This window comes from Quercus suber, unplaced genomic scaffold (genome assembly GCF_002906115.3).
Source record: "Quercus suber isolate HL8 unplaced genomic scaffold, Cork oak 2.0 scaffold_216, whole genome shotgun sequence".
NCBI classification, from domain to species: Eukaryota; Viridiplantae; Streptophyta; class Magnoliopsida; order Fagales; family Fagaceae; genus Quercus; species Quercus suber.
In genome coordinates, this window is record NW_027069674.1 from 658671 (window position 1) to 802849 (window position 144179).

Genomic DNA, 144179 nt, shown 5'->3' on the forward strand with positions numbered 1-144179 from the left:
AGAGTATAAAGTGACTACTTTTAAAAACAAATATAAATATATAATTTGATTTTCTAATGTTGTCTTTCTAAGCCCGTGATAGTCACAAAATTCTAATTTACAAAAAATACAAAATAACCAATAGGCAAGCATGTTGTAGGAATAATATAGGAAATGAAATAATTTTCAAGGGTGTTGATTCAAGTTAGGGATGTAAATGAATGAAACTCGAGCTTAGCTTGGGGAAAAAAAAAGCTTGATTATGTTCATTTGTTTAGCCAACAAGCTAAACTCAAGTTTGAAAAAATATCATTTGCTTTGAAACTTAATTACTCTACAAAATATCTTCCAAATTTGAAAAACTTTAGATTAGTTAAAAGTTAGAACACTCATATAGCTTCATTTCCATCATAGAAGTGGTTCTTGAGATATTTTTGTTTTATTAGTAGGGTTGACTCTAGCACATAGGCAACTAAAGAAGTCGCTTAAGGATTTAAAAAAAAAATCCTTCTTTTAATTAATATAATATAATATATTTATATTATATTTCAATTAAGACTTATTTATCCTTTTACGCAAATTAAAAAACAATATATTTAAGGCTATTTTATTAGCTAATATAATGTATTATATACTAAAAATGCTCCTACATAATCCATAACATTGACAACTAGTTTGTAATTTAAAAAGAAAAAACAATAAATAAAAGGTGAAAATCATCTTTTAGTCCTTATATTTTTAAGCGATTCTCATTTTAGTCTTTATATTTTATTTTTACCGCTTTTAGTTCATATCCTGAAAAACGCTTCCCGTTTTAGTCCTTACCGTTACATCAGAAACGAAAAAAGTTAATGTGACAAACGGCAAGAATAAATAATATTAAATTAATATTCACGTGGCCTAAAATAATAATAAAAAATATTTTTTAATTCCATGTCAGCATCTAAATTAAAAAAATTAATTTATTAATTTTAACTAAATGAAAAAAATTAAAAACAGAATTAAAAATTAAAAATCATATAAATTGAGATCTAAGTGTGTCTTGAATAAAAACAACAAGAACACAATCTCAGATCCAAGAACACAAAGCCAAAATTTTTTTAAAAAAATTACAAATCTAAGCAGATTGCAACAAAATACAAATGAGATTTGGAAAATCAACAAATCAGAGAATTCAAGTCTCACAAAAATAAATAAATAAATAATAAATAATAAATCAAAAGTGGCAGACACGATCGCTGGCCTTGACGGTGGAGAAGAAGTCCTTCTCGGAGAAGATCTCGGTGTACTTGCCATGGCCAAGGGAGATCCAACGGCTCCGCTTCTCAGCCATCTTCTTCTTCTGCTGGAGCCTCCTTTCTCTGAGCACCTCCAGATCGTCGAGGTCAAGGCGATTTAGTGCTGAGATCTCCTCGTCTAGCTTGTCCTCCATGGCCTTCGCTGCCGTCAGCACTTGCTTCTCTATAATCTGCGCAACACCAACACCAAAACTGTCAGCACTTGTCCTCCACGGTTTTTCTCACCGTTGATTGAGCTACAGGGTTATTCGCTGATGCATGAGTTGAGTCCTTTTCTATGAAGCACAGGTGCGTTTCGGGACTCGGGTGCGGCTGCGAGTGTGGGTGCGGGACTCGGCAATTTTTGAAAAAGTAGGGTGCGGGTGCGGCGAGACTCGGCGAATAAAAAATTATTAAAAATATTTTTATTTATATTTTCTATATATTTTTACTGTTAAAATATTCATAAAAAACACATTGTTATGCCTTGATTCACAAAACAAAGAAAGAAGAAGACAAGAAACACATTACAATGCCTCTGAGGTCAGAATTTCGGTTGTTCCGGCGAGTTTCAAGGCCGATATCGGCCGTTTCCGGCATATTTCGGCCTATCGGTCGCCGGCCGATACGGCCGATATTGACCGATTCTGGCCGAATCGAGCCTCGTCGCGCGAATCGAGCCTCGTTGGCTCAAATCCGAGAAAAAAAAAAATCAGACAACCGCGAGTCGCCGCGTCCTACGTCAGGCCGCGTCGGACTCGGGGGACTCGGGTGCGGCACCCTCCCAGCTGCGTTCGTGCTTTCTAGGTCCTCTTTGGCATAACGCGTTCATGGCCAGTCCTTCTGACTTGTTCTCAGCTCCTTTGGTCTCTCCATCTCCATCCTCCATGGACCTCTTCAACCATTTTATGGACTTTTAGTCTAAGTTTGCTTTTGAAATTGGTAAAGTTTTTGCATTGACTGACTTTTGGTTTTGGTGGAAGAACTTTCCACGGCAACTTTTTTTATTTTTTTTTTTAATTTAATTTCTGGGTTTGTGTTTTTAGATTTGAGTTTGTGTTTTTGTTGTTCGTGTTCAAGACATACTTAGATCTCAATTTATATGATTTTTAGTTTTTAATTTTTTTTATTTAGTTAAAATTAATAATTTTTTTTTTAAATTTAAATACTGACGTGGCATTAAAAAATATTTATTATTATTATTATTTTAGGCCACATGGATATTAATTTAGTATTATTTATTTCTGTCGTTTGCCATATTAGTTTTCTCTATTTTTGATGTAACGGTAAGGACCAAAACGGGAAATGTTTTTTAGGATAGGAACTAAAAATGGTAAAAATAAAATGTATGGACTAAAATAAAAATTGCCTGAAAATTTAGGACTAAAAAGTACTTTCGCCTAAATAAAAAGTCTATAGACTCTAGCCATTATCATGTGGATTGATGTGTCACATCAACTACACATTAATCCACATTTAGCTATAAAAAAAAATAGAAAAAATACATACCAACCCATTTGTTACTTCACTTAAAGTTTTTTTTATTTATTTATTTTTATTTATATTTGAACTAGTTTGATTTTTCCCATTTTTGTTAGTACTGATTTTTTAAAAATATTTTATCTATTTTATTTAATTTGTATTGTATAAGTATATTTTTATTAGTTATCCTTTAAGAATAAACTACTTTTTGTGTTAGCACTAATTTATTTAGCTATATGATAAATAAATTTTTATTTGTGCAAGTTTAGAGTATAAAGTGACTACATCATTTAATAAGTTGCAATCTTAATTTTGATAAATTAGGCCTATTGCTCTGTACTTTAAATTTTATTTTAGTTAAAATTTTCTATTATAAATCACGTTTCATTTATTTATAAATATATTTTTGTAATTATAAATGTTTACTAGAAAATATACATCTAGATATGAACAACTTAAAAAGAAGAACAACTAAAAACAAGAAAAAAAATTGAATCTCAAAAGGCATTTATAGATAAATTTGTTATTAATATTAAACAAGACACAAAAAGAGAAAAAGAAAAAAAGATTAAAATATAACAAATGAACAAAAAATTCATTGATAATAATGCAAATAGTCCTAATTAAATAAATATTATTTGATTAATATCTAAATATAAAAAATAAAATAAAAAGCCCCACTTAAAATTTTGACCTTTAAACCCCAAAATTGGTTGAGCCCACCCTGTTGACCTTAAAAGAAACAACAAACGAAAGCTAGCTACCTTTTGACACGAAATTGAAACAAAAACTAAAGCAAAACTCTTTGCTTTTAATAGCAAAATATTGTGCCCGTTCGATGATAAATGAATTAGTTAAAATATGGTTGGAGTAAAAAGTTAAAATTTCCCTCTATAATTGACCAAATTAATTAGTGTTTAATTGGGACTCATTCATCAACCTAAGATGGATCATGGATCTAACATACAAAGGAGAAGGTAATTTGAACGCGTTAATTCTTATCTTCCATTCAGACTGCCTTTGACTTTAGCTGTTGTATATGAACCTCAAAATATATATCATCCCCTCTCTAAATCCAAAACAACAAAAAGAAAAAGAAAAAAAGAAAAAAGAAAAAGAAAAAAGAGAGAGAGTCTAAGAGAAAGAAGAGCTCAGAAACAATAAAGAAACTCAACAGAAGGTTAAGAAAAATGGAGACGAAACACTTGGAGATAACTATGAACTCTGCAAGGGGTCTCAAAAAAGTGATTCATCTTCATGCTATGGACGTGTATGCTGTGGTCACACTGTCCAGCAACCCCCAAACTGAGCAAAGAACTCCTGTGGACAAGGGTTGTGGCTCAAACCCCATATGGAACCACACCATGAAGTTCACTTTTGATGAAGCCGTGGCAAAGATGAATTACCTTTTTCTCAACATCAAGCTCATGCACCATGGCCACATCCGTGGAGACAAGGAGATTGGAGAGGTCTTGGTCCCTGTGAAAGAGCTTTTAGACAAAGCTGAAGAAGGCAACTTTGTTAAGTATTTGACATACCAAGTTAAAGAACCCTCTGGCAAGCCAAAAGGGGAAATAAACTTGTCCTATAAGTTTGAGGATGAAACACCAATAGTTACTGCCTATCCTCCTCCACATGTAGGAACGAGTAGTAGCTCAGCTTACACACCAACAAGATTGAATATCCCACAAACTTATAACCATCCTCAAATTGGTACTTCACAATCTACAATGGGATATCCTATTCATGGCGGGTGTCCACCGCCGCCGCTACCGGAGGGATATCCCACACCACCACCAGGGTTGGGATATCATCATCATGGGCAGCCACAGGTGGTGCAGCCACAGCAGCCAGCTGGGAATAATAATGTTGGGTTAGACTTGGGCATGGCAGTGGTGGGAGGAATGCTTGGTGGAATTTTGATGGGAGCGTTGGTATCTGAATCTGATGATGGAGCTTCTAATGATGCAGATAATACCAGCTAGGATTACTAGGATATACTGGTGGTTTTGATTCTTTGATTCTTTTTGGTCTAATTATTATTCTTAGTTTTCTTATCCAATTGTATTTCCCCACAATTGTCACATCTTTGTCTAGAGGTACGTGTTCTTGGAAGATTTGATTAGATGCAACTTCTCAATGTAATGACTCATCATTTTTTGAATGGAATTTTTATGATTATCGTTCTTTGTTGTGATTCACACCATATTTTTGGAAAGGTTTTTCAGATTAACGAAATGTCAAAAATGGTGGGAAAGAGTATTCATTTTTGAGAAAGCATAACCCATTTCCCAATCCAAACCAAGCTTATACGTATCTTGAAAAAAACAAATATCTTCCCACCCACCAGTCCACCCTCTCCGTTGACAAAACTACGACAGGTGCATTATTGCCTAGCTAATTATTTCTTATGAGTTTTTGTTGGTTTTAATGAAAATATTTTTAGTGTGACCAAAAGCCCTTTTTTCTTTTTTCTTTTTTCTTTTTTTAAGATCTCAAAAGTATTTTCTATCAAGAACATTTCTTCATGGATAAAATGCTTTATATCCAAAAAATTGAGGCCTTTTGATTGTTAATCTTTGTGTCTCTTTGCAAGAAAAGTAAAAGAGCAGGTAAATAAAATATTTTTCGGTGGTTGATATTTTTGCCAAAAGTTAATTAATATATCAATGACCAATTATCTTTTTTTTTTTTTTGGATGGGAACCAATTATAGAGAGAGAGAGAGAGAGAGAGCTTGGGCCTCCACCGCATGCCGCTCCAGCACTTCACCACCGCGACAGCATCTCCACCGCCGCTCCAGCCACCGCTCGTCGTCCTCCCCACCGATCGGCTTGGGTCAGATCGGCTTTTTTTTTTTTTTTTTTTTTTTTTCATATATGCTTGTTCTGATTCAATTTTATTTTAAGAATTGGATTTTGTTTTGTTTTTTGTGTTTGGATTAATTGTTTTGCTCATGAACAGGTCTCTCTGTTTCCCCTTTCTTTTTTTTTTCTTTTTTTTTTTTTTTCGTTTGTTTATGAGAAAAAAAAGAAGCAACGGCTTGGGTTGTGGGCAATGCTTCTTGGGTTGTGGGCGGGAGAAGCGGAGAAGAACGGAGAGAAAAAAAGCAACAAAGTGAATGAGAGAATGAGAGAAAAAAAGAAGAAGAAAGCAACGGAGAGAATGAGAAAGAAAAAGAAATCTGGAGGAGAGAGAAAGAATAATATAAAAAGGAGTGGGTATAATATTTTATTCAAGATATTGAATGGCTAATGAACAGTAGCGCATCAGATTTGTTGGGCTACTGTTCAAAAGCCAAAAAAAAAACTGGGTATGCCTAATCCGCTGGAGCTTGTTTTTTTGCTCACATTTTCTATTATGGCTAATATTTGGGAGATGCCTCTACTGTTGGAAATGCTCTAAGACTCACAACAAAGCAACAATAGGCAGCCAAAACCTGTGATTCAAACAAGCATTAAGTTCAAATCGAAGTCTTTCCTTCATCATGTGAATCAAGCTCACACAAGGAGAGACAACTAGCCAAGGAAAGAGATGAGAAGCAGTGGGTTGGAAGGCAACTTGAAAATTCATTCCAGTTTAAATATAACTTGATGTAATGTAAGTCAAAAGTCTTATAATTCAATATTACAATAATATTATCTAATTTTCCTATAAGAATAATTTGAATTTGCTTCCTTTTATTTGTTGAAATCATTGTATTTTGGAATACAAACGCTCAAGCAACTCAAAGCGCTAGTTGTAAGGGATAAAATATATCTTAAAGAGATATTGTCAAGCATTAGCCTTAATCATAATTTGTATCATTAATTTTTAAAGCATATGAATTGTGAATAATTATATATAGTTTCTATTTTTGTTATATTGTGTGGAGAATAGAGATTTTATTATTATTCTTGTTTATAGCATATGTTGGTGTTTATTATAATTGGATCTATTTGTGTCTTTGTTTACATATCAAAAAAATAAATTATTTTAAGCAATAGTATTTTTTATGAATAAAAAAGGTAGGAGGGGGCCAGAGTGACTTTTCTACTTGGGCTTTACCATAGTAGAATTATATCTGCAGAATTCAGACCTACAAGCAAAAAAACTGGTGAATTACAGCTATTATCCCAATCACGCGATTACACTAGAAGGCTTTAAATAAAGTCAGATGTCCTTGAATAAAAGTCGACAAAAGTTTCACATGCAAGTAGTCAACTTGATCGTACGCATTTTTTTTTTTTTTTTGATCGTACGCATTGATGATTATAATAACGAGTAGGTTGATGTCAACCAATAGGCAAGTTGTGCCTTGTTACTTGTGGCATTTAACAGAAAAGATAATTGGTTCCCATCCAAAAAAAAAANTTGATTTAATTGTTACTTGGCGTTAATCTCAATATCAACGTAGAACAAAACATATTTGCAACCTACACTGAAGTAGCATGAATCATCGATATGGACAAGGTCCTCTTTATCGAGAAAGTGATCAACCCATGGCCCATAAAGAAAATTGGCCCAAGATGGATCTTTAAAAAGCACATAAATAATTGGGCAAAGCCCACGATTGCCCAAGCTAGCAGCCCGTGAGATTCAACCAAGGCCCACTATGCTAATTAAAAGAACAAAATTTCCAGCCTAAGACCCATTCAAATTGGCTCATTGCCCATGCAAATAAAGCTTAAATTCGGTCCAAGTTGGGTCTTCAAAGCAACACATGAACCATGAAACAATGCCCAGAACCCTTGAGCTTGACCCTTGTGGTTGATCAAGTGGGCACCTGGCATTAATCTGAATTAAGCCCAAAAGGTCATGCTATTGTCAAATCAGCATGTGTGGGTACTTAAATAAGCCCAACAAAGATAGCCCCAAATCCATTAGCATAGTAGCCCACATGTTTGGGTTGTGCCAACACATAAAAAGCAAGAATGAGCCCCATGAAAATTCAATGTCAAAGCAGTAAGACCACTTGCTAAAATTGACTTGTCAAGAGCATCTCAGTAGACTAGTTAAATTTTTGTACTATTTGGCTAATAAATAGTGATATTTAGTTTTTGCCTACTCACTTTTTCAAATACACTTTCAACAGATTCTCTATCTCATTCTCTATCTCATTTAAATATTATTTCTTCATTCATTCTTTATTATCATTTATTATTCCTATATTTATTCCCAACAATTATATTTTTTAATGAAAAGTGTTATATTTACAATATTTTTCGCAATACTTTCACAACAAAATTTATGTGAAAATTTGTTACTTGTTCTAATTTGAACTCACTGCTGAATTTTTTTTTCTCACCAATATTAACTAATAACAATTTGTTACTTAAAATTTACTGTGAAAAAATTGTAAAAATATTATAGTAAAATTTCTTAATTAAGATTTTTTTTTATATTATTTTTCTACCTTTCCTTTCATTTTCATCCACGTTTTTTTCCTTTTTTCTTTTTCTTGTTTTTCTCCTCTACACAAGACACACAGACCCTTTCTTTTTATTTTCTTTTTCACCTCACAAAAACATTCCAGCTCTTCACATGAGAGAGAGAGAGAGAGAGAGAGAGAGAGAGAGAGAGAGAGAGAGAGAGAGAGAGAGAGAGAGCTTGGGCCTCCACCGCATGCCGCTCCAGCACTTCACCACCGCGACAGCATCTCCACCGCCGCTCCAGCCACCGCTCGTCGTCCTCCCCACCGATCGGCTTGGGTCAGATCGGCTTTTTTTTTTTTTTTTTTTTTTTTTCATATATGCTTGTTCTGATTCAATTTTATTTTAAGAATTGGATTTTGTTTTGTTTTTTGTGTTTGGATTAATTGTTTTGCTCATGAACAGGTCTCTCTGTTTCCCCTTTCTTTTTTTTTCTTTTTTTTTTTTTTTTCGTTTTGTTTATGAGAAAAAAAAGAAGCAACGGCTTGGGTTGTGGGCAATGCTTCTTGGGTTGTGGGCGGGGAAGAGCGGAGAAGAACGGAGAGAAAAAAAGCAACAAAGTGAATGAGAGAATGAGAGAAAAAAAAGAGAAGAAAGCAACGGAGAGAATGAGAAAGAAAAAGAAATCTGGAGGAGAGAGAAAGAATAATATAAAAAGGAGTGGGTATAATATTTTATTCAAGATATTGAATGGCTAATGAACAGTAGCGCATCAGATTTGTTGGGCTACTGTTCAAAAGCCAAAAAAAAAACTGGGTATGCCTAATCCGCTGGAGCTTGTTTTTTTGCTCACATTTTCTATTATGGCTAATATTTGGGAGATGCCTCTACTGTTGGAAATGCTCTAAGACTCACAACAAAGCAACAATAGGCAGCCAAAACCTGTGATTCAAACAAGCATTAAGTTCAAATCGAAGTCTTTCCTTCATCATGTGAATCAAGCTCACACAAGGAGAGACAACTAGCCAAGGAAAGAGATGAGAAGCAGTGGGTTGGAAGGCAACTTGAAAATTCATTCCAGTTTAAATATAACTTGATGTAATGTAAGTCAAAAGTCTTATAATTCAATATTACAATAATATTATCTAATTTTCCTATAAGAATAATTTGAATTTGCTTCCTTTTATTTGTTGAAATCATTGTATTTTGGAATACAAACGCTCAAGCAACTCAAAGCGCTAGTTGTAAGGGATAAAATATATCTTAAAGAGATATTGTCAAGCATTAGCCTTAATCATAATTTGTATCATTAATTTTTAAAGCATATGAATTGTGAATAATTATATATAGTTTCTATTTTTGTTATATTGTGTGGAGAATAGAGATTTTATTATTATTCTTGTTTATAGCATATGTTGGTGTTTATTATAATTGGATCTATTTGTGTCTTTGTTTACATATCAAAAAAATAAATTATTTTAAGCAATAGTATTTTTTATGAATAAAAAAGGTAGGAGGGGGCCAGAGTGACTTTTCTACTTGGGCTTTACCATAGTAGAATTATATCTGCAGAATTCAGACCTACAAGCAAAAAAACTGGTGAATTACAGCTATTATCCCAATCACGCGATTACACTAGAAGGCTTTAAATAAAGTCAGATGTCCTTGAATAAAAGTCGACAAAAGTTTCACATGCAAGTAGTCAACTTGATCGTACGCATTTTTTTTTTTTTTTTGATCGTACGCATTGATGATTATAATAACGAGTAGGTTGATGTCAACCAATAGGCAATGGTGCCTTGTTACTTGTGGCATTTAACAGAAAGATATGGAGGGAATAGTTTCTAAAAAAAAAAAAAAAATGGAGGGAATATCCTGACTATTTATGATGCGATTAAGAAACCAAAATTTTCTCTGTTTCAAAATGACGAAACTTAAACTAACATTGCCATAAATTTTAGCAGAAAAATAAAGATTGTAATATCATAATAATTAGAGATCAAATTATGAAAACTACAACTTACAGTGTTACTTATTTGCATTAATACCTCAAAAAGACACTACAAAAGTTACAAAATCATAGATTAATGAATTAAAAATAAATAACAAGAGGAATTAGTCTAGGATGTATGTTCTTGCTTGTAACACATGGAGCTCATTCCTCAATTTTCTAAGACAATTGCCATTGAATCTCCATTAGGCATTAACTTCTTGTGGGGCCAGAGAATTTGGCGACCCGGCCCATTTCATACTGAGCCCAAAGCCCACGCCAAAGAGGAAGGAATGTTCGAGGACGAACAAAGAAAACCCAAATTGCTGAGGAGCATCGCCGAGGACAATTTTGTCCTCGATCAACCAAGATCATATAAAAGAAGAGCAGCACGCCATTAAAGGCACCCTCCCAGAGCATTCCAAAAAGAAAGACGAGTGCAATGGGCCAGCCATGGGAGCATAGTGGAGGAGTAATTCGAGGAGAAACTGTTACCTCCGCATTAAATGCCCACAACTAATGTTTTGGCCGCATTGATGAGGAAATGACTCCTGAACAGTGCTACCTCGGTTATTGCAACTCACAGAATGCCAGAGAGGGTGTCTAATGGGATAGACACTCGAGTATAGACTTAGATGATCAACAAGTGAAAGACCAAGATCGTTTAAAGAGGACTGTATAATAGAAAAACCCACCATAGAGAGGGGGTGGAAAAAAGGGAGAGAAAGCACCAGGGCGATCTCAAGAACTCCTATATCCATTGTCATCTAACTTATACAAGAGCAAAACTCCTCGGATTGTGCCGAGGACAAACTTTCTTTAATAAACTTGGTTCACTTTTGTTTGATCAACATAAAAACCCATTTTAACTGTTATCCATGTACTTAAGCCTAACTCTTTGACCCACTCTCTACAAATTTATTGTACTGGGTTCACTAGGCCAACATCCCATTCACTTTTGGGCTTAGTCCGAAAATCGAGACCCTACAATTGGCACCGTCTGTGGGAAGAGCTTGTGTGATAGTGAGTGCAATGGGTAGTTAAGATAGGATCAGGCCCTCATCAGCCAGAGCCCTTGGGGAAAGCTATTATGGTGGCCAGTTTACTATGCGAGTAAGACACTACATAAGGCACACACAGTTGTTGTCCTAGCTTAACTTCTGCTCAGGTCTATACTTCGAAGTGCGGATTATATGGGGAGGATTGCTAAATGGGGGGCAATTCTAGGGGTTTCTGACATCAAGTACATGCCTCGTACGGCTGTACCTCTGTCCAGGGTTAGGTCCTCGCGAATCTGGTGGCCGAGTTCGATAGACCTCCATTAGAGGAAGTGGCAGCAACACAGAGCGATTCAAGGAGGCTCCGCGGTAGAGATAGTTCTGGAAAGTATATATTGATATCTTCTAATCTACTGAAGTGGTTAAACGAAACCTTAGCTATGACGGGTCCTCAGACCTCCTGCTTTGGGAGAATTAACACACACTGTCAATTATCTAATTGTTAGATAGAACCAAGATCTTGCATGGTCCTCGGACTCAAACCTATGGGGAAACTAATAACTTTTGACAATTATCTAAGTGTTAGACAGAACCAAAGTCTTGCATGGTCTTCGGACTCAAACCTATGGGAAAACTAACAACTTTTGACAATTATCTAAGTGTTAGATAGAACCAAAGTCTTGCATGGTCCTCAGACTTAAACCTATGGGGAAACTAACAACTTTTGACAATTATCTAAGTGTTAGACAGAACCAAGATCTTACATGGTCTTCGGACTCAAATTTAAGGGAAAACTAATAACTTTTGGCAATTATCTAAGTGTTAGACAGAACCAAGGTCTTGCATGGTCTTCGGACTCAAACCTTTGGGAAACTAATAACTTTTGGCAAGCACTTAAGGGTTGAATAAAACCTAAGGCATGCCTGAATCCTTGGACCAGACGTTTGGGAAAAACTGACGCCATGACGTCATTATAAATGCCGAACAGAGCCTTAATGCACGATGGTCCCCTTAGATGACTTACTTTAAATCCAACATCCTTTCATGGTTGCACAATTCGCAGTATAGAGCACATGGTTATGTTGATTATTCCTACATAGTTAGCTTTTTTGAAGTTAGCAGCCAGATGCTATTGTCGGTTTTGTTAAGGTCAGGGTGACAACTTTTTGTTACCGTCAACAGCATCAATTCTAAGTCCCATTGGAGGGAAAAATAATAACACACATATTAAATAATTACTGCAGAGAAAGGAAAAATTCATAAAGTAAAAAGTACAGCCATTTTTATTAAATAAAGAAAAGGTACATCATACACCAAATGACTTGTTTTAAAGCTAACTATAAAAAGAGGTAGGCTTGTTTTAAAGCTAACTACAAAAAGAGAAAGCCTATGGGAATGGCAGATTCGCAATCTTGTTTCGGCAGCAATTGAGCCAGCATGGGTGGTACTGGCAATGAGAAAGAAGAAAAGGTGGAAGCGCTTAATGGACCCCCTTTTTTCCTAATTGCAAGATGTCTTGCCATCAAGGTGAGACCCAAACTCTGTCGCACCAAAAGTCTGATGCGATCTACGCCTGCTTCAATTCTTGGCTGAAGGAGGAGGTTCTTTTTTCTTGCTCGGTTGAAAAGTAGGAACATCTTTGGCCTCCGCTTCCTTCACCTCAACTGCGTCGTTCAGGATTTGGGCAGCATTTTTGGTTCTTGAAAGGGGCTTGGTTTCCTTGCCTTGCCTTTATCCAGGGCCATCTCATTCCCTAGGCCTTGATCACGATCTTGGCAAGGTCCTTGGAAATGCCTGAAGGGGTGAGAACTTGAAGTTCCTGCCGAACTCAAGGATTTGTAAATGTGAAAGAATGATTCCCCCAGAGTGTCTTATATAGAAGGCGAAGTCTAGCAGAAATTAATTCGTACGGAATTCAAAGAAAGAGTTACAAGCGAAATAACTCATTTCCAATTTTCGAAGAAATCCTCAACCGTTAGATCTGCGTCGTATACTGAAGCACCTCGTATACTGATGCGCCAGGAACGTGCCTTGGGCAGGTGAAAAGACTCTGGTGCTGATAGAAGACAAGACTTAACGAGCCATGACAAAGACCCGAGGACATCAAAATCCTCCTCTCCGTCCAAGGAACCAGACAGTAAGATTTTGAGGGGCTATTGTGGGGCCAGAGAATTTGGCAACCCCGGCCCATTTCATACTAAGCTCAAGGCCTACGCTAAGGAGGAAGGAATGTCCAAGAACGAACAAAGAAAGCCTAAATTTCCGAGGAGTATCATCGAGGACAATCTTGTCCTCGGTCAACCAAGATCATATAAGGGAAGAGCGGCACGCCATCAAAGGCAGCCTCCCAGAGCATTCCAAAAAGAAAGACGAGTGCAATGGGCTAGCCATGAGAGCATAGTGGAGGAGCAATTTGAGGAGAAACTGTTACCTCTGCATTAAATGCCCACAACTAACTTTCTGGCCGCATTGATGAGGAAATGACTCCTGAACAGTGCTACCTTGATTATTGCAACTCACAGAACACCAGAGAGAGTGTCTGATGGGATATGCACTCAAATGTAAGTTTAGATGATCAACAAGTGGAAGGCCAAGATCGTTTAAAGAGTATTATAAAATAGGAAAAACCCACCATAGAGAGGGGTTGGAAAAGAGGGAGAGAAAGCACCAGGGCGATCTCAAGAACTCCTGTAACTATTGTCACCCAACTTATACAAGAGCAGAGCTTCTTGGATTGTGCCGAGGACAAAATTTCTTTGATAAACTTCGTTCACTTTTGTTTGATCAACATAAAAATCCATTTTAACTGTTATCCATGTACTTAAGCCTAGCTCTTTGACCCACTCTCTACAAATTTATTGTATCGGGTTCATTGGGCCAAGATCTCATTCACTTTTAGGCTTAGTCCAAAAATCGAGACCCTACACTTCTTTTACGAAATTTAGTAACCATGGTGATGAGTACATCCTAATCCTTATATTTTAAATAGAAAGCAGTCAACTCATTTTCACGTTTTAAACATGCTGTGACACAATATGATGATAAGGGTGGCAAAATCTGATACGACCCGTGAACTCTATATGACTAACCTGTTTATAAACAAGTCATGGGTTGAAGTTAAATGGAATCGGGTTATATTTAGGTTGACACGGCTAACTCGTTATCGAGGGCGGTTTTTGTGCGTAGTCATATGTCTTTGGAGGTGTGACTTTGCTAGGCCCGGATTTGTTTTGGGGAGTTCAACTCGGAACTTGACATTGGGCCGCATAAACTAATGGCTTCCGGAGTATTTTTAAGCCTACAAAATAGATAAAACCCAAAGTCTTAGAATCATGATAATTGTTGAAATAAATAAATAATATGCTTAGCATGATAGCTTTGATTAAATGGTGAGTTGAAACGTTATTATTATGTATATTAAGTGATGTCCGATATAATCAATTAGTTGTCAAATGTCCAACAATAGGATGAGTCCAATAGTCCATGTCTAGTTGCAGTTCATAGTTCATGTTCAACATAATAAGGTATGTCTAGCAATGGTCCGTTTCCAAATAATATATGTCTAATGATGGTTCATTTTCAAAAAATATGTGTCCAAGGGTGGTTCATGTCCAAATAATATATGTGCAACGGTGATAGATTGATTTATTAATATGTATGTTCATTAGTGAAGTATTAGTGAGATCATGTTCATTAAATAGTGAGATGATATTAAAATAATTTGCATCCAGCAGTAAAATGATAATGAATTAAATATATTTGATAATATAAATTTTAAGATAAAATATAATGACTTATCTTCATATTTTGCAGCTCCAGCCGTAGCATCAATGGACTTAGTATTTCTTCAACCTTCCTATTTGCAGCTCCAGCCGTAGCATCAGTGGGCTTAACATTTCAGCAGCATGGTGAAGTGAATTCTTTCATGGTGACTTCATGTTTGAAAGGGAAAAATGTGTGCAAATGGAGGGAGAGAGAGCATGCCCAGTTGTGTGCATCGGTTGGTTAAGTTTGTCCCCTTAATCATGCACTTAAATGATTTTTCTCATGTAATGACCTTTTAGTTTTTAGTCAAACATGAGTAAGGTCGTGCCTTTCATAAGAATAGCTTTAAGTATTAGCAATGTATGTCTTCAATGAGAATGATTTTAATATGAAGTCTATATGCTTTTTAAGAGAAAGGCCTTAGTATTGATGTCCATATGCCTTCCATGAGAAAGGGCTTTTGTAATTTATTCTTAGAAGAGTATTTTGATATGTTTTGAGATGTGTAGAGATGGTGAGAAATATATGTATTGTGAGATATGGTGTTTGTAATATGTATAGGAATTATATGTAGATGCTTTGTTAGACATGGATATTGTATATGTATACTTTGTGAGATATGGAGTTTAAAGATATATGAGAAGTATGTATGGGTATTTTGTGAGGAATGTGTTTGTAAAATATATGGGAGTGTGAGATAGATAATATGAAGGTTGAATATAGTAAATACATGAGATTATTTGTGTTATGGGTTATGTTGTTTTCTAAGAATAGAGATTTTGTATGAGAAATAAAGAATGAGATGGAGATGTGTTTTTGGGCAGCAAAAATGATGAAGTTTCAGAATAATGGAGTGTGGGAAAGATGGGTAATGGATAATGGTGTATTATAGTATGTGTGTTGTGTTGTTATCTATGAAAAGAGATTTTGTAAGAGAAATGAGGGAGTATGAAAATGTGTATGTGACAGTAAAATGAGTGAGATTTCAGAATAAGGGGGTGAGAGAGGTATGGATCCTCTTTATATAGAGTCAAGCATGTAACTAGATCATAACTTAGTTGAAGGGAAAGATAGCAAATAAGGAAAAGTCCTTGACAAAGTAAGTGGTTTCATTAGAGGGATTTTTTTTAGCCAAAAGAAGAAAATTAGAGACTTAATGGTACTAGAGCTGCTGTTACAGTTGTCAATCATAGCTGTCACAGCTAGCTGATGACATCTTTTGCTTGGAGGACCATACTTGGCATTAAATTCATGATTTGGCTAAAGATGGTAAGATAATCTTTAAGGGATTCTTCCATTTTTGGTACCAGAGCTAGAGCTTCTGTAGAAGCTGCTTCTGCTTCTGTTAGAGTTGCTGTTGGTATTTTAGCTAAGTTTTCTCTTTTGGAAAATTATGTATTTAGTCAATATATAATTTTGGTAAGAAATAGACTAGTTGGTTGACATTTGATGAAGTTTTAGATATGTAATTATAGTCTTTTTGTATTTTAACCAAATCTTGGAGAGTAAGGAGAGCATTTAATACTAGATATGAGATATTAATATATATTTAGCCATGTGTTTGGAATTGATTTGGATGATAATAATATAATTTATATGAAATACTATAATTACATTTTAAAACTTATATGATGAACATTAATTTTTTATGTAAAGAGCATGGGGAGTTTTATCATTTTAAGCTTTATGAGAGACTTACCAAATGTTACTTATTGCACACTGACCCGTCAGAGTTCAGAGAATTGGGGAAGTCATGCCAAGCAATATGCTTTCCTTTATCAACTTTGAACCACTAGAACTTTACTGAACATACTTCTTGGCCCTCCAAACCACGACTCCCAAAATTCCTACAATGAGACTCATGAGCTTAGATCATGAGCCAAAAAATGAGATGATGTGCTATGAGCTTGAACCATGGGCTTTGACACATTTTGTGTGTAAATATAGGCTTTTTTGAGCTTTAGAAGAGATTTTCCCAATCCATGATAGTGGTGCAGGTCGCCAATGAAATGAAGTCATGTAGTGTGAAAAATTTGTCCTCAACACCTGTTTAATAAATGGGTCATGTTTGTATTCAACATACGAATTCGTTTGATCCGTTTAGTTTATAAAGTTATTAGTTATTTTGATATTACTACTTAACTTATGGTTGTTTTTATATGTTTATTGCTATATTTATATTTAATTTTAGATATATGGGAATTGATAAAAATTATATAGGTTAAGTATGACCTATTAATTAAATAAATTATTAAACAGGTCATTTGTATTGACCTTTATATGACTATTTAATTAAACAAGTTAAACGTATCGGGTTGGGTTAACCTGTTTAATAAACATATTGTGTTTGGGTTGAGGATTCCCGACACATTTACTAAATAGGTCGGGTTTGGGTCAACCTATATAACTGAATACTCTTGGCTCGACATGACACGAACTTGACCCGCGAACACGAATTCCCATCCCTAAAGCTGATGTTGTGTTCTCTCTCTAGTGCCACTTCTTTATTTGATTATAATACTAATACGGTAATACCATTATTATTAACTATAGTATGTGAAAAAAAAAAAATTAAAAAAAAGGAGAAAAGGGAGGTGAGGTATAACTTGCAAGACACTGCACATGAGCCAAATTAATCATGTGGGTCTTTTGATATCCTTATTGCAATTCAAAGTCCTAATTGTGTTAATCATCCATGAAATTCAATACTAAACATAATCCCCGTTCTTTTCTCCATCTTGGGCATCATTTCCCATAAGTTTTAATGTTCCTTATTAACAATGTTATTGTTGTTAAATTCTTCTCTCTCGTCTCTTCGTATTCGTTCCTTCTAACCGATCTATTGTGTCACAAATTACACGATTTGGTTTGTCAATGGCCACTTTATATAATGTCAAAAGAATTGTAACATAAAAATGCATCACGTACCTTCACACATCACTTGAATCCTCAAATGTGTACGCATTCACCTTCAAGCACTCTAATGTGCTAGCCACCAGCTAGACAAGTGAATGTAGACCAACCTCTACTCATTTCACATAACAAGATACTCTTAATTTCACTCAAAATGCAAAGTGTCCATTTCACGATAAGAAATTTTAGTTCTTGAATCTTACAATGTACAAGCTATCTTAACACTTTAAATTTTAAATGACATATTTCTGAATACACTTTTAAATTTAATAATATAATCTAAACCACAAAATGAAACAGTTTCAAATGGAAAATGATATTTTTTCTCATTTATTATTCCACACACTTATACGCTACTTGCCTCATGTGCCCTAACATTGTCTTCCTTCATGATCAACCAGTAGCAACATTATTCTTTACCACTTCTCACCAGTCACCACCAACACCGCTATCCTTTGACATTGACTCATTTTGGATGCAAACGATATCGTCCTCCACCGTCCTTCGACCACTAGTGATGTTATTAACACTATTATATGAAGCAATTAATAGTTAGTATGTATGTATGTATGTATGTATGTATGTATGTATGTATGTATGTATGTATGTATGTATGTATGTATGTATGTATGTATGTATGTATGTATGTATGTATGTATGTATGTATGTATGTATGTATGTATGTATGTATGTATGTATGTATGTATGTATGTATGTATGTATGTATGTATGTATGTATGTATGTATGTAATGTCGGTTGTAGTATAGTGGTGAGTATTCCCGCCTGTCACGCGGGTGACCCGGGTTCGATCCCCGGCAACGGCGCAAATATCATTTTCTTGGGTTAACATTTCCCAGCCAGAACATCTTTTTAGGGCCCGACCCAAATTAGTATGGGTCTCTCCCACTGTTTTAGCCGAGATTGTTTCTAGGCCCTAGAAAATCAAATTGTTTCTAGGCCCTAGAAAATCAATCTCAAGACAGACTGAGGAACAAGTCAAAGTGTCTTAAACTACATCTGGACTCATAGCATATTATGGTGTAATTTTTCAGATTGGGCCCAATGGATTTGGATTGTTAAAAAATGACCCTAAACATTTAGCCCAAAGACATGTGTCATATAATGCAATCCCCAATTACTTTTTTGCTGAATATGCTGATGAAACTTTATTAAAAACAAGAAGAAGAAGCATCATCTTGTTACTTGTTTGGGATAAATGGTATTTTTAGTTCATAAATAGTAGTCATTATAACTAAGTCCACTTTTTTTTTTTTTTTTTTTTTATGTGATAACTAAGTCCATTTGAATGTTAAGATTTAGAAATTTTCAATATAATATCATATTGTTTGGTTGAATTGTCATTCATAGCGTTGTGTTGGTTAATTACTTATCATTAATAGTACATATTTAGGATTCGTAATCATTCTAGTGATTTCTTGACTTTAAAAATGGATGGAAAGACTATTTTGCTATTTGCGATGGATGAAAATCTGACCGATTGACTTTACATGTCTTTTAACACTCTGTCTTTGCACATATATTGCTGAAAAAAAGCTACATTAATGATATATTTATAATACTTTCTAATTTAAGTCGTAAGTTTGTTGTGAAAATATTATTAGCGTAATATTTTTTTATATTTATAATAAATGTGATTAATAGGTTTTAAGCATTTAATAAAAAAGTTGTGCTCTTTTTTTTTTCACATTTATGATGGGATTTATTCATTAAATTTATGATAGCGCTTACTATAAAAACAAGAGAATGAGACATTATTTCTTCGTACGTAAGAATTTTCCTCCAACATTACTCACCCACAGGATAAGTACAGAGGAACTTACCCTGAAACCCAGGCAAAATCCAAAGTTTAGAAAAATGAATGTTACTCAGAATATCCTATTATTGGTTGCAAGCTCCATATGTATATTTTCTTTTTAAATAATAGACCAGTGGCGTGGGCTAAAGCAAAACAAGAAGCAAAAAATAAAAAATAAAAAATCGCGTAGGTTAGAAGCGAAAGAGGAGGGAAAGACACCTACCTTCGTCGCTACACTACTCAACTCAACGAATCTTAACCAAATTCAGAGACTACTCCAAATCCAAAACCAAAAACCCAAATTCTACCGCACAATTAAAAAAGAAAAAAGAAAAAAAGAAGAAGAGTCAAAGTCCTAAATAATTTTACAGTTATACACTCCCATCACTCACCGTTTCTCTCTTTTTCTGATAAAATTTTGGGTTTAGCTAGCTCCGATATGAGATGAGATGAGATTCTCTATCCTTCAAATATCTGGAATCTAAAATAAATTCTCTACAACTCTCTTCGACTCATCTCTCTCTCATGGCTACTCTCTCTGCTTTCTCTTCTCCTCCATGGCCAAACCCAGATCCAAACCCTAACCCTAACCCTAACCCTAATTTTGTTGACTCCTTTTCTGACCACTCTTTTCCTCTCGATTCCGACTCCGATTCCCCCTGCCGCAAGACCCGATCGAACCTCCTCATTCTCAGGACCCCAATCCCAACCCTAACCCTAACCCTAACCCTACCCAGAACCCGAACACCCAAAACCCGTTCACCTCGCCGCCGGATTCGCCGCCATCGCCGCAGCCGAATCTTCTGCACCTCTCGTTCAACCAGGACCACGGTTGCTTCGCGGCGGGAACGGACCACGGCTTCCGGATCTTCAACTGCGACCCGTTCCGCGAGATCTTCCGCCGCGATTTCATATCCTCGTCCACCGATTCCGCCGCGGAGGAATCCGGCGGCGGCATATCCGCCGTGGAGATGCTATTCCGCTGTAACATCCTTGCGCTCGTCGGCGGCGGACCTCACCCTCAGTACCCGCCGAACAAGGTCATGATCTGGGACGACCATCAGAGCAGGTGCATCGGCGAGCTGTCGTTCCGGTCAAACGTGCGGTCCGTGAGGCTCCGGCGTGATCGGATCGTCGTCGTTTTGGAGCAGAAGGTGTACGTGTACAACTTCGCGGACCTCAAGCTCCTTCACCAGATCGAGACCATTGCGAACCCTAAGGGACTCTGCGCGGTCTCGCAGCAGACCAGCTCGCTCGTTCTCGTCTGCCCGGGCCTTCAGAAGGGACAGGTTCGAGTCGAGCACTACGCCTCGAAGAGGACCAAGTTCATCATGGCTCACGACTCCAGGATCGCTTGCTTTGCACTCACCCCCGACGGTCACTTGCTTGCCACGGCTAGCTCTAAAGGCACTCTGGTCCGTGTTTACAATACAATTGATGGAACTTTGCTCCAAGAGGTATGTGATTAGCGCATGAGCTTTGATACATACATGAGCTTTAATTGTCCTCGCTTTATCTTTATGAATTACATGCATTTGGAATTGCGTGATTGTTAAAGCTTTTGGACTGATTTAATTAGGAATGTGACTGAATGTGTTTAGAGTATGAAGCTTTAGCCAAACAGTGGTGTGGTAAATTAAAAGTATAGCCTTTGTTGCTGGTGTTGAACTGTTAATTGTGTAATTTGTGACTTTGTATGAGCTTTGTGAGGGAAATATCTTAATTAGATACTTGATGTGATTGAAGGCATTGGGATTAGTACAATTTGTAAACTAGAAGTATGTTAGGCAATGCAATTTGTCATTAAGCTACAGTTGCATAATGGTCAATTGCTAGTGTAACTGTTGAAGGAAGGTTAGGCTTCATGGCTTTGAGCTCAGATTCTTTGTAGTTCACAATGAAGTAATTGGTTAATGATAAAATAAAAAAAATGACATGGAATATGCTGTATTTTCTTAGAGTGAGTTCTATAAAGGAATGGAAAGGAAAGAAATCTATAATTTTACTTTTATGCCTTTCACATTTTATTTGTCATATCTCATAATAGGGCCAGGGGCCATTTTGGTTTTTGGTTAAGGTAATGAAGTAGTTTGATGTCGGTTGATACTAGTGTAGAGTTTTGGGGTGTGTGTGTATATACATAACTCCATCCAACTTAGCATTATAGTAAGAATAGACCCATATTATCTCAATACATATGATTTTGTACCAGTCAAAATAGGCTGAAATAGCTGGTACAAGTCAAAATAACCCAATATGATTTTGTACCAGTCAAAATAGGCTGAACATTTTATTTCAGTAGATTCGATTAGTAGTTTAACATATGTTGCTAGTGCCATCATGTTTGATGTGGTTAGCATGGAAGGAACACAACTCTTGCATCTTTAAAGATATTGGGAGGTCCCTAGATCATTTGAAATCTTTATTCGTACCTTGTTTGAGTGGTCTTTGACCTTGGGTTTTACATATTGTACTTTCATTTTTTAGTTTCACAATTCTCTTAGCTTTTCTGTTTGATACTTCATAATTTTTTAAGATCCTTCATGTTCATTTTCATGAACATGAAGTAATTCTCTTTGCAATAAAAATTTGTTACTTGTAAAAAAAAAATGTTGTCTATGCTTTTGGATATGAAGAATCTTGAAGCTTTGAAACATATGCTGGGCCTGGAATGATTTTAGCATGTATGCTGTCTGAAATTTTGAATGAATAAATGCAAGGGTAGGAGTGATTTTATCGTGTATATTGTCTAAGAATAGTTTTCTATAATTTAATTACTCATATATCAAACATTAGATGAAATTTTTGATGGGAGGATAAGTTGAGATATTTGAGTGGCATGATAAGAGAGTGTATGTAATAATATGATTTTTTCTTTTGAGAAGTAAGAAGGTGCTTGTGTTGAAGTTAAAATTAAGAGGAAGTCATTTTAGATGTTTTAAGGTACTGAAATGAAATATTGATGATTTTTGCCTATTCTAGGTCTTTGAAGAGATGGGATCCCCCATTACTTCTGTTGAGTTCTTTTTTGGGATATTATTATTTTTTTAGTGGAATTCTTAGATGTCAGTTATTTTAGTTCTTAGTTTTCAGATAGCTCTTTTATGGTTCCCATGTACTTGGGCTTTGTCCTTTTTTGCTCTTTAATAAATTTATTACTAATAAATTCTATTGTGCTGCCTTGTAATCTTTGGTTGTTTCTATGGAATTCTTTTTTTTTTTTTTTTGGTTGAGAAAAATGAATCATTTTCTTGTGTTTGGTTGACTTTGAAAATAAGCAAAAATACAATTTTTTTTTTTTTTTTTTTGTGTAGGCGCATGTGGAAAATTATTAATATTTCTAAACAAAAATTTTTAATTCACAAAAAGAAAACCTAAATGGGAAAAAGGCCTCTGTTTGGGCCATTGGGAGTCTAAAATGGGAAAACATGACCCAAATTTGGTATCTACTCAAAAAAATAGATGGGAAAGCAGTCTGTTTGAGGGAAAAAAGTTATTTGTAAAAAAGTCAACTGTTGGACTACATTGATAGTATACATTAGGGCTGTCCATGGGTCAGGCGGGTCGGGTTTTTGCCCAACCTGTAACCGACCGGTACAAGATCGGGTGGGTGGTTTTCTAATCTGCAACCGACCCGTAACAGTAACGGGCTCGTCAGTTTGGGTTGCCGGCGGGTGGCTGTTGGTTCGGGTGAACCGATAATCACCAGAATCTGTCGAAACATGGCGAGACCTCGCCAGATCCCGCGAGATCTTGCCAGATCCATCCAAGATCCGGTGAGATCTTGTCGGATTTGGCGAGATTTCTGCCAAATCGTGTGGAGAAATCACTGGTTCAGCCAGATCCAGTGTTTTTGTGCCAAAAATTGACGGATTTAAGTGAAAAAGTGGCCGGAAATCTGGAAAAAATGGCTGGAGTTAATGATCTTTGGGCGGGTCGTGTTTCACGGGTTTTAGAGGAAGAGATGCGAAACCAACCTGCTGGCATCGGGTGTTTGACGTCAGGGCCTGAGTCTGATCACCAGAGCCGTTGGATCGGGTGGTTCCGGTTTGGATCCGGGCAGATTGGGCGGGTGGGCGGTTGATTTGGACGCCCTAGTATACATTATTACATTATGATAACAGTCAATCTATGGAGAGAGAGAGAGAGATTCAGCTAATAGGGGCGTTGCCGTTGTAGATTGGTGCTATATGTGTAAAAAGAGTGGGGAATCGGTGAATCATCTTCTTCTTCATTGTCCTATTGCTTATGAATTATGGTCTATGGTGTGGGCTCTATTTGGTCTTCAATGGGTTATGCCGCATGGGGTCTTTGATTTATTTTCGGGTTGGCAAGGGTCTTTTGGTGGGCATCGGAGCATTGATTTATGGAGGGCTGTCCCACATTGTGTCCTATGGTGTATTTGGTGAGAACGGAACTCAAGATGTTTCGAAGGGAAGGAATGGTCTATTTCAGAAATTAAATCTCTTCTTCTCCACACCTTGCTAGAGTGGAGTTCTTCCTTTAATCTTTTCCCTTGTTCTAATTTTTAGAAATGCTTGATCTTTGTAATTTTGTGTTTGATGTACTGTTTTCCACGTACACCCCTGGTGTACCTGGCCTTTTAATTAATACAATTCCGTTATTTATCAAAAAAAAAAAAAAAAAAAAGATTCAGCTAATAGAGTTTATTTGTAGCAGTTTATTTTGTATTTAACATTGCCCTATATTGGGCTTCTTTCCATTGACCACAAAATGTCTCTTTGTTAACTTGCATTTTCCTTCGTACCAAAACGTCAGAAAATGTGGAAAATGTTTTTTGTTAGTCTAATTGTCAGTTAAACTTAACCCTAGCTGGACCCCCTCCCTTGTAATTGTAAGGAGAGAAGGGGAGGATGGGACCCCTAAGTAAACTTTTAATCTTACTCCAAAAGGAGTACTCGACTTGTAATGTAGATTAGACACTTCTAAAGTAAAACACATGCTCCCTCGTTAGCAATGTGGGATTCACCCATATGGACTAGTTTTTTTTCTTTTGCTAAGTAGTCAAATTATGTGACCCTTAATTCCTAGACTGCTAGTTTCTTAGAATTTTGGTCTTCCTCTTTTGCATATTTTGATTGTTGATTGAGATCTCTTACCCAAGACAGGCCTTGAATTAGGAAAGGATGTTGTATGTTGGGTTCTGTACTGCTTTTTAATCTATATTGTGTTTAATTTTTTTCTATGTACCGTGAGGAAGTGGATTCCCTTATTAAATTTTTAAATTTATGATTTCCTTAAAATTCTTCTTCATATCGATGTTGACTTATAATTATGCATTTTAAACATCTTTAGGTATATTTTGAAATTAATTGCATATTGGATGTAGGTAAGGAGGGGTGCAGATAGGGCAGAGATCTACAGTTTGGCATTCTCTTCAACTGCCCAGTGGTTAGCAGTCTCAAGTGACAAGGGAACTGTCCATGTTTTTAGCCTTAAGGTTAATTCTGCATCAGCAGGGAATGACAAGCCTCGAAGTGCATCTGATCCAAATCTTGCTGTTACACAGTCAAGCACATCTCTCTCTTTCATCAGAGGTAAAGCACCTCTTTCCCATGTTTTGTTTGATATGATTTTGCTGTTATTACTTTGAACATTAGTATTTTATTCTTTACAATTGAGGTTATGTTTGGATGTCCATGATAATATGAATAATTTATTTTTTGTTGCTGGAATTTGAAAGACTTAATATATTTAACAAAGTGGAATCCACAATCCTCACCTCCGCAAATAAATTGGAGCCCTTAATGGTTGATATTATGTTTCCTTTGATGTCATGGAATCATGGTAAAGATAATTGATAATTTCAAATGCCATGTAAAAAGAAAAGAGAATGTTCCTACTTTTTTCAATGTCATTTTATTCTCTCAGATGCTTAATGATAATGATGATCACCAAATTATTAGAACATAATTGGGGTGAATGGGATTTTGATTATGAATGGAAAAAGTTGGAGCCCCCTTGGTTGAAGGGGGCGGTAATATCTTGATCCCAATTAGGCAATTTGCAATTGGTGGATCAAAATTCTTTTCATTGAATCCAAGTCTCTTTAACTTACATTAAAAGAAGGGTGGCTGTATTCATTTTTTGTATCTATAAGTGAGGGATATAATTTTTTAGGTATGCTTTCATGGGTAAGGAGAGTGTCAATCAGTTGTTGGCAATCCTAGTGGATGTTCCTGGGCAGTTTGCGACAACGTTGCTATAACATGAAAAGCGAGGTGTGGGGCTTTTGTGATCACGGTGTACATTGTACAAGGGGAAATGAAGGTAACATGATCGTCTAAGGATGGAGAGGTAAAAATTTTGGTCACCTCACTCATAGTGGAAGGAAACAGGCAGAAATTGTGGGAAGGAAATCTATTTATGTGTGGAAAGTCCACATGGATCCGTTGAAAAAGGTATTGGGCCAAGCCATTACAAAGCCTAGCTTACTCAAACTCATGTGAATGGACTAATGGCCCAGAATTGTCAGCTCAAGACTCAGGAAGGTAAGAAGCCTTTCAGTTTATCAATCATGACAGCCCATTAAGACATGAAGAAGGCCAGGAAGGGTGGGATTCATTGTCAAATCACTCTGGGCTGGAGAAACTTAATCGGACCCATTAATTATGATACAAATAAAGGAGAGGGAAGTGGAGCTGCATCAAGAAGGATTTGGGGGCTTTTACTAGTTATTAACTTATTATGCAGCTAAATTTTTTATCATGGAATGTTGGGGGTTCTGAATAACGGGGAGAAAGGGGCAGAAATAAAATCTTTGTGGCTGGAAAGTGGATATTGTTTGCCTTTTGGAGACTAAGATGGAGTCTGTCTACAAATTACTTAGAAGTATTTGGGGAACACCATTTGTAGATTTGGTTCACTTAGATTCATTTGAACATCTGGTGACATACTGTTTTTATAGAATAGAATAGTTGTTGAAAAAGTTGTAGTAGAGGTGTACACCATTTCATGTAAATTTGGTGTAAATTCTGCAGGATAGAAGAAGATTTTGTTTGGGCTGTTACTGTAGTTTATTGTCCTACACTCAATGCCAACAGATGACAACTTTGGGAAGGGTTAGTAGTAGTTTTAGTTTGTGGAATGTGCCTTATAGTTATAGTATAAGGGGGGACTTTAACATAGTGCGGTTTACTAGTAATAGGGAGGCAATTAGAATTTACCTTGGTGATGTGGGATTTCTTTGAGTTTTTTAATTTCAAGCTATGTTGGATTTACCTTTGGAAGGTGATGCTTTCACTTGGTCAAATAATCATGTTCATCCTCTGTCTAGAATTGACTGAGTTTTTGTTTCTTCTGAGTGGGAAGCACACTTTCCTAATTTGAGTCGGAGACTACTCCTCTGTTAGATAATTTCCATATCATACTTTAGTAATGTGAGGGCTCTTTCATGATATTAATTAAGTAATTAACTCTTGAGTCCCTATTGTGTCATGTCCTAGTTTTTCAAAAATTGTTGTGTTCTGTGCTTCCTAGCCTCTGCCCTTGATTGCAAACAATACTTTAAATTAGAAACTGTTTTAACCCTAGAGTGCTTATTAGTGGACCTTTAAAACCATACCACTTTTGTTGCAACTTGACTTCACACATTGACCCAATGAAGTAAATCTTGAATGGACAAAATCCTTATTGCCATTGTCTAAACCCTTCATTTTCAAATTTTGCATGTTAGCTACCTGTCAACTTGAAGCAGCCATAAAACACTAATCTTTTGCCTTTTTTTTGGGGGGGCTACTGCCAAAGTATGTTTATCTCTTTTGGGGCTCTGGATCTAACTTAGCTTTGTGCTTGCAGGAGTTTTGCCCAAGTATTTTAACTCAGAGTGGTCAGTTGCCCAGTTTCGCTTGCCTGAGGGTTCCCATTACATTGTTGCTTTCGGTCACCAAAAGAATACAGTGGTAATTCTTGGCATGGATGGGAGGTAAGACTATAAATAAAGCACGAATTCTTATTCAATTTAGAGCATCTCCATTAGGCTCTCTAAAGCCAACTATAGAGAGCAAACACACAAAAAAACCCCTCCAACAGCCTCTCCATCTCCAAATTTTTTTTTAGATTTGCTACAGTAGCTCTCCATGCATGGAGAGCACTATAGCAATTAATGTAGCTCCTCTAAACAATACCCTCCCTTTAAATATTACCCGGTTGAATAAAAAATTATTTTTTTTCTCTTTCCTCCCTTTCTCTTTCTCCCTCACTCTTTCTCTCTTCTTTATCTCAATGGCTACAAAACGCAAAATACAATCCAAACATGAAAATAATTTTTCTCTTAAACCAAATGAAATCAGAAAAAAGAAAAGAAAAAAGAGAAAAGAGAGAGACCTGATCATGAGCAAAAGAATTAATTCAGTCTCAATAATCACAACCAATTAAAATATTTAATTTTCACTCAATAATCACAACGGTAACAATAAAACTATTCTTGATCTTTTCTCTCAAACATCTCTAAACACGGTCTCAATCAAACATTCACAACGGCTACAAACACAATAATCATTTCTCTTAAACATCTCTAAACTCAAGCATAATCAAAATACAAACTTAAAAACACAATCTTAAAATTAATCAAATCATAACAAAAAAAAAAAAAGAAGAAGAAGAAGAAGAAGAAGAGACAGAAGCCATTTGACGCACGGTGGAGCAAGCAAGCAAGCAATCCACGGTGGAGCAAAAAAGAGACATTGCCTGCCTGTGTCCTTTGATCAACGGTGGAGCAAGCAATCGCTTGTTCTTAATTTCTCTGTTTCTTATCACTAGTGTTCTAGAATCAAGTAGAAATAGAGAAAGTAAAAAAAAAGGGAGAGCTAGAGAAAGAAATAGGGACTTGGAGAAAGTGAAAGTGAGATCCGGAATGAACTAAAAAAAGAAAAGGAAGGGTAGATAGAGATGGGAGTGGGATAGGTGTGTGGTGGAGAAAAAACCAAGAGAAAAAAAGAAAAGAAAAGAAAAGTATGGATGTAATTAAGTTTGAAAAAATAATATAAAAAATAAGAAATGCTACCACAATATTTTCACAATAAATTTTAAGTAATAGATTGTTATTAGCTAATATTGGTGAGTAAAAAATAATTTTAGTGGTGAGTTCAAATTAGAACTAGTAACAACTTTCCACATAAGATTTTGATATGATTCTTGTGAAAGTATTGCAAAAAATAGTGGATATAATATTTTTCATTGAAAAATATAATTGTTGGGAATGAATATAAGAAAAATAAATGATGATAAAAAAGGAATAAAGAATGAATGAAGAAATAATATTTAAATGAGATGGAGAAAAGGATAGAGAGTTTATTGGAAAGTGTATTTGAACTGTTCACTCTTTAAACAGTACAAAAATTTAAAGAGGTTGCTAGAGATGCTCTTAGGATAACCATTTATATGTTACATAATATAGGATGCGTACTATCATTTAGGGGGTTTTTTGAAAAGAAGTAATGATTTTTTCTGAACCAATTTCTTTTGGTGGTTGACTTACCCATCTCTTAATTGTTTCAATTTGCAGCCATCACTGTAGAGTAAAATATATCTCTTAAAAAGTTCACTGTTGACAAAAGATTAATACCTGGAATTAGCTGTGTATTTTTATTTCTTTGAAATCGTCTGGATGATCGTTTGAGAGAGAGATTAGCAAGAATAGATGTGGAATCACAGTATTTCTTTTGGTCCTGAACACATTTTAATGAGTTTTTATGATAAAAAGGAATTCTCTAACACTAATTTCTTATATGTAATTAAATTCATTTGCAGCTTCTATCGCTGCCAGTTTGACACGGTGAATGGAGGCGAGATGACGCAGCTAGAATATCACAACTTTCTGAAGCCAGAAGAAGCCTTCTGATACTTGATGTGTATAATTTATTTCTTGGCTACATATATAGCGTATTTTTTCTCTTTGACTTAGGATATGGGTATCATGCTGTAAATATGAGTGTAAATTATGCTACTTCCCAAAAATAAGGGAAAAATTCCTATAATATCTGTATGCATCTGTTCATAGCAAAATTTTCAATGCAGGTGGGCATGCTTGGAAAGTACAAAGATTCTAGTGTAATTTAAAAATGTTCACTCAATCAAATTTATATGCTAGTATTTTTACCAGTTTTAGTGCCGTGTGGAGGTTGAGTAATAGTTGCCATGTGCTTGATCGTGTGGTGTATTATACAATTACAGGGCATTTCATCTGTCAGTGCTGGTTGGCCATACGCAAGTAAGAGGTGACAACCAAACACTGCTCAATTTCATAGAGCTATGGCAAACCACAGAAACCTTGTCCATATAAAAAATATTGAGTTTTGTTGTACCCAAATCTAGGCTTCTTGAAACAATCCATCAGAAATGACTGTTTTCCTCGTAGTTAAGTGATATGCTTATGGGAAATTGCCCTATTAAAGGTGTACTGGGATCTGGGTTTCCTCCGTCTCTCTCTCTCTCTCGCTCTCACATTGCGAGGGAAGTTAACCAATTTAACCCAACAAGTGAAAGTGATGAAGAAGTCCTGGCAAACATTGCACGTTTGAGTTCCGTGGCAATGTGTTGGGTGAATTATTTTTTCAATTCAAAATTTTTGGTTCTATTGTTTGATACAGGGTAACTTGTGAATTTAGATGTTGTCAGAAAGGAGCTTCTGAAATTAAATAATGTGATTCTCAACCTATTTCTATATCTATGGCCAAAAGAACGGTTACGTGTTGCAAATTGTAATGATGTGAGTACTGAGTACTGAGTCCCGATGTAGCGTCACTGTTTTGGGTCCGGAAGTTTTATAGTATTTTCTCTTGGAGCTGTGTGATTGCTAAAATTATTTGTGAGTTTGCCTAATTTATTTGTGAATAGCGTCACTGTCGAGTTTGCCTAATATTATTTGTGAGTTGTGACATACTAAAATAAAATAATGGGTGCTGCCCACTGAGGTATATATATATATATATATCTTCTTTTGTTTGTGCTTCCAAAGTTGGCCTTCAAAAAGAAATCGTCACATAGAGGAGCTGTGAAAATTGGAGTGGTTCACTGTATCGATAACAATCTTGCTCTTGCTCATGCTCGTACTGTCAAATATATGAGTTCAAATCTTCTGTCTCATCAATTGTGCTTCATTTTATACTCCATCAATAAAACTTGGACAACTAGCCCGTCTCATTAAATGAGATAATTCTGACTTTAATAAGAGAGGCTAGTTATCTCATTTAATGAAAAATGTTAATTGTCTAAATTTTATTAGTAAAATATGAAATAGAGCACAGTTGATGAAACAGAGAATTTAAATTCGTCATGTATCACAGTAGAGCCGCTTAAAGTGCCGATCTGATGCATCTTTTGTCTTTTTGTTTGCTAGGAAAGATATATGGGAATGGAAGCGTCACAATCAAATCCCACGTGAAAGTTGGATGTGAAGGTGTGATGGCTTCCCATCACCAACACGGCAACACCAAATCCTCAAATCTCAATAACGTATACGCAATGTCCATTATGTACCATCTTTTGTCTTATACACTACCCTTTGTCGTGAATTTCTCTGCATCTCACAACCTTTTAATATACTATTTTCTGCCATTCTCTTTTGGTGGATGATAGAGTGGTAGATAAATAAAAAATAAAAAAGATGAATGATGTGAATGTGATTGACAATTAATCAGAATTTTGCACATAAAATAATTATGTGAAAATACTGCAATAAAGATGATGTGGTCTTAGAATATGTCTTCTTCAATGTCCAACGAGGAAGAAATATGTCTAGTGGTATTATTTTATGTGTAAAGTGTTAAAACTATCTATGAAAAAAAAAGGTAAGTTGTTTATGTAATAACACATGCTCATAATTAGAGCTGTATTTTCACATAAAACAATACAACCATGAAAGTTGTGTTGTACTAAAAAAAAAAAAAAAAAAAAATCAAGGGATTAAGTGTTAAACAATTATGGTTTACACATAAACAATATCATAGGGAGCTAAAGTGATACTCACAGCATCAAAGGGATTCCACATTTTAGGCGGAAATTACATAGGGGTTATGTGAATTTTTCCTTTTATTATATTATAATTAGTTGGCTATAAAAGATACGTTGTTGTAATTAAAGACCAGATGTGTTGTGGGAATTAAAGACTCGTAAAAGAGTATGCATAGAACAAAAAACTAAAACATGCACAAATCACAATAAAGTTTAATGAGATTTGGACAACTTCACGTCTACATCTAGGGAAATGCTTACCAAAGTACACTAATATAGATTACAACAATTCACAATCAAATATACTAAAAGCATTAGCCGTGGGAATGCTAATGCTATTTTATTTTACAGTTTTAAAATCTCATAATTCTATTATACAATCCCATTTTACAATACATGCACATCCCAAAACTCTATTTTTATTAAAATATTATTCTTTAATTTTTTTTTATTATTTCTTTCCAACCGTCATCAATCACCGCACCACCATCTTTTTTTATTAAACTCTATATCATCTATCACCACACCACCACCTCCACGGCTCCACCATCATCAATCACCACACCACCACCACCACACCACCACCAAAATGCTTCAACCTAACTGCTTCAGCCTCTCATCATACACTGCCGATCAACCCCGATCAAAACTCACTAGAATCCCATCACCACCAAAACAACCAAAACAACCCCGATCATCATCATCAATCAATCAGGCCGCGCCTTCACGGCTCCACCATCATCAATCACCACCAAAACAACCGAAATCCCACCGCACCTCCACCAGGCACACCAAAATCCCACTGGAACAAAAACCCAGACACCGTCGATCAACCCAATCACAATAGGAGAAAAAAAAAAAAAAAACCCAGATCAACCCCGATCAAAACCTAAACACCGCCAAATCCCACTGGAACAAAAACCCAGACACCGTCGATCAACCCAATCACAATAGGAGAAAAAAAAAAAAAAAACCCAGATCAACCCCGATCAAAACCTAAACACCGCCACCGTTAGATCAATGTTTCCTCCATCTCCGATCAAAACCCAGACACCGCCGATCAACCCCGATCACAATAGGAAAGAAAAAAAAAAAAAAACCCAGATCAACCACCCCGATCAAAACCCAGACACCGCCGCCACTGCCGCCGCTAGATCAACGTTTCCTCCATCCCTAATCAAAACCCAGACACCGCCGTCACTGCCGTCGCTAGATCAACCCAGCTCAACCCCGATCAAAACCCAAACATTGGCGAGAATCACAGCATCGGCGAGAATCACAACCCAGATCAACGTTTCCTCCACTGTGATGTGTGATGTTGATGTTGGGAGGAAGATATGGTTTGGGTCTGAAGAGAGGAGAGAGCAGATGAGAAATAGATAAGGAAGAGAGAGAAGAGAACATGAATAATGACAGAGGAGAGAGAGAGATTCTGGAGGTGAAGAGCTTAAAATATATATATATATATTTTTAGAATACTGCTACAGTACTATTCTACCTTTAGAATGGTACTGTAGCAGTATTGCAAAATAATTTGCAATACTGAGGTATGACATTCTTTGATGCAAAGCATTTTAAGGCAAAAAATGCTAAATTCTCCCTAAATATGGCATTAGCATTCTCCAATGCTAATGCTCTAACAAACAAAACATACTCAAAAAAATTGCTAGAACGAGGTGTGTTGGTAGGAGTTTCGATTTGGGTTATATTTGTAGGTTTAAGAGTTGCTTGAATCAAGTCGTGCGCTTCGCAAAAATGTTGTACCACGACGTGGATAACCCTAACACACCTAGGGGGTGCCCCACATCATGAGTTTTGCGAGTTCAAGTTTGCCGGGTCAATGATCACACGCGTGAAGCTTTTTCTGTTCCCAAAAAAAAATAAAAAACTCAAAAAATTATTTTTGGATTTGAGTAGAAAGCTGCAAAAATTATTTTTGGAACATTGGTGCTTGTCAGGTAATTCCAACTTTAGGCCTTCAAGCAGTGTGCCTAGGAGATGGAGGAAGCCTAGTCAGGGGAACCTTGAAACTAACTGTGATGCTGCTATGGGTGACAACTCGACATAGGCTGCGGTAGGGGCTTTGTTGTTTGCCAATGTAAAAAAGGTCGATACCAACATCCCAATCCAAGTGGAGGCAGAAGCAATTCACTGGGCAATCATTTTGGCAAGCCGATTGAATATACACAATGTTGGAGTGGAGAGTGATTCTGCACATTGCATTGATGCAGTCAAAGCTCCCAAGCAGCGTATCCCCTGGAGGCTGCTTAATTTTGTTGATGAAGTTCAAACTCTTGCGGTGCATTTTTTTTTTTATTAGATGTTAGTTGGGTCAATCGTGATAGTAACAAGGCTGCTCGTGTTTTGGCTAGATGGACTCTTAAGAACTCTGTATATCTTTTTTTTTTTTTGTTGGAAGCATCCGCCCCCTTGTGTTTAGCCGAAGTTATTGTAGGAGAGGCTACTTCTTAGTTGTTCTTTCTTTTGTTGCAATAAATCTTGTTTTTCAATTAAAAATAAATAAAAATCCCAAAAACTAACGAATATTAATAAATATTACTAAAACAAGGCAACACAAAAAAAATAAATGATTAAATTACAATTGAAGTTCTTTCAACAAATTTTGATAAATTCTGCTTGTTATTTCTCCAAATCTTATGAATTTTCTTTTTATTTATTAATTAAATATGTATCAAATATAAAAAAGTAGGAAGACCTTTCCAATTCATTGCACATATTAGCAACTAGTAGTGTAATAGTAAAATAGAAACATTAAAAGATTTTCTAGAATTTTCACTTGTGCTAGCATTAGAGGTGTTCGCGGTGCGGTGCGGTTTTGGGCTATTTTTATCACCGCATTTTGCGGTGCGGTTTAACTAAAACTATAACTGCACCGCACCTTATTTTTGCGGTTACATATGCGATGCGGTGCATTTAAAGTTTAGTCAAAACCATACCCGTACCGCATCTCATGTTTGTGGTCACATATGCGGTGCGGTGTATAAGATGCGGTTTGAATGAGTTGAAGTTGGTATATTTTTCAAATTTTAGGCTTTTTTTACTCAGCCCAAAACTAATTTTTCTCTTTGTTTTGGTCTAAGTTTTAGATTATTGAGCTAGTTTTTCTTTATTTTGGGTTAGCTTTCCTAATCAACACTTGCTAGGATTATCAAACTTTTTTTTTTTTTTGGGAAAACTAGGGTTATTAAACTATTAATAATATATTTAATATTAAAAATAATTAAATATATTAATATATAGAGATGGTGCGGTGCAGTGCGGTTTGTGTGGTTTTCTTATTATAAAATCGCAAACCGCACTACACCGTGCGGTGCGGTGCAATATTACTTGCGCTGCATGCGGTTATGCTATTTTGCGGGTGGTTTTGGTGTCGTTTGATGAACACCACTGGCTAGCATATCAGCTTTTAAAAGCTCTAATTTTTTCATGGTAGCATTTTAATTTTCAAATTATAGAAGGTTTGAATTTTGAGTGTCTCATTGTTCATGCTTGTAAGTTGGTATTGAAAGTTTTTTTTTGGGCATAATGGGATTCTTAGATTAGTTTGTGTTTCTGGGAGGATTAAGTTTGCACAAAATTATTTATAATTAGGACACTTGACATAAAAATGAAGTGCAGTTAGAAGGACACATGACACAAAATTAGAGTGTAATAAGAATAATTCATGTAATAGTTTCATATAACCCTAAAATTAAAATGATACCATAAAAAAAAAACCAAAAAAAAAAAAAACATAAGTTTCAAAAGCTAATATAGTAGGACCAAAGAAAGTTCTAGAGAAAGTTTTAATGTTTCTATTTTACTATTACACTACTAGTTAATTTGTGTGAGGAATAGGAAAGCTCTTTTTTATTTTATTTTATTTATTTTAAATAAATAAATTCAATACATATTTAATTAATAAATATTACAAAATAAAAAAGAAAATAATAAAATTTGGAGAAATAACAAGCATAGTTTAATCAGAATTTTTTGAGGTAATACAAGTTTAATCTAATCATTTCTTTTTGTTTCATAAATAAAATCATTTATTTTTGTGTTTTGTTTTCTAATTCAACAGAATGGTATATATATATATATTTTTTTTTTTTTTTTTGATTTTACACACACATAACCCCTGCATCATATACAGGGATCTAACTAAGAATAACTACTATATATATATATATATATATTGTTAGAACGCAATTCGGGTACCTGACCCAAATGATAAATGAACTTAGACCCAAAAAGCTCAATACACTGAATTTGTAGAAAGTGAGTTGAAAAACTGGGCTTTAATGAATCAATCAACAAATAAAGTGGATTCAGATGACAATAAAATATAGATAGACTAGTTTAATTTAAAGAAAACTGTCCTTGGCACAATTCGAGGAGATTAATTCTTATTTATTGATTCTCAAGTTTGATTACAAATTCAGTTCTTGATTGCTACAGTGTTTCTTTCTCTATATATTTGATCCCTTTTTTCTTAGGGGTCTTTTACATTATATATCTCCATTTGAATGATCTTGGCTCTCCATTTGTTGATCATTCAGGCCACTACTTGAGTGCTTGTCTCATCTGACACCCTTTCTGGCCCTCTGTGAGTTGGGATAGCCAAGACAGTACTATTTAGGAGTCTTATCCACATAAATGTAGCTAGAAAGTTAGTTGCAGAGCATTCAATGCAGTGGCAGCAGCTTTCCCTTAGATATTTCCTAGCTCCCATCATTCCTGTACATTTATAATGCATGTCTTTATTAATAGAATCTCCTGGAATGTCACCCTGGATGATAAGAGGCACATCTTGATCTTCGTTGCATTTAGCCGAGCGGACATTCCTCCTCGGGCAATTTCTCCCAGCCTCTATAGTCATAGTTTGCTCGTGAAGTTTGAAGTATTACGTTTTCCTTGTTATTGATCTATTCTTGAACCATGGAGCCTCCACGAATAAGGCCCAAGGCCCAATATACATTTGAGTCTGCGTCCCCACAATATATATATATATATATTTACATCTGTGTGTCAGTGTGAAAAATTCTACATAATAAGTAACATATCATACATAGCCATGGTTAAATAGAAGTAATATAAATTTGAATTGATTCTTGTTATATTTTCCATGTTTAGATGCATGAATTTGCAAGTAAATATAATTGACACAAAATCAATTATTTTTGGAAAGACACATGTAATGAAATTGGAGTGCAATTATAGAAAGACACTTGGTTCAAATTTGAAGTGTAATTAGAATCTAATTTGGATTTTTATTGGGTTTTCACTTTAATATTTTACTAGGTTGTGAATCATGTTTATCCATAGAATCGTTCAATAGTAGTGATGATGAGGTGATCATCTTGGTTTTTGTGCTAGTTTTACAAATAGGTGACATGACACCACAATTAATAAAAGGGGAAACTGCACTTTACTCACCTATGGTTTGGCCCGTTTTAACAATGCCCACCCGTGGTTTGAAATTTGTCGCTTAACCCACCTGAGGTGACCTTCGTTAGACCCCCGTTACCCATCTCTCCGTTTTCACCGTTAAAAATTGGGGTAAATGTATCTTTTTCATTATGTTTTATGTCTCTCTCCTCTTTTCTCTCCTTCTTCTTTTTCTTCACAATCAAAACCCAAAATTGTTCACATCCAAAAAAAAAAAAAAAAACCAGAAATGTGCATTTAACGTTTTTACCCAATGCCTATTGCAATTGCCAAACATATTTTTACAATGACAAGAAAACCAATATACCTACAGTCACAAACAAAGCCACAAATCCATGTGAACATACACTCACAGATTCACTAGTCTTCCACTGCTAAATCCAAAAATTGACTACTTAATTCTTCATAAAACAATCACAAAATAAAATACAAAAATTAAGAATAAATGGTATCCACCGGTTTGCTGGATTCTATCTTTACCCTAGGCTTTCTCTCTCTAAAACTCTAACCCCTTCTCTTTTGCTGGGTACTCTAAAAAAAAAAAAAAAAACCCCAGATTTGCAAGTAAAAAAAAAAAAATCTGCAAACCACCCCCCCCCCCCCCCCCAGCAACCTAGCAAATCCAACTCCACAGCCAACTCATTGAACAAACAGTACTAATGTTAACGGCACTATAAGCAATCTCTCGCAAATAATGACAAGCAGCGTTGCTTTACCTTGAGAGAGAACTTGAAAAATAGTAAGAGTAGTTGGTACAGTACTAGTCAAATCCATGGCCATAGCCACCACAATTTTTGTGCCTCTCACTTCACCTATTCGCCACCGCAACTCACTCACTTTCACTGGATCTTCTTCTTCTTCATTGACTATTCAATTGAGTTTCCCTAAGTACAATATCGCCGGGCTATGCCTTAGGTTTCGCATTTCAGCGTTTGCTGCTTCTTCCATGAGCATCCAAGCTCCATAGAAGGCCTCGACTGCTCTGACGTCGTTTCTGGACTGCCCAAAACCCCAGACTAGGAAGAAAAACAAAGAAACAAAAAAAATAAAAAATGAAATTGTGAGATCGGCTGAGTTGCAGGGCAACTTGATTGTCTAGATTGGCTAAGATCGAAGTAGTGGAGAGCGGTGGATTCAAATTTTCTGGGGTTAATGGATTTATGGATTTCTTTTTGTTTTCCCTTGCTATCTGGGTTTGTAATTTTTAAACAGATTTTTTTTTTTTTTTTTTTTTTTACGGCAAGATTTGATGTATATTGTTGGTAGTATATACATCAAGAGGGAACCAATTATTGTGTTGATTGAACAAGATTCAGGTCATGAATGGGATTTGGGTTTGAAGATTGATTTCTAAGATGGTGAGAGAGAAGTCGTTCTTCGTTATGTTGCTTCTAATTTTGTTTCTATTGTGGTTTATATAGTAAAGGGGATTTTTTAATGGAAAGGACTGATGTGGGTAACGAGGGTCTAACGGAGGTCACCTCAGGTGGGTTAAGTGACAAATTTCAAACTATGGGTAGGCACTGTTAAAACAGGCCATACCATAGGTTGGTTAACTGCAATTTTCCCTTAATAAAATTAAAATGGACACTTGGTGCAAAAAGAGACTACAATTAGAGGCTAATTTGTATTCAATTTGGATTTTGACCGTGCTTCAAGATTTCAACTTTAATATATTTGTAGGGGAAATTTTTGTAGCCCAAGCCCAAAAGGTTTGGATTATGAGCCCAATGAACCCAGAACAATGAATTTGTAGAGAATGGGTGAAAGAACTAGACTGATTGTGGACTAAGTAATAGTTAACTATGGTGATAGGAAGGAACTGATAAAAAACACACTTCACAGTCTTTCAATTTGATGTTCGAAGAGGAATATTATTCAATGAAAAATCAATACAACACTCTCGAAAAGTCCCATTCTTCTCTAGAAGCTCTTTCTTTATATAGCATCCTCCCCATCATCTTCATCGTCCATTTGTTCTTTATCTAAGTGTTCACTTGAGTATGTGTCACGTTAGATTTCTTCTTTAGCTTTCTGTGAGTGGTGATAGCTAGATTGACACTGTTCAGGGGTCTTCTCCACATTAATGCGGCCAGAAAAGCAGATGTAGTGCATTTAATGTGGTGGTGACAGTTTTTCCTTTTAGATATTTCTTCATCTTTCTTATCTCCAGGCATGTCCAAAGCTTAACCAGATTGCTGAAGTCACTAGTAAGCTCATTCGAACCCCCCAGATATTTATTTGACCAAGAATCTCTACATCCGAGGAGAATGATCTCTTCGGAACGATGATGCTCTCTTTGGACGTATTTTCTTCACTCCCAGGCACCTTTCTTTCATGCGGAATACTCCTCAATAATTTTCTCCTTTTCAGACATACAGTAACCTTTACATAGGGCTTTGGGCTCAATACATAAGCTTGAGTTTCTGCCCCCCACAATAGCCCCTTAAAATTTTAATTTTTCCCTCGCATCGGAGGAGAAAAAATAAGATTTTGATTTGCTATGAAGTAAAAGTCAAAAATACAAAAAATATCTTAGTTCACACGTGTAGGAGCATAGATTTATGCGCTTCATAACTCCTGCTGCTGTTTCAAGATTCCCAAAGCGCTATTAATTACTCCAGGCGGCGTTCTGTCTTTACCATCTAACGGTGGACTAATGATCTAATGGATGTGGTTCTTCCTCAAAATTTGGGCGGGGTAACTCCTACCCCTTTTTTTGTCTCTATATAAAGCCCTAGAGGAGGTATTTCCTCCTTTACTTTACATATTCTCAGACTTTCCAGCGAACAAAGGCATTCAAATCGACCAAGCTCTACAATCATCAAATCCAGAATCTACAAGCATCTCTACAAGTTCAAAGATCATTTTTCGATCTTGTTTGTGTAAGTTCTCATATATTCGTCTTTTATCATCTCCTCGGACACCTTTCTTGGCCTTCGAGTAGTCGCCCCCTAGTCACTGCGTTTAGAATCCCTCATTTCTCGTTGTTTAAGATGGGTAGATTCCAGTATCTAGTAGACAGCCCCGCCTAGATGGTGGAGTTTAGGGCCACATACCGCATATCTGAAGATGTGGGTTTGAGATATTGCCCCCCCCCAGAGAAAATATTAACAGATCAGAAGTCGTGTGAAGTAAAAATCCCCATCATCGCCTTCCTGGAAGGAGGAATGACTATTCCTATGGGCCTCATCACCACTAACTACCTTCGAAACCATAGGCTTAGCCCCGAGCAATGTGCGCCCAATGTCTTTAGAGTCTTAGGAGCCATCGATGATTTGAACCGCCATCTAGGCTTGGGACTCACTTGGCGAGATGTGGTACATATGTACAAGTGCCACAGTCAGAAAGGAGCGGGATATTATTTGAAATCCCAGTTCGATGCTGTTAGGCTCGTCTCCTGCTTTCCTAAATCTAACAAAGGGATGAAAGACGACTATCTGATTGTCTCGGGCGCCTGGCATGATGGTCTTCACTGAACAACCCGACTAGGAGAGCCAGGTGAGGGCATCCTAGATTTAGGCTTGCTAACAGTAGACTTAGGATTGACATTTCTTTGCAATTTTTTCCTCTCTGTCTTGTTATTATCAAGTTTCTGACTAAATTTTGTTGTGATGTTGACAGATAAAAATCACATCTCTCTTCGGCTGAGTCTTACTAACACCGCCACTCTTAACTATCTGTTACGATCAGAAATTTTTGTGAGTGAAGACAGGCAACTCCGGTCGGTTCCCCTTATTCTTGGTTACACGCGCCTAAACCATCCGATTTCCAGCTGGTCGGAAACGTGATAAGACAAGGAGACTATCGCATCAACTGAATCGACGTTGCTTAGAAAGATTTCTTGGCTTCGTTCGATCTTCCCCCGGTGCCACATCCAAACCCGCAGGGTGTACCTCTGCTCATCCAGCCCGTTCAACAGATTCCCCTTGAGCCAGCAGCAGAAGGTGAGGGTGTTGCTTCTTCGACTTCATCACTCGAAGAGCAAATTGACAAATTCACCTTCGGAGAGGCCTCAGAAGGGGTTCAAGTGATACGCGTTTCGGACGCCGAGGAGGAAGTTGACTGGTAATCTAGTGTTCGCCCTCATATCTTAATAACAGCTATTCCAGAAGTCTCTTCGGACAAAGAAGACGATATGGCAAGTTTGAAGGATTTGATGAAGAATAGGAGTAAGAAGACTGGACCCAAGGATACTGGGATGTCTCAGCCAGTTGTCAGTCTCCCTCTACCACCTCCCCAAATTCCCACTGATCTGGACCTAAAACCAATGCCAAATATGAAGAAGAAGAGGCCCATCATGATCGAGGAGGAGAGGTAGGTGGTGCCTACAAAAGGGGCAAAGTAATAGAAGGTGGATAAGGGCCAGCGGGGCAAAAGGGCTTCGTCCACCGAGAGCCGAGACGAAGCTCTCAATGTTGAGTTGCGCCGAGGGCTGCGCACCTGGTCCCCCAAACTGGAGCTAGACGGTGCTCCCATCCCTTGGGATACTTCCCTTAGGAACTACCATGGGGGGAGGGCAGGTTTGCTTGCTGAAGCCTTGGAGCAGCCACTCCTCTTTTTGAAGGATATGGAGTCTTACAGGCGCTTCAGCCAGTATGAACTCTTCTTATCTTTCAAAAGAGATTTGGCCATGGTAAGTGAACCAGTACCTTCTTTTTATTAAAATGTTGATCAATTAAGTTAAAAAATTCTTTTTGCTTTGTATTGAAATTCTTTTTACTATACAGATCATCCAGCAGGTTTACGTGGCTGAAGAGTGGAACAAAAGGACCTTTAATGAGGCCCAGGCCGAGGCTCACACTCTGTCTGAGATCGAGAAATCCTTGGGTAGTCTGAAGAAAGATTACTCTCTGCTGTCCAAACAGCTGAGAGATATGACAAGCCAAAGGGACAATATAGATGCTGGCCTGAAGACTGCTGAAAAGCAGGCCGAAGAACAACGCAAGCAATTGTGCATGACCGAGATCCATCTGGAGACAGAGAAAGAGACGGTTAAAGGTCTTCGTGTCGAGCTAAAGAAAGCCAGGGAAGCTGCTCAGTTGGCCGAGAAAGGGGCTCAATTGGCCAAGGAAGCAGTGGAGGCTGAGAGATAGGCAGCATATACTCTTGGGGTGGAGGAGACCCAACTCAGACTTACTGAAGAATTCGTGAAGGTCTGCAGGGAGTATTGTGATGTGACTTGGGAGAAAGCCCTTGATGCTGCTAGGGTTCCTCCAGAGGCTGACTTGAGACAACCTAAGAGCATCTTCTACCAGCCAGATGTTCGCGAACTCTCAGAAGATTCAGAGCAGCTGGTAGTCGACCAGACCCTTCTTGATCCTACCGAGGCACCCCAAGAGTCTGGTCAGATTGGAGACCAGGGCAAGCAGGCTGAAGATCAGATTAAGGATGTTGCCACCCAGCCCAGCCATACTGCTGACCTTTTGGCTGCTCAAACGAAGACCTAGACGCCTAGGGATTTCTATTTTGTACTTGTATTAGTTTTTAGTTTAGTTTAGTTTAGTTTAGTTTAGTTTTTTTTTTTTTTTTTTTTTTGCAATGTATTTTTCTTTTCAGTTAATGAAGTTATTATTTTTAGTTTAGTTTAGTTTAGTTTAGTTTAGTTTTTTTTTTTTTTTTTTTTTTGCAATGTATTTTTCTTTTCAGTTAATGAAGTTATTCTTCTATTTTCTATTTTCATTGCACTTGTTATGAGATTTATTATTGTAGTACAGGCAGATTTAACAACAATATCAAATTAGTGATGTAAACGTCTTATTCAAATACTAGAAGGACAAGATCATACAAGAGTTATTAACAAACATAAGTTGCAATGAATAATGTGAAAATATTATGGATTTTCTTGGATTCTTGGACTATTTCAATATTTAAGACTACAAGACGAAGGTATTTAAACATGATTCGTTAAATTTAAACTTTGATAATTTAAATTTGTAAATGAGTGTTAACTAACCCGAATCATCTGGTCCGAGGACTTCAGACATGATTGGGTTTAAGTTTAAACACTTAGAAAACTTGTGAGCGAGTGTTAACTAACCCAAATCATCTGGTTCGAGGACTTTAGGCATGATTGGATTTAAGTTTAAACACTTAGGAAACTTGTGAGCGAGTGTTAACTAACCCAAATCATCTGGTCCGAGGACTTCAGGCATGATTGGATTTAAGTTTAAACACTTAGGAAATTTATGAGCGAGTATTAACTAACCCAAATCATCTGATCCGAGGACTTCAGACATGATTGGATTTAAGTTTAAACACCGAGGAGAGGTCCAAAAATTTTACATAATAAATTGGCACAATGATTAAAGTAAAGACTTGATTAATAATAATACTTTTTAAGGTTGTTTACATTCCAAGGGCGTGGGATTACATGACCATCCAAATCTTCTAAAAAATATGCCCCAATGCCAGCTCTTGAAGTAATACGATATAGCCCCTCCCAGTTGGGCCCTAACTTTCCCCAAACTGGGTTCTTTGCAGTGCCCATAACTTTCCTAAGCACCAAATTACCAGGTTCTAGAGGCCTTAGCTTTACGTTGGCATCATAGCCTTGCCTGAGCTTCTGTTGGTAATGTGCTAATCGGACCATTGCATTTTCTCTTCGTTCTTCAATCAGATCCAAACTCTTTTCTAGCTACTCATTGTTGCTGGTCGGACTGAACGAATTAGTCTTCATAGTTGGGAACCCAGTCTCTAGAGGTATGACAGCCTCAACTCTGTAGGTCATCGAAAAGGGGATTTCTCCAGTAGACCTACGAGGTGTAGTTCTGTATGCCCATAGTACGTGTAGCAGTTCTTCTACCTATTTGCCCTTTGCATCATCTAGTCTCTTTTTCAATCCATTAACTATGACCTTGTTAACTGCTTCTGCTTGCCCATTCCCCTGGGATAGGCAGGGGTAGAGTATCTGTTTGTGATTCCCAGTTCACCACAATAACTCCTAAAAGCTACACTATCGAACTGTAAGCCATTGTCTGAAATGAGAGTATGAGGAGTCCCAAATCGAGTGACAATACTCTTCCACACAAATTTCTGTACATCTATGTCTCTGATGTTGGCCAGAGGTTCAGCTTCAACCCATTTGGTAAAATAGTTTGTGCCGACCAGAAGATACTTCCTATTTCCTGTGGTTTTGGGGAATGGGCCTATGATATCCAAACCCCATTGAGCGAAGGGCCACGGGCTGGATAGCGGATTAAGGATTCCCCCTGGTTGATGAATGTTTGGGGCAAACCGTTGGCATTGGTCGCACTTCTTAACATATTCATGGGCTTTTTTTTTGTATATTTGGCCACCAGTAACCTTGGGTAATGGCTCGATGAGCCAAGGACCTACCTCCAGTGTGGCTTCCACAGATTCCTTCATGTAACTCTTCCAATAATAACTCAGCTACTTCAGGATGCATGCATAATAAGTACAATCCTGAATAGGAACGTTTGTATAATTTTCGGTCTTCGGATAGCCAAAATCTAGTTGCTTTCCTCCGAATTTTGTCAGCTTCACCCCTCTCCTCAGGCAAAATATCCTCCTTCAAGAATTTAATTATAGGATCCATCCAGTTGAGTTCGGCCCTGATTTGGTGAACCTGGGCTACCTCTCTTCGTGACTCTATAGGGCCATGTAGGTCCTCCACGAGGATAACTCTTGGTAATCCCTACGCCGAAGAGGTAGCGAGTGTGGCTAAAGAGTCAGCATGCGTATTACCATTTCTAGGGATATGCAACAAGTTAAAAAATTTGAACCTTGATTGCAGGTGCTTAACTCGGCTTAGGTATCCTTGCATTCTCTCATCCTTCGCTTCAAACTCACCTTGTACTTGGCCAATGACTAATCTCGAGTCCGAGAACACCTCCACTGACTTTCCTCCCATTCTTTAAACCATAGCCATTCCCATTAGTAGAGCTTCATACTCCATCTCATTGTTTGTTGCTGAGAAATCCAATCTTAGCGACTTTTCAATGATGATTTTTTCAGGGGATATCAGTACTAGCCCTACTCTAGAACCCTTCTAGTTCGCTGCACCATCCACATACACTTCCCAACGTGAGGGGCTTTGTTGAGAAATCATGCCAACCGATTTTTCATCCATGTCCGAGGTCGGGGTTATTTCTTCTACCTTGGGCTCCGTGAACTCGGTCACCAAATCCGCAAGGACTTGGCCCTTGACCGATGTGCAAGGCATGTAAAAGCCCCCAAGATCGTGCCCCACTTAGCAATCCTCCCAATGTAATCAGCACTTCGTAGTATGGACTTGAGCGGGAGCTGGGTGAGAACAATAACCGTATGAGCTTGGAAATAATGGGGGAGTTTCCGCGTACCAAGGACCATTGCTAGGATAGCTTTCTCCAGTGGCAAGTAACGAATCTCGGCCTCATGTAACGACTTACTTACATAGTAGACCGGCCTTTGCACACTGCGATTTTCTTGTATTAACACCAAGCTCAAAGCACAAGGAGCCACAGCAATGTAGGCAAATAGGACTTCATCTGGTTCAGGACTGGACATGAGGAGTGGACGAGCAAGATAGTCCTTAAGTTGTTGAAAAGCCACATCACATTCTTCAGTCCACTCAAATCCCTTCCACTTGTTGATCAATGAGAAGAAAGGTCTACACCTATCTACTGATCGTGAGATGAATTGATTTAGGGCAACAGTCATTCCGGTCAATTTCTGAACCTCTTAAGGATTCTGAGGAGCCTGTAGATTGTGGATAGCCTTTATCTAATCGGGGTTAACTTCTATTCCCCTGTGAGTCACCATATACCCCAAGAACTTGCCTGACCCTACACCAAATGAGCATTTGGAGGCGTTTAGACATAACTTGTGCCTTCTTAGAATTTCAAAAATGTTTTCAAGATCCTTTACATGTTCTGAAATGATCTTGCTTTTCACCACTATGTCGTCTATATAGACTTCAATACTTTTGCCCAACTGCGGCTCAAACATCCTCGTCATCATCTTTTGGTAAGTAGATCCTATGTTTTTCAACCTAAAGGGCATCACCTTGTAATGGTAGTTACCAATAGGGGTGACAAATGTAGTCTTCTCCTGATCGTCCAGGGCTAGCGGTATTTGATGGTAACCTTGGAAGGCATCCAGGAAACTCATTCGAGGGTGGCCGACCGTGGCATCTACCAACTGATTAATTTTCGGCATAAGGAATAGGTCTTTAGGATAGGCCTTATTTAAGTCAGTGAAGTCTACACATACTCGTCATTTTTCATTCTTCTTCTTCACCACCACAGTGTTTGCTAGCCATTCAGGATAAAAAACCTCTTTAATAGCTCCAGCTTGTTTGAGCTTTGTTACTTCTTCTCTTACTGCATCAGCATGCTCCTTAGATGAGCGTCGAAGAGGTTGCTTCTTAGGGGTGATCAATGGGTTGACCTTTAAATGGTAGCAAATGAATTCTGGATCCACCCCTGGGGCCTCCTAGGCATTTCAGGCAAGCACATCAAGGTTTCTTTTGAGGAAAAGTACTAGCTCTTCCCTCTTTGGTAGAGGCGTCTGAGATCCAACTTGAAAGAACCTTTCGGGATTGTCACCAATTAGAACTTTTATTATGTCCTCACATCTAACGCCTTCATCTAGATCTTCGCCGGGCGATACCCGACTTTTTAACTGCTATAAATCTCTCCCAGCCCTGGCTGAGGACTCAGTTTCGAGTTTGTGCTGGATGGCAGCCACCAAGCATTGTTTGGCCGAGGATTGATCTCCCTGGATTTCACAAACTTGCCCTTCGGATGGATATTTAACTTTTTGATGCAAAGTAGAGGAAACAGCCCCTAGTGTATGTAGCCAAGGTCTGGCTACAATTGCCGTATAAGGGGAATACACATCTACAACAATGAAATCCACCTCCACTACTTCCGAGCCAGTCTGTATGGGTAACTGTATTTGGCCCTTCGGGGTGACGATTCTTCCCTCGAAGCTAACCAAGGGAGAACTGTATGGTGTTAAGTCATCAGGTTTTAGATTCAGCCCCTTGTAGATGTTAGGGTACATTATCTCTACCGCGCTACCCTGGTCCACCATTACCCTTTTCACATCATATCCTCCAATTCTAAGGGCGACTACTAGAGTGTCATTATGGGGTTGGATGGTTCCAATATTGTCTTCGTCTAAAAAGCCTAAAACCGGTTGAATATGTGGTCTAGCTCTCTTCGAATCTTGGCCAAAGTCCCCTGCCGGTAATCGGGCTACTGACATAACCTTGAACGGCCAGGATCCTGTTCTCCCCGGTGCGGCGAAGATGACGTTGATAGTTCCCAATGGAGGCTTTGAAGAATCATTCCTCTGGGGCTTAGAATTCATTTGACCTCTTTGGCCGTTGGAGTAATGCAAGAGGTGTCTCAATTTACCTTCACGGACCAGTTGGTCCAAATGATCTCACAGACTTCTGCAATCTTCTGTGATATGCCCATGATCTTGGTGGTATTGGCAATAAAGATTATGGTTACGCATTTCAGGGTTCCCAGCCATCTTGTTTGGCCACTTGAAGAATGGTTCATTCTTAACCTTTTCCAAAACCTGGTGCACTGGCTCTTTGAATACAGTGTTAACTACTTGAAGGTTTGTTGATCCTGACTGCCCAGCGAAATCTCTCTGTGGTTTGTAGTTATTGTAACGGTCCGACTTGAAATCTCTCATCTCCTAGGGGATAACCTTATCCTTTCCTTTCCCTTGCTGTTGATCTTCTTCTACTCTTTTATATTTTTCGATGTGGTCCATAAGCTGACGCATGTTGGTTACTGGTTTGCCAGTTAAGGACTTCCTCAAACCATGGTCAGTGGGGAGGCCGAGCTTAAACGTGCTAAGGGCCATGCCATCAAAATTGCCCTCTATATCATTAAACATCTCCCAGTACTTATCTGAATACGTTTTTAAGGTCTCATCCTCTTGCATGCTCAAGGATAAAAGTGAAGACAGGGGCCTGGCCACTCTTCTACATGTGATAAAACGGGAACCAAATGCTTGAGTAAGCTCTTTGAAGGAGTCGATCGAGTTTGCTTCTAGACTTTCAAACCATCTCATTGCAACCGGTCCAAGATTGGAGGGGAAAACTTTGCACATCAGAGCCTCATCTCTGGAATAGACAGCCATCCTCTGATTAAAGTGACTCACATGCTCCACAGGGTCCGTTTTACCATTATAAATGGTGAAGGCTAGCTGATTAAAACATCGAGGAAATCTCGCTCCTTCGATCCTGTGCGTGAAGGGTGACCTAGAAATTTGATTCAAGGCTTTGCTCATAGCATTGTTCCCTACACCTCCACGTGATGGGCTCCGAGGTTGCCTTTTGCGACGATGCTCCTCTTCGTAGGAAAAGGATTCATTGATTGGTGTCCAAGATCTCTGCTCGTAAGTGACATCTTGCTCGTCACCCCAATCCTCATCAGAATGCGAAGAAATCCATTTTCTCTTTGCATGGCGCAACTCCCTCTTTAGCTTCTCAATCTCTAGTTGAATGTTGTTATTCTTCTCTGTATGAGACACGTGACTTCCTCCATGTGGTTGACTTCGCTCAGGGTGCGTAGTATGCACGCTGCCTTCACGATCTTGTCTCTGCTCCAAATTGAGAAAAGGGTCTATGTGTTGGGACGCCCTAGATTCTGCTAGTTGTTGCCCTGGTTCAGCCATTATCAACTGTTGCTTCCACTTTTGCTCAAGCCTTTCCCATAGACAGCGCCAATTGTAGGGTAAATTTTTGTAACTCAAGCCCAAAAGGTTTGGATTATGAGCCCAATGAACCCAGAATAATGAATTTGTAGAGAATAGGTGAAAGAACTAGGCTGATTGTGGACTAAGTAATAGTTAACTATGGTGATAGGAAGGAACTGATAAAAAACACACTTCACAGTCTTTCAATTTGATGTTCGAAGAGGAATATTATTCAATGAAAAATCAATACAACACTCTCGAAAAGTCCCCTTCTTCTCTAGAAGCTCTTTCTTTATATAGCATTCTCCCCCATCATCTTCATTGTCCACTTGTTCTTTATCTAAGTGTCCACTTGAGTATGTGTCACGTCAGATTTCTTCCTTAACTTTCTATGAGTGGTGGTAGCTGGATTGACACTGTTCAGGGGTCTTCTCCACATTAATGCGGCCAGAAAAGCAGATGCAGTGCATTTAATGTGGTGGTGGCAACTTTTCCTTTTAGATATTTCTTCATCCTTCTTATCTCCAAGCATGTCCAAAGCTTATCCAGATTGCTAAAGTCACTAGTAAGCTCATTCGAACCCCCCAGATATTTATTTGACCAAGAATCTCTACATCCGAGGAGAATGATCTCTTTGGAATGATGATGCTCTCTTCGGACGTATCTTCTTCACTCCCAGGCACCTTTCTTTCATGCAGAATACTCCTCAACAATTTTCGCCTCTTCGGACATACAGTAACCTTCACATAGGGCTTTGGGCTCAATACATAAGTTTGAGTTTCTGCCCCCTACAATATTATATACGACTAGTTAGCAACTCGTGCAGGGTAAGATAAAGTTTAACAAAATATGATTTATTTTCTCACTTTTATTTTATTTTATTTCTAAATCTAAAACTTGATAATTATGGTAATTATTATAATACATTTATTGACTGTGTTTGTAATTTATATATAAAACTATCTATTTTACTATTCAACCAAAAAAAAAAAATGATAAGATTCTAATGAAGTGTTTAAATATAAAATTTAATTATAAATACATATTATAATAAATAATAACTTGTAAAGTTGTGAGGCTTCCAAAACTTACGTGGCATAACTTTAAAAGATCAACCAAAAGTTAAATTGTTTTGATTTTATCTGTACAATAGATATGTGATATGATTATCAATTTCAAATATTTATAATTTATATTATAATAATAACTTGTAAAGTTGTTAGGCTTCTAAAACTTATGCAGCATAACTTTAAAAGATCAACAAAAAGTTAAATTGTTTTGATTTTACCTATACAACCACTACAAACCACGCGGGTCTTAGGCCGCGTTTATAAAAACGTGGTCATAGAAGTACTAAAGCCCTGTTTTTATAAAATGCGGCTTAAAGACTCTTCTTGAAGCCTCATTTTAAATGCGGGGCCATAGAACGCTTTTAAAGCTGCGTTTTCTTGAACTATGGCCAGCTATGGCCGTGTTTAAAACATGCGGCTCTAGGCCCTTCCTATTTTATTTTTTTTGGCAAACATTTTTTTTTAAATCTTAACTAGAGCCGTGTTTTATAAACGCGGCTCTAGGTTGCCTGAAGCCGCGTTTTATAGACGTGGCCCTAAATTTGGTCTGAAGCCGCGTGTTCAAGACGTGGCTTTAACTTTGGTTTGAAGCCGCGCGTTTGAAATGGCTTTAGTTAGGGATCGGGTTGCGTTTCTTAAACGGGGCTTCAGGTTTTGCCTATAGCCGCATGTTAAAAACACGGCTTTAGGCTTTGTATAAATAGCATAGTAAATAATGCGCAAACCCTATTTCTCAAGCTCTCAGCTCTGACAAACGCTCAAACTCGAATCCTCCACAAACTCTCACCCTTCATCGATTCCCATCATCCTCATCCACAAACTCTCACTAATTCATCAACCTCCTCACTGTCACCACTAAATCTCACACATCATCGTCGACCCACGCACCATCGCCGACCCACTTTCTAAGATCTTCAAAAAAACACCGGCGAGTTGTCAATCACTAAGTCGACTCAGGCGAGTTCACCCCCCTTTTTCTCTCTTTCCTTCAAATTTCTATTGTATGCAATTTTCAATTTCACGATCTGGGTCTTAGGGTTTTGTGTTTAACTTTTATTCTTTATGCTACGATTTCTAGGGTTTTGAATCTCAGCCCTACTTCTCTAATTCGAGTGATTTTCGAGCTAAATAGGACAAATACATCCAAGGTCTGCAAGTATTTCCTTTTTCTTTCACTGATTTAATTTTATCGTTATAGAAATGAAGTTTACTAATTCATTATAGAAACTAAAAAAAAAAAAGTTCAGTGATATATATGTATTGCTTTTGATGAGTTTGTTTCAAAGTGATATATATGTATTGCTTTTGATGAGTTTGCTTTTCAGTTTGTAGTGTCTTTCATGAGTTTGGAAAGGTTAAGGTTTTCTTTATATGAAGTAACTGATGTTCTTCTTAGTTCTCTGCTTGGTTCGAAATAGCTGACTGTTGCTTTTGTATGTTTGCAGTGCCATTATGGATAGAAACTGTGTTATACTTGGAGATGGGAAGGCACCCCTAGAAGCATCCGGTATAACCATAATCATGTGCGATGCTTGTTGCATCTTTTTTGTGTTAAATGGACCCTAAACTTTCCTCCATTTTGTTGCTGTATTGAACTGCATATTCTATAAAGATATGAAATTTTCCCGTATTCGTTAAAGATTGATTGGAATTGTGACAGGTTTGTGAAAATTCCAACTTGTTATTTTCTAGGAATAACAAGCTGTCCTTGTGTGTGTGACAAGTTTTTTATAGTAGCGTTTGGAAAACATATAGCAGCGTTTGTAAATTATATTCGCCATTTGGTCTAGAAAGGAAAGGAAAAAAAAAAAAAAAACAAACGCAGCTATAGGTGACAGATATAGCCATGTTTAAAACACAGCTATAGGCTACACGCAGCTATAGTTGTAGCCTATAGTTGCGTTTTAAACGCGGCTAAAATACTTCTTCGAACCTGTCTTGAGGGGTCCTATGGCTGCACTTTTCAAATGCGGCCTAAGACTAGGACTTATGGCCGCATTTAAAACGTGGCTATAGCTTTCACCTATAGCCACGTTTAAAATGTGGCTATAGCTGTCACCTATAGCCATGTTTTAAATGCGGCAATTGGTCCAATCCTATAGCCGCATTTTAAATGCGACTATAGGTCCTAGTTTTAGGCCGCATTTGGAGAGTGCGACTATAAGACCTCTCAGGCCTATAGTTACAGGGTTTAGTCCACATTTAGAAACGCGGCCTAAAAAAACTCGGCTATAGGCCAAATCGTCCTATGGCCATGTTTTTCTGACCTAAGGCCGCGTTTTACAAATGTGGCCACAGAACCTTTTTTTTTTTTTTTTTTTGGTAGTGAACAGATATGTGATTTGATTACAAATTTCAAAAATTGGCATAGAAAAGAGTAAAAAAGTAAAAAGAATTAAATGCTTTATATTTTGTTGTTATTATTATTATTATTATTTTTTAGAAAGTTTTAACTTATGACATCTACTCTTAATGATAGGTTTTTATCATTAAACCAAGATACTAATCGGTATTTTGTTGTTATTATTGGCTTCCATTTTTTTTTTTTGCTGTTATTATTAAAATATGGGTCTACTTAAAGAGTTTACTAATGCTTTACTATTATTTAATGTCATTAGGCCGAAATGATAATGAAATATCTTTACTAGCAATTAGACTTCACTTTTTATTTTTATTTTTTATTATTTGAGATAGAAATTTATTATTACTATTTAAGTGTATATATATATATATATATAATCTCTCCAAAGCCTTGAACTTGAATTCTCCCCCTCGTCTTATAATAACTTATACTACATCGGGTTGCTATTAACTATTTCATGGTAAAAAATTGGAATTTTATGTCCGACACTGAGAACTCATTAGTCGTTACTCATTCCAAGATTGCAATCATTTTAAATTGAGTGCACTAAAATTGTGGTTGGACTGGATCATATCTGATTTGCCTCGGGAAACAATTTTCTATGACCATTTTGGCACTACACCCCATGCAAAATCATGTCATTGTGACATCACGCTGTTGCTTTGGCTTCATACTACATGTACAGTGTTAATTATCGCTCTAATCAAAGTCGTACCTTAAATTTTCTAATCAAACAATATAATATATTAACATTAGTCAGTGGAAATTTTTATTTATTTAGAGTACGAGCTTTGTTGATTACGAGCTACGAAGTTACAGCATTAGCATAGGGCTTTGTATTCAACCATGTGAAGGACACAAAATGAATAAAATGCTATTGTCGCTTTGTAGAGGAAATAAAAAGTATATGTTTCAGGTTTTCACCATAAAAGAAAAAGAATCATTATTCATCGAGAAGAAGCAGCATTGCAGGAGAAAAAGTTAAAATATATTGATTGTGCATGATTCAATGAATACTGGTGCTGTGAAATTTTGAGAGGGCCAAGTCAATATATACCAAATAAAAAAGATTCTAAATAAACCTGCTGGTTTACTTTCCTATGTATAAATAATTCATATTAATGGTTTAGGGATAAAAATTCATGTTACTTGGGCAAAACCTACTGCCATTATGCCATATAGGGGTGACCATATGACAAAGCTCTCTTCCTTTTAAGGCCAAAGAAAAATGCTTTATGTGTAACTAGTGGGGACTCTCCGTCTCTTCCTGTCAATTCCACAATTGGCTGGAGTATACAAGTGATGTAAAATTGCACTTCTGTGGTAAAAAATAGTGTGCCAATACACGATGAAAAAAATGGACATTTCTTTCATTTTAAATTGGTGAAATTCTTGGCCAAGCAACGTAGGAGCTGGGGCCTGCTTCATCATATCATGCGGATGGAAATATGAAGCTTTTTTCTATAAGATATGAAGCTTTTTTCTAAAAATTTAAGCTCGGACCCTTACTATCACTCAAAAGTCCAAAGTGAGTACAATTTTGATAAGGTAGCAATTTGATAAGGTAGCAAAAGTCTAGTGGTGATTTGAATTGATGGTGAAATCTGAAAAGTATGGCTGTCTTAACTATGGCCTGGGTGGCTTGCATATCTGGTTTAGAATCTGGTAATAAATTTGACCATGCATTTATATATGGTAACCCAATTAAATTTAGAGAGTCCAAATCTTTTGTATTAATTTTAGTGTATCATTTTATATTTCACAAATTACTACTTGTTATGTTTTTATTTTACTTTCTTTATAGTATTAATTGGTAGAACATAAAGTGATACACAACAAGAATATAGAACCGTCCATTCCAATCCGCATGCATCCACCGTCAAATTTCACCACTCTTGGTGGCCAGCGCTTGCTGGCCACAACTATATATATAACACCTTCCTCTATATCTTACCCTACATAACATATAGTTTACCTCACCTCCTCACAGAGCATATCTCTCTCTTCCTCTCTCTCTCTATCACTTTGGATCCTTGTGTTTGTGAGAAAATGGCTCTCAAGCTTTATGGACTTCCCATGTCTACATGCACCACTCGTGTGTTGGCCTGCCTCCATGAGAAAGGTGTAGATTTTGAGCTTGTTCCGGTTGACCTTTTCAATGGGGAACACAAACAGCCTCCTTTTCTATCTAAGAATGTATGTATTATCCACATCAAATCTAATAGTGTTTTTTCTCCTTGCACTCGATTTTATATTATCGAATCTCCATGCATTTGTAGATACACAATTTTTAGTTTTCAAATTGGTTTATAATATTTTCTTGGGTAAAAAAAAATAAAATTGCAGCCCTTTGGTCAGATTCCAGTGCTAGAAGATGGTGATCTCACTCTTTTTGGTAAGTTCACCTTTTATTTTTCTCACATATTTTTCCTTTTCTGCTACCTTATTATTTTACTCAGGCTTATGATTATATTCTTTATCATAGTGATGGTTGCTCTAGATCCAACTTAGAAGGACTTTCTTCTGCATAGATGCTTGAATGCAAATTCAAATTCAAATTCAAAAAAAATTATTTGAACCATTCTTTTATTTTATTTAGTTTTTTTTTTTTTGGGCAAAGAGTGATAGAATGGGTCACTCTATACACCTGTACTGTTCCTGTTGAACTCTTATAAAAAGTGTCAAAAGTGGTGCACTGTTGCTTGAGCTCGGATTGTATTGGAGGCACCATTAATACCGTAACAGGTCAAGTGGCCTATAGATGAGAATGTCCTGCAAAAGCAAAAATGAATGGGTACGATAGCTTGGTATTGGAGTTGTTTAAAGCATCAATGATCCAAGTTTAAAAGAATATGACTTTGGATTTGGATATTCGTATGTCATACTAATCATATTGCTAAGCTTACTGTTTTGTATTATGTTGTTGCCAACTTGCCATGGCTCGAAGACACGATGGGGCCAAACAAGCCATCATTGGTTTATATTGCCTTATGAGATCATCAGTATACATTAAATTAAATTGAAAGGGAATTCAAGATAATAATGGAAAAAAGGGAGTTTATAATTTTGCTTTTCTCCATAATAAATCCACTTTGATTTCTTACATATTCTGATAGTTTCTTTCTTAGTTCATCTTGAATAATTATAACATACCTTTAATAATCTGAATGACTGTCTAGATTTATTTTCTTAATTTCCATGTGGTGTGGGAATCAAATTGTGAAAGGTTTTTAATTTCAGACTTTTTCCCTGAAATAAATAAATAAAGAGCTCATTATTCATCAATCATTACTTATATATCTTGCTTTCACAAGCAAATAAAAATTCATTTGTTGGGGTTGTTTTCAGAACTAGGTGGATTCCTTAAATAATTGACCTTTCATGCGTATTACAGAATCTAGGGCAATTACAGCATATGTGGCTGAGAAATTCAAGGAAACTGGAACTGATCTCATTAAGCACAATAACCCCAAAGAAGCTGCTTTGGTTAAGGTGTGGGTGGAGGTGGAATCCCAGAATTTCAACTCTGCAATCTCTCCCATTGTCTTTGAACATATTGTGGGGCCTATAATGGGCAAAACGGCTGACCAAGCAGTCATCGATGCCAACTTGGAGAAGCTAGGAAAAGTGCTTGATGTGTATGAGTCCAAGCTAAGTATCACCAAGTACTTGGCTGGTGATTTCTATAGCCTGGCTGACCTGCACCACTTTCCTTACACTCACTATTTCATGACAACACCATGGGCCTCGTTGATTAATGACCGTCCCCATGTTAAGGCATGGTGGGAGGACATTTCTTCTAGGCCTGCTTTCAAGAAAATTGTTGGGGCCATGACTTTTGGTGAGGGGAAATGAGAATTTTAAGGGTTTGATTTTAACATGTTGGAAGAACTTGATGAAGTCATGTGGTGGTTTATCCGAATGGACTATATTAAATAAAAATAACTTGTAGTGCTTCCCTTTCTTAGTTCAAGGCATTTTGAGCACTTCAATTAAAAAATTTCAGTTTCGCTTGAACTATCCTTTTCCCTTGCAGGCTTTTGAGGACTTTTGTTTAAATACCACAACATGTATTTTTATAAAACTTTTTAACTCACATTTATTTCTACAATACGTAATCAACGTTACTAAAAATCTCTTATCAAATAGGCCCTTACTATCAGGGTGGCGATGAATTTTGTGTTCTTTACCTAGTCTCTTTTCACCTTGCAAATTTATGACTCTATGTTTATATCAAGGTGAAAATGTCTTTTTGCTACTTACATTTTTCGTCATTTTTTAAATATAATCCCTACTTTTTTTGGAGCTCCTATTTTGGTCATCGAAAGTCGTTATTAATTTAGTTATTGCTATTATCTCACTAATGGAAATTACGTACGTGATATACAGAATGTACAATTGTCATGTTAAGTGCAAACTCGACTATTAAAATAACTAGTTGCATACTCACGTGAGGTGTGAGAATAAATAATTATTTTATATTGTAATATAATGTATACATTTTTTTGTAAAAGTTTTTCTCCCTAAAATTTAACCAATTTTTATTATGTCCAATTCGGTCCACTCGGTTAATTTTGGTTCCCCTTCAATCCATTTTAGACTAACGGGGTCTTAAATTGATTTTTTTTTTTAATGTTATATATATATATATATATATATTTTTTTCAAATTTAGCTTAAAAATTCATTATTTTTTTCTTCATTTTTAGGTTGAAAAGTATGAAATTATTATATTCTAGTTGAACTCTTTAATTTTGAGTTAAAAAAAAAAAATGATATTAGAGACTAATGAGCCCTAAAAATGCAATAAAAATAATAAATATTCAAAAGTCTTATTTGGTCCATATTGGTTCTATTCGGTCCAATTTAGTCCTATTCAGTCTTATTTAGTCCATTATGTCTGCTAAAGTTATATATGGGCAATTCGGTCATATTCAGTCCACTTTGGTCTAATTTGGTCCATTCAATCCACATTGGCCTTATTCGATCTACATTGGTCCTATTCTATCCACTTCGGTCTTATTCAGTCCATTCAGTTCACTTTGGTCCTATTCGGTCCATTATGTCTACTTTGGTTCTATTCTATCTACTTTAATCCATTGTTATTAAATCTGTTTCGTTTCGGCCATAATATCTCGTACCGGGATGCAATCCAGAATGGTAATACCACTCGTTTCACCTCTGGTCCAATTCCGGCAAGTTTCAAGTCATTCCGGAAAATTTCGGTCATTTTCAACTGAAATGTAAATTTTAGCCAGTACTAGTTTTTAGAAGAAAAAAGAAAAATCCCAAAACTGACAAACTCGTTAGCACAACATGTCATTACCTATCGTCGATCGCCTAAAAAAAAAACCCAGCCATCGCAGAGGTTGCCCTTTCTTCTTCTTCTTTGCTTTGTCTCAGACTCTCTGCCAGTCTGCTCTTCTTTCGTTTTTTACTTTAGTTTTTGCTTTGTCAAGTTTTTGCTTTGTTTCATATTTGTGTTTGTGTTGTAGACTTTTAGTTTGCTAACCCCACCCACGTGACAAAGTTTTGGAAATGACAAAACTCAAAAAAGCCGACAAAAGAGTTTGATTTCAAACTTATATTTAGGGTATGTTTGGATACCACTTATTTAGTTGAAAATTGAAAACTTATTACTGAAAACAATAAAAAAATAATTTTCGAGTTATTGTTCACTCCCCCAAATACTGTTCATTTGCCTTAATGCACTGCTCATGTCCCATGAACAGTGCAAGAGGCCCTTGTCAAAAAAAAAAAAAAAAAAAAAAGAAAGAATGAAAATGCAAACGCAGCCATGAAAATACAAGAACACCAAACCCAGAAAAGAAAAGAAAAGAGACTACAACCAAGCATAACCCAAACCACAACCTCCAAAATCAATCACCTTGCCTACACAAACCATAGCTAAACTCCAAAAATCAACCAACCCATAGCCAAACTCCAAATATCAACCAAGAACAAACAAGAACCTCTACAAAACCCTAACACTGTGTGTGAAACTCTCTCTCTCTCTCTCTCTCTCTCTCTCTCTCTTCATTTTTGGTGGATTTTTAAATATTTTTCTTGCATCTTTACTTTAGGTTGATGAATTTTTGTATTATTTGGAATTCGACTATGACCAAGTTTGGTGTTTTTAAATTTTTATTTTTTTAATTCTCTTTGATTTTATAGATCTTATCATATTGCATTATAAAGATAATATATAAGAATATAATGCTATTTTATTACATAACATAACTTGGATAATTTTATGCTTAATACTATAATTTTTTTTTTTACTTTTTTTTCTTCTCATATTATTTTCTATAAATTTCTTATTATCCTCTTTCACATTCTCTCCTGAAAAAGTGGTTATTCTCTCTTCTTCTTTTTTTCATTCTTTCTTGCAACTCTACTTTATATTGATGAATTATTGTGATTTTTAAAACTTTATTTTGGGTTTATAGGTTTTGGTGTTGTATTTTTTAGTTCCCCATCACAAGTAGCTATTGAGTTAAAGGCTGTCTCTATATGTTATATTAATTACTCAAGGAAGCCCCCAAGATGATTATCTCCCCAACAAGTGGTATCGGAGCTCATGGTGGTGTGCAACAAAGATGGTGAGGTGTTCATAATCCCTACCCAACGGGGACAAAATAAGCCTAAATGGCTCACACATAAAGATCCTTGAGAAAAAAAAAAAACAAAAAGCCCAACAAAGGAATGTTGCTAATGGTGCTAAATAATGGTGTAGCACAAGATTCCCATAGACATGAACGTGCGGGGTTCCCATGGATGTATGTGCGAGGTTGACACGTGGTTCCCATGGATGGCATAAGAGAGGCCCATGGATGACACATTGATGAAGTGAAAAAGCTCATTAGGCAAGGAGGAGTGAGTAGGACTTGTTTATGGCCCACAGAGAGGTCTTGAAGCCCACAGAGAATGTAGAGAGTCACATGTAAGGGGGAGATTTTTGGTTACACATGCGAGTAAAATCTCACATTGAATAAAGATAAGAAGAATGAGTGGTTAATGTAACATAATTGAGCAAAAACCCATAGGGCTTAGGCTTTTTGGGTTAAAGTGTGTCTCTATATGTTATATTAATTACTCAAGAAAGCTCCCCAAGGTATTTGTCTCCCCAACAGTACTCTCTCTCTCTCTCTCTCTCTCTCTCTCTCCCCAATAAAACTTAGAGAATAAATTATACATATTCAGTATAAGTTTGATGTGAGTTTTAATTATTATAATAATCTATTTTAAAAGAAGGCATAAATACTCTAATAGTCCCTACATTTTGACTTTTTTTCATTTTGGCCCCTACATTTTATTTTTTTCACTTTTAGTCTCTAAACCAATTAACGCGTGACATTTAAGTCCTTACCGTCATCCAACTAACAAAAAATGCTAATGTGGCTGATGGCACAGTAAAATAATAATTAAAAAATCTATTTTAGCATTAAAAAATTTCCACGTCAGAATTTAAATTAAAAAATTAATTTATTAATTTTAACTAAATGAAAAAAATTAAAAACAAAAAAATCAAGCCCAATATAGATCAAAACACCGCAATCCCATATCACAACTCTTTGAAACTTCTGTCTCAATTGTGCTTGTGGGTTTCTTTTTCTTTTTTGTTTCTTCTTTCTTTTTCTTTTTCTTCCCCAAATCGGTCTTTCAGTTTTTCCGCCTTTCCTTTTCTTCTTTCTTTCTTCTTCTTTTTCTTCTTTCTCCCTCTATCTTGGTGCTTCGCCTTCTTGAACTCTCTTTATCTCTTGATTTTGCTCAAACCCAAACCCAAACCCATATACCTCAAGCTCCTCTCTCAAATCAATGAGTCTCTCTCTTTGGCATTTTTTTTTTTTGTGGGTTTTTGTGCATTTGGTGTTGCCGACTTGCCGTGGTGAGGTGGAGGGCATGGATTTGTGGGGATCGACGTGGTGGAGGTCTGAGTTTGTGGATCGGCATGGTGGAGGGTGTGGGTTTGTGGTGATCGGCTTCTATGGTGGAGTTTTGGTGAGATGGCACAGATCAGAGTTTGGGTCGATCGGTGATGGGTTGCATGATTCTTCAGTGGCTAAATCGGTAATGGTTGGTGGCTGGATTGAAGTTTGGTGGTGGGTTTCAGTAGCTAGATTGAAGTTTGGTGGTGGGTTTCAGTGATGGCACATATCGGAATTTGGTGGTGGGAATCATTCACAGATTGGAGTTTAGTTATCGGTTTCATTCTCAGATCAAAGAGGAACGGCGCCTGGGCTAGCTGAGTTTTTTTTTTTTTTTTTAAATAAGATTTGGGTGGGGTAGTTTGCTCCGATGGGTTTCTGTGGGTAGTGGATGGGTTTATTGTCTTGGATTTGTGGTGGATAGTTGATGGTTTTGTGGCAGATTCTGGGGGATTTGTGGTTGTGATTTGAGGGCAATCACGGGTCAAGAAAAAAAATTCTGTGTTTAGGTTTGTGTTCTTGAGTTCTTTGATCTGGGTTGGAGTTCTTGTTTTCATCATGTTCATCCCCAGTTTTTTTTTTTTTTTTAATTTTTCATTTAGTTAAAATTAATAAATTAATTTTTTAATTTAAATTCTGACGTGGCAATTTTTTAATGCTAAAATATATTTTTTTTAATTATTATTTTACTATGTCATCAGCCACGTCAGCATTTTCTGCTAGTTGGATGACGATAAGGACTTAAATATCACGCATTAATTGGTTTAAGGACTAAAAGTGAAAAAAAAAATAAAATGTATGGACCAAAATGGAAAAAAGTCAAAATGTAGGAACTAAAAGTGCATTTACGCCTTAAAATAATAAATAATTTGAATAATTTATTTCAATAAAAATTATACATATCAACATATGTATATATTTATTTATTTTGCTTAAATGTATAATCAACCTCATGTAATTCATCTAAAAGTAATGATGTTAAAACAAATGAATAATTGCACTAAAGATTATGTTTGTATATTCATAGATTTTATGTTGTTAGATTCTAAAGAATTAGGAACTAATGTATTAGAACTTCAATTTGTAATATTCGCAAACCATGATCAAAACGTTTTAGTCTTGTTTAGACTTGCTCAAAGTGTATTTATATGTAAAGTTGGAATAGAGTGTTCTACAAGATTTACTGTGTAAATCTGTCTGGCTCGATCGATCGAAAACTAGGTTCAATCGATCGAATTGGACAAAATAGACCAAAAGGGACTGAATAGGACCGAAGTGAAAAAATGGACCAAAAGGGACTAAATAAGTCTAAAGTGCACAAACTGGACTGAAGTGGACCGACGTGGACATACTGGACTGAAGTAAACCGAATTGGAGCAATGTGGACTGAATAGGACCGAAGTGTATAGAATGGACCAAATAGAACCAAAGTGAACAAAATGGACCAAATAGGACTAAAGTAGACTGAATGGACCGAATAGGAATGAAGTTGATCAAAGCAATGTTATGAATACCGTTTCAGACCCCGTTTCAGTTTGTCTAGTGGAACGGAATATTTTGGTACCGGTCTATTTCGGCGTACCGTTTCAAAGTGTTTCGGGATTTCTAAAAAAAATTAAAAATGATAAATATTTATATTTTCATATACAACATAAAAATTATTTATCCAAATGAGTAAACCCTAAATAACACAAATCATTTAGTTATTACATAACAATTACTGTTTTAGAATATTAAAACATAAATATGTAATTAAATAATGGAAAATAACAACCAAATACAGTGCAATAAGCGTGTGTATGTGTGTGTGTGTGTGTGTGTGTGTATCTTACATTGGGGATAGGCAATACTAAAAACTGAAAATATTGTAGCAAAATAATTTTTAAATTTGTGGATAGTGCTATGGGACCCATTTTTAATGAAATTTTTGGTAAAAAAAGAGATTTGTGGGTCCCGTGAACAGTACACGGGATCCACTAAAAAAGCACCACAGCCACAAAAAGTGCTTAAAAAAAAAGACGTAGATGCAGACACATGATAATCGGTATCCAAACGGATACTCAATAAGTACGCATTTGGATATGCGTTTCATGGCTGCGTTTGCATTTTCATTCTTTCNACATCAATATTAGGTCAATATCATGCACAATAGAAAAATCAATAAGACAAGATATGATAATCTAGGAAAACTAATGAAACAAACTAGTTTCACAGTAAAAAACTTGGGGGAAAACCTTCCTGAAAAGTAATCCACTATAATAAAGAGAAGTATTAGATTGTGTACAAACCTTTGTTCCTAGACTCTATAATCCCCATAGATGAACTTACAACAGAAACCTTCTACTGCTTCAGAACCTTTGAACTTTTCAATATATGAACGCCGCCCTTTTGCACGGATCCTAGTATATGACTAACCAATGATGCACGACTCCCAGTACATGACTAACTCACCAACTTGAAGAAGATTTTTGGCTGCAAAGTTCTTCACTTCATCAACAATGAAGATCAAAAAGCACTTGGTTACAAAACCCTAAGGCGCAAAAGATGCAGTAACTTCTTGCAGAAAGAATAAGGTACTCGGTCACTTTTTGCATGTGTTCTCCTTGTTTTCTCTTATGTGACGGCCTTAAAAATAAGCCTTATATATGTCTAGGGTTGTGAGAAAAGAAACCCTACACAAATACATAAGTATGGGCTGAAAATCAAATCTAGAAATTTTGATTTTGTAGATCTCGATAGATACTATATCTGTCAAATAGCTGTTGAGACCTCGATAGATATATCCGTCGAGCTATCTATTGAGTTTTAATGAATCAGCACTTCTTTACTTGTTTCTTGGATAGATTTGCATGGCTTTATACTAGACTTGAACTCTTATTCCTTGAAGTACTAAACTCATCCTAGATTTACCCAATTACAAGTAAAGTGCGTTTTGTCAAAGGATTAGCCAATTTACATAACATATGTCTCTAACAATATCCACATATGTCCTAACAAATTGGTTTTTTGATGAAAGAAAAACCAGATCTGTTTTTGAGAACTAAAAAAATTGGTTTTTTGATGAAAGAAAAATCTGATCTGTTTTTGAGAACGGAAAGAATTGGTTTTTTGATGAAAGAAAAATTAGATATGTTTTTGAGAACTGAAAGAATTGGTTTTTTGATGAAAGAAAAATTAGATTTTTTTGTGATATATATATATATATATAAATCAAATTTGTATATTAAAAAAATCAAATATGTTTTTATATGTGTAAATAATATTAAGAAAAAGTTTTTTTTTTTTTTTTTTTTTTTTTTTTTTTTTTTTCAGAAGAGGATTTTATTCATGAAATAAATCTATGCTACATGAACTAAACAAACAAACAAAACCACTCATGACCCTTTTTTATTTCAAAATCTGCTATGTTAAAAAAATTAGATCTACATTTAAAGAAAACGTAGATCAGTTTTTTAAATAAGAAAAACTTAGATTTGTATCTAACTAATCTAAGGAAGATACAAACCAGTTTTTGTTTAAAAAATTCAAATCTACATCTAATGAAGATGCAAATTAGTTTTTATATTTGAGAAAAATTCAGATATGCATCTAAAGAAGATGTAGATCAGTTTTTGATTTGAGAAGAATTCAGATCTGCATCTAAGGAAGATGCAAATAAGTTTTTGATTTAAAAAATGATGTGATAACATTCAGATTTTTGAAATTAAAAATAGACCATGACAATAATAAAAGAATCAAGAACATATTTCAACAAAATAAATCAACAATTCATGATATGAATATTTAAAACAACTAAATTGAAAGAAATATATAAACATGCATCATCACAATAAGAGAAACATAAGAAAAAGGGTTAATAAGAAACAACCTCTTGCATGGAGCACTTTCTTCTTGAGGATATTTTTAGGGTTCAAGAAATTTATGCAATTGTCTTTGAAACCTAAAAGCCCTTGCTTACCAAAAAGAAATTCTTAAGACTAAAGCCTCCACAGCCTCTTTAACGTAAGAGAGAGAATTTCAGAAAGGGGGGTCATAAATATGAGAAATTTGAGAGGGTGAAAAAGTCTGCCGAATTTTGAGATCCAGTCCCTATTTATGGAGGTTGGAATGCTTAAAAAATAAGCAAAGACGATTAGAATATGAACCGGGAGCGTCCTTCTACTAAAAATTGAAAAGGATGTGTTTTATAGTCACTCGAAGATGTCAGGCCAAAGCCTTATAGGTGCCATTTGGCACTTTGAAAGTGCCGAATGGCACTTTTGGATGCCAACCGTGCTTTCGTGTTTGGTGCATTTTGGACTCCTTTTTTAAGTTTTCTTGAGCCGGGAGTTGCACTTAGACGTGTTTTCAATTGTATTCTAAGATTTTTAACTCTTTTCTAGATAATTAGATCTTTTCAACAACATTATCTTGTAGATAAATATTTTAAAATAAATCTTGATAAAGTATATTATCCATAATTTTATTATTTATCCAACATCCCTTTATTCCCATGCAAGCAATCCTATTTTTGACACTAATCTTAACCAATCACAAAATTATTTAATTAATTTTAATTTTTTAGCCAATCACAGTCAATTTAAATTATCAACATGGTCAACTCCACCTAGATAAAATGCATGCTGATCGTGCAAACGTGATCATGCAATATCTTCCAATCCAACGGTCCGACTTGGAAACCAGCATACATCGCAACTGTTAGAAACCTCAATATCATTTTTATGACATGTAGTAAACAAATTAATGCCTGTAATGTCGTCATGATTTTATGGGTACAGATGGTCATTCTAGTCATTCTCCTTGATTAAATCATGGGTGCAAAATCGAGTATCTATAGAATGACCCTCAGTGACAGAGCTTGGAAAGCGAATGTCAATGTACAAAGACACTGATTTTTAGTGGCCATGATTTAATTGAGGTTGAATTTTCAAGATGACCTAGCCTCGAACCTAAAATCTTGAACATAGAACTAGTGCCTTACCTTTGACAAAAATGAAAATTGCAAATGCTTGACTACTTATAGCTGATGAACTTTGAAGTGATCTGATAATTAAGGTGACCGAAAGGCTTTTCAATCCCGATCTTGAATGTGGATGGTAACCAAGGGCTTTTCTACCCGAGTCTAGACTGTGGCGACCAAGGGCCTTTTCAACCTCGATCTTGAGAAATGTAACCAAGGGGGTTTCAACCTTGGAACGGAACTGTGACACCAAGGGGCTTTTCAACTAGGAATAGCAACGAGTCGGGTTTGGGCCAGGTTTACTATACCCGGACTCGACCCACGAGCTGAAACCCGTGACCGAACCTGGTTGTTTATTAAATGGATTTTTTATCTGGGCTTCAGATCTACCCGCCAGCCTTACCCATCTAGGCCGACTTAGCCTAATTCTCGCCCAATCATGGCACAATCACATCTATTTTTTTCAGCCCTATGCCAAAATAGGCCCAATCAACTAAAATATAAGAGAAGAAAAAAAAAAAAAAAAAAAAAAGGAGAAAATCTTACACTATGGCATAATTAAGAACCCATGATGCATATACTTATACTGGATTTTTTTTTTTTTTTTTTTTTGTTTTAACAAGGTTTATTCATAATAAATCTAATTAACAACTTGGGTTTAAAACTTGTTAATTCTATCAACCGAGGTCTAAATTTCCCAACACAATTTTTTTTAGTTCCCAAAAACAGATCTGATTTTTCTTTCATCAAAAAACCAATTTTTTTTTTTAGTTCTCAAAAATAAATCTGATTTTTTTTTCTAAACCCAATTCAATTTTTTATCACAACATAAATCCTATTTTTTTTTTAAACAAAGAAGAGGGCATATTCATAAAATAGATTCATGTGAGTCAGTTTTGATTAGTTTTATTCATGTGTGCAACATATCATTTATGTCATGCATAAATTGGGTACATTGGTCACGAGAGTCTAAAAGACCAGACTCTATCTGGGTGGAATGGGTGCCTAACACCTTCCCATTCTATAACCTAGCCTCCGAATTTAGTGTCTTTGGATAGGTAGACCTAGGCTTTATCTTTATTATTTTTATTTTTGGTAGATTGTAACTAGGACAAAAAGTCATGTATCTTTGGTAGTTTGTAACTAGGACCTAAAGCCATGTAATATTCAAGGCGTAAATGCACTTTTAATCCCTACATTTTGACTTTTTTCCATTTTGGTCCATACATTTATTTTTACCACTTTTAGTCCCTAAACCAATTAACGCGTGACATTTAAGTCCTTATTGTCACCCAACTAACAAAAAATGCTGATGTGGCTAACGGCACAGTAAAATAATAATTAAAAAATATATTTTAGCATTAAAAAATTGCCACATCAGAATTTAAATTAAAAAAAAATTAATTTATTAATTTTAACTAAATGAAAAAAAAAATTAAATAAAAAAAAAAACTCGGGAAGAACATGATGAAAACAAGAACTCCAACCCAGATCAAAGAACTCAAGAACACAAACCTAAACACAAAATTTTCTTTCCTAACCCGTGACTGCCCTTAAATCACAACCATAAATCCACCGAAATCTGCCACAAAACCATCAACTATCCACCATAAATCCAAAACAATAAACCCATCCACTACCCACACAAACCCATCGGAGCAAACTACCCCACCCAAATCTGATTATATATATATATATATATAATTAAAAAAAAGCATTAGGAAGTCGAGCGGGGAGCTTGTAGTCCTTTTGTACGAACTTCAATTCTTTCATAGTGAATTCAGGTTAGCCTTGAGGATCGGTGGGTCAAATCCTCCCCAGGTTTTTACCGTGTGGTTTCCTGGGTGATCGTATCTTGTGTTATTTATTTTCCGCTGCTTTATATTCTTGATATGATTGTTTGGATTGTTTTAACCTAGAATTGCTTAATTTGACTAAGTAACAACTTGGCTAATTAATCTAGGCTACGCAATCTGTGTGTTTAAGGGGTCTAAAACCGTTCAAAAGTAATGGTTAACAGTACAAGATTTTAAAAGTAATGTACTAATGTTAGTCAATCTATAAGTTCAATTAAAAGGGAAAGGAAAAGAAATATACCAATGCGGATGATTATGATTTATGACCATGTGCATATGATTATGCTATAGAAAACCCATAAAGAAAAAGAAATAATCCAAACTTGAATGGTGACCACGTGAAGATGAGAGACATACGTTTTTAATGGTGGCCGATTATTTCAACAATTACATGTTGGTGCATACACATGTATGAATGAAAATTTGCTTATGTGGGTGAGGTGTAACCAATGTACAGAGATAAAGGGGAAGGCATATATATGTGGATTCAATGAGAAGAAAAAACAAAACTCAAGAAAATCATGTACCTATAAGCAAGCCATCAGGGACCCATAAACTTTAGGATATGAACATAAGATTGAGATCACAAGGAATGAAACCAAACCGCAGTAGGCAAAAAACTGTCACCCACTGGATCATGGCTGTTTGGCATTATCAATGTTTCTATTCTTCCTATAGAGAGGGACCCATCATAACAAAATTGTCTTGATATCTCTTTGATGCTATTGGTTTTGGTAGTATTTGAATGAATGAAACTAGGTCATGGACATTATTTGCATCCTTAACATCCCACACCTGGAAAAAAGACCACTTAAAATTCTGTCATGTTTACAATTAGAATGCCAAAAGTCACAATGTTTCGCTAAAACACTGCACGATCTAAAAACTGAAACCCAAAACACTACATCAATTGGGCATAAGAGATCAAAAAGTTTAAAAACATGACTTTGCAGACCCAAAACCTAGACTTTTGGTAAACAAAGAAGGCACGAAGTGGGGAGTAGGGAGAGAGAAAAATCTGAGACTGCCAACTGCTTCAAGCTGTAAGACAATCCAGCCTCTACCACCACTAGATCCTCTACCTTCTCATTTGGCTGATTAAGCAAACCGCTTCACTATTTTTTCTACCGTTTTGTCACCACGTTGAAACCTTTACTAGTAAGGTTTTTTTGTTTTGTTTTAAAATTATATTTTTTAAATATGATTTAGGCTTGGCTATTTCAATCGAATTGATTTTGATTTAGGCTTAGGTTTGGGTATGTGATTTTTTGAATGCAAAATTCTTTCAAGAAATATCATGTTTAAGGTATCAAATATGCTCTTGATTTTTTATTTGTTCTTCACAATATTGTTTTGTTAATCATCTTATAGGTTCTAAACACAACTCTGTTGGAGATAGTTCTATTTGCTTTGTTTAAATTTGAGACAAAATTAAGAGATAAGAGTCCCTAAGGTTTATAGAGAAATTTGAGGGTCACCCCTACAAAAGCTGCCTCTCGTTATCATTAAACCAATCCATCACTGTCAGATTTCTAAAACCTCTACCAGTAATTTAAATAAATAAATAGATAGTTGTGTTTCATATAGGTTTTGATTGGCTTAGTTTTGATTAGATATTTGGGTTAATATTAGGCTTTGAATGGGTTTTTTTTTTGGCGGAAGAACATAAATTCATGCCATTCTCTCTTAATTAAGCTTTTCTTGCAATTGTGATATAAATGACAAAGATTTCACTGATCATATTGTTTGAGGCAAGTAATTTCATTACAATGAGTATCAGCAAATTAACAGCAAGCTTTTCGAATTCCCCATTTTATATTATTTTCAGCTTAATTGTTTTGTTTCCTACATTACACAATGAACTAGATTAACAGTTTTTTTAAGACTCACCCAATCTCATTATATCTCAAGGTCAAGGTATTTTGTCCTTTTTATGTTCTTTTCTCCTTATTCTTTAAATGGTTTTCTTTTTGTCTACATGAATATTAGATGGGGATAGAATCTCTAGAAAACCACCCCATTCTCCCACTCTCAAATTTTGTTGTTATATGCACAGTAAGTGTTTAATAAAATAGCTTCACTTTTCCCCCTTTCAACTTCAACGGACTTTAATATAACTATATGAAAGGTTTGTTGTCTGTGAAGTTGAGGTGGATCTATGAAAAGGGTTTTGAGTAAAATGGAAGGTTTGTTGCAGTCTTGTTAGTTTAAATTATTTTGGTTGTTTTAGTTGCACACCTCAAATTAGTGGCATTTATCTATAAGAAATTGTAAATGTTAGGTTCTAAGGTCTTAGGATATTATGTATTTAGAACTCTAATTTGTAATGTTGGCAAACCATGATCAAAACATTGTATTTAGTCTTATTTAGACTTGCTCAAAGTTGGTTTAATATTGTAAAGTTGGAATCGAGTGGCTGCAGAAGTTCTTGGGACTTTTGGCCTGGCTCGATCGATCGAAGAATAGACTCGATCGATCGAAAATCGCACAGGTTGATTTTTCTGCAGAATTTCCAAGTCAGCCCTACTTCATTAAACGTTTAGGGTTTTATGTTTTTACCCTAGGTATATAAACTAAACCCTAGCCACGTTTTTGGAGGTTGTCCATATTGCTTTGTTGCTCATACATTGCTGTTTTGTGTGAATCTCTTGTGAGATCTTTGAGGAGCTTTCCTTTACACAAAACTTAGGGTTTTCAAGGTAGAGATGATTTCAACATCTTGAAGATCATTACCGTTGCAACCATTGGAACTTAAAAGAAAAGCAAGCGGGGAGCTTGTAGCTGATTGAGGAATTCAAGAAAGAAGTAGTCCGTGACCCTACTTCATTAAACGTTTAGGGTTTTATGTTTTTACCCTAGGTATATAAACTAAACCCTAGCCACGTTTTTGGAGGTTGTCCATATTGCTTTGTTGCTCATACATTGCTGTTTTGTGTGAATCTCTTGTGAGATCTTTGAGGAGCTTTCCTTTACACAAAACTTAGGGTTTTCAAGGTAGAGATGATTTCAACATCTTGAAGATCATTACCGTTGCAACCATTGGAACTTAAAAGAAAAGCAAGCGGGGAGCTTGTAGCTGATTGAGGAATTCAAGAAAGAAGTAGTCCGTGGATTCGGAGTCTGCGCGCGGTCGTGTCAGGAAGTTCTACTGGTGGGTAGCATTAGGAAGTCGAGCGGGGAGCTTGTAGTCCTTTTGTAAGAACTTCAATTCTTTCATAGTGAATTCTGTTATGCCTTGAGGATCGGTGAGTCAAATCCTCCCCAGGTTTTTACCGTGTGGTTTCCTGGGTGATCATATCTTGTGTTATTTATTTTTCGCTGCTTTATATTCTTGATATGATTGTTTGGATTGTTTTAACCTAGAATTGCTTAATTTGACTAAGTAACAACTTGGCTAATTAATCTAGGCTACGCAATCTGGTTGTTTAAGGGGTCTAAATTACTGTCAGTAAACTTATATTTATCTATCAAAAATAAAATTTGCATTTCTTTCAAGTTGCTTTATTCAGGGTTTGTTTGTTCGTTTTGTTTTATTTTGTTTTTTTTTTTTTCTTTTTTCTTTTTGTTTTGTTTTTTTGTGTTCATTTTTTTGTTTAAATGTAACAAAAAAAAAGTGTTTTGATAGGAGCTTTGCTAATTTTTTTATATCATGTCCCTGAATGCAAGTAATCTTACCCTAAAATTTTAGTTTTTTTTGTGGTTGGTTTTCATTGCGTGTCTGTCTTCGTTTGCTTGAGCAACTTCATACTCTGTGAGATCTAAATAATATTTTCTGTTGTCTTTTGTCACTGAAGCTACTAAATCTTACATTACTAGCAATGAAGATAAGTTAATTAATTAAAAATTAAACATCTTGATAACTCTGTTTCAGTTGACCAAAGTGAAAAGTTGAATCCATACTACTAACAACTCTTTTGTCTTAATTTTGAAGGAATAATAGTCTCTACTTTCAACTTATGATGAAGTTTGAAAGTTTTTCAGTTTCTCCTACAAAGCAATTTGGACGTGCAGTAGTAAATACAAATCTTTCCATCCAGCTCTTGGTTTTATGTAATTGATATTTTCAAGTAAAGAATTATCTTTTGGCTAGCATTCAGAACACTCTTTTCATATGGCTGGGACATGTGCACATTTTAAACTGATTTAGAAATATTATGTTTGATATATTTGAAGGTTATTACATAATAAGTAGGGCTAATTGTCGTGACTTTCACATTGAAGTGCGTCTGAATCTACTCTTTTCAACAGAAGTAGGTATATTATGTTTGTCATATTTGCTAACTTCAAGATAAGAACATGCTATAACCCATTAAATTCATTTACTTTAAGAGTTATATCGAGGAAAACCTTTGAATTATCTATGATTGGGGAATTTAGTAGTGTGTACGTGTTTTTGTTTGATTTGTTTAATATAAAAACTTATTTGACACATTCCCGTTGAGACAACCTTTAAATTCTCCATTACTGGTGAGATTGGCAGATTGTGAATAAATGTGTAAAAAAAAAAAAAAAAAAAAAATTTGAACACGCACCCAATCAAATATCAATGGATCAAATAGCATGCTAACTAATTTCCATCTTATTTTATCTAAAGTCTGTAACTTCACAGTTTTTCTATATTTTGCCTTTTCCTTTGTCTTGGTATTTTTAATGTTTATATGTTTTCATTCTAGATAAAAGTCTATGTTACAAAAATATATAACAAAACACAACTTTCATTGCTTAGGATGTCTTCATCTTGATTTGATATTGATCATTAAATAGCATTATGATGTTTGAGCATTATGCATATATTTAGACACTTTTTGATGCACCATTTAATTAAATTGTCGATCATTGCAGGAAATAAAAAATGTTGTTGTAGGAAAATCAAAGGACAACTCCATTGAAAATCAGCAAATGGAAGTAGCATATAAGTTTGTCAAATGCTTCATAAGCGTCACAAGGCTACTAAATAGAATGCATCGAATAGGGAAAAGAATTGAATAGGGTACAATAGCAACTTATTGCTAAACTTCTATGATATAACATTTATGTTAAGATGATTTGTATGGCCATATAAGAATTTTTATGATATAACGTTTATATAATTAGAGTTTATCTGTGGTTGATTTCACACTCAATTAAATTGTAATTTTCTACTAAAATTTTTATTGTATTTTATAGAAAGCATTCATATGATTAACAAACTTTACATGTTTTAACATGACTAATATATGAAGTACTCCTGTGCATTTGGGCTTATTTATGTAAATCTGAATGCATGTCAATTGCAAATACAACCGCATTTTTTAATTTTTAATTTATTTTATAGAAATTTATTGTTGATGATAAATGGTGATTTTAAAGAGTTGGGAGTTTGGTCATGCCAAATCAAAGAATCAAAAAGATACTGTTAACATTTTTTTGGGTTGAATAAAAAGTATTGACATTTTTTGAAAGTACATAAAACCCACCCAAAAAAAAAAAAAAAAAAGAGACTACAATAAAAGTTACTTTGTGGAATACCCAGCGCACTACGCGGGTTAAAGGCTAGTATGCATAAATCCGGAATATGTCCAACAAAGCTAATTAAATAAATCAAATTAACATATTTTTATTACAAACACATTCAAATTGATTAAACTCAGAAGTGATAATACATGATATATAAGCTAAAATAATAATTTCTTTTCATTATCTTGCCTAATCAACTCCATCTAAGTCAATGTTATCATATTTTTCATTATCTTGCAAAATTATTTTTTCATTGACATTTTAGTCATTATAATCAATATTTACTATCGTTTTTTATTTTTCTTTTTTAAATTCTAATATTTAATTCTTTAAATTTTTTCTTAGCATTCTAGCTTCTTAGACTTGTAACAATAATAGCAACATAAAAAATAATTATATTTTCATTTAATACATTATTCATAACATATAAAAAAACTAATTTGCAAATATGAAAGTAAAGTGCCAAGTGTATGGTTTTGTAGGAGAAAGAGTAGAGGGGGGAAAAAAAAAAAACTCATGAAAATGTTATTTAATTAGACTAAATTAAGTATCCCAATAATTTTGTGTTAAAAAAAGTCTAACAACTCATTTAAAAACCAAATAGAATTAAAACCACAAATTTTAACAAAAAACCTCATTTTAAATCCAAATGTCTATGTATTGTACGATACACCAATACCATACGATTCATACGATACATAACTATGTATTGGACGATTCATGAGCACTTATGATATATCCTTACGATACAGAATTTTTTTCATGTCTACACAATACGATACATATTGTATAATACGTATCACGTATTATATGATACTAACAACTATGTTTATATATGTGCTTTTAATTAATATATATTTTTGCATATATTCTATTTCTAATTTATTCATTTACCATTCCAAAATAGTTATTCCCTCTCTCTCTCTCACGATTGCCTCTCCACTTTCTCTTCTATCTTTACCTCATTGTTGTTGAAACCACCTCATTAGAGAGGGTAAAATACCTCCAACCTACCTTGCCCTCAACCTACCTTTGTATCTTTTATCTCTATCTCTTTAATACCAAAGTCATCTCACTAGGATGATAAAATACCTACAGCCCGCCCCACTCTTGACCTACTTTGAGAGAGTTTTTCCCACCTTTAAGAAGCAATGAGATGTGGACTTGAGAATCCCTTTAAGGTGGCCCCAAGATCAATGATATTTAGGTGATTTGAAACAAGGACCTCATTGATTACATGAGGCTTAGGAACCACACTAAACCAAATTGTTGGTGTAATGTTTCCTAATGTGCTTATTACTTATGTGGTTCGGGCCAAAGCCTACATTCACAAGTTGAGATCTACCAAATCAACAAGTTTCATGGTCTCTTACTCATGTTTTATCACACAATTTGAGATTACAAAACAAATTTGGAAAAATACAATATTACCTCAAAGAGCTTTACAAAGCCCAAAATTCAATTCAATTAAAATTTACAAACTTGTTTAAAGAAACCCAAACACCCTTAATACATTTGACTTAATAGGCCTCATGATCATGGTAGAAGAAAGAAAAGCTTGCACCTCTCATCCAAACTCTTATCTAAATTTTGGAAAAATTATTAAATACTCTTGAAGTACAGTGACGTGGAGCTCTCTACTCTCATTTTTTATATTTTCTTAGATTAAAAAAAAAAAAAGGGGTCCAATATTGCTGAGTTTATAGAAGTCTTAAAAGTTGGGCCAAAAATAATTTAATAAACTCTTATGGGCTGCTTGGGCCGAAAGAGGCCTAATATATTCTACCTCCACTTTGGTCTTTTTCGATTGCATAGAATGATGAACTAAACGAATGGTAGGAAAAATCTTGTAAGATGAAATATGCTTTTGCGAATAAATTACCGAGACACTTTATAGGTGTCTATATATGTAATGAAATGATCACGTGCTTCATCATGTCATGCTGTTGGAAATATTCAAAGATTTTTTTTTTTTTGGTGTGTGGAAAACGTTGGAAATAGTCAAAATTAATATGTAATGAAATGATCATATGCTTCAGCATGTCATGCTGTTGGAAATATTCAATTTTTTTTTATTATTATAAACATTGGAAATAGTAAAATATATCATAGCTACAATTTTGATAAGATAGCAAGAAAATAGTGGTAATTTAACGATGAAATCTGATAAATATGGTGACATCTGAAATAGTAACCCAATTAAATTTAGACCTCATTATAATGAGGTCTAAATTTAATACTAGTGGTGGCCAAGACTAGCTGGGCCATAAATATATATAACACCTTCCTCTATATTTTACCCTATATAACATACAGTTTGCTTAACCTCAACACATAGCATATCTCTCTCATCCTCTCTCTCTATCACTTATTGGATCCTTGTGTTAGTGAGAAAATGGCTATGAAGCTTTATGGACTCCCCATGTCCACATGCACCACTCGTGTGATGGCTTGCCTCCATGAGAAAGGTGCAGATTTTGAGCTTGTTCCGGTTAACCTTGGCACTGGGGAACACAAACAGCCTCCTTTTCTATCTAAGAATGTATGTATTATCCACATCAAATCCAATTGTATTTTTTCTCCTTGCACTCAATTTTATATTATCGAATCTCCATGCATTTGTAGACACACAATTTTTAGTTTTCAAATTGGTTTATAATATTTTTTTGGGTAAAAAAACATTGCAGCCCTTTGGTCAGATTCCAGTGCTAGAAGATGGTGATCTCACTCTCTTTGGTAAGTTCACCTTATATTTTTTTCATATATTTTTGTTTTCTACTACCAAATTATTTTTCGCATGCTTATGAATATATTGTCTATCATAGTGATGATTGCTCTAGATCCAACTTAGAAGGACTTTCTCCTGCATAAATGCTTGAATGCAATTAAAAAAAAAAAAATGTTTGAACCAAACTTATATTTAATTATTTTTATTTTAATTTAATTTTTATCAAAGAGCGATAGAATAGGTCACTCTATACACCTGTTCTGTTCCTGTTGAACTCAAAAAGTGTCAAAAGTGGTGCACTGGTGCTTGAGCTCGGATTGTATTGGAGGCACCATTACTGTAACATCTCAAGTGGCCTAGAGATAAAAATGCCCTGCAAAAGTAAAAATGAAAGGGTACAAATGTACGATAGCTTGGTATCGGAGATGTTCAAAGCATCAATGATCCAATTTGAACAATATATATATATATATATATATATATATATGACATTGGATTTGGATATTCACGTGTCAAACTCCAACATATTGCCAAGCTTGTTGTTTCTGTACTATGTTGTTGTCAACTTGTCATGGCTCGAAGACAATGGGGCCAAGCAAACCATCGTTGGTTTATATTGCCTTATGAGATCAACAATGTACATTAAATTAAAAATAAAGGGAATTCAAGATAATAATGGAATTAAAAAAATTGGAATTAGATTAAGTTAGAGTTAAATTTTATCCTAGATAAAAAAAAGAAAAAAAAAAAGAAAAAAAAAAGAGTTAATTATTTTCTCTTTCTCCATAATTAATTCACTTTGATTTCTTACATATTCTACTAGTTTCTTTCTTAGTTCATCCTGATTGATTATAACATACTTTTAATCATCTGAATGTTTGTCGAGATTTTTTTTCTTATGACCACGTGGTGCTGGAGTCAAATTATGAAAGGTTTTTAATTTCAAATCTTTTCCCTGAAATAAATAAATAATGAGCTCATTAGTCATTACTCATATATCTTGCTTTCACAAGCAGTATAAATTCATATGTTAAATATATATATATATATATATATTGTCGGGGCTGTTTTCAGAACCGAGTGGATTCCTTAAATAATTGACCTTTCATGTGTATTACAGAATCTAGGGCAATCACAGCATACGTGGCTGAGAAATGCAAGGAAACTGGGACTGATCTCATGAGGCACAAAAGCCCCAAAGAAGCTGCTATGGTTAAGGTATGGATGGAGGTCCTTAGGGTCTGTAAGTACCCTGCAATCTCTCCCGTTGTCATGGAATATGTTATTGGGCCTTCAATGGGCAAAAAAACTGAACAAGCAGTCGTCGATGCCTGCATGGGGAAGCTAGGAAAAGTGCTTGATGTGTATGAGTCTAGGCTGAGTATGTGCAAGTACTTGGCTGGTGATTTCTATAGCATGGCTGACCTGCATCACCTTTCTTACATGCACTATTTCATGACCACACCATGTGCCTCGATGGTTAAAGACCGTCCCCATGTTATGGCATGGTGGCAGGACATTTCTTCTAGGCCTGCTTTCAAGAAAATGGTTGGGGCCATGACTTTTGGTTAAGAGGAAATGGGAACATTTTGGAAGAACTTGATGAGATGGTGGTTATCTCAGCGGACTATATATAGTCTATATTAAATAAAATAACTTTAAGTGCTCTGTCTTTCTCATATGAGATCTTCTTATCACCTAATGTAAACATTCAAAGCTTTTTGAACATTTGGAATAAAAATTTTCAGTTTTGTTTGACCTATCATTTTCCCTGTGTACTTTTGAGGGCTTTCTCCATCCCAAAGAGATGTCAGGGCGGTGATGAATTTTGTTTCCTTTACCTATTTCTCTCGGCAGCCCGCCGTTGAATGTGTATATTTATGTTCTTATGTTTATATCCATAGTTGTCAAATCATGAATCGTATCGTAAATCAATTTTTTATATTTTTATATCGTGAATCGTATCATATCGTATATTGTAAGATACACAAATACCTAATAATTTTTTTTTAAAAAAAAATTATAGATATACATATGTAAAAGATATCTATATCTATATCTATATCATATATTATATACTATATATAATAGTAGAAGCTGAGAGAAAGTTGGTTCCCACATTTAAGGAGGTATTAACAAATAAGAAAAATGCACCTTAAAATGCTGCCACGTACACAGTTTTTAAATAAAACAGTCGCAAGTTACAACGTTTGGCCTTTCAAAACTCTGTTACACTAGCAATTAAAAAAGTATAAATTAAATAACCGGTTAAAAAAAAAAACGTTGCAATTAAAAAAACCCTTCCGATTTCTTTTCATCAGACTGCTTAACATTTTCTCTCTCTTAAAAAAAAAAAAAAAACAAAGGATACTGTGATACAGAGAAAGGGAAAAAAAAAAAAAAAAAAAAAAAGCAATACTAAGAAAGGAAGGAGAAAAAAATGCTTGCAATCTAGTGGAGAATCATGCAATCAAACGTTCGTCCAAGAGGTATTGAGATACGGAGATAGGGATCACCGTTAGGGTCGCCGCCCATATGTTTTGTTTTTATTTTTAGAAAGTTGGGTTTTTTTTTGGGAGATTCATTTGGGTATTATTTATGATTTAGATATTTTGGTTTGATTGGTTGTGATTTAGGTTTTTCGGTTAGGAGTATTTTTGTTTAATTTATGAAAATAGACAGGTTAGCTTTGGTTTAATCTCTTACCCTATTGTCTTCTTCAGGGTTGTTGTCAATTTAGGGATTTGAGATACGACGATAGAGATCGGTGCAACTCTGTGGCCAACATAATTGGAACTAAACACAGACCGACGAAAGCTCTGTATCAATTCTCTGAGTTCGAATTTGAATTGAAATTCGAATGTTCATTCTCTTTCTTTAGATGCTTTGTTGTGAATATTAATTCTTATGGCCTGGACAAGAATGGCAAAACCCTAGAATTGTGAATTGTATTCTTTCATTATTTACTGCCTTCTTTGAAATAGAAATTTAGAAATAATACTAAACAAAAGTGCACAATGTCATCAGGGACAACCTAAGCCATTAGATGACTTTTTAAGCCCTTTGAATTGCTGCCTCTCCTCTCTCTTTACTGTTTTCTCTCCAATAACAAAAAATGAAAAACCCATTTGTTCTTTGATATTTAAAATTTTAAATACAATTACAAATTATTTTTGAAAGTATTAATAATTTTTTTTTTTAACAACTTAAACCGTTTCACAACACTTAATAAAAGCCCTAAATTGCTACATCCTCAAACAAACGGCACCACTTTGTTTTGCTTCTTTTCCTGCTGCACCTATACTCTAGGTCAACATTTTGTTACTTGATGTGTTATACTCTTTACTTTGAATCCACTTTTTTTTAGGGTGGCATCAAGAGGTTTAGCCCTTGAAAATGTGTAGGAAAAAACATGTTTGCCATTCAATAATGGTTGATTGCTCAATGTTGCTGCTCTGCGCATCTATTACCTGAAACTAAAAAGTGTAAAACCTTTTTAATGTTTGTGCTAAAAAATCATGTTCCCTATTTGATTGTATATTTGTTTTAGAGAATCAATGAATTTTTTTTTGACATTAAATTATGTTTTTTTTCCCCTTATTGAATTTGATTAAATAGCCAACATATTGCAAAAAATTATGTTGTTGAATAATTAGGGATTAACTGCTACTATTCTTTTGTTTTGAACAGAATTTCAGTAATTATTACATTCAACTTTGTTCTTTGCTTCCCACCTGATCATTTTGACCATAGCCTCTTTAGAAGGTAGTCTTCCTTGATTAATACTGGCATTCCTCTGAAACCAAATATAATACATAGTAGAGCAGAATGCCAATCTAGACACTATTCTCATACTTGAGCATAATCTCATGCTAACAGAACTTTGGGATTTTTTCAAGGCACAAGCTTATTATGGTCCACCATATATTCATCGAGAATGAACAGTCACAACACAAGTGATGCCTACTTTTAATTATCTTTTTACAAATAACACACTGAGTATCAAGACTAGCACACCATCACTACACATTTAATCTGTTGTGGACATTCTGTTGTGAACCGTTAGCCTTAACCAGTCTATAAACACATGCTTTGGAATTACTTTGGGAAACCAGATGATGATCTTCACGATTTAAACTTGGGGAATTTCTTCTTAATACAGTTTCATGCACCTGCACAAGAATATGTCGTTGTTTTCTCTGTAATCCAAATTAGCATATTTTCCCTTCCAAATTAGTTTGTAGTTTATATACCATAGCTGTGTAAAAGCTGCAAGTACCATCTAAATGCTTCAGATTTTTTGGCAATTAGAAGCTACTATAGCATACAAAATTATTGTGAAAGCCTCAAGAACCCTTTAAAATGCATGAACTTGCCATCATCTGAATGAGAGTTTCTAATTTATTTATTTTGTATTTATCTGTTTATCGATTTGTTATAGTAAATATATATAAAATGTAGTGGGGCAGTTATGCATTTGGATTAAAATGTAGCAGGCCCAATTTTTTTAGGCAATATATCATTTGTTTTTGCATTTGTCCATGATTCCAAACTAACCTAAATTGAGTCAAGTGCTTAAATAATTAGACAAATTAAATGGAATCCAGCAAAACCTGAAGGATATAAAGATGAAAAAAAAAAAAAATCTACGTACTTCTATTGATCCACTAATTCACTAATTGTCTTCGATTAATGTTTTTGATTTGTCCATGGATCTTTATTATTATAGTTTGCTTGAATGCTGGTTTCCTTTTTACTTATCTCATACTTCATCTTACATTTTGTTCATTTACTCTATTTTTGTTTCAATTGGCTTTGATTTGCATGTTTTAGCCAACTTCTGTCTTTACAAATTGATTTCTTCAGCCAATTCTCCCTTTTACATATTTCACATCCTTACCGCTACTTTTTGTTATTCGAATTTGAATTAAAATCCGGATGTTTATACTCTCTCTTTCAATGTTTTAGCCTAAGATTATAATCTTTGTTTTACCTACTTTACTAACATTATAATCTTTTCCAATTTGGAATTATTATATTCTTTGATTATTTACTGCCTTCTTTGAAATAGAAAATTAGAGATAATACTAAGTAAAGGTGCACAATGTCATCAGGGACAATCTAAGTCATTAGATGGTCTGCATTCATAGGGATAGGCAGTTGGTAAAAGAAAAACAGCCAAATAAAACCTCTCCCTCCTTCCAATTGTTAATTTGACACTCATTCTGTTTCGCTTCTTTTCTATAGCACATATACTCTAGGTCATCATTTTGGTACTCGATGTGTTATACTCTTTATTTTGATGCTTTCTTCTTGATCTATCGTAATCCTATTTTTTTATGGGTGGCATCATGAGGTTTAGCCCTTCAATATGTGTAGAAAAAAAACATGTTCCTCATTCAATAATCATTGATTTTTTAGCATTTTTTTTATAATATTTGTAGGTTTTGGTGTTTTGGGCTGCTCTGAATAAGTATATGATTCATAAAGTGTTTCATGTTCACATAATTTTTCATATGTGCATGCATCCACCCTTTGGTGTTAGTTCTTGAGTTTTTATTGAAAATTTTGCTTCGCAACCCAATGAAGAGATAAAAAGAAGGTAGCGGGCTGATTTTCTATTGATGAGTAGTGGAATCTTAGGGTTGTGCTTTAGTAATACAACATTATGAATCAAAAGAAGGGGTCACATATTAGGTTTTACTTCCTCTGCTAACAGAGGTTATATTTATTATATGTGTCCATTAAGGGTTGAGGTTTGGCTACCTTTTTCCCTAATTTCCTTTTTTTTTTTCCCAATTTCTTGAGTTTTGTTTTGTTTAGTTTTCTCGAACGGATTATGTTTTGTTGATGGCTACATGCTTAGGGATTACTAAATTAAAGTTTTTTTTTTTTTAGTTTATCTAAAGTCTTGAACTTCTCATTTCTAACAACTTAATGCTACAAAGGGTCCTCTCACTGATAAGACCATTTATTATACTTCGATAAGAGTTAATTAATTTGAAAGGTCAAATTCTGTTTTCATTTTTACATAAGTGCCTGCAGAGTGCAGAGTGACATGATTTGGAGGTAATAATAGATGAAGCTTTTCCTTTGTTGTTTTCCTTCTTGATATTTAATTTTACTATTATTTCTTTATTGATATATGTCTTTGATTTACTAGAATGCTTATTTTGTTTCTGTTTTATTTTTTTGGAGCATCTTACGCTTTCCTTTTGCATTAATAATAATTTTTCATATGTTTCAAAATTGTTCTGTTAGACTTTGTTTCTTTTAATTTGCACTGCTCAGGCTAATAGGCTCAGCTTATTGGCAGGTTTTTTTTTTTAAATGTTGTTGTGGTTAGCTTTGTTTATTTTCTTAATTCATTTGTTTTTATTCTGTATGTCGTAGTGTTTTGGATAGAGCTTATAGATGCTTTAATTTTATTCATTTATTTTATGAATAGAAGATTACATAATAATGGGTGAAAAGCTTCATGAATTCCATAACTTTAGTGTGTGTATAATAGAGGAAGGATTATTTGATTAAATGAAGGGTTTGTAATAGCCAAATCATGATCCATATGAAACTTAATTTGTCTAAAATTTCCAATTATTAACTCCGGTTCATATATATAACTAGCTTATAACCTGCACAATGTGCGTCATACTTTTAATTATTACAAAAGACAAACCATAGGTGAAAATTTAAAATTTTCATAATTGGTTGGAAGACACTGCTTATTCCTTCAATTCCACATTGTAGAATACATTCAAAGATTGTGTGTGCAGCAGCCAATGTGGTATGACCACAAAGCTGAAGCTGTAAAGGGGTATCAAACACTTGCAGTGTTAATTACTCTGTAATCAACATTTAGAAAATCATAAATTAACTGTGACTAAGATTACCAATTGAAAATCAGTCTTTTAAAGTATGATTGGCTATGTCAATGACATATGTTACTACTTTATTAATTTGACACTCAAGCTTATTTTTACATGCTAAGCTGACCATTATTTGAAGTCGTGTATTTGGCTATTTGCATAAGCTCATTAGATAATTGGATATGTAAATGATGCTGTATTGAGTCATTTTGGTGAATAGGTACAGTTTTGCTGCAGGCAAAATGCATCCATCCGAGTTTTCAACACCAGTTGATGGTACCCAGTTTGTTTTACCTGTGCTGATTCGATCAAAACCAGCCATTTTAGGATCTCAAAGGAGTCTATTACCTCCACAAGAAGCATTTTCTTTAGTTGAAATTGAATGTTACAATTTTTTTTTTTTAATTTTATTTTTTATCTCCCTTTAATTTGGTTATGAACTAAGAAATATGAGTTAGTTTTTATTTAAGCTTTTCAGTTGGGTTAGTGGTATAGTGAAAAGGTAGAAGCTTGAACACAATGTAATTTGTCAGGGTTCTCTGTAAATACCACGAAAGTCCTCCGTGAAGTTGTATTTCTATTGTACAATTTTATTATATTTTCTCTTTGATACTTGATTTGCTGTCATTTTTAACAGCATGATCAAATGATTAAAACAAATACATTTTCCCCTTTTGTTTTGTTGCTAAAAAGTGAGAAGTATGATGTGTCGAGGTTTGAGTACAAAGTAGATTTACCTGCCAGGCTGGCCATTATTTTAAGTTATGTGTGTTTGGCTATCTGCATAAGCTCATTGGGTACAGTTATGCATCTATCCGAATCTTCAACACCAGTTGATGGTGTCCACTCTATTTCACTTGCCCTGATTTGATCAAAATCTGCCATTTTAGGATCTTAAGGGAGTCTATTACCTCCACAAGTAGCATTTTCTTTAGTTGAAATTGAATGTTACAATTTTTTTTCCCTTTGATTTGGTTATGAACTAAGAAATATGAGTTAGTTTTGAGTATTTTGGTTTGGTTGGTTTTGATTTAAGCATTTTGGTGGTATAGTGAAAAGGCATATATGTTTTATTTCAAAATAATTAAACAAACAAATTGATAACTAATGTATCTTGCACACTTTGCAACAAATTTTTTCTTTAAAATTTAATTTTATTAGCCAAATTTCTCTTATCCTTATGAGTTTTCAAATGATCCTGCGCATTGCGCAGGTTAAACACTAGTCTATATATATATATATATATATAATAGCAGAAGCTGAGAGAAAGTGGGTTTCTACAATTAAGGAGTGGTGACAAATAGGATAACTGCCTATCTAAAATTCAGACATGTTTAATTGAAAAGCGATACATTACTTTGTTTGGTAACACTATAACACCGTTTTAAAGCGATAATTTATAATTTTTCACTGCATTAAAACATGTTTTGAGCTCTTGCTATAAAAGGAAATTAACTGCTTAAGAAGAAAAAAAAATTGCTACACAGAGAAAAAAAGGAGAAAAAGAGCCAAGAGAAAAGATAGAGAGAAATAGAGAGGCAGAGAACGGAGAAGGAGAGAGAGATCAAGAGATCAAAAACTGAAACCCAAAACATCAGACACCAATCAATATGAAGAAGAGCCGTACAGTCTCTTCCAATATCCCAAAGTCTCTCTCTCTCTCTCTTCTCATGAACCCTAATCTTTTTCTTCAAGAATATTCAATCCCTTCAATAAGGCTACAGGTTTGTTCTTTAATTCAATCTTTTTCCAATTTAAGATTCACGTATTTGTTTCTTGCTCTCTTATTATTAATTCCTCAAATTTTTAAATTTTTTTGAAAATCAGATTTGAATCGATCTTTGTGTGTGTGTATGGCGAACGGTACGGTTCGAGGAGTTGTGTTGCTATCTTAGGTTCGGAGGGTCAAAGCATGAGTCGCCTTGCAATGAAGGCACAATATATAATAATAGAAGCTGAGAAAAAATAGATTCCTACAATTAAGGAGGTGGTGACAAATAAGATAACTACCTATCTAGGCACATATAACTTAAAAAAGCGATACATTGTATAGTTTGGCAATGTTACGCACGGTTTAAAAGCCTTTCATTAAAAAAAAAAAACCGGTTAATATTAAACTAGCCTCTGAGCACGCGCTCTTCTATTTTTTGGGTAAGGGTTAATTTAGAGTATTTATTATAATTTGGGATTACTACATTCTCTAATCACAAAAAAAAAAAAAAAAACCTAGGGGTGTGATGAGTATTATGAATGATAAAATACTATTTTTCATCACACCCCTAGAGTTTTTTTTTTTTTTTTTTTTTTTTTTTTTTTTGTGATTAGAGAATGTAGTAATCCCAAATTATAATAAATACTCTAAATTAACCCTTACCCAAAAAATAGAAGAGCCTCTGAGCACGCGCGTGAGCGCGTGCTCAGAGGCTAGTATTTCGTAATTATTATCCATTTTTGCCAATTTTTTCTATGCAGTAATCAACATGTTATTGATTGGAAGATGATGCAATAATTTAGTATTAACCTTTAGGGGGAGGAAAAAAAGATCTCTAAATAAATCTTATAAATAGTGCATTTATTGAAAATGCATAATAAATTGTAACAATAAAACTATTACAAAATACATGTGATGACCTTTACAAAAGCAATTATGAAAAGATGTGGATCAATGTAGAAATGAAATATTTACATTAGGTAAAACTGTAAAATAAGTGCATTACATCTAAAACATGGAATAGGTGAACTTATTAATATTATGCAACTACGGTGGAGAAGTTGGTGGATCAATGCTATTTGTTTCACATTCTAATTGCTTTCCAGCAGCATTTGCCATGAACCTATGAACAAAATGTGTTAGTTTGTGTTATTAATAGAGACTTTAAAACGTACATACAGTAATGATAAGCACAATAAACATCAAGCATAAACTTTTAAATGAAATATTTGAACTAACCTTGTGATGATATTGCATAGCTCCATGTATGTGAAATGGTCTATTTCAGCTTGGGACTTGAAGAACTATCATTTAATTACCATTTTTTTTTTAAAAAAAATAATATAAAAACTATGTAATTAATTTTTTTTTAAAGTAGACGTAATGATTTGTACCTGCTTTATAATCACATCGTCCTTGACTCTCATTTTCTGTTTGTCGTTACTGTTTTTGTGTTGAAGATCGCATCATCCTTGGTTTTTTTTTCGTATCTGTAAGGTTGAATTTAATCACCATTTAATTGGCTTTATTCCGTGACCAATTTGCTTGTAATTTAGCACTTAGCAACCCTTATTTAGGTGGGAAAATTGTAAGGGTAGTGTGTGAGAAGATGTGAAGAAAAGCTCAAGAGTGTGCAAGAAAAACAGAGGTTCGCGGTAGGGCTCGCGGGTGGATCGCGACTGGCAAGCCGCCAAAAGCTGGCACGTGAGAGGCACACTAGGAAGCTGAAGGGTCGCGCCAGCTGTCACGCTACAGGACAAAAGTTCAGACTGGCAGGCCGTTACGCGCGACTTGAACTCGCGACTTGGACAAGCCCGAGACCAAGTCGCCAACTTGCCCTGTTTGCAAAAACTGACTTTTCATTCCCTTCTCACCCTACTATATATACACCCTTATACCCATCATTTGAGAGAGCTTCCAGAGAGAATTTTGTGAGAGAAAACCCTAGAGAAAAACAAGATTGCCTCATCCCTAATCTTCATCTAAAGAGACCTACAAATTCCTCTACTCTCTTCCTCTCCATTGTCATACCCTTGAGAGGTTATTTACCAAACCCTTATCTCACCACACCCACTCTGTGAGAAGGTCATTTGGTGCTTAGGGAAGCAGTTTGGGAAGGAACCAATATACATTGGTTGATGCTATGGTCAAGTAGCGGAATCGGCAAGCTAAAGAAGAAATAGGTTCGGCGTAACCTCGTTGGAGCAAGAAGCTTGGAGGGCTTAGGTACTTGGGTAGATTAGGCTTGGAGGGTCTTCTGTGTTCATGTATCCCAACTATATTCTTTAGTGGATTTTATCACCGCTTGGAGGCGCCGGAGAGGTTTTACGCCGAGGACTTCGGTTTCCTCTCGATAACACATCGTGTGTTGTCCGTGTGTTTGCATCTCTCTTTCCTTTATCTTTGCCTTATATTTACTGCTGTGGATGTGTTTATATTTGGCTTAGATTGTTTTATCAATTCTGTTATAAGCTTGTTATCATATTCCGCACATTAATTGTTTGATATAAAGTTGAATTGGTATTTTTGTATTTGGGGGTCTAAACGTTCAAGGGTGTTTCATACCCATATTGAACTTTCAATGGTTCAGAGCGGGTACACTTGTTGTGGTTTTAATACCTAAGTGTGATCTTGACCCCTGTTAATGGATAGGTCTCAATCTCTCACTGTTCCACCATTTTTTGATGGTAATAATTATGCTTTTTGGAAAGTCCGAATGAGAGCATTTTTATGCTCTATAGAAGATACCGTTTGGATGCGGTTGAGATAGGTTGGACTAAACAGAGGCTCCTAAGGCCAATTGGGATAAGGCAGCTCTTGCAGCAGCCAATGCAATAGTAAAGCTTTAAATGCTATTTTCTGTGCTATGTTCCTGATGAATTCCACAGGATATCTCACATGACGTGGCCAAGGAAGCTTGGGAAATTTTGGAGACAACTTATGAAGGGGACTAAGAAGGTGAAGGACACAAAGCTTAAATGCTTACCACCAAATTTGAAGAGCTCAAGATGGGTGAAGATGAATCGTTTGATTCATTCTATGGGAAGCTCAACGAAATTGTCATTGCTAAACTCAATCTTGGTGAGAAGATTGAAGATACCAAGGTGGTGAGAAAATTTTTGAGGTCCTTGCCTGAAAGTTTTAGAGCAAAAGTCACAGCCATAGAGGAGAGTAAAGACTTGGATGAGATCAAAATTCAAGAGCTGATTGGGTCTCTCCAAACATATGAACTGGGACTGCCTTCACACAAGACGAGTAAATCATTTGCTCTCAAAACCATCACCGAAAGAATGGATGATCCCTTCGAAGAAGATGGAGTGGAAAAGAAGTGGCATATCTTGTAAAGAACTTCCGAAAATTTCTGAAGATGAAGGGAGTGGGAAACCATTTAATAGAGGGAAATTTCATCTTCAAGAGGTGATAAGAAAGAGTTTACGAGGAAAGAAGGGAAGGAGTCTCAATCTCTTTCGGACATTGTGTGCTTCGAGTGCAACGGACATGGACACTTCAAAAAGGAATGTCCAAATTATTTGAAGTCAAAAGGAAAGGTTTATGCCACTACTTTAAGTGACTCAGACTCATCAAAATCTGACTCTGAAGAAAGCTGTGACGGAGAAGGAAATTACTCAGCATTCATGACCATTGCACATGTGGGATCTTCAGATGATTTGAGTACTCTTGTGAATGAGCTGGGTGAATGTTCTGATGAGGAGTCCATTGGGATTGTTGAAGAATCAGAAGGAGAAGAAGAAGAAGAGCATCCAGCCTTCAAAAGAATTAGCAATACTTCTTGAGAAATAGGAGAGTATACAAAGGTGGCAAAGGCAGCCGTGAAGAAAATGAAGAGAGCTGAGGAAGATTTCAAAAGCCTCTGGTTAGATATAAGGAGGCAAAGTGTGAGATTGAAGCACTTAATGGTGAGCTATCAGAAGCTTACACGAAGGTGAGGTTTCTCGAGCAAGAGGTAGTACAAGCTCATGCCAAGGTAGATAGGGTCTCCTCCAGGAAGCTAGATGAGTTATTTCATCTCAAAGACATGCCTCAGACAAGTCCGGGTTGGGATATACCGGAGGGAGCACTCATCAGCCAAAGTCACCAAGGAAGTAAAGTTTGTGAAAAACAAAGAGACGGCTGTTGATAAGTCTACTCCAGAGATAGTTGAGGCTGAGAAGAAAAAGAATGTGGCTAATCAACGGATGTTTAACAAGTCCCGAAATCAATCTGAAGTCAGATTTGGAGCTAGAGGAAGATCTCTCCCAAGACAACAGCAGGGTCCTAGAATAAACTATATTTGTCACTATTGCGGATTGCAAGGACACACTAGACCAAACTGTCAAAAGCTAAGAGCAGACAACAATGCGAGTGTACCTCGGTCCCGAGGAAGAAGAAATGATTGAGGTCTTGGGGTGGTGAGCAATCAAGGAGCCAAAACCGTGATTCCGGAATGACGGACGTGATGAAAATGATTGGCGCCTTCACCACTTGCTTGGAGAGCTTCAACAGGAGGTTTGAAAGTCCTAACTCTCGTACCCGATCCGTCAAGGATATCACCCCAAACGCAGTGACGTGTGGGTGACAAAGGGTACTCATGCATAAGCATTATAACATGTCCATGCATCAATTCTTCCTATGCTTTGTGGATATGATTGGTTATTTGGTTGTGTTTTTGAGTATCTGTTTAATTTGTGTTGTTTGTGTTTAAAATGCTTTTCATTTTTCTTTTTTTGATCATTCTTCTACTGCTTTCGTGTCAAAAATTCAAAAACACATAAAAAGTTGAAAATCCAAAAAGTTTGATCACTTTGTTGAGTTTTGTCTCAAAGCATGTTTAGCCTTGTACTTTTGTACTAATGGCTTTGTGCATTTAACGAGCTTAGCTTGTCTCTCATGCACTCATATCATTGTGGAAGAAATTCTGAAATCTATGTGATTGTTGTAAATAGATCTTCAACCTTGTCATGAATGATTAGTGAATGGTTTTGTTGATCTTGAGACATGCATAGACTCATGCCTATATATCTTCCCACCTTTTATTTTGCTTTAAAAGAGCTCTCTAAATGTAAATCTCCAAATGAAAAGAGATATAGAGCTGCAAAAGCCTGTCGCACATACTAGTATTTGACTAGGAAAAAGGGAAAGCGACCAAAATAAATTGTATGATGCTCAAAAAGCCAAAGGCTAACTCATTAATTGAAATATCAAAAATTTCAGGCATCTATCTCACAATGAGAGTTTCTTTGCTCAAAAATGGCAAATGATATGTTGAATATGGAGCCAAATGAAAAGCTTCAAAGTATTGTTATCAAGTTCTTGTGGGAGGTCATATATGCATGCTTCTATAATTGAGATAGGTCACATTATCTAGTGCTAGTTGTGTATGCCTTGATTGAATTGATCATTGAAGCTTCACATTGGACTAAGGACTATCTCATTTTTGATATCCACACACACACACAAGTCTATGTTCAATGAATGCCAATTCATTTGTGTGATTGTACTTGATTAAATGTGTTTTCACATGCTCAATCTTTGTTGGTCAAACACAAAAAGATTTTTGAGTGTTTGTTTTGTTTTTGGAAAGTACTTTGCTTTTACAAAAATGTAAAATTTTTCAAAAACAGTGTTGCCCTTTTTGGCGACTAAGTCGCGGGTTGGTCCAGTCGCATGTACCAGTCGCGAGCTCACTCAGAGATTTTTCGCAGCTTACTGGCGAGTCAGTACTCTAGTCGCGAAAAAGACTTAGAAATTTTTTCCAAAATTTGAGTTTTGCACTTTTCGCGGGTTAGTGTGGCGATTGGCTTGCTGGTGGAAGGTCCAGTCGCGAGAGGTACTAGGGATTTTCGCAGCTCATATCGCGACTATCTCGCGGTTAGACCTTCCATCGCGAAAAACACTTAGAGAAATTCTCAAGTATCTTTTCTTCAAAGTGTTTCGCGGCTTAACCTGGCGACTTGCTGGGACTTGATCCAGTCGCGAAAACACGTGTTTTGCATTTTGAAGACAATTTTAAATTTTTTTTTTCAGTTTTCCCTTGTTCTTGTGTGACTGTTCATTGTCTTCCTAATTTTACTCCCACAAACACTCCGAGTTTCTTGTTGAAAATCTTCCATTTCTGCATCATTTTCTCTCAAATCTTCAACAAAAAGGTATGGGTTTTTTCTCTTCCTTACCCCTCATTCTTCCTGATTTGGGCAAATTTTTTTTCGCGTGTGTGAAGATGTTGTTGTGTATTGTGATTTATCATGTTCGAACATGGGTTTCTGATTTTGGATTATACTATATGTTTGTGCTGGTCCATACACTGATCATCTCTATCTTGTGTACCTATTGAGGTGTTGGTTGTTTATACGCACTCATTGTCATGTTTTGAACCTAAATTTCAAGTGTTTAGGGTTTTCTCCATTATCCATGGTATGGCACTGACGCAATGCTAATAATGTCTGCTGTTTTGTTTGGTGTTTGTGTGTGTATTAAATCATAGTGCAGAGTGAAAATGTCTCCATTCAAGCGATCAGCTGTGAAAGGAGGAAGCAGCAAAGGGAAGAAACATGTCATTGAAATTGATGATTTCTCTCCTAGACCAAAGCGGGCTCGTTCCCCATCTGGTGTGTTCGATCCCATAGGTTTCGATCGTATGCTGCCTTTCAGACTCATGAAAATTACTTCAAAAAGGCGACACCTCTGATTGAAAGAGTCTTTGACCAACATTCTCTGTTTGACACCAACATTCCTAATGGTTTGCTCGCAAGGACTGGAATTATCTCCTTTCTGACCTTGATGATGCATTTGAAGATCTGGTAAAGGAGTTTTATGCCAATGCAATTGTTGAAGGAGATGAACCTAAGTGCTGGGTTAGAGGAAAAAGTTCTCGATCTCTCCCGCATATCTAGCAGAGATTCTGCACATTAACAGGCCAATACTTGGGATCTCACCGGTCTATGATGATCTTCATCCGGATGAAGAATTACTTAAAGCAGCTCTTGGGGACAATCTGAAATTTTCCTCAAATGGGACTCAGTCAGTGTTTCATCTCTTCCTCTAACATTGAGGGTGCTCACGATTGTCATATTTCACAACATGTATCCCCTATCCAGCNAGGTAAACAGAAGCATAGATATAAGATTAGGAATTGACAAATAAATAATTTCCCTCTTCATTTGAAAAATAAAATGATAAAGAAGGGAACACCATAGGTACATTGTAATTACACATTCAAAAAATAATTTAATTATTTAATTGTTGCTTTCCATGATTCAAATGTAATTACACATTCAAAATTAAGTGGCTCAAATGTGAAACATGAGTAAGAAAAGGAAATACAAAAGTTTGGTAACTTCTTCATAAAATCTTGGGGTTCATGCAATCTTAACACTTTCGTTTGGCTAAAATCCTAGATTGGCATCAGTCATCGATCTATCAAGGTCGTTTTATAGTGCTTTCAGTTGAAACACATATCTGCAAACCACAATGTGAACGGAATAAGGATGTTACTATCTTTCTCAAGAGTTTTTGGTCCAAACAAAGTAAAAGGAAATTTTTGATAGAAAATTTGAATAGATTGAACAGTGCAAACATACCTTTTAGTACATGTGTTCCCAATAGTGATAATGCCCGTTCATCCTCATCCACCAATTTGAAACCAAAATCCTTCCATTCAAAATGGCATGCAAAACGTATTAGATCAAATTAGACTCCATAAAATTATTTCATAAAAGTAGAAGGAACAAAAGCAAATATCATAGGAAATAGGAATGAGATCAAACTTGCCAGCACTCTTGAAAGTATAAGAGATTTCACAAATTAGCGGAGGAAATGATGATCATAAGGGTTACAAAATCACAGCTCAGACTCTTGAAATCAACATCATTAACAATTAAACGATGCAATTAGAATGGAGATGGTAACGAAAGTTTTTTTTTTTTTTTTTTTTTTTTTTTTTTTTTTTTTTTTTTAAATCTGAAAAAGAACGTGAAAACGTGAAACATGGGAAATGGAGGAAGTTTGAATAATAAACTCTCTTTTTTTTAATAAAGGTAATTGATTTTTTTTTTCAATTATCATGGCAGATATATTCACCAAAAAAAAAAATGTACGTGTTTTTTTTATATTTAATTTAATTTTTTTAATAAATGAATAAAGCAATTTGAAAACCATCAGAAAGTGGTCCTATTTTGTAGGTAATGTTTTAGTGCAAGTTAGACATGTATTTTTACTTGATTATATTTTACTTTTGTCTCTACTTAAACATAGGTTGTAGGGGTATTTTGGAACAAAAAAAAATTCGGTCCAAACAGGTGCAACCCCTTAAATAGTAGTACTAGCCTCTGAGCACGCGCTCATGCGCGTGCTCAGAGGCTCTTCTATTTTTTGGGTAAGGGTTAATTTAGAGCATTTATTATAATTTGGGATTATTACATTCTCTAATCACAAAAAAAACCTAGGGGTGTGATAATAAATTTTAATAATTTATTGATCTCTTACATAGAATGCACTAAATTATCACACCCCCAGGTTTTTTTTTGTGATTAGAGAATGTAGTAATCCCAAATTATAATAAATACTCTAAATTAACCCTTACCCAAAAAATAGAAGAGCCTCTGAGCACGCGCGTGAGCGCGTGCTCAGAGGCTAGTATTTCGTAATTATTATCCATTTTTGCCAATTTTTTCTATGCAGTAATCAACATGTTATTGATTGGAAGATGATGCAATAATTTAGTATTAACCTTTAGGGGGAGGAAAAAAAGATCTCTAAATAAATCTTATAAATAGTGCATTTATTGAAAATGCATAATAAAATTGTAACAATAAAACTACTTACAAAATACATGTGATGACCTTTACAAAAGCAATTATGAAGAAGTTGGTGGATCAATGAAAACTGAAATATTTACATTAGGTAAAACTGTAAAATAGTGCGCTACATCTAAAACATGGAATAGGTGAACTTATTAATATTATGACAACTACGGTGGAGAAGTTGGTGGATCAATGCTATTTGTTTCACATTCTAATTGCTTTCCAGCAGCATTTGCCATGAACCTATGATACAAAATGTGTTAGTTTGTGTTATTAATAGAGACTTTAAAACGTACATAATAATGATAAGCACAATAAACATCAAGCATAAACTTTTTAAATGAAATATTTGAACTAACCTTGTGATGATATTGCATAGCTCCATGTATGTGAAATGGTCTATTTCAGCTTGGGACTTGAAGAACTATCATTTAATTACCATTTTTTTTTTTAAAAAAATTAATATAAAAACTATGTAATTAATTTTTTTTTTAAAGTAGACGTAATGATTTGTACCTGCTTTATAATCACATCGTCCTTGACTCTCATTTTCTGTTTGTCGTTACTGTTTTTTGTGTTGAAGATCACATCATCCTTGGTTTTTTTTCTTCGTATCTGTAAGGTTGAATTTAATCAGCCATTTAATTGGCTTTATTTCGTGACCAATTTGCTTGTAATTTAGCACTTAGCAACCCTATATTTAGGTGGGAAAATTGTAAGGGTAGTGTGTGAGAAGATGTGAAGAAAAGCTCAAGAGTGTGCAAGAAAAACAGAGGTTCGCGGTTAGGGCTCGCGGGTGGATCGCGACTGGCAAGCCGCCAAAAGCTGGCACGTGAGAGGCACACTAGGAAGCTGAAGGGTCGCGCCAGCTGTCACGCTACAGGACAAAAGTTCTAGACTGGCTAGGCCGTTACGCCGCGACTTGAACTCGCGACTTGGACAAGCCACGAGACCAAGTCGCCAACTTGCCCTGTTTGACAAAAACTGACTTTTTACATTCCCTTCTCACCCTACTATATATACACCCTTATACCCATCATTTTGAGAGAGCTTCCAGAGAGAATTTTGTGAGAGAAAACCCTAGAGAAAAACAAGATTGCCTCATCCCTAATCTTCATCTAAAGAGACCCTACAAATTCCTCTACTCTCTTCCTCTCCATTGTCATACCCTTGAGAGGTTATTTACCAAACCCTTATCTCACCACACCCACATCTGTGAGAAAGTCTATTTGGTGCTTAGGGAAGCAGTTTGGGAAGGAACCAATATACATTGGTTGATGCTATGGTCAAGTAGCGGAATCTGGCAAGCTAAAGAAGAAATAGGTTCGGCGTAACCTCGTTGGAGCAAGAAGCTTGGAGGGCTTAGGTACTTGGGTAGATTAGGCTTGGAGGGTCTTCTGTTGTTCATGTATCCCAACTATATTCTTTAGTGGATTTTATCACCGCTTGGAGGCCGCCAGAGAGGTTTTACGCCGAGGACTTCGGTTTCCTCTGCAATAACACATTGTGTGTTGTCCGTGTGTTTGCATCTCTCTTTCCTTTATCTTTGCCTTATATTTACTGCTGTGGATGTGTTTATATTTGGCTTAGATTGTTTTATCAATTCTGTTATAAGCTTGTTATCATATTCCGCACATTAATTGTTTGATATAAAGTTTGAATTGGTATTTTTGTATTTGGGGGTCTAAACGTTCAAGGGTGTTTCATACCCATATTGAACTTTCAATAGGTTTCTGAGCGGGTACACTTGTTGTGGTTTTAATACCTAAGTGTGATTCTTGACCCCTAGTTCATATGGATAGGTCTCAATCTCTCACTGCTCCACCATTTTTTGATGGTAATAATTATGCTTTTTGGAAAGTCCGAATGAGAGCATTTTTATGCTCTATAGAAGATACCGTTTGGAATGCGGTTGAGATAGGTTGGACTAAACTAGAGGCTCCTAAGGCCAATTGGGATAAGGCAGCTCTTGCAGCAGCCAATGCAAATAGTAAAGCTTTAAATGCTATTTTCTGTGCTATGTGTCCTGATGAATTCCACAGGATATCTCACATGACGGTGGCCAAGGAAGCTTGGGAAATTTTGGAGACAACTTATGAAGGGACTAAGAAGGTGAAGGACACAAAGCTTTAAATGCTTACCACCAAATTTGAAGAGCTCAAGATGGGTGAAGATGAATCGTTTGATTCATTCTATGGGAAGCTCAACGAAATTGTCATTGCTAAACTCAATCTTGGTGAGAAGATTGAAGATACCAAGGTGGTGAGAAAATTTTTGAGGTCCTTGCCTGAAAGTTTTAGAGCAAAAGTCACAGCCATAGAGGAGAGTAAAGACTTGGATGAGATCAAAATTCAAGAGCTGATTGGGTCTCTCCAAACATATGAACTGGGACTGCCTTCACACAAGACGAGTAAATCATTTGCTCTCAAAACCATCACCGAAAGAATGGATGATCCCTTCGAAGAAGATGGAGTGGAAAAGCAAGTGGCATATCCTGTAAAGAACTTCCGAAAATTTCTGAAAGATGAAGGGTAGTGGGAAACCATTTAATAGAGAGAAATTTTCATCTTCAAGAGGTGATAAGAAAGAGTTTACGAGGAAAGAAGGGAAGGAGTCTCAATCTCTTTCGGACATTGTGTGCTTCGAGTGCAACGGACATGGACACTTCAAAAAGGAATGTCCAAATTATTTGAAGTCAAAAGGAAAGGTTTATGCCACTACTTTAAGTGACTCAGACTCATCAAAATCTGACTTTGAAGAAAGCTGTGACGGAGAAGGAAATTACTCAGTATTCATGACCATTGCACATGTGGGATCTTCAGATGATTTGAGTACTCTTGTGAATGAGCTAGGTGAATGTTCTGATGAGGAGTCCATTGGGATTGTTGAAGAATCAGAAGGAGAAGAAGAAGAAGATGCATCCAGCCTTCAAAAGAATTATGCAATACTTCTTGAGAAATTAGGAGAGTATACAAAGGTGGCAAAGGCAGCCGTGAAGAAAATGAAGAGAGCTGAGGAAGATTTCAAAAGTCTACTGGTTAGATATAAGGAGGCAAAGTGTGAGATTGAAGCACTTAATGGTGAGCTATCAGAAGCTTACACGAAGGTGAGGTTTCTCGAGCAAGTGGTAGTACAAGCTCATGCCAAGGTAGATAGGGTCTCCTCCAGGAAGCTAGATGAAGTTATTTCATCTCAAAGACATGCCTCAGACAAGTCCGGGTTGGGATATACCAGAGGGAGCAACTCATCAGCCAAAGTCACCAAGGAAGTAAAGTTTGTGAAAAACAAAGAGACGGCTGTTGATAAGTCTACTCTAGAGATAGTTGAGGCTGAGAAGAAAAAGAATGTGGCTAATCAACGGATGTTTAACAAGTCCCGATATCAATCTGAAGTCAGATTTGGAGCTAGAGGAAGATCTCTCCCAAGACAACAGCAGGGTCTTAGAATAAACTATATTTGTCACTATTGCGGATTGCAAGGACACACTAGACCAAACTGTCAAAAGCTAAGAGCAGACAACAATGCGAGTGTACCTCGGTCCCGAGGAAGAAGAAATGATTTGAGGTCTTGGGGTGGTGAGCAATCAAGGAGCCAAAACCGTGATTCCAGAATGACGGACGTGATGAAAATGATTGGCGCCTTCACCACTTGCTTGGAGAGCTTCAACAGGAGGTTTGAAAGTCCTAACTCTCGTACCCGATCCGTCAAGGATATCACCCCAAACGCATGTGACGTGTGGGTGACAAAGGGTACTCATGCATAAGCATTATAACATGTCCATGCATCAATTCTTCCTATACTTTGTGGATATGATTGGTTATTTGTGTTGTGTTTTTGCGTATCTGTTTAATTTGTGAATGTTTGTGTTTAAAATGCTTATTCATTTTTCTTATTTTTGATCATTCTTCTACTGCTTTCGTGTCAAAAATTCAAAAACACATAAAAAGTTGAAAATCCAAAAAGTTTGATCACTTTGTTGAGTTTTGTCTCAAAGCATGTTTAGCCTTGTACTTTTGTACTAATGGCTTTGTGCATTTAACGAGCTTAGCTTATCTCTCATGCACTCATATCATTGTGGAAGAAATTCTAAAATCTATGTGATTGTTGTAAATAGATTTTCAACCTTGTCATGAATGATTAGTGAATGGTTTTGTTGATCTTGAGACATGCATAGACTCATGCCTATATATCTTCCCACCTTTTATTTTTGCTTTAAAAGAGCTCTCTAAATGTAAATCTCCAAATGAAAAGAGATATAGAGCTGCAAAAGCCTATCGCACATACTAGTATTTGACTAGGAAAAAGGGAAAGCGACTAAAATAAATTGTATGATGCTCATAAAGCCAAAGGCTAACTCAGTAATTGAAATATCAAAAAGTTCAGGCATCTATCTCACAATGAGAGTTTCTTTGCTCAAAAATGGAAAATGATATGTTGAATATGGAGCCAAATGAAAAGCTTCAAAGTATTGTTATCAAGTTCTTGTGGGAGGTCATATATGCATGCTTCTATAATTGAGATAGGTCACATTATCTAGTGCTAGTCGTGTATGCCTTGATTGAATTAATCATTGAAGCTTCACATTGGACTAAGGACTATCTCATTTTTGATATCCACACACGACACACAAGTCTATGTTCAATGAATGCCACATTCATTTGTGTGATTGTACTTGATTAAATGTGTTTTCACATGCTCAATCTTTGTTGGTCAAACACAAAAAGATTTTTGAGTGTTTTGTTTTGTTTTTGGAAAGTACTTTGCTTTTACAAAAATGTAAAATTTTTTCAAAAACAGTGTTGCCCTATTTTGGCGACTAAGTCGCGGGTTGGTCCAGTCGCATGTACCAGTCGCGAGCTCACTCAGAGATTTTTCGCAGCTTACTGGCGAGTCAGTACTCTAGTCGCGAAAAAGACTTAGAAATTTTTTCCAAAATTTGAGTTTTGCACTTTTCGCGGGTTAGTGTGGCGATTGGCTTGCTGGTGGAAGGTCCAGTCGCGAGAGGTACTTAGGGATTTTCGCAGCTCATATCGCGACTATCTCGCGGTTAGACCTTCCAATCGCGAAAAACACTTAGAGAAATTCTCAAGTATCTTTTCTTCAAAGTGTTTCGCGGCTTAACCTGGCGACTTGCTGGAGACTTGATCCAGTCGCGAAAAACACGTGTTTTGCATTTTGAAGACAATTTTAAATTTTTTTTTTCAGTTTTCCCTTGTTCTTGTGTGACTGTTCATTGTCTTCCTCATTTTACTCCCACAAACACTCCGAGTTTCTTGTTGAAAATCTTCCATTTCTGCATCATTTTCTCTCAAATCTTCAACAAAAAGGTATGGGTTTTTTCCTTCCTTACCCCTCATTCTTCCTGATTTGGGCAAATTTTTTTTCCGCTGTGTGAAGATGTTGTTGTGTATTGTGATTTATCATGTTCGAACATGGGTTTCTGATTTTTGGATTATACTATATGTTTGTGCTGGTCCATACACTGATCATCTCTATCTTGTGTACCTATTGAGGTGTTGGTTGTTTATACGCACTCATTGTCATGTTTTGAACCTAAATTTCAAGTGTTTAGGGTTTTCTCCATTATCCATGGTATGGCACTGACGCAATGCTAATAATGTCTGCTGTTTTGTTTGGTGTTTGTGTGTGTATTAAATCATAGTGCAGAGTGAAAATGTCTCCATTCAAGCGATCAGCTGTGAAAGGAGGAAGCAGCAAAGGGAAGAAACATGTCATTGAAATTGATGATTTCTCTCCTAGACCAAAGCGGGCTCGTTCCCCATCTGGTGTGTTCGATCCCAATAGGTTTCGATCGTATGCTGCCTTTCAGACTCATGAAAATTACTTCAAAAAGGCGACACCTCTGATTGAAAGAGTCTTTGACCAACATTCTCTGTTTGACACCAACATTCCTTAATGGTTTGCTCGCAAGGACTGGAATTATCTCCTTTCTGTCCTTGATGATGCATTTGAAGATCTGGTAAAGGAGTTTTATGCTAATGCAATTGTTGAAGGAGATGAACCTAAGTGCTGGGTTAGAGGAAAAAGTTCCTCGATCTCTCCCGCATATCTAGCAGAGATTCTGCACATTAACAGGCCAATACTTGGGATCTCACCGGTCTATGATGATCTTCATCCGGATGAAGAATTACTTAAAGCAGCTCTTGGGGACAATCTGAAATTTTCCTCAAATGGGAACTCAGTCAGTGTTTCATCTCTTCCTCTAACATTGAGGGTGCTCACGATTGTCATGTTTCACAACATGTATCCCCTATCCAGCACAGGGTATATGAATCTCGGGCATGCACTATTTCTTCATGATCTGATTTCTGATGTCGAGATTGACATCTGTGCTCATATCTTTCATATCCTTCGCAAAATTATTCTAAGAACAGAATCAAGGATGTGCATCCCTTTTTCCTGTCTTATCTCACGGATCCTGAAGTGTAAAGGGATCCATCCGTCTGAGAATGAAGTTCCCTGCGCAAAACCATGTCCAATCAACATGCGCACATTCAACGCTAGCACTGGTCATAGCAAGAAGGGAATCAAAACAGAAGCTTCCGCGTCCCACAGTGGCTCGCGCTCCAATTGACTCTCCGCTGACGACAAGCTAGACTCTATTGTAGCTTTTATTCATGAGCTGAGTTCAAAGATGTCCGATCTTACTTCCATCTTGCATCATCTCAACTCTTGATGGGATACGAAGTTTACTTCGATTCAAACTCAATTCGATGAAATTCAAAGAAAGCTAGAAGATCATGACGACTAGCTATTCCATGACAAAAAGGGGGAGATGCTGTTGGCAGGGGGAGAGCTCAACGAAAGGGGGAGATTTCAGCTAACAGATTTTTGTTTACTGTTTTTGTCTATTTTTAGTTTTTATCATAGTTCTGTATCCATCTTATATCTTTAAGAATTTTTTTTACCCATTGTTGCTTTTGTAAGTTTTGAGGGTTGTTTCTTGTTCTTATGCACTGTTTGTAGGCTTTTATGGTTTGTGCCATGTATTTGCAAAACTTTGCATATGCAGCCTTTGTGCTTTGTGCTTTAGTACTGGTACTTGTTAATGCCTTGCATTATCTTAAGTACAACACTCTTATGCCCGTGTAGGATTGTTCCTGGATGCATATATGTTTGTATGCATTGGTTGAGTGTTGGACTTGCAAATGATACTCTTCAATTGAGTTTATCATTTTTGCATGTTCGGATGTTCATTCCTTGTGTGAATGAACATAGTAATTACTTTTGCTTAAGTGACTACTGGTGTTGATCTTGCCATGAATTATTGCTTTTATGCTTATGTTCATTTTTGCTTGATCATGCTTATTTTGCTCCATATGCATATTAAGTTTTCTGCATACAATGATATTGCTATGTTATTGTGTTTCAGGAGTTACTTATTCATATGTTCAAGAGCTTTACAGAATCTAAAGTTAGGTGTGAGTGAGTTTTCCAACTGTTCCCAACTCACGTTTAAGTCTAGAGTCTGTTGTAGGGTTTTGTCACGGAATAGCCAAAGGGGGAGATTGTAAGGTTGAATTTAATCAACCATTTAATTGGTTTTATTCCGTGACCAATTTGCTTATAATTTAGCACTTAGCAACCCTGTATTTAGGTGGGAAAATTGTAAGGGTAGTGTGTGAGAAGATGTGAAGAAAAGCTCAAGAGTGTGCAAGAAAAACAGAGGTTCGCGGCTAGGGCTCGCGGGTGGATCGCGACTGGCAAGCCACCAAAAGCTGGCATGTGAGAGGCACACTAGGAAGCTGAAGGGTCGCGCCAGCTGTCACGCTACAGGACAAAAGTTCCAGACTGGCCAGGCCGTTACGTCACGACTTGAACTCGCGACTTAGACAAGCCGCGAGACCAAGTCGCCAACTTGCCCTGTTTGGCAAAAACTGACGTTTTGCATTCCCTTCTCACCCTACTATATATACACCCTTATACCCATCATTTTGAGAGAGCTTCCAGAGAGAATTTTGTGAGAGAAAACCCTAGAGAAAAACAAGATTGCCTCATCCCCAATCTTCATCTAAAGAGACTCTACAAATTCCTCTACTCTCTTCCTCTCCATTGTCATTCCCTTGAGAGGTTATTTACCAAACCCTTATCTCACCACACCCACGTCTGTGAGAAGGTCCATTTGGTGCTTAGAGAAGCAGTTTGGGAAGGAACCAATATACATTGGTTGATGCTATGGTCAAGTAGCGGAATCCGGCAAGCTAAAGAAGAAATAGGTTCGGCGTAACCTCGTTGGAGCAAGAAGCTTGGAGGGCTTAGGTAGTTGGTTAGATTAGGCTTGGAGGGTCTTTTGCAATTCATGTATTCCAACTATATTCTTTAGTGGATTTTATCACCGCTTGGAGGGCGGCGGAGAGGTTTTACGCTGAGGACTTCGGTTTCCTCTTCGATAACACATCGTGTGTTGTCTGTGTGTTTGCATCTCTCTTTCCTTTATCTTTGCCTTATATTTACTGCTGTGGATGTGTTTATATTTGGCTTAGATTGTTTTATCAATTCTGTTATAAGCTTGTTATCATATTCCGTACATTAATTGTTTGATATAAAGCTTGAATTGGTATTTTTGTATCTGGTGGTCTAAACGTTCAAGGGTGTTTCATACCCATATTGAACTTTCAGTATCTTTTTTTGCTCTTTGATGTTAGAAACCACATTGTCCTTGATTTTCATTCTCTGTTTGTCTCTGTTGGCATGAGTGTTTGAGATCACATTGTCCTTCATTTTTCCTTTGTCTTTATTCTTATGGATGTTAGAAACCTCATTGCTCTTGACAGTGATTTCTTGTTTGTCTTTGTTCTTGGAACTTCAAAATGAAGAAAAAAAAAGTTTGTATATTAAAATTATCAATTAGTTATTTTCCTATTTTAAAAAATGGCGTAACACACCTTTCCAATTCTTGTGACTCTAAAACTCGTTTTACTTCTTTCCAAAGCTCTTTCTTGTCAGCTCGAATAGTGAATCCCCAACCAGGTGAATAAATTTGCAATTTTCGAACCTAATCCATACTCAGCATGAAATTTTTAATACTAATTTTGATAAAACAATAGAAAGGGATGCTGATTAAAGATATCATTAAAAAGAAATATACCTTCTTATCAATGGCCTCCATGTTTGATATTGACTGATCATCCTTCCACTTCTCCTAATGAGTAGTAGGAATAGCATGCACTCCATTATTTAGCATAGTGGACTCAATCCTCACATTTGAGGTGGGCATCTTTCCTGTTACCAATTAATTGTATATATAAAAAACTTCAAGAAACAAAATATTAAAATGAAGATAGCATAACTATTAAAATTTGTAAATTATTAAAATAAATCTATAAGTAAGACAGTTCTTTTCAATTGTTAATTAATACCTACAATGACGGGAACAAAACATCTTTATACACAATATTTCTTGTGTGAACACCTTCCTCCTCAAGTATTCTTCCTTTTTGCACCAATAGTTTTGTGGTGGATTGGTCCCCTTGACAACGCCAAATATAATTGGCCTTGACTAAAAACATGATCAGGAAGATAAATTCCAACAGTTGGAATTGTCTGACCTTGCGCTTTGTTTATTGTAAGTACAAAGCTCAAGCGTACAAGAAATTGTCGTCTGATCATTACAAATGGCAAGTGTACATTTTCTGTTGTCTTCAAAGGGATTCTTGGCAAAAAAACGCATGTACCCACATATTGTCCAGTCAAAATTTCAACGTCAATTACGTTGTTAAAACATCCACGGCATATCAATCTTGTACCATTACATAATCTGGCTTTTGGATCTATATTGCGTAGCAACATAATTGGAGCACCCTTTTTTAGCCTTAATATATGTGGTGGTAAACCCCCTGGAGATATAGAATTTAGGAATTCTTGTTGATATAGATGTTTCGTATCTCCTTCAACCTCATCAAAAGAATGTAACGTAAACTCATCTCCTGGAAACTGAGAAATTATCTTTGCATTAAGCTGTTCAACATCATCATTTATAGGTGTTAGCAAAGCCCTATCAACCATATACCCTGCATCATTGGCATGTTCTTGCAAACTTGGGAAAACTTGAACAATCAAGTTGTATATAGAATGTTGACCCTCCCATTGCATTACCATTGAAGGGGGTAGTTTAATAAAATCATCCATTATATATGGTTCATTCCCATTACCAATGTGTTGTATATACTCAGCAAACTCTTCATCGTTGATAGATCTCATATTCTGCTTTAAATGTAACACTTTGATTTCTTTCCATCATGGGGACTTGACTATGCATGCATCAATCATTTCTGCCTTTGTACCCTTTGGAACAACCGGAAGTACTTGACGAAAATCTCCACCCAAAATTAGCACCTTCCCACCAAAAGGTAAATTTACTTCCATAATATCTCTAAATGTTCTATCTAAAGGTTCGAGTGCACGTCGATTTACCATTGGGGCTTCATCCCAATTAATTATGGTGGCACGTCTAATAAGTTCAGCTAAATCTGATTCTTTACTTATTGAGCAAGTAGATGAAGCATCGGGAGTTAAAGGAATCTTAAACCTGGAATGCGCTGTTCTTCCACCAGGGAGTAATATTGCTGCTATGCCTGATGTAGCTGTGGCAATTGCAATGTGACCGGCCTTTCTCAAGGTTGCTAATATTGTGCGATACAAAAATATTTTCCCAGTTCCCCCTGGCCCATCGACAAAGAATATCATGCTTTCCTTACTATCAATAACTGTCATGATTGTCTCATATGCAACTCTCTGGTCATTATTCAACTTCTCAATTAAAGTGAGGTCTTCATCTACATTGGGAATAGTTAGCTCATCTTGTATGAGTCTTGGTACAGTTGAATCATTATCACATTCTCCAGTTGAAATCAGCAAATCATACTCTGTAATATGCTTTCCATGTTGCAAGAGTAATGCCTCTAAATCATTGAGAAGTTTATTTGTACGATGTGTCTCTGTTGTAGCAGATGTTGATGGGTAATCTTCTACCATATATGGATTGAACTCATTCCATAATTCTCTTACTCCAATTGGTAAACAAAATACCAATATTGTTGCGAACAATCTTCTTAAAGCTGACGGCATTTGAATGTCTCTTGCCTCAAGCAGACACTCTCGTATGCTGTTATCATTCTCTAGTAAACCCCTTTGTTCAGCTGCTAGCCTAAAAGTTGGATAGGTTATCCCATTCACAGTCAATAAATCGTCAAATCTTGTTGGACCCTTGACATGATTAAGAAGAACACGCAGATTGAACTTCTCTCCATCAAATGGTGAAACATTATATATCCTGCCCACTACTTTTTTATGAGATCTTCTTCGTGTCCATGTTTTATTTTTATAAGCCCAACAATAATGCTCAGGGAACTCTCTATATATATAATTTCGTGCATCATGATCAATCATATTCATATAGAAAAATTCAGTAAGCATTGTCTTTTTACTTCGCTCCAAAACATTAGCAATAGGTTCATGTGGTCTAAAACGTACCTGTTGTCTATCTGGAAGATGAATCTGCAAACGAAAAACGGCAGGGTACATTTGATACATAGGAAAAGAAAATATCTTCCAACATACCTCTGGAGCACATACCCATCTTGCATTAATGTACTGTTGGACCTCATCATAATTTGGGCCTGGTTTAACTTCCATAGAGACACGATTTGAGCCTTTATACACATATTTATATAAGTACTTTACACTCTTGATACTGCAACATATTTCAACATTAATATGGCAATTATATTTCAGAAGTAACCAAGGATTATATGGAACAACCCAAGCGTTGTCTACCATAATCCTGCAATGATCATTCAATGGCACAGGATTATTAGCATCATATCGTTTGTAAACAGGATATGAGTCATTGCCTTGGAAGGTTTCTGGCGAGAAAGGCTTTGGATATCCCTTTTTACATCACCCATTTTTCATGCACGGTGATCTTGGATTTTGTACTCCGCAAGGACCATGTATCATATGCTTCAGTACAGCTTTATGTAACTGAGGCAGTTCCTCCTTACATGGTATTTCTGCTTTAACAACTCGATCGTAATCCTCAAGATTATGCAATTTATCATCTTCATCGAAAATTATAAGTATGTGTGCATGTGGTAAACCCTTTTTTTGGAACTCAAAGACTTGCACATATACAATAACTCTTCCGAAAACCCCCTTAACCACAATATCATCTTTCAATTCTTCAAATTTCGATTTGAAAACTCTTGCAAGCAAGTCTGGATGATCTTGTGCGGTTTGTGCAGGTAAAAGCTCATTTTGGATTTCTTCCTATCCTGTATTACATGTCATTATGATGAATAAATCTGGTTTCCCAAACTTTTGAACCAATGACATTGCATCTTGAAATCGTTGGATCATATCACGCAGGCTTCCCATAAATGATGAAGGTAGAATGGTTCTATGTCCAACATTTCCTAAATATAAGATGAAAAAGTTGGGTCATTAATATATATTGATACCAATTTGCCATAAAAGGTGTAATGTAAATTTCAAGTGTAAAGTTTATATTACCAGTATCACTCTCTCCTTCATGGAAAGCATCTTGTAGGCCTTGGTACAGATCTGCCCTAATAGAATCTTGATTGTGCTCAAACCACGTAAGCTTGTGTGTTTCAATTTTTACATAATTATCAATAACATACTGTTTTGAAAGGCGTCCTCCATACCAAATCATTGATAGAGCATCGTTACGAATCTTGGACATTAGTAAAAATAGATGTAGGTTCAGTCATTTTATAGTGTAAGTGGGATTTTGAAGTAAAAAATTTGAAAATAATAAAACTGTTACCTGAAAGATGTATGCATAATAATCACGACATGACACTTTATTTCTATTAGCGTCGCGTGTGTTGATATCCCATCCATATGTTCCAAATGGCAAAAGTATTGGGTACTACAATGGATCATAATATCCTGCTGTATCTTGAACATTGATCAAATTACCAGCAAACATTTGAACCAAAATTTCTCTGCCACTTAAATGACCAGCTTCTTCTCCTCCTACAATAATAGCTGCCACTTGGGAAGCACTGGGAAGGCAATATTGAGGTTGGTTTAGAGGTTGTTCTTTAATGAGGAGTTTACATTGATGTAAATTTGGACTTCGTGATAGTTGACGAAATTTCTCCACAAATGGGTTATGCATGTCTAAGGTCCTTTGAATAAGTCGCATAATATCTTCGTGAGCTTCTACAGATTGAGACATTCTACGTTGTATTTCAAGATCAGTGTCGTAGATATACAATTGTAGATGCCGCACACTTAGAGGTGTATGTGGTAAAAGACTACCAATTCTATGATAGATGGCACCTTGGGCATGAAATGTATATATTCCTCGACTATTCAAGGCCAAACTTTCATCCACATGCACACCCATTGAGGTAAATGCAAACATGTTGTTGTAAAACCGTATATATTGCTTGAAATGTCTGCCCCGTGGTGTTTGCTCACAAATGAGCTCCCTAAATTCAGAACAAATTGGTATGTTGGGCAAGGATATTTTTCCATCCTTGCAACACATCGAGGATGTCTCTAGATGGAACAAACGGGCATTACAAAAGCAACATGTCTTTGGTTGTGGTAGTTGGTACCTAATGGTCTCTATACCTTCTTTAAAATCCTTTGCACAATTGTATCTTCCTCGCATCCAATTTATTACATGTGCAGTACCATCAAATGTGTTGTCAACACCTAATTTTTATTTTGAGGAAAAAATTAGTGATAAAGAGTGTTATGATAGGTGTAAAAGAAAATATTAAAATTGTACCAAATATTATGTTGTGAAATAAGCAAAATATTAATAATGTTTCGAATATGCAGCTTGTTAACAAATAACAAATAATAAAATTGATAATGATAAACATGTAAATTGAAATTAAAATGGTGACATTGAGTAACAAACCTTGTTCTCTGTAGCCATCCCCGTGATTTTGATCATTTATATTTTCAACTTCCGCAGTTCTTTCTACACTTGCAATGTAATTACAAAAAATGCTCAGTTGGTGTAATTATATATATAAAAAATAATGATGAAAGCATTATAGAATGATATAAACATGAAATTAAAGATAAAAATGGTGACATTGAGTAATGAACCTTGTTCTCTATAAGCATCCCCTTGGCTTTGCTCAACTATATTTTCAACTCCTTCAATTCTTTCTGTTACTGCAATGTATTTATATAAAATGCTCAATTGGTGTAATTATATATAAAAAATAATGGTTAAAGCTTTATAAATATATTATATAAAACTTACCAGTATTAACATTAGAATTTATATGACTTGGTCCAGCCTCAAAGTCATTTGCCATTATAATTGGATAGGTTGAAGGAAGACCTAAATTTAATATTATAAACATTGACTTAGTATCTTTGTATTCATTGACATACAACTAACATGCCAGAAACTTTGGATTTTCTCAAAATAATAAGATTCCAAGCAATGAAGAATGTTTAAAGATACAAAACTATAATCTCACCACTGACTTCTTGCATAGCCCTATGCTCAACTGGCATATTGTGTGCCAAGTTACGGATATGTGTAAGCTGGTGACTTCGTCCAGCCTCGTGATTAGGTGGTATTAGTGATGGGTTTGTTGATGTTGAATTAGAATGTACAACATTTTCTTCATTTAAATTTTCTAGGCCTCCCACTAAAATGTGATCACCACCCAAAGTTTGTTGTCTTTGTCTTGAGTAATTAGCACGACGTCTTGCCAATCGAATATTTCTGCTTTCATTGTCTTCTCGTTGTCTTCTCAAGCGAGCATAATATCTCCATCATTCTCGACGACGTTCTATGTCATTGGTATTCACCATTGTTGTATTTTGCGAACTCATTTCTACATAAAATTAAATTAAATTTATAGTGGTTGTTGCGCATACATACACAATAATCAATAGATTTTTCCTTGTCACAAATAGGGTGTATTAAAGCCTCAATAAAGTGAACTAATTTAGGTAGAAGTTTTGAGAAAATATTTGAATTTAGGTTATGATTTGTTAGATCAATATGACAAAAATATAATTTAGAAAATGTTTACTTTATTTCAAAAAATCATTTATAGTTAAAATTAGATTAAATTTGCCGTACTCATTTCACACACTTTAAAACAAAACCATGCCATTTTGGTTAATTTGGATGACAAAATAATGTGTCTGTTGTAACTTTGTGTATTTGTGTGTAAGTGTAAGAGAGAGAAGAAGAGGCTTAGTGAGTTTAGAAGTTGAGAGTTGTGGAGGCGATGAGGAAGATGAAAGTCTTTAAGGGTATTTAAAGGATTTGAATGTACATTTAATTTCTCACTTTACCGGATATAAATATAATATCAAACAAATATGCAAAGAGGCGCCGAAATTTGAAAAGAAAAATATTGTTGTTTTACATTAAATTTTTTTTGATCTCTTCTTTACTAAAGTGCCCTTAATTATCCATTAAAAAAAATACCCTTAATTACGTGGGACATACTAATACATGGGTTGCATTTTTGGATTGAGATTTGAATGATTCTACTAATTTTTACATTAGTGAGTATCCAATGAGTTTTAAATTGACAGACTATCATTATCAATACTTATATTATATTTTATAAGGTACGTAACATTATCAATACTTATGGAAAAAATTTTAAATTGACTTTGACATAGAATTATACAAATGATAAATATAGTTTATGTTACAAAAGGAATTTTTATTTTGCTAGACACAGACAAATACACGGGTGAAATTATGATTTATATGACACTTTTTTTTTTAATATAAAAAAAAAAAAACTGAGATTCTGGCCCAACACCCTATGATACAAGGCTGAATATGGAGGCACGTGAAGGCTGAATAGGGAGGCACGTGACTGAAGTTGCTGATGTAGTTAGACAGTTACACAATTACCATATACTGTTAGTTGCTCATTTACCGTTAATCATTGATAATCAAGCATTAGGGAATTAGTTACACCAATTAGTTGCACCAATGATTCAGTATATAAAGAGACTGATCTGTAATGTTTGAGATATGAAATAACAGAATTCCTTTGGTTTCCTAAACTCTGTTTCCCCTTTCTCATCAATTCTCTTTTCTCTCTATCTTTGGAGGCTGACTGTCCTTGAATTCAGTTAACCACTCTCAGGATCATATCAATTGGTATCAGAGCAGGCTTATCCTGCGATTACAAGGGTTGTCATGGCTGAAACTCGATCTACTGCAATTCTCAACGAAACCCTAGCTTCACTAAAAGCTACTACTGATCACCACAACAAGGAAATCCAAGAAATCCACACAATTACTAGCATCCATACTCGTACCTTGAATGAAATGAGTCAACAATTGGCTATGATTTTACAGAAGTTAAATGCGGCGGAAGAGAATTCGCAGAATCTTGGAGATCGCAACTATCAACAATCTGTTTCAGGATTTTCCAGACCCGTGAGATTGGATTTTCCCAGATTTTTTGGTGAGGAACCAACTTCTTGGATCTACAAAGCTAATCAGTACTTCAAGTATTACAGGATTCCTGAATCAGAGAAATTGATGATGGCCTCTTTTCATATGGACGGAGAAGCTCTAGTTTGGTTTCAAGAAGGAGAAGATGCTGGTGTAATTAGTACGTGGGAGGCCTTGGTTCAAGCAATGTTAATTAGGTTTGGGTCTACAGCCTATGATGATCCAATGGAAGCTTTAACTAGGTTGAGACAAACTGCAACTGTGGCTTCATATAAAGGTGAATTTGAAGCTTTGGCTAATCGGATTAAGGGTTTGTCTCCGCAGCATAAACTGAGTTGCTTTTTGAGTGGGTTAAAGGATGAGGTGAGGTTACCTGTTCGAATGTTGAATCCTCCCTCTCTCATTGCAGCATTTGGATTGGCTAAAATCCAAGAAGAGTACTTATTGGGTTGTAAGAGAAGTTATAAGGGAACCCATGATCAAGCTAGACCTTTACTATTTGGTGTGCCTAGACCTTCATTGCTGGGTGCTGCATCGGTTGATAACAGGACCACCAAGATCCCTGTTAAGAAGATCACTGCTGCTCAAATGGAAGAAAGGAAGAAGAAAGGGCTATGTTATAATTGCGATGACAAGTGGGCACCCGGGCATAAGTGCAAGCAAGCTACTCTGTTTTTATTAGAAGGGGTGGAAGTGACTTCGGATTCTAGCTGCAATGATCTGGTTGTGGAGTTGGTCAATGGGGGTTGCATGGAGAGAAGACAAGATGAAGAGGCAGAACCAGAAATCACCTTATATGCCCTAGTTGGCAGTCCTAACCCAGGAACAATGAGAGTCAATGGTAAGGTTAATTCTGTCTCATTAGTAATCTTGGTAGATTCTGGTAGCACCCATAATTTCATTGATGCAGCTGTAATTTCTGTCCTCCATATGGATAAATCCCAAATTCTGGAGGTTAAGGTTGCTAATGGTGATATTATTAAGACCCAAGGCTTGTGCAGGGATGTTCCTGTGTGTTTACATGGGGAGATTTTCTTAGTTCAATTACATGTGCCACCTTTAGGAGGTTGTGATTTGGTTTTTGGCACTCAGTGGCTCAGCACTTTAGGGATTATTAATTGGGATTTCAAGAATCTTTCAATGGGGTTCATTCATGGAGGTAGACAGGTGCTGTTACATGGCCTTAATACTTCAAGGGGTTTTGAGGTGCAAAATGAGGATCAGTTCTTCAAAGAACCTACCAGGAGGGGTTTAATTTTACAAATTACCACTGGTAGTACAACTGAAAGGCAGTCTTCTCTTCCTCCTGAAGTCACAGCTTTGTTGCAGGAGTTTAAGGGTGTATTTACTACTCCAATGGGCCTACCACCAGTGAGAGGTCATGAACACCAAATCAACCTTAAGGAAGACACTCAACCTATTTGTCAAAGACCATACAGGTATCCTTATTACCAGAAAAATGAAATTGAGAAAATTGTGAAGGAATTGTTGGAAGTAGGATTTATACAGAATAGTCAAAGTCCTTTTGCATCACCTGTTCTGTTGGTTAGAAAATCTGATGGCTCATGGCGTATGTGTATAGATTATAGAGCATTAAACCAAGCCACTATTAAAGACAAATACCCTATCCCTGTTATAGATGAACTTTTAGATGAGTTACATGGAGCCTGCATTTTTTCTAAGCTAGATTTGAGGTCTGGATACCACCAGATCAAGATGAGGAAGGAAGATATTCCAAAAACAGTTTTAGAACTCATGAAGGACACTATGAATTCCTTGTCATGCCCTTTGGGTTGACAAATGCCCCTTCCACCTTTCAATCATTAATGAACCAAGTTTTCAAGCCTTTCCTTAGGAGGTTTATACTGGTTTTCTTTGATGATATTCTAGTTTATAGCAGAAACATGCCTGACCATATTGAACATCTCAGAATTGTTTTAGGAGTGTTGGCTGCAAACCAATTGTATGCTAAGATGTCTAAGTGTGTGTTTGCTTGCTTGGAGGTGGAATACTTAGGTCATATCATTTCTGGGGAAGGTGTAAAGACTGACCCCAAGAAAATCTTAGCTATGCAAGAATGGCCTGTACCTAAGAATGTGAAGTCCTTGAGGGGGTTTCTAGGCCTGACTGGTTATTACAGAAAATTTGTCAAGGGCTATGGTCATATTGCAGCTCCATTGACTGCCCTTTTGAGGAAGAATTCTTTTTCTTGGGGTGCTGAAGCTGAAGCAGCCTTTAATCAGTTGAAATTAGCTATATCTAGCCCACCTGTTTTGGCCTTACCTGATTTTACTAAGATTTTCACAGTCGAGTGTGATGCTTCTGGCAGTGGCATTGGTGCTGTTTTGATGCAGGAGCACCAACCCATTGCCTTTCACAGTCAAGTCCTTAAGGGCAGTGCTCTAGCAATGTCTACTTATGAAAAAGAATTTCTTGCCTTAATTTCTGCAGTAAAGAAATGGAGGCCTTATCTTGTGGGAAGACCTTTTGTCATCAAAACGGATCAACAAAGTCTCAAGTATTTGCTGCATCAAAGGATTGGTACTCCACTTCAACAGAAATGGCTGTCCAAATTGTTGGGATATGCATTTGTGGTTGAATATAAAAAGGGTTCTGAGAATGTAGTGGCAGATGGCTTGTCTAGACGAGGAGAGGGGTCTGAGCATGAGGTTCATGAGGTTCACAACTGTCAAAATGTATTTGAAGGTACTGCTTTTTTAACTTTGATGGGTACTGATCAAATTAATGAAGGGTTGGATAAGGCTGTTGCGGTATTACCTTCTTTATCTGGTACCTTATATATAATTTCCTTTCCTACTCCAACTTGGGTGGCTGAGCTGAAGGCAAGTTATGAGACAGATTTAGCCATTCAAGCTATCTTGTCTACATTTAAGGAGAGTGGTAATCCACCTAAAGGTTTTTCTTTAGTGGACGGGTTGTTGTTCTTTAAGGCAAGATCTATTTGGGTTCTAATAGTTCTTTAAAGTCATCCATTTTGCACCATGTTCACAATGGGCCCTTGGGTGGTCATTCTGGATATGTGAAGACCTTGTACAGGGTTAAACAAGATTTTTATTGGCCTGGTATGAAGAAGGACTTAAAGCAATATATCAAGGAGTGTGATGTGTGTCAAAGGGTCAAGCATGAGAATTGTAAGCCAGCTGGTTTACTCCAGCCCCTACCTATTCCTTCCAAGCCATGGTTGTCTGTGAGTATGGATTTCATTGAGGGACTGCCTAAATCTCAATTGAAGTCTGTAATACTTGTGGTGGTGGATAGGTTGACTAAGTATGTTCACTTCATTGCTTTATCCCACCCTTACACCGCATCCAAGGTTGCTTCTGTTTACATGCAATTTGTGTTTAAACTTCATGGTATGCCTGCTTCTGTAGTAAGTGACAGGGATCCCATCTTTACTTCTCGTTTTTGGAAGGAAATAATGAAGATTCAAGGGGTAGACTTAGCTATGTCATCAGCTTACCATCCCTAAACAGATGGCCAAACTGAAGTGGTCAATAGAAGCCTAGAGCAGTATTTGAGAGCCTTTGCAGCATCTAAACCTACTGCTTGGGTAGAGTGGCTGCCCTTGGCTGAGTTCTGGTTTAACACCAACTTCCATTCCTCAACCAAAATGACTCCCTTTGAAGCATTATATGGATATCCCCCTCCTAGGCTCTTGGATTACATCCCTGGCACCACTTTGGTAGAAGCTGTGGATGATCATTTGCAAAGTAGGCAGCAGGTCATATCCTTACTTAAACAAAACTTATTACTGGCTCAAGAGAGAATGAAGCTTCAAGCTGATAAGCACCGGGTAGAGAGGAGTTTTTCAGAAGGTGATTGGGTTTATTTGAGGTTGCAACCTCACAGGCAGAGGTCTTTGAAGCCTACTGCTCTTGGTAAGCTTTCTCCAAAGTTTTATGGGCCCTTCCAAGTGGTGCACAGGGTTGGGGAAGTTGCTTACAAGCTGGCCTTACCAGCTGAGTCCTTAATTCACCCTGTTTTCCATGTCTCCTGTCTTAAGGCTAAGATAGGACAACATATCACTCCTATTTCTCAATTGCCCTCTGTCTCACCTGAAGGTATTCCTGTGCTTGAACCTGAGGCAGTCTTGAAGAGCAGGTCAATTCAGCTGAGAAGCAGGACCATCACTCAGGTTTTAATTCAATGGCAAGGCTGTACTACTGATGATGCCACTTGGGAAGATTTATATCAGCTCCAGCAGAAATTTCCTCACCTTGTGGGCAAGGTGCTTTAAGGGGGGAAGTATTGATACAAGGCTGAATATGGAGGCACGTGAAGGCTGAATAGGGAGGCACGTGACTGAATGTAGTTAGACAGTTACACAGTTACCATATACTGTTAGTTGCTCATTTACCGTTAATCATTGATAATCAAGCATTAGGGAATTAGTTACACCAATTAGTTGCACCAATGATTCAGTATATAAAGAGACTGATCTGTAATGTTTGAGATATGAAATAACAGAATTCCTTTGGTTTCCTAAACTCTGTTTCCCCTTTCTCATCAATTCTCTTTTCTCTCTATCTTTGGAGGCTGACTGTCCTTGAATTCAGTTAACCACTCTCAGGATCATATCACCCTATGCCATTCCACACCAATCATATAAATCACGTCCCAAGAATCAATGGTTTGAAATGCCTTAGTGTAAAGTGGCAAAAACTTAAAAATTTAGGAGTGATAGTAAATCTTTATATAGAAAAGTTTAGGCCGGATGGGTTAATAAAGTGGGTAGGAATTCAAACTCAGCTGATTCAAATTTTATTGCAGGAGATATACGTTATATTTTTGGTGTTGTTGATTTTTTTTTAAAAAAAAGTTAATAACATTTATCCATTTTTGTTTAATCCAAAAATTTATTTGTTAGTCCTAAAAGTTAGCCACTTACTACACATCCATAACAAAAGTTAAAAAGAGTTTAAATTTGAAATATATCAACAACATCAACAACCTTTAAAACTGAGAAAAAAGTACGTAACATTTTTTATGGAGTAGTAAATTAATACTTATGGAAAAAAATTATATTGAATTTGACTTAGAATTATACAAATGATAAATATAGTTTCTGTTACAAAAGAAATTTTTCTACAACAATTTCTTAGATAACAACCACTTTATGTGAGGTTTAAATCATATAATAATCTTTGTAAAGTCTCTCACCCGAACTTATCTAATATTCCATTCCAATGACTCCTCAATGCAATCCAAAAAAACTTGTGCGTACGTGAACTTGAGAGAGATAAAAGAATTAGGGTTAAACCAAGTATTTAAAAAAAAAAAAAAAACTTTATACAACAAACCAAAGTTAGCGTGTGTGGCAATTAAAGATAAAAGTATAATTTTGTTAGAGTTTGTGTTTGATTTAAATTTTGATGAAATCATTTTTTCTGAAAATCCTATTAAAATTGTTCAGAATAAAGATAAAGATTTTTTAGAATTTAACTCTATCATGGACTCTTTAAAATCTTATCACCACATCATCAACTAGTTAAATAAATAACTAATGGAGATCTTAAAAAGGGGGGGGGGGGAGTTAATGTGTCAAAATTATGTTTAAAAAAAAAGAAAAAAAAAGGAGNTCTAGGTTTTTCAAAATTGTTAACCTTAGTGGGATCATTCTTCCTAAAATTTCTAGGTTCAGCAGTGTAAGTACCTCTTGCCTTTCTATTTGTATTCCTAAGAAAGTTCTTAAAGTTTTTGGCAAGATAGGCAATCTCTGTAGCAGAGAGCTCATCATCAAATCCACCACCATCAACATCATCAACTGACTTAAGAGCCATTGATTTGGATTTGTTTACTTTAGGTAGGTCAGACTCATAGGATTGAAGAGATCCTACAAGCTCATCAACAGGGATGGAGTCCACATCCTTGCTTTCAGTTATGGCAGTCACTTTGGGTCTAAAGTCTTCAGTTAAAGATCTAAGAATCTTCCTAACAATCTTAGGTTGATCATAGATTTCACCCAAATTAAAAGCAGAATTAACAATATCATTCAGTTTGGCATAAAATTCATCAAAGGATTCATCATCAGACATCCTAATGTTTTCAAACCTAGAAGTTAATTGCTGCAGTTTGTTTATCTTAACTGCCTTTGTGCCTTCATGCACAGTTTGGAGGATTTTCCAAGCAGTATGAGCCACCTCAACATTAGAGATTCTCTTAAATTCCTCCATAGAAACAGCATTAAAGATAGCATTCATAGCTTTGCTATTGAAGCTTGCTGCTTCTTTTTCAGAAGTTTGCCACTCACTCACAGGAGTAGCGGGCTTCTCCCATCCGTATTCAACGGAATTCCAAACCCTTTCATCAATGGATTTCAGGAATGCTTTCATCTTTACTTTCCAATAGCATAGTTGTTCCCATCAAAATGAGGAGGAACAAACAGAGAGTGTCCATGCTCCATGACAACAGGGGTCAAGGATCAGCTCAGAGATAAAAAATCTCAAACAAAAAAGAGCTACCAATGCTCTGATACCACTTGACGGAAATTTAGACCCCTTAAAACACACAGATTGCGTAGCCTAGATTAATTAGCCAAGTTGTTACTTAGTCAAATTAAGCAATTCTAGGTTAAAATAATCCAAACAATCATATCAAGATATAATGCAGTGGAAAATAAATAACACAAGATATGATCACCCAGGAAACCACACGGTAAAAACCTGGGGAGGATTTGACCCACCGATCCTCAAGGCTAACCTGAATTCACTATGAAAGAATTGAAGTTCGTACAAAAGGACTACAAGCTCCCCGCTCGACTTCCTAATGCTACCCACCAGTAGAACTTCCTGACACGACCACGCGCAGGCTCCGAATCCACGGACTACTTCTTTCTTGAATTCTTCAATCAGCTACAAGCTCCCCGCTTGCTTTTCTTTTAAGTTCCAATGGTTGCAACAGTAATGATCTTCAAGATGTTGAAATAATCTCCACCATGAAAACCCTAAGTTTGTGTAAAGGAAAGCTCCTCAAAGATCTCACACGAGATTCACACAAAACAGCAATGTATGAGCAACAATACAATATGGACAACCTTCAAAAACGTGGCTAGGGTTTTATTTATATACCTAGGGTAAAAACATAAAACCCTAAACGTTTAATGAAGTAGGGCTGAGTTGGAAATTCTGCAGAAAATTCAACCTGTGCGATTTTCGATCGATCGAGTCTATTCTTCGATCGATCGAGCCAGGCCGAGAGTCCCAAGTACTTCTGCAGCCACTCGATTCCAACTTTACAATATTAAACCAACTTTGAGCAAGTCTAAATAAAACTAAATACAATGTTTTGATCATGGTTTGCCAACATTACAAATTAGAGTTCTAAATACATAAAATCCTAAGACCTTAGAACCTAACAATGACAATTATACATTTGAATCTAACTTGAGAACTAAATTTACTACGTCTAAGGAATTTTATATATGTATGGGTTTCAAATACCTATTCTTCCAACTTTCAAATTATTACAAAGAGAAAATAAATATAAATAATTAGCAAATAAGTGTTCATCCAAGCCCTCCCACAAGGGCCTAATCTAGAAAATTATACGATTTTCATACTTATCAATATTAAAAGTTTGGTCACCAAAAAAAAAAAAATTATATATTAAAAGTTCACCTTGAAAAATATCCCCTTATGGGCAGTTCCTTGCTAAAAGAAATTTGAGAATGGGTTCTGTCTTCTGTGCTTACTAGTTACTACTATAATTTTATTTATATATGAGGACATTGTATCGTAGAGGATATGTGAACCCAAAGTGTTTATTATGAGTTTATCACCAATTAAAAAAAAAAAAAAAAAAAGGTGGATCAATACCACGTTCCTAACGCTGCAACTCAAAAGCTTCCTTTACCCTTCTTCTCTTTCCTTCTTGCCTATAAAATTCTTCCATAAACTCCTTGTAACTATAATTTCGATACTTTGGTGGGTGCTCCTCATCAATCAAATCCTCAATAGGACCTATCACAATTTCATTATTTGGTGCATAGAACATTGCCAATGATAATCGTGGCAACCACTTGTTGGTTACGGCCCTGTGGTCTACACTCTTGTACCTTCCATTACTCAGAACCTGAATAAATTGAAAGCATGATCAGCTTAAAAAAAAAAAAAAAAAGCAGAGAGAAAGAAAAAACTCGATGTATAATCCACTAACAAAATTTGGAAGGAGATAGTATTCTTTTTGTAATCTGTTAATCCAGAAGTTAGAAATCTACACGTTTTGTTCGATTTTAAATTGAGTAGTACATTTTATTTTCAACAATAAACTACATTAATAATAGTGACCATCAGACGAAGCCACCTAATGATAAAGACAATTGACTAGTTGGTTATATCCATTCGGGAAAAAACACACGTGACAAGACTAATCAGCTATCCTTCCCAATGAATGAATATATGCTATAATTGAAGTTCTTCACCAAACATTGGCAACCATCTATTGCGAAGATTTTATTATTCATAATTATTTCTTTATCATCTTATATTTTATGAGTCTAGCTATGATATTTAGCTTACTTGGCTTTTAATGAACACTCTTTTAAGCGAGAAAAAATAAAGATAATAAAAGACGTGAAAGTTTCCATTGGATAAAATTAAAAGTCTAGAAGATTTAAACTTAGTAAATCAGTGTTCTCTAGATAACACATACTTATATCACTATTTTAGGCATGAATACTATATAAAACTAAAAATGTGTGAATTTTTTTTTAGGATATTAAAATTTAGTCCAAGAAAATTTTTAGGATATTTGAGATATCAAAATGAAATATTCTAGAAATCATAAGATTTTATTAGGGTTAACTAAGAGAGAATCGTAAGAGGAATTTGCTAATTTCCAAAAGATTTTACAATACTTTTATCTTTAGTTATGGTGAATTCTAGTTTCATTTTATCATTATTATTTTATATTTACCTATAAGGAACTTACACCTTAGTAGGCATGAAAATATTGTGACAATAACAAAATGTTATGACATTTTTACAATACATATATATTTTCAATGGAGAAGGGTTCTAGTATGAAATTTTATTTTGATATACAAAGAACTGATACTTAACCACTTTTTTGTTATGGTGGTTGTGAAAATATCGTGACAATAACAAAATATCATAACATTTTCATAATACTTTTATTTTTTGTTGTAGTTGGTCTCAATATCATATTTTATTATTATATTTATTAAATTATGACCAATAGAAAACTAACATCTCAATAATTATGAAAATATTATGACAATTTTTTGTATTAATTAAACATTGTATCAATGAAGAAAAAAACTTAAATAGTTCCAAGTTCTTACAAAGGGTGTGGGCTCCATGGTAAGACTCACGTGTAGGCCCGCACTCTTTGTAAGAGTTCAGAGCACTACAAGTCTACAACTACCTTCTAATTGACCGTATCAACACATAAATATTTTAAAAATATATATAACCAAAGAAAAAGAAAAATGGGCACCAACCAAACTGGCGCACTTGAAAAATTAAATAAAAGGCCAGCTCAAGCAAATTACAAATCTGGCCTGAAACAACGAGTTTTTGCCTCATCTAATAGAACGGATTATTATTTGTCTTTTTTGCTGAAGAAATAATAATTTTCATGAAGTAAAAGTCGAAAAAATAAGGCGGCTACCTGAATTTGATCAGCGAGATTGACGACAAAAGAATGAGGCAGCGGGTCAACAGGCACCCATTTCTCATCTTTAATCACTTGGAGGCCAGTCACCCCCTCTGACTGCAACAGTACAGTGAGTGCAACAATATCATTATGAGCAGGAATCCCCAATGTGAGCTCTGGGTCTGGACATGGTGGATAGTAATTTGCTTGTGAATAAAGGGAAGCCCTCTCACCTATCTTCTTCTTTAAACAATCCTTCTCTAGACCAAGCCCTTGGGATATCAAGCTCAAAAGCCTATCCATCAAAGCTCCAATCTCCTTTGCATACTCCGCAAAAACTTCTCTGTAATAATCAAACAAAACATGCATGATTCAAAAGTGTTATTGAGCTAGTGTAATCAGTCAATCATAGGCTAAGCTTGGTACCCAAGAGAGGAAAAACAAAAAAAGGATGCAAAGTGAGGTAGAGATACCGATACTGAGGAGGATTTATGGGTAACAAATGAGTGAAATCTTCTATAGGATGCCAAGGGTGAGAAAAGGTCTCACTCCACATTATGACCTTTCCAAGGCCTTCATACTTTTGGTAATAGTTGAACACTTTCACTTGCTTGGTATGATCTTTTGTAAGATATTGCGCCCTTTCCTCATGAGGCAATTGGAAGAACTCTGTCACCACAGCCAACACTTTTTGGCATAATTCTTTGGGGACTCCATGGTTGATAATCTGAAAGAAACCATATTCCTCACAAGCTTGTGAAATCTTTGAAACTAAGGGGGATGACCCTTGACCCTCATCAATTTCATGAACATTTAAGTCGATTATGGGGATTGAATCCGAAGGAAATACCTTTGAGAGGATAGGTCTTTTGAATTCTGGAAGAATGAAATCAGGAGAGAGGGAGAGAGGTGTGTTATTGGCTAATTGAAAGGGTACTGTCATCTCCATGAAAAGATAAGAGAGGAGCTCTGGTTGAAGCAACAATGAGTTGATCAAGACTGACTTATATTATACTTAAAAAACGTGTTTTTGAGATCTCTGTGTGAACAGAAAGGTATTGTGTACCAGAAGAAATTGATCTTGTTATTAAAGTAATGATATGACTTCGTATAAAAGTTTCCTTAGTCACATTTTTTCTTCAAATCGCGTGCTCATTAAAATATCATAAATAACGTTACTGTACAAAGGAGGGTTTTCGTTTGGAATGTCATTCCATTGGCAGCATATGACATCAAAGTCAATGGTTTTTCATTTCAAGGAGTTCATCATTTTGGCATGATATTGGTAGTAAGGCCTTTGCTTTAAGTTTTATATCCTCTGTTTTATGAACTGCTGCTTGATCAAGAAACTTTCATCTTATTACCAGGGACGAATCCAGGATTTTAAGTTAGGGAGTCCGGAGCATAAGCAAAAAAAAAAAAAAAAAAGAAGTTATTAAGCAGTTGATTTTCCCATAATCTACAGATCAAATAAGAATTACATGATAAGAATTACATATATTATCTCACAAAAGCCCTAATTGTTGATACTGAGTAAGGGCGAAGGCCAAAGTCTAGGTGGTATGCATTATATATTAATTATAAATTTACTATTTCTCAATTGATAGATTTGCTAGTTTTCAATTAAAATTTTATCTAATTTAAAAATATTACTCATAGCATTATGAATTAGCAATATGGGCAAAGTTGTAATTTTATTTTGTTACATTTGTGTGACATTTTTATTATATTATGTATTTGTTTTTGTCTCTTTATCTGTCACTCACCCACTACCCCCAATTTATAATGCACTACTTTTCTTACCTTTACTTGTTTTTGCACACAGTCGAAGTCCCAAATGCCGAACAAGATTATATCTCTACAGAATCTCTCTCTATAATTTAATTTTATTCAAAAATCACAACTCAACTTAGTTCTCACTGTCTCAAACATTGCAAAAACAAATAAAACAGAGACTCCCAAACACAATCATTTTCAATAATCCTAGCTAAGTAAAAAAAAAAAAAAATCACAATCACATAACAGATTCACAAATCACAAACATTATAACACGTATTTATTGGAGAGAGAAGAATCATATCAAAATAAATGTTAGGTTTTGAACTTAAAGGAGAAAAAAAAAAAAAAAAAAAAACTTGGAGCAGATCGGATTCGTGATGGTAGCTAGCGGCAGCAGCGGCCGGCATCGTAGGGGTGCGTGAACTCTGAGTCAGTCACTGGGTAGATCGGTTGGTCTGTTGGGTCAGTGGCAACCCTGGGTAAAGGGCAGGACGACCAACTAGCAACGGTTGTGGTGGCAACGGCGTGGCGAGCTCTCTTCTATAGTTTCTCCGGTCTGTCTCTCAACTTTCTCTTTTTTTTTTTTTTTTTTTTTTGTGTATATGCACTTTAGGTCCCTACATTTTTCACTTTTTCCATTTTGGTCCCTACATTTTATTTTTACCACTTTTAGTCCTTAAACCAATTAACGTGTGACATTTAAGTCTTTACCTTCAGCCAACTAATGGGAAAAGTAGAGATGGCAGACAGAACATCCTAGTAGATGAAGTGGCGCTGATGTGGTGATTAAATTATTATTAAAAAAAATTATTTGGCATTTTTATATGCCATGTCAGCATTTTAATTTTAATTTTTTTATAAAAAGCCATGTTGGAAAATTTAAACCAAAAAACAAAATAAATAAAAAAACAAAATTCTTTTTTATTTATTTATATTTTTTCGTAAGAATTGAAGTTGTTCTTTGTGTTCTTCCTAAATTCATGAAATAAACCAATCTCCAACAAACCCTAAGTCCAAATCCAGCAACCAAATATACTCTATCAAATCCAAAAAAACAAGAAATAAATCCAAGAAACCAAATCAAACCATAAATAAATCGAAAAAATAAACCCATAAACCCAATAACCAATTCAATCTCTAGCAAACCCATAAACCAAAATTTTTCTTTAGAAACAAACACAAAAAAAACCCATAAAAACAAACAACTTGCGCTCTATTTTTCCAAAAAAAGAAATTTTAGGAATTTATAGAATTCGAACTCTCGGGATTCTGTTTCCCATATCCTTTTTCAGGTACACATTCACTCACTCACTAATTTAATCAATTTCCAAATCACAAATCCACAAAAATTTTTCACACTTTTCCAATCCCTACTACTTCTTAGAATGTTGAAGGATTTCAAATTCTTGCGCCGGAATTCCGGCAAGAGCAAGGAGATCGAGAATGTGCCTGTAAACCCTAAGGATTCGACGTCGATTCCGACCAGTACCAACTCGTCGAGGCCTCCGCTCAACGCAATCCAAGAACCAGTTCAAGACCCTAAGCAAGAGAGTAAGGTTGAGAGGACTCCGACGAAGGCGAACAAGGGCAAAAGCTTTGACCATTCGTTGCCTCTTCGTACTTCGGACAAGCATGGCGTTGGGTTTCGATGAAGCAACGGTTTTAGGTGGGCTCAGAAGCACAAACCCGGTTCGGTTCATGGTGATGAGGGAGGGAGTAGTTTGGTTCAAGTGAGAGGAGGAGTTGGGAATGGGGTTTGGTGAGTATGACTCCCCTGGGTTTTTTTTGTGTGTTTGTTTCTGAAGAAAAATTTTGGGTTTATGGGTTTGCTAGAGATTGAATTGGTTACTGAGTTTATGGGTTTATTTCTTCGATTTATTTATAGTTTGGTTTGGTTTCTTGGATTTATTTCTTGTTTTTCTAGATTTGATGGAGTAGATTTAGTTGCTAGATTTGGATTTGGGGTTTCCTAGAGATTGGTTTATTTTATGGATTTAGGAAGAACATGAAGAACAACTTCAGGTCTTATGAAAAAATAATGAAAGTAAAAAAAAAAAAAAAAAATTATATATATATATATATATTAAGTTTTGTTTTTATAATTTATGTTCTTTTTTGGTTTAAATATTGTTTGACGTGACTTTTTATAAAAAAATTAAAATGCTTACGTGGTATATAAAAATCCCAAATAATATTTTTTAATAATATTTTAATTGCCACATTAGTGCCACATCAGCTAATAGGGTGTTTCGTCTGCCATCTTAGCTTTTCTCGTTAGTTGGCTAACAATAAAGACTTGAAATGTCACGCGTTAATTGGTTTAGGGACTAAAGGTGGTAAAAATAAACTGTAGGGACCAAAATGGAAAAAGTGAAAAATGTAGGGACCAATAGTGCATTTATGCCTTTTTTTTTTTTTTTTTCCTTCTTCTTCTTCTTGAATTTGGTTTAGGTTGTAACTATGGCGTGGGTTAATCACTTAATTAGGATTTGAAAATTTTTGGGTTGGGCTAGTTGGTTAGGCTGGAGGGGGCTTAATTTTTCGAAAAGAGAGGCCCAATCCTAAAAGTGTCAAAAGCATTGTAATCCTGCCTATTACAATACTTTTTGCATTTTATTAATAATATCTGAGAAAGAATTCGACAAAAATCTGTATTTTATTAATAATAATATGATTTATCTTTGACGGCTATAAAACATATAAATATAGAGAAAGTAAAGCCCTAGGACGATTAGGATGTGCCTGAAACCCTAATTCACACCAATTATGTGATTGGGTAACAAAAAACTAAAATCTACCAAAAGTGGAAAATTTTAGTTAAATGCAAAATTATAAACTACTGACCTTAATGGTCATCCCAAGACAAGAGGGACTTTATTCTGACTTTTGAGTAAAAAGTTACTCCCTCCGTTCCAATTTGTTTATCTTATTTCAAAAATCAAATTTTTTAAAGGAACATCATTTATTGTCTTGTCTAGCTTGAAAAAATGTATAAGTTTCCAAAACTACCCTGAAATAAATTTATAAAAAAAATAGGAATATTAAATCTAAAATTACACGCTCATAGTATTAGCATTTTTGAAATTACACAGCACAAATTGTAACATATCCTCTTAATCAAATTTGAAAAATCTACAAGACTACAACCACCACAACACAAAAACTATTGGGTATTGGCTCCAAGCAATTTTGGATTACTTCAAATACAAATTCTAGTTTATCTTTTTAATCAATATTGATTTTTTAAATATTTGTTGGTTTTCTTTTCAAATGGTTTTAGAAATAAAGTAGGGGCATAATAGGAATATAAGTAAATTATTGACTTCTAATTTTAGAAATAGGACAATATTTTGTGACATCCCAAAGTGGAATAAAGGACAACCAAACTAGAACAGGGCGAGTATTAAGGAAACAAAAATTACAATAAATGGTAAAATTGCAGTTTTCGGTGCCTAAAAGGAGGAATTCGCCAATTTCAGGGAGTACCTTGAGGCAAAATGACAATTGTTGCTCAGAAGGCCATTTTGCTTCAGCCTGCCAAATTTCATGTGATTTCAACTCCGAAACCCATTATTTCTACTAGTGCCTTTTTGCCTTGTGCTATGATTTTACGCGTGTGTGAGAGTTTAGAAAGGTCATGGCAGTCTGTTCTACATCACAAAGGAAATATTAGGATGTGTCAACTAATTGAACTACAATTTGGTGCTATACCATCAAAATTTTGCTTGTTCAATAGTTTTTTTCATATAGTAATATACTATATATGATGAATCAATATGTGGTATCTACTTAATATATAATTTTGCTTAGAGGAAAAAGAAAATGGGGATACTATGTTACATTTTTATTTTATTTTATTTATTCTTATTCTTATTATTATTTTTAGTTAAAAGCAATGAAGATGTATATATTCATAATAACTCCCTAATCAAATGGAGAAGTCCTTCTCCATTGCATATGCGGCCATCATATGTGCCACATTATTACACTGTCTAGGAAGTGAACGAAAGAAAGCTTTTGAGAAAGAGGAAGCAAGATTTTGGATATACTCTAGCAGATCATTTATTTCCAACGGACATTTCTCCTTCGCATTTAACAGAGTTATCAATTGGGAGTTTGAACGTTCAATTTGAAAACTTTGTTGGTTCAGTGTTTGACACAATTACAAGCCTTTGATCATTCTAATTTTCCATATGTATAACTTGCAATATGAGATCTTCAAATCAACTAAGTTAGAGGGTGTTTGGATTGGGAGTTTCTCAAAACTCAAAAATCATAACTCAAAACACATAACTCAAACTCATCACTCATATCTCAAAACTCTATCTCACTAAAAACCCAAAACTGAAAATTTTTGTTTGGCTCCAATATCTCAAAATTGTGTCCCATATCTTAGTACTCAACTTTTTCACTTTTTGGTGGAGCCCACTGCATGCATAGTCAGAAGGGTAGTTTTCTCTTGCGCGTGTCCTCTTCTCTCCCCTTTCACCCAAAATACTATTTTGTCTTCCTATCTCCACACACACACTGAATGTTAGAACAAAGAGCATGGTTTTTTCCATTTCCTTTTCCGTCTCTACACTTTTGCCTCCATGGAAGTCCACATTTCATCACATACAAAGTCGATTATTTTACAAAACCCATCAATGTTTAGAGAAAAAAAAAAAAAAAAAACAATGAAATACACACAAAAGCAAAATAGAGCACCTAAACAAAAACTTTGAAATACAAACGTTGAAATTTAGAGGAATACAAAATAGAGCAACAATATCTTATGGGGCTTTGGATTTCCATTAAGATCAGAACCCATATCCAAATGGGGTTTAGCGTTAGCAAGAAGATTTGGCAGAAACCCATAATCCCTCTTCTTTTAAGATTCAAAATTGGAAAGTGGGGATTAGAATGGGATTGTGTGTCGATGAACAAAATTTTGAGCAAAATTTTAGACACCAAAATTTCTTTTTTCTCCTTCTCTAGAGAGAGAGAGAGAGAGAGAGAGAGAGAGAGAGAGAGAGAGAGAGAGAGAAAGGAAATTTGATTGACAAAGAGAAAAAAAGCAGAGACACAAAGGGAGAGAGGGTTTGTTGAATGAATTATGAGTCTTAGAATGAGATAGGAGCAATTGGGTGTGGGTAAGCAAAGCGTGAGAAGCAAGATGTCGGCACTGGTGAGAATGAGCTTGTTAGTGGTGCTAGGTCTTCACAGGGATGGGTTCTTCTCTCAATAGATGTTGTCGCGTGTGAGATTATGAGATGACTTGAACCACTAGAGTTTGATATAAAGGCTAGGTCTCAGAAAAAGTCAAGGAAGTGATTTTATGTTGGCTCAGAGATGTGAGTGAGATGAGTGAATGGGAAAGTTGGGTTATGAGTAATGTCATCTGAAGGAAGAGAGCCAAAAATGAGGGAAAAGGTAGTGTAAAACTCATCGCTTAAGCCAGGGAGAAGCCAAAAAGAGAGAAAGCTCTAACAATTTGAAGGTGATGTGACTACACACTGCACTGGGTCCCACATAATTGAAGCTAATAATGAAAATGCCATCAAACTTAATTTTTAAAAACTGAAAACACTAGTAAACTTGTTCTTAGTACATTCTTATATCTCAAAGTTTTGAGAAACAAGTTTCGGAAACAAAGAATGACAAAAAAGCCAAAAAAATTTCATCCAGTGGGGCCCACGAAATTTGAGTTTTGAGTTATATAACTCATAACAACCCAATCCAAACACCCTCTTAGTCTCTCATTATGATATATGTAGATACCCACTTTGCAATTAAAAGAATATTTTCATTTTTCCAAGTGTAGGGTCATGACTACTGATGATGCCTGAAATTGTCAGTATGTTGTTCATCCAACATAGTCAACATCTTCTATGTGTGCTTGCAAAACAGAAGAGAGATTTTGGTGGAGAAAACACCAGTGGGGTGTTTCTTTAAAACGCTTTGATGATAAAGTCAAAATGACAGTTGATAATAAAGTAATCGGAGCTTCTTTTGGGTTTTTCAAGTGTTTTTTTGTGCGTACCTTTCCTTTATTTGTCTAATTCCTTTTATACAAGCTGGACCTTGTAACCTTCTTTCATTATATCATTAATTGGGCTTTACTACCTTTTAACGCATCCAGTGATTAAATAGGTCACCTTTAATGACCGTCGGTTACAAAACTTGCTAGAGGTTCTGTCGGTTACTAGTGCGCATAAATTAGCATTAATATTCATTTATGGCTGTTTGGATGAATCATATCCTGATTCATCAGTTGCCACCTCATTTCGAAATTGTTCGTCGAGAAGGAGACAATTTGTAGGAATGAATTTCATTTGTTCGTGTTGCTTTGGATTATGTTCTTGTCACATTTATGAGGTGTGACTTTTTTGGTCGAATTTTTACCACGTGTCATGCTTTGATTGGTTGTTCGTGCATTGGGAATTTGCAATCTTCCCGCATCCTGATTTTTCGTCTGCTCCCTTTAAACTTCCCTTTTTGTTTCTTTCCTTACTCATTCATTTGGTTTTTAATTTTGAGCACTGTACTCCTCGAGGTTTAGGTGAGTTCCTTCTTCTTCTTGTTTATTAATGGTTGATTATTCTCTTGTTTGGCTTGATTCCCCTTTAATTTCTTTTTTCTTTACTCGGCTATGCTTTTGTTCTTCAAATTTTTGATAGGTGAAAACCTCAAGTGGGTGTATATGTTACTCGAGAAACTCCTTTGAGGGAATTTTTGTTGTCGTTGTACCCCTTAGTTCACTTTTCAGTTGGTTTCGCTCAATCTTTAGAATAGAGAGTAATGTATGAGGATAGGGTGAGGTCTAGCGATTTAGAAACTAGTTTATCCTCTAGTGAAAAAACCATTACCCAAGAGATGGATACTGCTTCGTCTTTGCTCCTAACATTTTAGGCTTGGAAAGAAAAGCATGGGTATTTGAGGAAGGATTATGAAAAAACAAGAGATAGAATTGTTGAAAAGTACTAGTTTCCCCCTTTGGATTTAATTAGGTTTCTCGAGGTAGATGAAAGGGCTTGTACCTTTCTTCCTGAGGAAGTATGCTTCTACAAATCATATTTCCAGTGTGGGTTGCGTTTTCCTGTCCACCCATTCTATAGAGAAGTTCTTTCTCGTTTGAAAATTGCTCCGGGACAACTAGTCTTGAATGTTTAGAGGACGATGGTGGGTTGTATGGTGATTTGGTCTACGGTGAATAACGAAGATTTTATTAAGGTGGATGAGTTTTTCTATTTGTATTGTTTGATGGATTCAAAACTCAAGGATTATTGGCAATTTAGGCCTTGGGATAGAAAGCTAAAAATTGTTTTGGAGTCTTCTTCCTCTTATTGAGATTGGAAACAACATTTTTTCTTCATCTCAGGTGAAAGCTGGGAAACTCTTCCAAATGAGAACCTAGACAAAGATCCCAGGTTTCTTCGTTAATGGGGGACCCCGATGTCTGTTGCGTCTTTCTATGCTCCCCTCTTTTGCTTCTTTTGTATCATGCTTACGACGATTTGGTTATACGTTTTATTTTATTTTATTTTTATAGTGAAAACTTGTCCTCATTTGAAGAGTCACTACAAAGATCGTCTAAAACGAGTTTTAGAGTATATTGACGAGGTGAAAGATTTTGACAATCTGATTAGTCCCAACAGCTTATCCCTTCACTTTCTTAGACCAACGCCTTTTGGTGGTGTTTTGCAGTGCCTCTAGACGAACAAAAGGAGTTAGTCTATGTTCCTTTTTTTTTTTTTAAGCGTATGTGTGGTGTTTGTTCTCTGATGTTTTTCATTGTGTAGGGATGACTACTAGGTTTTAAAAAGCTAGGTATGCGGAGCTCAAGCAAAAGGAAGGTGTGGAGGCCCAACATGGAGGCAGTTTTTAGAGTAAGAGGAGCCGTTTAAAGAAAGGTGGTGATTTAGCTCCTATTCCTTTTGTTGTTCATAAAGTTTCTGAAGTTCTTTCGTCCTCTCCAGCAGTGTTTGTAGAAAAACTCACGCCTTCTTTTTGATCTTTCAAAGGCCAGGATAGGGCTCACAACATAATCTTAATAGACTAGTTGGGGCATTTTTCATCTATTGAATCCCATGACTTGGTTACCCAGCATCTCCCAAGAAATGTTTAGGTTCATTTTCAAGAACCACTTCTTTCTTGTTCATATTGATTCCTCTTTTATTTATTTATTTATTTATTTTCATTTTTAAAGAAACCTTCTTTATTCCAGATTTTGGTGGAGTCTATGTATCTGATGACTAATTACCTGGACATGGAAGAAAAATTTGCTTCGACACAAACTAGGATTAAGAACCTTTCTGCTGAGAATGCTTCTTTAAAGGAGAGTGTGAAGAAAATGGCTATTGAAAGTGTTGAAATGGGGAAGCAAATGAAGATGGCCTAGGCTGACTAGATTATAGAGAAAACTTTAAGTGCTCAGAAGGATGATCATTTGGAGAAGGCGAAGAAAGAGGTGGAAGAGGCTGTAAAGAACTTTAAAGCGTCTGCTGAATATTCAGACAGGATGATGGTGGAGTATGCTGATGGTTTCGAGCTTCTTCAGAAGTATCTCGTCAAGCACCATCCTGACTTGAATTTCGCTATGGAGGCTACACTGATTAGTGCAATTGCTGTGAATATTGAAGTGGAGGTCAGAAGTGTTGAAGGTGATGCTGGAAGTACTGTTCCCGTTACTAGTGATGCCAATGTGGAGTAGGCGTATATTTTTATCTTCTTAGGCTCACATGTTTTTTGAGCTAAGAAAAAACTTTTCCAGTTTTTTGGGCCTGGATGTTTTGGGCATAAGACAGTATTTTTATTTTTTCCTTTCTTTTGGGCCCATATGTTTTGGGTGTAAGACATTATTGTTGCCTCCCTCTGTTTCTAAGACTTTGTGTTAGGACACATGTGTTTCACTTGTTAAGAACATATGTCATTCGTTTATGTAAATTGGCTAATCCTTTGGTAAAATACACTTTACTTGTAATTGGGTAGTTCCTGGTGTTTTTAATACTTCAAGAAACAAGGTTTCAAGTTCAAGTGTTAAAGTCATGCAAATCTGTCCAAGAATCAAGTGAGAAAGTGCTGAATTTTAAAGCTTGATAGATGCTCGACACCTCCTCAACACGTGGCTATCTGTTGAGCTCTTCAACTGATTCTTATTGCAATCTCGATAGTGTCTCAATAGCTTGTCGATCGATCGAGAAAGTTTCTGTCCCCTCGACACCTTCTCGATAGCTTTATCTATTGAGATTCATTAAACCTCGACACCTTCTCGACATCTGCTCGACACCTGCTATCTGTCGAGGTTTCAGGAATTCAGATTTCTGTTTTTGGGCCAGGCTTATGTATTTGTGTAGGGTTTCTTTTCTCACAACCCTAGACCTATATAAGGCTTATTTTAAAGGTCGTCACATAAGAGAATACAAGGAGAACATATGCAAAAGGTGACAATGCCTTATTTTCTCTGAAAGAAGCTACTGCGTCTTTGCGCCTTAGGGTTTTGTAACTAAGTGCTTTTTGATCTTCATTGTTGATGAAGTGAAGAACTTTACAACCAACATTCTTCTTCCTGAAGTTGGTGAATGAGTCACGTACTAGGATTCGTGCAAAGGAGTTAGTCATGTATTGGGATCTATGCAACATCAAAGGGTGGCGTTCATATATTGAAGAGTTCAGAGGTTCTGAAGGGGTAGAAGGTTTCTACTGTGAATTCATCTACGGGGATTGTAGAGTCTAGGGACAAAGGTTTTGTACTAGATCTGAAACTTCTCTTTACTATAGTGGATTGCTTTTCGGGAAGGTTTCCCCCTAGGTTTTTATCGTGAAACTGGTTGGTTTCATTAGTTTTCCTGGGTCATCGTATCTTGTCTTATTTATTATTTCCGCTACATAATTTTGACATGATTTTGATGTTTGTTTGTTTTAACAAGTTTTATTGATAATAAATCTAATTAACAACTTGGGTTTAAAACTTGTTAATTCTATTAACCGGGGTCTATATTTCCCAACAAGTGGTATCAGAGCGGGTTCACTCTGATTGGATTAATTTCTTGAGTGTGATCCATTGACCCCTGTTGTCATGGATAGAGGACAATCTTTATTTATACCTCCTTGTTTGATGGAACTAATTATGCGTATTGGAAAGTTCGTATGAAAGTTTTTTTGCAGACTATTGGTGAACAGGTATGGCAAGTTGTTGAAGTTGGTTGGATTAAGCCAAAGGAAGCGCTGGTGGATTGGGATGATGCAATAATCATTGCGGTAAATTTCAACAATAGGGCCTTGAATGCTCTATTCTATGGGGTGACCAATGAAGAATTCAAGAAAATATCATCCACGGAAGTTGCCAAGGAAGTATGGACCATTCTTGAGACCACCTATGAAGGTACCAAGACAGTAAAGACTGTGAAGCTTCAACAACTCACTAGTAGTTTTGAAGAAATAATAATGGAGGAGGATGAGACATTTGATGAGTTTTATGCTAAGCTTAAGGATATTGTGAATTCTACTTTCAACCTTGGAGAATTTGTACCAGAATCTAAAATTGTTAGGAAAATCCTTAGGTCCTTACCTGAGAGATTCCATGCCAAGATCACTGTCATTGAAGAAGCAAAGGACATTGATCAAATTCCTTTGACTGAGCTTGTAAGGAACCTTCAAACCTATGAGATGAGATTAGTTTCAATGGGAAAAAGTGAAAAGAGTAAAAACTTGGCTCTTAAGGGTATAAAGGAAGAGATTGAGGACTCTGAAGATGAAGATGGAAGTGAAGATGAGGATGAGGATCTAACCTTCATAATTGATGAGATTATCAAGCTTCTTCAGTTTAGGAAAAATGATAAGGGAAAACCTCCTAGGAAACCTAAATCCTCTAGGAAGGGTAAGAATGAGAAACCCCTCATCAAATGCCATGAGTGCAAAGGTTTTGGTCATATAAGGATAGAGTGTCCAAACTACATCATGAAGGAAAAGACCAAGAAGTCAGAAGATAAAGGGTTGGTTGCTACTCGGAGCGACACTGAGGATGACTCTTCTGATGAGTTTGTGAATGAATGTTGTCACGTTATGGCATTCTCTGCCTCAACTGATAAGGTGATTGTGGAGAGTGCTAGTGACAGTGAGGATTTTTCTGATGATGAAGTACTCAAGAAGATGACCATTCAGGAAGCCTATGATAAGCTATGCATTGAATTTATAAAATCTGAGAAGACTTCTCATCTTGGTAGAAAAGAGCTTAATGAGGTAAAAATTGAAAAAGTTGATCTGTTAGTCAAACTGGATGAGACTACAAGGTTAATTAAGACTCTTGTTGTGGAGAATACCTTATTAGAAGAGAAGGTCAAGAATCTTGAGGTTAAGCTTAGTCAAGCTAGAACTCAAATAAAGAGGATGTCCAGTACAAAGCTTGATGAGATATTGAGTGCTCAAAAGTCTAGTTCTGATAAGATTGGCTTAGGATATGCTGTTTCCTCCAGCCCCTCCTCTTCCATGACTTCTAGATCAAGGACTGTCTTTGTGCCACAATCTTAGAAATGTAATAAAGGTATGAAATGCAAAACTGATTTAGCTAATTCTAAATCCTTTGTTAAACCTAATGTTTGTCATCATTGTGGTGTTGCTGGACACATTCGTCATAATTGCTTTAAGTTGTATCCTCATAAGCAATTGTCCAAATGGTCACAGGTTTCCTCTCAAGGACCTATACCTTTGTTTGGAGAGTTATTAAAAGTTTTGAACTTTTCAACTCAATTTCAAGAGAATTCTAATTCTTCTATGTCCTTTAGTAGATATACTAGGACACGTGCCTTTTCATCTTCACGGCCAAAGACTCGTGCTGTGTGGGTGAGAAAGGAGCCTAAGACTTAATTGTCTTTTCTGTTTGTCCTTTGCTTTAGTTCTTTCTATCTAAAGTACGACTCTATTTGCTTGATTTCTTATCTACTTTTGGAATCATACTTTCATGCATTTGCATTTTTCTATTATGTTTTCATGCATATGCATCCATCCCTCTTTTATGCTTTCATGTTGTTTGACTGTTTTTGCTTGGTTGTTTAATTTTTATTTTGTTTTGTTTTCAAAGTTAAAATAAAATTGAAAAATCAGAAAAATACAAAAACAGTGTGTGTTTGTATACATTGGTACTTGTGTACCTTGGATGGCCTTTGAAACAAAGTTTTCTAAACTTTGTATCTCTTGATAGCTGCTCGATACCTGGCTATCTGTCGAGCTCTTCAGCTGATTCTTATCGCAATCTCGATAGTTTATTGATCAATCGAAAGAGCTTCCGTCCCCTCGACACCTGCTCGACACCTTCTCGATAGCTGTATCTGTTGAGATTCATTAAAACTCGACACCTTCTCGACACCTGCTCGACACCTGCTATCTGTTGAGGTTACGGGAATTTAGATTTCTATATTTGGGCCAGGCTTATATATTTGTGTAAGGTTTCTTTTCTCACAACTCTAGACCTATATAAGGCTTATTTTAAAGGTCGTCACATAAGAGAATACAAGGAGAACATATGCAAAAGGTGACCGATGCCTTATTCTCTTTGAAAGAAGCTACTCCGTCTTTGCGCCTTAGGGTTTTGTAACCAAGTGCTTCTTGATCTTCATTGTTGATGAAGTGAAGAACATTGCAGCCAACATTCTTCTTCCTCAAGTTGGTGAGTGAGTCACATACTAGGATTCGTGCAAAGGAGTTAGTCACGTATTGGGATCTGTGCAACATCAAAGGGTGGCGTTCATATATTGAAGAGTTCAAAGGTTCTGAAGCGGTAGAAGGTTTCTACTGTGAATTCATCTACGGGGATTGTAGAGTCTAGGGACAAATGTTTTGTACTAGATCTGAAACTTCTCTTTACTATAGTGGATTGCTTTTTGGGAAGGTTTCCCCTTAGGTTTTTTCTGTGAAACTGGTTGGTTTCATTAGTTTTCCTAGGTCATCATATCTTGTCTTATTTATTATTTCCGCTACATAATTTTGACATGATTTTGATGTTTGTTTGTTTTAACAAGTTTTATTGATAATAAATCTAATTAACAACTTGGGTTTAAAACTTGTTAATTCTATTAACCAGGGTCTATATTTCCCAACACTTTGTTGTCATTAGATGTTCTCCTTTTGTGTACGGGATCTATTTTTTACCTGAACATTGGGAAATTTCAGTAATATATTTGCTTTGTCTATAATTGCTATGTACTGTAGGACAATTCTATTTGTGGAAAGTTCCATATTGGTCGATTGATGCAGTTGCTGCGTATTGCAGGACAATTGTCCTTTTATTTTGCAATTGCTGCAAATGGTAGGGCAATTCATCTTTAGTTTGCAATTGCTACATGTAGCAGGGCAATTCGTCTTACATGTGCGATTGCTGTGTGTAGTAGAGCAATTCACAATTCATCTTTTGTTTGCGTGATCGTTGTGCATCAGGGCGATCAAGGCATTATTAGGACAAATGACTTAATTTAGTTCGAAGATAAATTTCAGGATCTTTTTATTTAGGGTCTTTCGTTTGGAAAAGACCTTTATTCTTTGAATGAAATACAAAAAAGGGAAATAAAACTCAAAGGCAAAAAAAACAAGGAAATGCTTATTGGTAGTATTTCATCAGATGTTCAACATTCCATGGACAAGATAGATCTATCCCATCCATGTTTGTCAGACGATAACTTCCTTCTTGCGTGTAGCTTTTCACTTTGTAGGGTCCTTCCCAGTTCGGGCCCAATTTTCCTTGTGTTGGGTCTTTGGTAGCTTGGGAGACTTTTCTTAGAACTAAGTCACCCACTTTGAATTTTTTGGCTTTCACTTTGCTGTTAATATCCTGCAACTTGATTCTGGTACCTGACCATTCTTGTATAGGCTTTTTCCCTCAACTCATCAAGCAAATCAAGATCGACTTTCAGTTCTTCGTTATTCCTTAATTCGTCAAATGATGTGGCTCTGAAAGTAGTGAGTCCAACTTCTATTGGTCTGACGGCTTTGGTCCTAAATGTCAAGTTGAAAGGAGTTTTACCTTTTAGAGTTTTCATTGTTGTTTTATACCCCCATAGAACACTAGGCAGTTCGTCTACCAAAGCTTCCTTTGCCCCTTTAAGCCGAGCTTTGATTATCTCAAGCAAAGTACGGTTTGTCACTTCTACCTACCCATTGGACTAGGGGTGCCCTTGTGACGAATAGTGGTTCTTCATCCCTAGCTCATTGCAAAAACTTTAGAAAGAAGAGCTGTCAAATTGACATTTGTTGTATGAGATAATCATTTTCGGGACCCTGAACCTGTAGACGATATTCTTCCAAATGAAGTTTTGCACATTCTTCTCTATAATCCTTGCCAAGGGTTCTGCTTCCACCCACTTAATAAATAATCTATGGCAACCAGCAAGAATTTCATCTTTTTTCTCCCGATTAGGAGTGGTCCGACTATGTCAATCCCCATTGAGCAAAGGGCCAAGGAGAAGTTATGGGTGTAAGTTCTTTTACCGGTATCTTGCTTAGATTGGCAAATAATTGACACTTGTCACATGCTTGGACGAATGCAAAGGGATCCTTCTTCATCGTTGGCTAGTAGTAACCTATTCTCAGTATTTTTGAAGTGAGTGATCATGCCCCTGAATGATCACCATAAATTCCTTCATGGACTTCTTGAAGTGTGTAGTTTGCTTCATCTTCTATTAGTCACCTCAAGTAAGGGAGCATGAACCCCCATTTATACTAAACTTCATTGATCAGAACAAATCTTGAGGCTTTTAGGCGTAACTTCCTTGCTTCCTTATGATCTGTTGGAAGATTTCCACTATTAAGATAGTAGAGGATGGGAGTCATCCAATTTTATGGGGTTTGAACGGGAAACACTTCTACTTTGTTAGTGCTTGATTATGTCTGTATTTCAATACGAACGCCCTTTGCCTGATTGAATTCACCTGATGAAGCCAAGTTTGCCAAATGATCAACTTGGTCGTTCTGTTCCCTTGGGATCTATAGAAAATTCACCTTTTCAAATTGATTAGCTAGCTGGAGGATCATTTGCAAATAATGCTGCATTCTTTCTTGAATGGCTTCATACTCTCCATTCACTTGTCTTTTCACCAATTGTGAGTCGTTGTATACATTTAATTCCTATGCCCCTATGGTTTTTGCCAAATTTAACCCGATCATAATAGCTTCATATTCAGCCTCGTTGTTGGTAGTTTGGAACTAAAGTAAAACAACTTATTGGATAACATCCTTCTCTAGTGTCTCAAGAACCACTCCTACTCCTCTAGCTTCTTTGTTGGACAATCCATCCACCTTAACCATCCAGAACGCTTCGTTGATCTCATTCTCCTCCCTTGAAGTGAATTCTGTAACAAAATTGGCCAATGCTTGAGCTTTGATTGCTGTTTGAGGACGATATTTGATATCGAACTCCCTCAATTCTACTGCGTACAAAATCATTCGTCCAGCTGCATTTGGCCTATTCATTGCTTTCTTCATGGGTTGATCGGTCAGCGCAATTATCATGTGTGCTTGGAAATAGGGTCGTAGCTTCCATGATGCTATGATTAGGGTGAAGATCATTTTCTCAATGCTAGGATACGTGCTTCTGCGCCCTTGAAGGCCTGGCTGGTGTAATAGACGAGCTTCTGTACTCCTTCTTCCTCCCGTATTAGAGCTGACTAACTATAGCTTGTGACACAACCAAATACAAAAATAGATCCTCCCCTAACTTCGAGGGGCTTAGAAGAGGTGGGGTCATCAAGTATTGCTTCAAGCTTCAAAGGCTATAGTACATTCATTTTTCCATTCGAATTTTTTCTTGAAAAGCTTAAAAAATGGGAAACACTTATCTATAGATTGGGAGACGAACTTGTTGAGGGTAGCTATACGTCCGCTCAAACGTTGGACTTCCTTCTCATTCATTGGGGGTGACATTTCAATCATCACCCTTATTTTGTCTAGATTCGCTTCGATACCCCTCTGTGATACCATAAAGCTAAGAAATTTCCCAGGTGGTACAACAAAAACGCACTTGGATGGATTCAACTTCATGTTGTATTTTCAAAGAGTATCAAAAGTTTCTTCTAGATTTGTTAAGTGGTCCATTGTTTGCTGGCTCTTGACCAGCATGTCCTCTACGTACGCCTCTATATTTCATCCAACTTGATTATAGAACATGCAATTGACCAATCTTTGGTATGTAGCCCCAACATTTTTGAGTCTGAAGGGCATTATCTTCTAGCAGTAGAGGCCTTGACTAGTAATGAACAATGTCTTTTCCTGATCCTGTTTGTCTATCGTGATCTGATTATAATTAGAAAATGTATCCATGAAGCTAAGGAGTTCATGTCCGGCAGTTGAATCTACCTATTGGTCGATTTGTGGTAGAAGAAAACTGTCTTTTGGGCAGACTTTATTCAGATTAGTAAAATCTACACACATCATCCATTTCCCATTTGATTTCTTGATCGTGACCACATTTGCTAATCATTCTGGGTGGTAAACCTCTCTAATGAAATCAATAGACAATAGTTTATCTACCTCTTCCATGACAGCCTTATTGCGCTTTGGAGCAAAAGCTAACCGTTTCTTTCGGACTAGTTTCTGCCTTGGATCTATTAATAAGCAATGTATTATCACTTCTTTATCTATGTCAGGCATGTCTTCGTGGCTCTGGGCAAAGAAATCTTAGTTATCCTTCAAGAACTGCATTACCTTTATCTTTGTTTTTGGTTCTAACCCAGCCCCTATCTTCGTGTTTCTAGTCTAATCTATTTCATCTAATTGTATTTCTTCCAACTCTTCTGCATGGTTCTTTTCTAGCTTTGCTTCCTTGACTGTCTAGGTATGATTTTCCTCTACAGCCAAGGCTGCTTGGTAACATTCTTGGGCCAGAACCTGGTCTCCCCAAACCTCTCTGACTCTGTTCTCCATAGGAAACTTCATCTTCAAGTAATAGGTGGAAGTCGATGCTTTGAATTTGTTCAGCGCTGGTTATCCAATGATCACATTGTAGGACGAAGGACAGTCCACAACAAGAAAGTCGATATCCTTTTTCACTTGATTTGGGAACGTTCTTGCAACCGCAGTTAGTGTAACAATTCCCTTTGGGTATACCTTGTCTCTGGAGAAACTTACCAAGGGTGAGTGGAATGGGCGAAGTCTCTCTTTATTGATTTTCATCTATTGGAAAGCTGATACATTATGTCTGTTGAACTACCATTCTCAATTAGGACTCAATGGATATTGAAAATTTCAATTTTCAACATGATCACCAATGGATTGTCATGTGGTTGTTTTAACCCCCATGAATCCTTTCCTGAGAAGGTAACATCTGGTTTGTCTGATTTGGCATGCTTTGTCCAAACAAGTTCTGTATGTATCTTGTTCACCTGCCTTGCATATGCCCTTCTGAGTGACCTAAACAAACCTTCAGTAACTAATCCTCCATATATAGTTCGAACCTCTCCTGCGACTCCTTGCTGCTTCTCATTTTCTCATGCTTGTGGGAGATTTCTATATTCATCTTAAGGTTGACTCCCACCTTTGTCTTTCTGGGACCCATAATACTGACCACTTCGCCCCACAAACCTCTTTAGTTTTCCTTGCTGAATCAAGTTTTCGATTTGATTCTTCAAATCATGACAATCGTCCGTATCATGCCCATGATCCTTATGGAAATGGCAATACTTACTCTTGTTTCTCACATTTGGATTACTTCTCTTTCAGGACATATATGTTTTAACTTGTTTAAGAACATATGTCACTTATTTATGTATATTGGCTAATCCTTTGACAAAACGCACTCTACTTGTAATTGGGTAGTTCTAGGTGTTTTTAATACTTCAAGAAACAATGTTTCAAGGTTAAGTGTTGAAGTCATCAAGTCTGTCCAAGAGAAAGCAAGCTAAAGTGCAAAGTTTTTAAAGCTCGACACCTGCTCGACAGCTACCTCGACACCTGCTATCTGTCGAGATTTAAAAATTCAGATTTCCAATCTGATTTTCTTGGGATCCGTGAATATGTTTTTGGGCCTTCTTTTCTTCTAACCCTAAACATATAAAAGGATTATTTTAAGAGCCGTCTAGGGTGACACAAGTTGCATTATCATTGAGCAATCTCTGTTCAAGCAAATTGTGATCAACAGACAAAATTCTTGACCTAGTTCATCTTCCATCAAGAAGTTACTGTGTATTTGCACCATAGGGTTTTGTAACCAAGCATCTTCCTGCTATTCATCATAAAGGATGAACTGAAGAACTTTGCAGCCAACCATTCTTCCTCAGTTGGTGTTTTGAAGTCGCGTACTTGGATTCGCGCATTGGTTAGTCACGTACTTGGGAGCCGTGCATCAAAGGTGGAGACTGTCACCACAGATCAAGTCCAATTGGGTATTGGGGTAAGGGTTCAACTTTAGGTTGGTAAGGTACTTGGGATTCCTTTACTTGTAACCGCTTGATTTGATAATAGTGGAGTTTCGGGAGTGGTGACCTGAAAATCACCCGGTGGGGTTTTTGTCGTTAGGGTTTTCCCCATTCGTAAACAAATCACCGTGTTATTTAATTTTTGTTGCATATTTAGTTTTTGGTGATTTGTTTGTGCTTCCATAAAATTGCATGATTAATTGATTAATTAATTACTTGGCTAAACTAATTAATTAGGGGTAATCACAAGGGGCCATTCAGATTGTGACCTATCATTCTCATTGGCTTGGGCCACCTCAGAATGGGGTCATTTTTTACCCGCATTAAAATTTTTCTAGGAGGCATTACTAGTGGGGTGAATTTTGGGAAACACCCTCTGTTATCCTTTGGCAGGCTGTGTGCAAGTTTGCCCTCTTTTCTATGGTTTGGACGATCTTCTCTTTCCTTGTCCTTCCTTGGCCTTTTCATGATTCCTTTAGCAACCATGACATCCTCCACGTTCATGTACTTTTGTGCTTTGAAGAATAGATCAACCATGGTTGTCGGTGGGCACTTAGATATCAAAAATAGGAAATCCTTTGACCTTAATCCCGCTTGAAAGGCTGTAAGCAATACTTGATTTTCTACTTCATCTACTTGCAGGACTTCTTTGTTAAATCTTGTCACATACATTCTCAAGGATTCTCTTGCTTCCTGTCTCACACTTAATAAGTCCAAAGTGGGTCATTTGTACCTTTGTTCGCCGATGAAATGATGGACGAACGTACCTCCTAGTTCGTCAAAACTCCCAATCATTGAAGGGGGAATTTTGCTAAACTAGACTCTGGTTGGCCCCTTTAAAGTGGTTGGAAAAGCTCTACACATAATTTCATCCAGGGCTTTTTGCAAGTTCATTAGGCTTTTGAAGGACTCGATGTGGTCAAGCGAGTCCTTCGATCCATTGAATGAATCGAGCTAGGGGAGCCTAAACTTCTGTATTAGTGGTAAATCTAGCACAGCTGTAGTAAATGGTGATGTAGTTTGTTTGATCATTCCGTTTAGGTTTCTCTCTCCTTTCCCCTTTACTAGGTTATTCAATTCGTCCATCCGTTTCTTCATGTTTTGGAATTCTTCTTCCATCCTACTTGGAAGCTCAGTCCTGTTGCAATTATCTCTCCCCTGATTGTCCCCTTCATTATTGCTTTGTTGTTCCCTGTTCTCTATCTTGGGTGGGACATTGTCGTTTCTTAGCCTCAGCTCCTCGTTTTGCTTGGTCAGCTCTTCCACAATTGCAACAAGGGCTCGAATATGCTCTTCCATTTCGTTTGAAGAATTGGGATCCATTGGAAAGATGAACAACTTTCACAGCGGGTTAAAGCACCGGTTTCAAGTGTGTCTTCCCCATAGAAGGCACCAAATTGATGATGCCTGAAATCGTCAATATGTTGTTCGTCCAACAGAGCCAACGTCTTCTATGTGTGCCTACAAAACAAAGGAGATATTTTGGTAGAGAAAACACTAGTGAGATGTTTCCTTAAAACCCTCCGATGATAAAGTTAGAATGACAGCTGATAATAAAGTAATTAGAGCTTCTTTTAGGTTTTCCAAGTGTTTTTTTTTTTTTTTTGGTACGTACCTTTCCTTTATTTGTCTGATTCCTTTTATAGGATTTGGACCTTGTAAGCTACTTTCATTATATCGTTAATTGGGCTTTACTACCTTTGGATCACATCAGGTGATTAAATAGGTCACCTTTAATGACCATCGGTTACAAAACCTGTTGGAGGTTCCGTTAGTTACTAGTGCGCATAAATTAGCATTAATGTTCATTTATGGCTATTTGGATGAATCATATCCCAATTCATCAACTATAATTTTACAAGACCAAGTGTAAAATGATCATTTCATGAAACTAAAAGGATCGAGAATTGTCCTATAAAATGATTAAAATCATAGAGGTTATTTATCGTACCAGAATTAGAGCTCCAATTAGATAGACAACAGAAGATCAAATTTTAATAATGGAGAAACATTTAAAAAAGAAATATATATATATATATATATATATATATGGTAAAATTGGTATTCAAAACATTATTAATAGGAATCTTGAAACATTACATAATTTTAATAATGGAGAAACATTTAAAAAAGAAATATATATATATATATATATATATATATGGTAAAATTGGTATTCAAAACATTATTAATAGGAATCTTGAAACATTACAATGGTCCAATTCAGTGCATCTTATATACTTAAGACACACCAGCATATCAATAAGAAGTTTTCACTTCCATGATTAAAATAGTTCATCAGGATTGATATATTACAATCTTCAGAAATAAAATGCTTAATTTCATCATTGATTATGAACTAGGGTTTAAGAATTTACAAAAAACTTGAGATTTATATTTTTTTATATGAATTTCATTCTTATACCTGAATTACATAAAACACATCTCATAGCCTACAATATAATATCCAGATATTCATGCAAAAAGTAATCTAAAAAAATAATTTTGTATAATTGTTTATAAGATAATGTCATATAATTTACGGCAATAGTCCTAACAGCATTGTATTGTAGACGACATGCAAAACCAAAGTGATTATTATGAGTTTATGACCTCTAAAAAAAAAAGGCACCTATACAAGGCAGATGAAGACCACATTCGTAATGCTGCAACTCAAAAGCTTCCTCAACCCTCCTCCTCGCTCCTTGTTGCCTGTATAATTTATCCATAAGCTCCTTGTAACTATTGTTTTGAATCTTCTGATACATTGGTGGGTGTCCCTCATTTATTAAATCTTCAATTGGACCAATCCCAGTGTCATTATTTGGTGTATAGAACATTGGTAATGAAAGTCGTGGCAACTACTTGTTGGTTACAGCCCAGTGAACCACACCATTCCATTACTCAAAACCTATACCAAGTGAAAATATGATCATAAAATTCAGAGTCACCTTCTAGTGTCACTATACCAATTGGACCAATCCCAATGTCACTATTCATGTTCAATCTTCTAGCCACCCACCCACAAAGAGAAACCTTACTCTCTCTCTCTCTCTCTCTCTCTCTCTCTCGTTTGTTCTAGAGTTCAATCACTGTGAAACCCTAAGTTTGTTATGCTGATGTTAGTAGTTGCTCAACGTTCTTGTTCCTATATAACAACAAGCCTTCAAAGTATGTGAAAAGTTATGGAATTTTTGGGGTATGATTTGGGGGAATTCTAGCCTTTTGCCCTTAATTTCTTATTTAGCAATTTGCCCCTATTTTGAAACTATATAGGGATATGCCCCTGCTTCGATACTCGATTACCTTAAAATCGAGTTTCAATGAAATACTTGATTTGTAGAAAATCAAGTTATGTCCGATCAAACTTTGAAAAAAAAAAAAATGCACAGAACTCGAGTTTATGGAAATTGAGTTCCAAAACGCCACTGTAGGGCTTAAAAATGCCACTATAGGGCTTAAAAACGCCATTATAGGGCTCCCTGAACCTAAGACACTTATAAAAAAATTTGCAGGAAAACGCCGCTATAGCACTTTAAAACGTCACTATAGGGCTTAAAAATGCTACTATAGGGCTCCCTGCATATGGGGCGATCACATTTATAAAATTTTTTTGCATAACTCGAGTTCCATGCAAATTTATTTATTTATTTATTTATTTTTAAGTTTGATCGGGCATAACTCGATTTTCTACGAATCGAGTATTTGATTGAAACTCGATTTTAAGGTAATCGAGTATCGAAACAGGAGCATGCCTCTATATAGTTTGCAAACAGGGGGCATATTGCCAAATATTTTTTTTTTTTTTAAATTAAGGGTAAAAGGCCAGAATATCCTATGATTTGGCATTAGTAGAAGCACATTCACATCATTAAAATAAAAATACACAAAAGAAAACAAAATTTTGTGGTTCCACCAATTCTTATTCTTTCGCTCAACAACAGACAAAAGACAAGATTGATGAGATTGCCTACTCCCTCAAAGGAGGAGATTAAGAAAAAATCCACAAAAGAAAAAAAAAAAAATTGTAGTTCCACCTATTCTTATTCTTTCGCTCAACAACAGACAAAAGACAAGATTGATGAGATTGACTACTCCCTCAAAGGAAGAGATTAGCAGCAATGGGTCTCTTGATTCCTAGAATTGGTGAAGATTGTGTGTTTTGATGAAGGTTTGTATAGGGATTTTGATATTCTCCCCCTATTTTGTTACTAAGAAAGGAGTTGCTCGGGAAAGTTTTAATTATTTTAGGTGTTCTTCTCTTACTTTGATAAAAATTGTCAAATTTTTTCACGAATTTTTTATTATTAATTTTTTAGTTTTTTTATTGTATGAAATTCATAAATATCTAAGACGACAAATTTTTTAGGCATTTAACAACGGTTTTTTAATAGGTAGTGTAAGTTTTGTGATCCATACCCCTTTGTAGATGACATATCGGCATGTCAGATCCTTCTCACGAAGGCAGGGTGTGCAGTACTTAACCTCCCTAAAACGGTTTTAGTCTCAAACCAATGTGAGTTTAGGAGTATGCGGTACCTCCTAAGAGGAAGCATAGGAGTTGCCACTTAGTTATAGGTCTAGGAACTGAAGAAATGACTCCATAAAGGTCTTCCTACAAGACAAGATTCAGAGTTATGGTATAGGATGGGAAGAGGTTAGGCACCCCAAGTCTGCCCAGCTATAGCTGGCCTTCATATATCGTTGCTTGATTTGGACATGAGGTAAATTTATCCTAGAGGTTCAAATGTGTGCATTTGCATCTAGACCTAGGTGTAGTCTACGGGTCATGTGAGACAATTTATGGAGAGCAATATAGACATGCAAGCATGCATGCATATAAGGAGTCATGGAAGGAGTATCTAATTCATGGCAATGAACTCGAAGAAACGAAACATGGCATGGGAAAAAACATGGTGAGACAACAGTAAAGCATTTAATGTCTGTGCATGTGTATACCCAATCATGCATGTGCACGGGTGCATGCATGTAGGTACCAAACAAAGTTGCGAGTCTTACTCCGGATGCTTAAGTCTTATGAGAAGCGGTCATTAATTTGAAGTTGAGTCTTCATTAATTGATATGTGTTTTCCCTGTATTAGACTTCGAGTTGTCTTGATTTAACATTAAGAGCTTTAAGACTTTTAAGGCTTAATAAAGGTTTGACTAATTAGCGTTTGATTGACTTGACTTCTGATGTTGTCATTTAAATTCATATCAATTACCTTAATTATATGAAGATTTTCTTTATTATACTTTTCTTATTTTTAAATAGCCTATTATCCTCAAAAGAATTGAATACTAATTAGCTATTGACTTTAAGTTTAGAAAGTATTTAAGCCTTTTAAAGTTTGAATGTTTCCTTACATGTTTCTAAGACTTTTGGTTGCCTTATTATTTTTGAATTAGAATTAAAGTATATATGAGAGAGAAAGGAGAGAAAGAATTAAGGTTTTGAAATGTATAAGGAAAAAAAGAAGAGTATTGTTGGTATTTTG

The 144179-nt window shown here is 35.9% G+C and overlaps 8 protein-coding genes, 2 long non-coding RNA genes, 1 other non-coding gene and 1 pseudogene across 11 annotated transcripts; 6 read left to right on the plus strand and 6 right to left on the minus strand.

Moving 5' to 3' along the window:
* The first annotated feature begins 3398 nt into the window (after positions 1-3398).
* Positions 3399-4924, plus strand: LOC112004787 (protein SRC2 homolog). Its single transcript, XM_024037016.2, has one exon. The coding sequence runs from the start codon at positions 3929-3931 to the stop codon at positions 4721-4723; it is 795 nt and encodes a 264-aa protein (XP_023892784.1). The 5' UTR covers positions 3399-3928; the 3' UTR covers positions 4724-4924.
* A 13582-nt stretch (positions 4925-18506) lies between these two features.
* TRNAD-GUC (transfer RNA aspartic acid (anticodon GUC)) lies at positions 18507-18579 on the plus strand. The gene has a single exon. It is a non-coding gene; the product is annotated as a tRNA-Asp (tRNA).
* A 1127-nt stretch (positions 18580-19706) lies between these two features.
* On the plus strand, positions 19707-29693 carry LOC112004773 (autophagy-related protein 18a). The gene is given in 5 exon segments (XM_024037001.2): positions 19707-20226; positions 20229-21028; positions 24922-25129; positions 27390-27516; positions 29343-29693. Coding segments are annotated over 5 exon segments (1356 nt in total). The 5' UTR covers positions 19707-20096; the 3' UTR covers positions 29434-29693.
* Positions 29694-46208: 16515 nt separating this feature from the next.
* On the minus strand, positions 46209-47309 carry LOC136070184 (uncharacterized). Its single transcript, XM_065779757.1, has 2 exons — positions 46728-47309; positions 46209-46427 (listed from the first exon to the last, which is right to left on the minus strand). Exons 1-2 carry the CDS (start codon positions 47307-47309, stop codon positions 46209-46211), a joined length of 801 nt encoding a protein of 266 aa, XP_065635829.1.
* A 6650-nt stretch (positions 47310-53959) lies between these two features.
* LOC112004767 (glutathione S-transferase F13) lies at positions 53960-56105 on the plus strand. Its single transcript, XM_024036998.2, has 3 exons — positions 53960-54284; positions 54435-54483; positions 55483-56105. The coding sequence occupies exons 1-3, from the start codon at positions 54138-54140 to the stop codon at positions 55941-55943; spliced, it is 657 nt and encodes a 218-aa protein (XP_023892766.1). The 5' UTR covers positions 53960-54137; the 3' UTR covers positions 55944-56105.
* Positions 56106-74614: 18509 nt separating this feature from the next.
* On the plus strand, positions 74615-76820 carry LOC112004786 (glutathione S-transferase F13). The gene is made up of 3 exons (XM_024037014.2): positions 74615-74869; positions 75015-75063; positions 76176-76820. The coding sequence occupies exons 1-3, from the start codon at positions 74723-74725 to the stop codon at positions 76625-76627; spliced, it is 648 nt and encodes a 215-aa protein (XP_023892782.2). The 5' UTR covers positions 74615-74722; the 3' UTR covers positions 76628-76820.
* Positions 76821-84681: 7861 nt separating this feature from the next.
* On the minus strand, positions 84682-85084 carry LOC136070171 (uncharacterized). Its single transcript, XR_010631439.1, has 3 exons — positions 85027-85084; positions 84872-84936; positions 84682-84755 (listed from the first exon to the last, which is right to left on the minus strand). It is a non-coding gene; the product is annotated as an uncharacterized LOC136070171 (long non-coding RNA).
* A 7470-nt stretch (positions 85085-92554) lies between these two features.
* On the minus strand, positions 92555-93041 carry LOC136070170 (uncharacterized). The gene is made up of 3 exons (XR_010631438.1): positions 92947-93041; positions 92790-92854; positions 92555-92673 (listed from the first exon to the last, which is right to left on the minus strand). It is a non-coding gene; the product is annotated as an uncharacterized LOC136070170 (long non-coding RNA).
* Positions 93042-101028: 7987 nt separating this feature from the next.
* Positions 101029-101618, minus strand: LOC136070185 (uncharacterized). The gene is made up of 3 exons (XM_065779758.1): positions 101540-101618; positions 101337-101446; positions 101029-101254 (listed from the first exon to the last, which is right to left on the minus strand). The coding sequence occupies exons 1-3, from the start codon at positions 101558-101560 to the stop codon at positions 101029-101031; spliced, it is 357 nt and encodes a 118-aa protein (XP_065635830.1). The 5' UTR covers positions 101561-101618.
* A 253-nt stretch (positions 101619-101871) lies between these two features.
* Positions 101872-105154, minus strand: LOC112004780 (uncharacterized; annotated as a pseudogene).
* A 3474-nt stretch (positions 105155-108628) lies between these two features.
* On the plus strand, positions 108629-110686 carry LOC112004781 (uncharacterized). Its single transcript, XM_024037005.2, has one exon. It carries the CDS (start codon positions 108629-108631, stop codon positions 110684-110686), a length of 2058 nt encoding a protein of 685 aa, XP_023892773.2.
* A 5902-nt stretch (positions 110687-116588) lies between these two features.
* On the minus strand, positions 116589-119589 carry LOC111992545 (protein DMR6-LIKE OXYGENASE 1). The gene is made up of 3 exons (XM_024024425.2): positions 118999-119589; positions 118541-118868; positions 116589-116980 (listed from the first exon to the last, which is right to left on the minus strand). The coding sequence occupies exons 1-3, from the start codon at positions 119472-119474 to the stop codon at positions 116732-116734; spliced, it is 1053 nt and encodes a 350-aa protein (XP_023880193.1). The 5' UTR covers positions 119475-119589; the 3' UTR covers positions 116589-116731.
* Positions 119590-144179: the final 24590 nt, after the last annotated feature.

Excerpts from the sequence above, each read along its gene's own strand:
- LOC112004787 (XM_024037016.2), top strand. The coding sequence starts at position 3,929 with ATGGAGACGAAACACTTGGAGATAACTATGAACTCTGCAAGGGGTCTC.
- LOC136070184 (XM_065779757.1), bottom strand. The coding sequence starts at position 47,309 with ATGAATTCTAAGCCCCAGAGGAATGATTCTTCAAAGCCTCCATTGGGA. Across the intron at positions 46,428-46,727 it reads AATATCCATCCGAAGGGCAA|GAGGCCCCAGGGGTGGATCC; the intron begins GTTTGTGAAATC and ends TGAAATGCCTAG.
- LOC112004767 (XM_024036998.2), top strand. The coding sequence starts at position 54,138 with ATGGCTCTCAAGCTTTATGGACTTCCCATGTCTACATGCACCACTCGT. Across the intron at positions 54,285-54,434 it reads CTCCTTTTCTATCTAAGAAT|CCCTTTGGTCAGATTCCAGT; the intron begins GTATGTATTATC and ends ATAAAATTGCAG. Across the intron at positions 54,484-55,482 it reads TGGTGATCTCACTCTTTTTG|AATCTAGGGCAATTACAGCA; the intron begins GTAAGTTCACCT and ends TGCGTATTACAG.
- LOC112004786 (XM_024037014.2), top strand. The coding sequence starts at position 74,723 with ATGGCTATGAAGCTTTATGGACTCCCCATGTCCACATGCACCACTCGT. Across the intron at positions 74,870-75,014 it reads CTCCTTTTCTATCTAAGAAT|CCCTTTGGTCAGATTCCAGT; the intron begins GTATGTATTATC and ends AAAACATTGCAG. Across the intron at positions 75,064-76,175 it reads TGGTGATCTCACTCTCTTTG|AATCTAGGGCAATCACAGCA; the intron begins GTAAGTTCACCT and ends TGTGTATTACAG.
- LOC136070185 (XM_065779758.1), bottom strand. The coding sequence starts at position 101,560 with ATGGAGGCCATTGATAAGAAG. Across the intron at positions 101,447-101,539 it reads TGGAGGCCATTGATAAGAAG|GTTCGAAAATTGCAAATTTA; the intron begins GTATATTTCTTT and ends AGTATGGATTAG. Across the intron at positions 101,255-101,336 it reads GAGTCACAAGAATTGGAAAG|TTCCAAGAACAAAGACAAAC; the intron begins GTGTGTTACGCC and ends TTCATTTTGAAG.
- LOC112004781 (XM_024037005.2), top strand. The coding sequence starts at position 108,629 with ATGGCTGAAACTCGATCTACTGCAATTCTCAACGAAACCCTAGCTTCA.
- LOC111992545 (XM_024024425.2), bottom strand. The coding sequence starts at position 119,474 with ATGGAGATGACAGTACCCTTTCAATTAGCCAATAACACACCTCTCTCC. Across the intron at positions 118,869-118,998 it reads ATAAATCCTCCTCAGTATCG|AGAAGTTTTTGCGGAGTATG; the intron begins GTATCTCTACCT and ends TGATTATTACAG. Across the intron at positions 116,981-118,540 it reads ATCTCGCTGATCAAATTCAG|GTTCTGAGTAATGGAAGGTA; the intron begins GTAGCCGCCTTA and ends CAATTTATTCAG.